This window comes from Ruditapes philippinarum, unplaced genomic scaffold (genome assembly GCF_026571515.1).
Source record: "Ruditapes philippinarum isolate M1 unplaced genomic scaffold, ASM2657151v2 ctg2009_1_1_1_1, whole genome shotgun sequence".
In the NCBI taxonomy this organism is placed as follows: domain Eukaryota; kingdom Metazoa; phylum Mollusca; class Bivalvia; order Venerida; family Veneridae; genus Ruditapes; species Ruditapes philippinarum.
The window spans coordinates 80764-181808 of NW_026855090.1; the positions used below are offsets into that span (position 1 = coordinate 80764).

The 101045-nt window shown below is 33.0% G+C and overlaps 1 protein-coding gene and 1 long non-coding RNA gene across 3 annotated transcripts in view; one reads left to right on the forward strand and one right to left on the reverse strand.

Moving 5' to 3' along the window:
- LOC132742061 (uncharacterized) overlaps positions 1-793 on the reverse strand; it is a 1023-nt gene extending 230 nt beyond the window's left edge. The window contains exons 1-2 of one of the 2 annotated variants that reach the window (XR_009627386.1): positions 637-793; positions 358-446 (exon numbers count right to left, since the gene is read on the reverse strand). This is a non-coding gene — a long non-coding RNA (uncharacterized LOC132742061). The remainder of the gene's footprint in view (positions 1-357; positions 447-636) is intronic. The other variant, XR_009627387.1, reaches the window with a different exon arrangement.
- Positions 794-6441: 5648 nt separating this feature from the next.
- Positions 6442-84234, forward strand: LOC132742062 (fibrillin-2-like). Its single transcript, XM_060730347.1, has 77 exons — positions 6442-6445; positions 9802-9933; positions 10333-10464; positions 10851-10982; positions 11368-11499; positions 11899-12030; positions 12418-12549; positions 12946-13077; positions 13479-13610; positions 14007-14138; positions 14535-14666; positions 15054-15185; positions 15572-15703; positions 16098-16229; positions 16636-16767; positions 17168-17299; positions 17699-17830; positions 18286-18417; positions 18816-18947; positions 19347-19478; positions 20704-20829; positions 21249-21380; positions 21792-21929; positions 23161-23292; positions 24259-24390; positions 26283-26414; positions 26819-26950; positions 32756-32887; positions 33222-33353; positions 34599-34706; positions 34944-35051; positions 36264-36406; positions 42277-42585; positions 44285-44468; positions 47365-47624; positions 48072-48282; positions 48516-48758; positions 49323-49460; positions 50250-50447; positions 51289-51540; positions 52072-52291; positions 52806-52978; positions 53548-53709; positions 54593-54712; positions 55505-55630; positions 57216-57344; positions 58118-58234; positions 58534-58620; positions 59409-59582; positions 60035-60163; positions 60677-60808; positions 61344-61469; positions 62365-62496; positions 62861-63118; positions 64045-64164; positions 64722-64844; positions 65360-65488; positions 65854-65976; positions 66692-66958; positions 67667-67930; positions 68323-68439; positions 68940-69194; positions 71008-71271; positions 71473-71586; positions 72133-72246; positions 73789-74040; positions 75285-75563; positions 76408-76443; positions 77234-77346; positions 78245-78312; positions 78730-78887; positions 79491-79599; positions 79919-79935; positions 80796-80922; positions 81474-81634; positions 82236-82300; positions 82946-84234. Exons 1-77 carry the CDS (start codon positions 6442-6444, stop codon positions 83000-83002), a joined length of 11271 nt encoding a protein of 3756 aa, XP_060586330.1. The 3' UTR covers positions 83003-84234.
- Positions 84235-101045: the final 16811 nt, after the last annotated feature.

Here is a 101045-nt window from a genome sequence, read left to right on the forward strand (position 1 = left end):
TAGTAAATAGTAACAATCCTTACCAAATGATTGGAGATTCTTACAAGTCATATAGAAGTGTTTTCTCTCGTTTATATCACTCATGATAAATATACATTTTACCTGGAGTAGGTTAAATACCCAAACTAACTCATGGTTCAAATCCACAGCTATTTATACATCTCCAATTATATCAATAACATAGTTCATAGGTAAGTTCATAGTTCTTAATTATAGTAGTCCATTACTCAATGATACAGTGGTCCCTGTGCTTACATTTAGTTTTAACAATGCAAAAGTTATTAGAATTCAATAATTCATCAAAGTACATAATATATATAAAACATTACTCTCAAAGACAATAAAATATCAACTTACAGATCTGTAGGATCTTTAGCCCATTTACACAAATAAGATATACGCCATCATCCACACAAATCCACACAAATGAATCTCACCGAGTGCTGCTGTGAAGAACAATGCATTAATTATTATATACATGCAAATTAGTTGAGATAAGTAAAAGAATAATTAGAATAAAAAGTTGAAAGTAGTAGCCATCTTGAATTTATCTTCGAAATGAAACCTGTACATTACTTAGCCAAAATAACAAAGAATAATTCTTTAATAAATTACTTCAGCCATTGCAATAGTTACCTTATACAAAGATGAACTGTTTCCAACCAAAAAGAAACATGTTACAGTGTAAGAAACATCATAACTTCTGATTAGAGAGACCTTCCTCTCTCAATGGCTACCAACCAACACACTGAACGGAATGAAAACGAGATTCACGAGACACGTACAAATTCCCGCCAGTCAAGGGGAAACCACTCTTATATACACAATATGGATAAAAACACAGGAAAGCTGGGGAACATCTCAAAACACAGATTACCCGAAAAATAGACCTTGTTACATTATCATTTGACTTGATTATAAGATGACATTTACTAAATTTGAGGTCACTGGGTCAACAGTCAGCGCCACAATGAAGCTAAGGGGACAGGGGACCTAAACATGGAAAAAAATTGTATTTCAGTGTGGCCAGAAACACAATTCCAAATATTTCAAAATCTGTTTCACAGGCAGATAACCAGTTGCACAGCATTATTCAATGATATATGGCATACAATGAAGAAAATAATAGTTTGCACGCGTTGCTCCTTACACAAATGTCTGACAGCAATTTATATTTACCCCCACCCTCAAATTTACACCTAAAATATACCATACAGGCAATCTTCATGAAGGTGCAGCATACTCCAGAATCCGCCGATTCCTTTAAAAATACCGCTTAATAATAATCATAATAATAATAATCATAATAACTTTATTTACCGCAGGTAACACATTAAGACATATACAGATTGCAACATCTTATTTACAATGCGGCCTTCTAATATAAAAAATAAAAACGCACACATATCAATCAAAGAAAATATAACATGTATAGGAAATGATTAAATGGGTATCACAATTTTAACATATATCTTAACACATATACTGAACATTCATACAATTCATTATATTTCTCATTAAACATAATACTTTCATCAGTGCATCATTTTAATCTGCAATTTAAAAAGTAAAATTAACTTACAAAATTAACATAATTAACACAGTCAAAAAACTTGAAACTTAGACAGACACCCATTATAAGACAACATAATAAGAGCGTATCTTGTATATATAATACGATAATAATAATAGCAATTAAGCTAATTATAATATACGGCAGCATTTACTTGTTGATGTCGTGTTAGAATCAAAATAATATATCCAAATCGGTAATTTTATCGCTTGATAACATCACTGTTTGTCGTTCGGATGCGCATCATTTTATCACTCGGACTACGCCTTCGTGATATAATTCGTCGCATCCGAACTCCAAACAGTGATGTTATTGAGCGATAAAATCACTGTTTGGGATATATTATTTCTTAATTTACGCCTTTTTATAGTTTACTTCTCGGTATACCTAACACATTTGCCGAACTATATAACTTTATATAAAACTAGTTTTTGACATTTATTTCCTTAATTCTGTCTGATGATTTGCACAATCCTGCGTTAATTTTAACAATTTTGTATAATGGGATATAAACGACGATTATATTAGTGCATATCGAATCAAAGTCAAATTATGCACCTTTCTGTCCGAAAATATTACTTTCAGTGAGATTATAGATTATTTTGAGTATAAGGTCGTTTTTTTTTTCACTCCAGCTTTTTCCATAATTTGGATTATCTACAAGTACCAGCCTGTTCTTCTCAACTATACGGCTCGCGCTAATGGCCCAAGGATCCTTTCAAGACCCCCGTGCTTACTTGCGATCTTATCAACCATGAAGCTAATTAATATACAACGGAAGAAAATTCCTCCGAACATGTATCATATTCTAAGGATATTGAAAATCTATAAAACCCAACCATAAAAAAGAAAAAAACAGACACAAAAACACGCACAAAAATACAAGACGGATTATCCACATGTACTACTAAAATTGATTCATTATATAAAAAACAAAGTATTCTGTTCTAAATATTAGAAAACATGTTTATAATATTTAAGTTCCCATATATCAATACATTTCAGCCTCAATATTTTTGTATATTTCTACTATATTATGCACCAATGACTGAATCTCGGTAAGTTCTATTTCCATTTTCTTTGACTCAACAATTACATTAACCTTACTTTATTACATTAACATAAAAATGTTCATATATTACATGAAACACTACAAAAAGAATACTTTGTAAAACCTAATGTTTGGATAAAAAAAGAGCATATAGGTAAGATAGTTACCGCTCTCGGAATAGACCTACATTATATGTACAAATATGTAAAAACCGAGTGGCCTTTAAAAACCTCGATCGCTCGGGTCTGTAAGTAGTATGCAGACCTATTTCTCGTACGATGACTTTTACATAACGACAAGAAGTTGAGTAATTATCAAGAGAGCATCGTGTTCTTTTTTTATCTACACAATACACGCAATCGAAAGACAGCTAGTTCAAAACATAAAATATGTTGTTACATAATCAAATTTAAAGGCGAATTATGCCCTTGATGTGTTTTTTTATTTCTCAAAAGCTTTTTTAATTTTCAAAGAAATTTAACATTTTCTAAAAAGTAAATCCTTGGCCAATCACCTGAACCATCTATTTCTGCTGTTGCTCTTTGTCATATTCATTTAGTAAATTGTATTGAAGCCAAAATACTACTTTGTTCACAGTTTGCTACTTTTATTACAAATGTTTTAACTTTCTTCAGATAACAATTATCTAAGATGCTTTAAAGTCTAGACTCTATTTAAACATTATATTATGTTTACCCTTTCTAAAGAAGTTAACATTGATTTGTTCATGTGGCATATGCCTTTAATGCGTTCTTCTTTCTACAAACATTAAATTAACTAGGAAAATATAATGGTTTGTCTTTGAAATCTGGTGGTCGTTGCCAAAATTAATGCCCTGGGATGATTAAACAGGCGTTGATGTCAGAACTGTGATAAAAAAGTCAAATAATTATACATTTTCAATTAAAGACGAAGTTTTCAATTTTATTGATGAGTGTGTATGCTATACAAATTGAATAAAATGATTATTCTAATTCTAAAGCTAACAAAACAACTTCTCATCATTGAGAACAAAAATCCATTTTACAAAACGTCAATTCTATTTATTATTTATATATTTTTCTTATTTTTTTTAAACTGGTATATATATGTATAATGTTATTTGCCAAATCAAAACTATACATAATTTAGATATGAGAAAAACGTAAGACAAATAAGTATACGCACAGTTACTGTTTTTGGTGTACAAATTTTAAGACGAATAGCTGCGTTTAAAAACGATAAGAAATGATATTATACATATTCTTTGCAATAACCCATATATAATTTGAACGGTAGAACTGTAAAATAAGTGTGATAATAGGTTTCAAATTATATATTATCTTCAAGTAAGCAATATTTATCATACTAACATATCTTATCAGCAAAATGTTTTCGTTCTCTAACTAATGGCAGATTCCATAATTAATCCGAAACATTGAATTATTCTCTCCGTAGCTTAATCCAAATTAATCTTTTGATTTCATTTATTATTGAATACATCTGTCAAAGCAGTAATGAAAAAATATTTTCTTGTGGCATTATGCTCAGGTTTAGCTGAAGTAGTTGTTATTTTAAGCTAGTTGACTCATTTAATATTCATTGACAAATAATTGATACTTACAACGATAAGGAAACAATTACTAGTATTTAAAATGATGATAGAATGTCCCTCTCGTTTTATCCATTGGACCAAGTACTTGTTTTAATCACAGATATTGTTCTAAGTTATATTTGTTATTAACAATTTCGTGTATTAAAATATAAAATTGAAAACAATTATGTCAAATTTTAAAGTTGTTTTGAATATATATCAAATATAATGTTCAGCACGGTAATTGCATTTCAGAATCACTAACACAATTTTGTAAAATATATTATCTACATAAAAATCAGGAACATCAAGTGGAAGAGATGACGCTAATATATGAATATTGTATGTGAAGGTTTCTTAAAGAAAGATGGATCTAACTATCTAACAATTATTTGATGTTCTCAGATATTGACGAATGCAATACAAATAATTCTTGCTTATCAGACAGTATTATCTACCGTTTACACCGGTGCAAGAAAACTTTCTTCTTACACCCCCCATGTAAAACAAGTCGCGTGCTTTAAATGACATCACTGCCGCATGCCTTTTATGAATGATTTGCGTTCTTAGGATGATGTCACTTTACCGTTATGAATGGAGTTGTAAGTTCATACGCTACTATAAGAAAAAAGTGCGTAATGAGAATATCAGTTCTCACAATTTTTGTTCTGAAAACAATTGATATGTAAAATGCAAGAAAAAGAATCAAACACCGGCAGTCGGTGCAGACGGGAATTTCTAGCTCCAGGGTAACTGTATAACGGAAACTCGGCAGAGCTTCGTTACCGCTGTAAACAGTCACCCTCCAGCTAGATATTCCGGTCTGTACCCGGGAAACCCCGGGAAGAATTTGGTAACTGTCAAATACAAAAGGTGTTTTCAAAACACGTAAGGATTTTTTTACTTTTTCGGGGTTAAAGCTTGTTCCCAACTTTAAAGCTGATGGTATTTTTGTACGGAAAAAAAGGGTCATATCTTTTTTAAAAAAAACCAAAAAAAAAAATGTTGCTTTTTTTCAATACCCATGTATTATTTTTAAACCCCGTCTGATAAAACATAAGGAAAAATATTTTTAAAAATATAATATCACAAAAAGAAAGATAATCAAGAAAATTTAAAAACATTATCAACAAAATAGTTTAAATTACGTTCAGGGGCTATATTTTCAAAAACAATCATTCATTAAAAACATTTTTAAAGGGAAAAAATTTCATTTTAAAAATTTAATTTTTACAGAGTTTTTATTTAGATTTTTCCAATTTCGGGGAAATTTTTTGCAAAATTTTCGTAACGCGAAAGGGAAAAAAACTTCATGTGAAATATTTCATTTTTCCGGGTTTTTTTCAGTAAAAAAAACACAATGATTAAAAAAATTATTCTTTCTGTCCATAAAAAAGGGTTATGAGCGTTGGGAAAAGGGATTTTTTCCCAAAATTTACGAAAAAGCGTAAAAAAAATGTTTTTTTTCCATTTTTATGGTAAATTTAAAAGAAAGATTTTTTTAAAAAAAATTCTTTTAAAAATCATTTTAAAACTTTTCGTCGAAAAAAACTTTTCCCCTAATATGAACCCTTTTCCCAAAACGATTTTTTTTATTGTTTACATGAAAAAAGGGGTTAAAACTAAATTTTAAAAATTACTAACCCCCTTGCAAAAGGTTTTCATAAAAATCTTAAACCCCTACCCACAATTTTAAGAGAAATCATTTTAAATTTTATTTTAATAACGTCTGTTTGAATTTCAAAATGGGAGGTTTCCCGTAAAAGAAAAACCCAACCCAAAAATTATGGAAAGCGATGGAATAAACCCCACAGGGTTTTTCATTTTTTCACATGGGGGCTTTTTTAAGTGGAAAAAAAACACTGATTTAAAAAAATTTTCATTGGAAATGTAAAGGGGAAGCAAATTGCATTTCAAAATTTTCTACAAAATGTTTTTATGTTTATTATAAAAATGACAATCTGAAAAAATTTTAAAGTACGCCCTGAAATTACTTCCCGTTTTTAAAATTTTCCCTATGGAAAGGGGTTTTTTAAGTGAAAATCAAACTTTTATTAAACCCTTTTTTTGCTGTCTTCAGATATAGATGAATTTCACTGCCCAAATTTTTGACAACTGTGATTTATACAAAAAGGCATATGCCCCGAATTTTCTGCAAAGGGTCCCTTTTTCTTGTTCGGTAACCCCCGGGGTTTTGGGGAAATTGATTTGATGGGTTTTTAATTTAAAAAGGTAAACACGAACATGGGTTGGTTTTCCCAAAATTGAGTTGAAACGAATTAATTTTGCCAGATTTTTTTTCAACATTTACTGATAACTTAAAGATTTTCGATTTTTCTTTTCATGGAAAATAATAGACAGATTTTTAAAAGGGGGTTCTTTATTAAAATCATCAAAATTTTTTCTTTTGTTTGGAAAAAACCTTTTAACTACTTTGGGGTTTTGGGAAAAAAGGGTTTTTTTATTTTTAAAAAATGAAAAAGGGGTTGGGAAAATTTAAATTTTTTAAAAAATTAAATTTCAATTTGCAATTTTTTCACAGGGAAGGGAAATTTTTAATACGACAATTTAAAGGAAAATTTATGAAAGGGAATGTTAAAAAACGGGTTTATGTTTTTTATACTTTTATATTAGTTTTTACGGGTTTAAAAATATCGGGCCCCAATTTACAATTATTTGCCCGTTTTTAGATATAGGGCGGGAAAGCACTGCAAATACTGACAACTTTTGGGGCGATTAACCCAAAATTTGGGATATGCAAAGGGAAAACTGGGAGGGCATTTTTCTTTTTTCGTGTTTTCCGGGTGGATTTTTGAAATTTTGCTTTATGGTTTTCATGTTTTCAGGTTTAAACCCCCGGGGCAAAGAGTTTTTTTTTTTTAAAAGTAGTTGGAATTTTTTTAAAAATGCCCCTTTAAAATTTTCTTACAATTTTTTAAAACGAAGAAAAAAAAAGTCACTTTCTAAATTAAAGATATAATTTAAAACAATAGGGGGAAAAATTTTAAACCCAAAAATTAAATGCATTTATCCACAAATTTTACTTTTTCCAAACTTTTCCAAAAACCTATTATTTTTTAAAAAAAATTAAATTTATTTTAAAAAGTTTAAAGGGAAGCAAAAATTGGGATTTCAAATTTAAAACACAGAGTTTTTATATGATATAAAAAAATCAGAAAAAAAAAAAGTACGCCATGAAATTTTTTATGTTTTACCCTAAATTTCATATGAAGGGGTTTTTTAATTGAAAATCAAACTTTATTAAAAAATCAAATTTGGGGTTTTCAAAATAAAAGGGGCCCAATGCCCCCTGGGAAATACTACAACTTTTTGACCCATTTCAAAAGGCAATTTTTGGGACGAATACTGCAGGATCATTTACTTGTTCCCTGTTAAAAGCTGGGGTAAAACTTGATGTGATTGGGTTTTCAATGTACAAATAATCCACGAGCCCTGGGGTCTTTTTTTATAAAAAATCATTTTGATTTTTACCAAGCATTTTATTTTAATTTCTTTAAACGTTTTAAAAAAAAAGTTCCAAATTTCTCAATTAAAAAATATAAAAATAAGGGAATAGGGAAAATTTTAAAAAAACATAAAAATTTCATCATCCACATAATACTTTTACTAACTTTTTCCAACCTTTTATTTTAAAAAAAAATTATTTTATTGTAACATTTTAAAGCAAGCAAATTTTGCATTTCAAAAAATTTTTCTACAAAATTTATATGATTGAAATTTTCAATATGGGCAAACCGAAAAAAATGTAAAGGGCCCTGAAATTACTCAAGTATAATATTTTTAAAGAAGGTTTTTCAATGGGAAAATTTAAAAAAAAATTAAAAAATTATTTTTTCTTTTTTTTCAGATATAACGAATTTCACTGCAAATACTGACAAACCCGTGAAAAATACAAAAAAGGCATATGCCGAAAACTGCAAAGGGTCATTTACTTGTTTTGGGGTAACGCTGGATATGAAAAATTGGGTGCTGATGGTTTTTCAAAGTACAAAGGGAATCCCCCGAGCAGAGGGATTTTTTTAAAATCAGTTTGATTTTTTTTAAAAATGCTTTTTTCATTTTTTTTAAAAACTTCTTTAAGGGGTTTAAAAAAAAAAAAGTCACTTTCTTTAAAAAAGAATAAATTTAAACAATTTGGAAAAAAATTTTAACCAAAAAATTTTAAAGCATCAAAACCACAAAATATACTTTTACCCCCCTTTCCCAAACCCATCATTTTTTAAAAAAAAATTAAATTTATTTTAAAATTTTAAAACAAAGCAATTTGCATTTCAAAATTATCTTTCCCAAAATTTTTATATGATTGATTATTCCCAAAATTTACAATCCCAAAAATTTAAAGTACGCCAATTTAAAATTTTTCAAAAATATCATAGTTTTCATATGAAGGGGTTTTTCCCAAGTGAAAAAATCAAACTCTGATTAACAATTTATTTGCAATGTTATTCAATATAGTACCGAATGGCACTGCGAATTACTGACCCAACTGTGATGATTACAAATCGCATTATGCACGATACTGCAGGAATCATTTACTTGTTCGTGTTAAAACGCGGATATGGGAACTTGATGGCTGATGTTTTTACAATTGTACAGGTTTTAAACCCACGAGGCATTGAGTATTTTTATAAAAAGTCTATTGTTGAAATCTCTTTACAATGCTTTTAAACATTTTCTACATCTTCTAAGCAAGGAAGAAAAAAAAGTCCACTTTCTGAAATTATAAAATATAATTTACAGCAATAGGAAAGATCTTTAACAAACTATTAAATGCATCATCCACATATATACTTTTTGACCAGCTGTTCAGACCTATCATTTTTAAAAAAAATATTATTCCATTTAACATGTTAAAAGCAAGCAATTTGCATTTTCAAAAATTGATCTAACAGAGTGTTTTATGGAGTATGCCCAATTCTGAAAAAAATTGTACGGCATGGAAATTAACTCATGGTATACATATTCTAGGGAAAGGGTTTTTTCAATGTGAAAATTTCCCAAACTATTTTTCCAAAACAAATTTGCTGTCTTTCAGATATAGAACGAATTGCACTTGCAAAATTACTTGCGACAAAACTGTGACGAACAAAGGGGCATATCGGACGAATACTGCAGGATCATTTTAACCCTTGGTTCGAGTAACGCTGGATATGAAGCTTTTATGCTGATGTTTTACATTACAGGTAAAACCACGAGCATGAGTCTTTTTATAAAAGTTCATGTTGATTCTTACAAATGCTATAGAATTTTCTACATTCATCTTCTAAGCGTAGAAAAAAGTTCACTTCTAAATTTAAAGATATAATATAAGCAATAGGAAATATTTTAACAAACTATTAAATGCATCATCCATATATATACTTTTACTAAGCTTTCAGACCTATTATTTTTCAAAAACAATTATCCATTTTTAACATGTAAAGCAAGCAAATTGCATTTCAAAAAATGTTATCTACAGAGTGTGATATAATATGACAATCTGAAAAATAATGTACGCCATGAAATTACTCATGTATACATATTTTCATATGAAAGTTTTTCAAGTGAAAATCAAACTGATTAACAATCATTTGCTGTCTTCAGATATAGACGAATGCACTGCAAATACTGACAACTGTGACGATACAAATGGCATATGCACGAATACTGCAGGATCATTTACTTGTTCGTGTAACGATGGATATGAACTTGATGCTGATGGTTTTACATGTACAGGTAATCCACGAGCATGGGTCTTTTTATAAAAGTCATGTTGATTCTTTACAATGCTATATATTTTCTACATCTTCTAAGCGTAAGAAAAAAGTTCACTTTCTCAATTAAAGATATAATATAAGGAATAGGAAAGATTTTAACAAACTATTAAATGCATCATCCACATATATACTTTTACTAACTTTCAGACCTATGATTTTAAAAACAATTATTCATTGTAACATGTAAAGCAAGCAAATTGCATTTCAAAATTATCTACAAAGTGGTGTTATATGATTGGTTATCAATATGACAATCTAAAAAATAATGTACGCCATGAAATTACTCATGTATACATATTTTGTATGAAGGTTTTTCAAGTGAAAATCAAACTGATTAACAATTATTTGCTGTCTTCAGATATAGATGAATGCACTGCAAATACTGACAACTGTGACGATACAAATGGCGTTTGCACGAACACTGCAGGATCATTTACTTGTTCGTGTAACACTGGATACGAACTTGATGCTGATGGTTTTACATGTACAGGTAATCCACGAGCATGAGTCTTTTTATAAAAGTCATGTTGATTCTTTACAATGCTATATATTTTCTACATCTTCTAAGCGTAAGAAAAAAGTTCACTTTCTAAATTAAAGATATAATATAAGCATTAGGAAAGATTTTAACAAACTATTAAATGCATCATCCACATATATACTTTTACCAGCTTTCAGACCTATTTTTTTTAAAAAAAATTATTCATTTTAACATGTAAAGCAAGCAAATTGCATTTCAAAATTATCTACAGAGTGTGATATAATATGACAATCTGAAAAATAATGTACGCCATGAAATTACTCATGTATACATATTTCATATGAAGGTTTTTCAAGTGAAAATCAAACTGATTAACAATTATTTGCTGTCTTCAGATATAGACGAATGCACTGCAAATACTGACAACTGTGACGATACAAATGGCATATGCACGAATACTGCAGGATCATTTACTTGTTCGTGTAACGCTGGATATGAACTTGATGCTGATGGTTTTACATGTACAGGTAATACACGAGCATGATTGGTTTCCTAAAATTGATGTTGAGCGATTAATATGCCAGATTTTCTCAACATTTACTGATAAGCTTAAAAAAGTTTCTGATATTCATCTTCATGGAAGTAATATGACAGATTTTTAAAGACCTTCTTGATACATCATCAAAATCTCTTCGTCGACAAACTTCAACTACTATGACTTTTGAAAATGATTATTTATTGTAACATGAATAGCTTATTTTTCAAAATTATCTACAAAGTGTTATATGATTGATTATCAATATGACAATCTGAAAAATAATGTACGCCATGAAATTACTCATGTATACATATTTCATATGAAGGTTTTTCAAGTGAAAATCAAACTGATTAACAATTATTTGCTGTCTTCAGATATAGACGAATGCACTGCAAATACTGACAACTGTGACGATACAAATGGCGTTTGTACGAACACTGCAGGATCATTTACTTGTTCGTGTAACACTGGATACGAACTTGATGCTGATGGTTTTACATGTACAGGTAATACACGAGCATGATTGGTTTCCTAAAATTGATGTTGAGCGATTAATATGCCAGATTTTCTCAACATTTACTGATAAGCTTAAAGAAGTTTCTGATATTCATCTTCATGGAAGTAATATGACAGATTTTTAAAGACCTTCTTGATACATCATCAAAATCTCTTCGTCGACAAACTTCAACTACTATGACTTTTGAAAATGATTATTTATTGTAACATGAAAAGCTTGAAAATTAATTTTCAGAATTACTACAATTGCAATGTTTCACAGTAAGAATTATTAATACGACAATCAAAGAAATCATGTAGGTAATGTAACAACGCTCATGTATTGATACTTCATATGTAGTTTTCACGATAGAATATCGACCTAATTGACAATTATTTGCTGTTTTCAGATATAGACGAATGCACTGCGAATACTGACAACTGTGATGATACAAATGGCATATGCACGAATACTGCAGGATCATTTACTTGTTCGTGTAACGCTGGATATGAACTTGATGCTGATGGTTTTACATGTACAGGTAATCCACGAGCATGAGTCTTTTTATAAAAGTCATGTTGATTCTTTACAATGCTTTAAATTTTCTACATCTTCTAAGCGTAAGAAAAAAGTTCACTTTCTAAATTAAAGATATAATATAAGCAATAGGAAAGATTTTAACAAACTATTAAATGCATCATCCACATATATACTTTTACTAGCTTTCAGACCTATTATTTTTTAAAAACAATTATCCATTTTAACATGTAAAGCAAGCAAATTGCATTTCAAAATTATCTACAGAGTGTTATATGATATGACAATCTGAAAAATAATGTACGCCATGAAATTACTCATGTATACATATTTCATATGAAGGTTTTTCAAGTGAAAATCAAACTGATTAACAATCATTTGCTGTCTTCAGATATAGACGAATGCACTGCAAATACTGACAACTGTGACGATACAAATGGCATATGCACGAATACTGCAGGATCATTTACTTGTTCGTGTAACGCTGGATATGAACTTGATGCTGATGGTTTTACATGTACAGGTAATCCACGAGCATGAGTCTTTTTATAAAAGTCATGTTGATTCTTTACAATGCTATATATTTTCTACATCTTCTAAGCGTAAGAAAAAAGTTCACTTTCTCAATTAAAGATATAATATAAGCAATAGGAAAGATTTTAACAAACTATTAAATGCATCATCCACATATATACTTTTACTAACTTTCAGACCTATGATTTTAAAAACAATTATTCATTGTAACATGTAAAGCAAGCAAATTGCATTTCAAAATTATCTACAGAGTGTTATATGATTGATTATCAATATGACAATCTGAAAAATAATGTACTCCATGAAATTACTCATGTATACATAATTTGTATGAAGGTTTTTCAAGTGAAAATCAAACTGATTAACAATTATTTGCTGTTTTCAGATATAGACGAATGTACTGCAAATACTGACAACTGTGACGATACAAATGGCATATGCACGAATACTGCAGGATCATTTACTTGTTCGTGTAACGCTGGATACGAACTTGATGCTGATGGTTTTACATGTACAGGTAATCCACGAGCATGAGTCTTTTCATAAAAGTCATGTTGATTCTTTACAATGCTATATATTTTCTACATCTTCCTAAGCGTAAGAAAAAAGTTCACTTTCTAAATTAAAGATTTAATATAAAAAATAGGAAAGATTTTAACAAAATATTAAATGCATCACCCACATAATTATATACTTCTACTAGCTTTCAGACATATTATCTTTAAAGACAATTATTCATTGTAACATGTAAAGTAAGCAAATTGCATTTCAGAATTATCTTCAGAGTGTTATATGATAATTTTCAATAATACAATCTGAAATATAATGTACGCGATGAAATTACTCATGTATACATATTTCATATGAAGGTTTTTCAAGTGAAAATCAAACTGATTAACAATTATTTGCTGTCTTCAGATATAGACGAATGCACTGCAAATACTGACAACTGTGACGATACAAATGGCATATGCACGAATACTGCAGGATCATTTACTTGTTCGTGTAACGCTGGATATGAACTTGATGCTGATGGTTTTACATGTACAGGTAATACACGAGCATGAGTCTTTTTTTTAAAGTCATGTTTATTCTTTACAATGCTATATATTTTCTACATCTTCTAAGCGTAAGAAAAAAGTTCACTTTCTCAATTAAAGATATAATATAAGCAATAGAAAAGATTTTAACAAACTATTAAATGCATCATCCACATATATACTTTTACTAACTTCCAGACCTATGATTTTAAAAACAATTATTCATTGTAACATGTAAAGCAAGCAAATTGCATTTCAAAATTATCTACAAAGTGTTATATGATTGATTATCAATATGACAATCTGAAAAATAATGTACGCCAAGAAATTACTCAAGTATACATATTTCATATGAAGGTTTTTCAAGTGAAAATCAAACTGATTAACAATTATTTGCTGCTTTCAGATATAGACGAATGCACTGCGAATACTGACAACTGTGACGATACAAATGGCATATGCACGAATACTGCAGGATCATTTACTTGTTCGTGTAACGCTGGATATGAACTTGATGCTGATGGTTTTACATGTACAGGTAATCCACGAGCATGAGTCTTTTTATAAAAGTCATGTTGATTCTTTACAATGCTATATATTTTCTACATCTTCTAAGCGTAAGAAAAAAGTTCACTTTCTCAATTAAAGATATAATATAAGCAATAGGAAAGATTTTAACAAACTATTAAATGCATCATCCACATATATACTTTTACTAACTTCCAGACCTATGATTTTAAAAACAATTATTCATTGTAACATGTAAAGCAAGCAAATTGCATTTCAAAATTATCTACAAAGTGTTATATGATTGATTATCAATATGACAATCTGAAAAATAATGTACGCCATGAAATTACTCATGTATACATATTTCATATGAAGGTTTTTCAAGTGAAAATCAAACTGATTAACAATTATTTGCTGTTTTCAGATATAGATGAATGCACTGCAAATACTGACAACTGTGACGATACAAATGGCGTTTGTACGAACACTGCAGGATCATTTACTTGTTCGTGTAACACTGGATACGAACTTGATGCTGATGGTTTTACATGTACAGGTAATACACGAGCATGATTGGTTTCCTAAAATTGATGTTGAGCGATTAATATGCCAGATTTTCTCAACATTTACTGATAAGCTTAAAGAAGTTTCTGATATTCATCTTCATGGAAGTAATATGACAGATTTTTAAAGACCTTCTTGATACATCATCAAAATCTCTTCGTCGACAAACTTCAACTACTATGACTTTTGAAAAAGATTATTTATTGTAACATGAAAAGCTTGAAAATTAATTTTCAGAATTACTACAATTGCAATGTTTCACAGTAAGAATTATCAAAGAAATCATGTAGGTAATGTAACAACGCTCATGTATTGATACTTCATATGTAGTTTTAACGATAGAATATCGACCTAATTGACAATTATTTGCTGTTTTCAGATATAGACGAATGCACTGCGAATACTGACAACTGTGATGATACAAATGGCATATGCACGAATACAGCAGGATCATTTACTTGTTCGTGTAACGCTGGATATGAACTTGATGCTGATGGTTTTACATGTACAGGTAATCCACGAGCATGAGTCTTTTTATAAAAGTCATGTTGATTCTTTACAATGCTTTAAATTTTCTACATCTTCTAAGCGTAAGAAAAATTTCACTTTCTAAATTAAAGATATAATATAAGCAAAAGGAAAGATTTTAACAAACTATTAAATGCATCATCCACATATAAACTTTTACTACCTTTGAGACCTATTATTTTTTAAAAACAATTATTCATTTTAACATATAAAGCAAGCAAATTGCATTTCAAAATTATCAACAGAGTGTTATATGATATCACAATCTGAAAAATAATGTACGCCATGAAATGACTCATGTATACATATTTCATATGAAGGTTTTTCAAGTGAAAATCAAACTGATTAACAATTATTTGCTGTCTTCAGATATAGACGAATGCACTGCAAATACTGACAACTGTGACGATACAAATGGCATATGCACGAATACTGCAGGATCATTTACTTGTTCGTGTAACGCTGGATTTGAACTTGATGCTGATGGTTTTACATGTACAGGTAATACAAGAGCTTGAATTGTTTTCTTAAAGTGCTGTTGAGCGATTAATATGCCAGATTTTCTCAACATTTACTGATAAGCTTGAAGAAGTTTCTGATATCCATTTTCATGGAAGTAAAATGAAAGATTTTTTTAAGAACTTCTTAAAACATCATTAAATCTTTTCGTCGACAAACTTCCACTACTATGACTTTTGAAAACAATTATTCATTGTGACATGAAAATCTTGGGAACTAAATTTCAGAATAACTATAATTGCAAATTGTTATAAAAATCATTATCATTACGGCAATCAGAGAAATCATGTAGATGTAATAACGAGCATGAATGATATTTCATATGTAGGTTTCACAACAGAATAGCAACCTAATAACAATTATTTGCTGTTTTTAGATATAGACGAATGCACTGCAAATACTGACAACTGTGACGATACAAATGGCGCTTGCACGAACACTGCAGGATCATTTACTTGTTCGTGTAACGTTGGATACGAACTTGATGCTGATGGTTTTACATGTACAGGTAATACACGAACATGAATCATTTCATATAAGTTATATTGAGCGATTTAAATGCCAGATTTTTACAACATGTACTGATAAGTGTAAAAAATTACGTTTGATGTCCATTTCAATATAAGTGTAATGAAACATTATTAAAGAACTTCTTAATACAACATCAAAACTCTTCGTCGACAAACTTCCAGTACTATAACTTTTGAAAACGATTACTTATTGTGACATGAAAAGCTTGGAAATTACTTTTCAGAATTACTACAACTGCAAAGTTTCATAGTAAGAATTATCAAGATGACAATCAGAGAAATCATGTAGTTGATGCTATCACACGCATGTATCGAAACTTCATATGTAGGTTTTACAACAGAATTATCATATCATCCTTATGGACAATTATTTTCTGTTTTCAGATATAGACGAATGCACTGCGAATACTGACAACTGTGACGATACGAATGGCATTTGCACGAACACTGTGGGATCATTTACTTGTTCGTGTAACGCTGGATATGAACTTGATGTTGATGGTTTTACATGTACAGGTAATACACCATCATGACACTTTTATCTTAAAATTATGAAGCATTTATAACATTGCTATGTATTATCTGCATTCTTTGAAAAACAAGCGTAAGAAAAAGTATTAAATATCTCATTTCAAGATACAATGTTAGCAATAGAACATATATTAATCTATTTTTTCTAAACACATGATCATCATATGTACTTCTGCGAACTTTCCGGACTATTATCTTTAAAATCAATTATTTATTGATACATGTTAAGGAAGAAAATTGAAGATAACACGTGTCAAATCATTGATTATCAATATGGCAATCTGAAAAATATGTACCTGATGAGTTATCGCTCATGTTTTCATCTTTAATATGAAAGTTTCTTAAATGAACATCAAACTGATTAACAATTATTTGCTGTCTTCAGATATAGACGAATGCAGTGCAAATACTGACAACTGTGACGATACAAATGGTGGATGCACAAATACTGCAGGATCATTTACTTGTTCGTGTAACGCTGGATATAAACTTGAAGCTGATGGTTTTACATGTACAGGTAATCCACGAGCATGAGTCTTTTTTTTTAAAAGTCATGTTGATTCTTTACAATGCTATATATTTTCTACATCTTCTAAGTGTAAGAAAAAAGTTCACTTTCTAAATTAAAGATATAATATAAGCAATAGGAAAGATTTTAACAAACTATTAAATGCATCATCCACATATATACTTTTACTTGCTTTCAGGCCTATTATTTTTAAAAACAATTATTTATTGTAACATGTTATGCAAGCAAATTGCATTTCAACATTATCTACAAATTGATATATGATTGATTATCAATATGACAATCTGAAAAATAATGTACGCCATGAAATTACTCATGTATACATATTTCATATGAAGGTTTTTCAAGTGAAAATCAAACTGATTAACAATTATTTGCTGTTTTCAGATATAGATGAATGCACTGCAAATACTGACAACTGTGACGATACAAATGGCGTTTGCACGAACACTGCAGGATCATTTACTTGTTCGTGTAACGCTGGATATGAACTTGATGTTGATGGTTTTACATGTACAGGTAATACACGAGCATGATTGGTTTCCTTAAAGTTATATTGAGCGATTAAAATGCCATGTTTTCTCAACATTTACTGATAAGCTTAAAGAAAAATGTTTGATATACATTTTCATGGAAATGAAATAAGAGAATCTAAAGAACATCTTAATACTTCATGAAAATCCGTTCGTGTTTGTCGACAAACTTCTAGTACTGTGAATTTTTAAAACAATTATTCATTGTGACATGAAAAGGCTGGAAACACAATTTCAAAATTACTACCTTTGCAAAGTGTCATACAAATAATTAAAGATGATGCAATAACGATCATGGATTGATATTTCATATGTAGGTTTCACAACAGAATACCAACCTTAAAATTATGTACGCCATGAAATGCCACTCATGTTTACACATTTCATATGCAGGTTTTTCAAAAACAAAACACATTGATTAACATTATTTGCTGTTTTCAGATATAGACGAATGCACTGCGAATACTGACAACTGTGACGATACAAATGGCGTTTGTACAAACACTGCAGGATCATTTACTTGTTCCTGTAACACTGGATACGAACTTGATGCTGATGGTTTTACATGTACAGGTAAAACACGAGCATGAATCGTTTCCTAAAAGTAATGATGAGCGAATAAAATGCCAGGTTTTCTCAACATTTACTGATGAGCGTAACAAAATGTTTGATATCAATTTTCATGGAAGTAAAAGGAAAGATTCTTAAGAACTCTTTAATACATCATCAAACTCGTTTCGTCGACAAACTTCCAGTACTTTGGCTTTTGAAAATGATTATTTATTGTGGCATGAAAATCTTGGTTACTTAATTTCAGAATTATTACAATTGCAAAGTGTCATAAAAAGCATTATTAATACGACAATCAGGTAAGACATGTAGGTGTTGCAATAACGCTCATCTATTGATATTTCGTATGTAGCTTTGACATTAGAATATCAACCTTACAAAGAATAATTTGTTGCTTTCAGATATAGACGAATGCACTGCAAATACTGACAACTGTGGCGATACAAATGGCGTTTGCACGAACACAGCAGGATCATTTACTTGTTCGTGTGACTCTGGGTACGAGCTTGATGCTGATGGTTTTACATGTACAGGTAATATAAGAGCATGAGTCTTTTATCTAAAGGTTATGTTGAACAATTTAAAAGCCAGGTTTTGTAAACATTATCTGATAAGTCTAACGAAAACTGTTTGATATCCATTTTAACGGCAGTAAAATGAAAGATTTTAACGAACTGCTCAATAAATCATTAAAATTTGTTCTTCGACAAACTTCCAGTACTATGACTTTTGAAAACGATTATTCATTGTGACATGTAAAGCTTGGAAACAAAATTTCAGAATTACTGCATTTGCAAAGTGGCGTTTAACATTAATCAAAACGAAAACAGGAGAAATTATGTAGATTAAGCAATAACGCTCATGTATTGATATTTCATATGTAGGTTTCACAACAGAATAGCAGCCTAATAACAATTATTTGCTGTTTTCAGATATAGACGAATGCACTGCGAATACTGACAACTGTGACGATACGAATGGCGTTTGCACGAATACTGCAGGATCATTTACTTGTTCGTGTAACGCAGGATACGAACTTGATGCTGATGATTTTACATGTACAGGTAATACATGAGCATGAATCGTTTCCTAAAATTGATGTTGAGCTATTAAAATGCCAGGTTTTCGAACATTTACTGATAAGCGGAAATAAAAATGTTTGATATCCATTTTCAGGGAAGCAAAATCAAAGATTTTTAAAGAAATTCTTAAGGTATTATCACCCTAATGTATTACCTCCGCTTTGAAGAGTATTCAAATAGGCTAGAACTACTGTTAACTACATTGAAAATGAGGGCCATGGGTTCAATCCCCAGAAGGGTCAACTTTTTTTTCGTTCTTTTCTTTCTTTTAACATTATTTATGTATCTCTCATGTCCCATTTGGAAAGAAAAAAGTGTTTAATTTTGATTTTTTTTAATTTATATAGGTATTTATTGGCTAAATTATGCTAAGTCTAGTAATAAATATGGTACCTGATATTTTCAAAGTGTAATATAATCAAAACTAGACGATAAAAGTAGTTCATATTTTACAAGATCAACCAAAATACTTTTTAAAAAAATTTGGGAAACTTTGAAAACCGGCCTCATTTGGGTAAATTTTAAGATTCTTTTTTTTAAATTAGACTCCCTAAGTAGAAAAATGGTCAGACACGTGGTAAAATATGGGTGGGGTAAAGGGTAACATTTTTTTACAGATTTCATAAATTTTAAGTAGAAACCATAATTTTGCTTATTGTGATTGTTAGCTGAATGGTACTATTTGTTTTCTTTACCAAAAAATTAATGGGAAAACATGTTTCATTTAGAATGTTATTGCAGATTTCTTAAAGGTTCCTCATTTCTAAAAAAAGGGCCCTCTAACATCCTAGCTGGAGTTAAGAAAAGTGGCCATAACTTGATTTCCGTACGGTAAACTTTGTTTAAATTTTGCATACAGGTGTACTTTAAGGTATTCATCTGACCTATGATGTCAATTTTTTAGTTCTTGATAGTGCCCATTAGAGTCCTAATACCTTAATACATCATAAAAATCAGTTCGTGGACAAACTTCCAGTACTATGACTTTTGAAAATAATTATTCATTGTGACATGAAAAGGTTGGGAACTAAATTTGGAATATTTACTTACAATTGCAAAGTGTTATTAAAAATCATCATTAATACGACAAATCAAAAAAAAATATGTAGATTAAGCAAAAAAACGCTCAAGTATTGAATATCTCAATATCTAGGTTTCACAATCAAGAAATAAGCAACCTAATAACAATTATTTGCTTGGTTTTCAGATATAGACGAATGCACTGCAAATACTGACAACTGTGACGATACAAATGGCATATGCACGAATACTGCAGGATCATTTACTTGTTCGTGTAACACTGGATACGAACTTGATGCTGATGGTTTTACATGTAAGCAGGTAAACACGAGCATGAGTCCTTTTTTGTAAAAAGTCATGTGATTCTTTACAATGCTATAAATTTTCTACATCTTCCCTTAAGCGTAAGAAAAAAGTTTCACTTTCTAATTAAAGATAATAATATAAAAAATAGGAAAAAAGATGTTAACAAAATATAAATTATCAAACCACATAATTATATACTTCAAGTAGCTTTCAGACATATTAACTTTAAAGACAATTATTCATTGTAACATGTAAAGCAAGCAAATTGCATTTCAGAATTATCTACAGAGTGTTATATGATTAATTTTCAATAAGACAATCTGAAATATAATGTACGCGATGAAATTACTCATGTAATACATATATTTCATATGAAAGTTTTTCAAGTGAAATTCAAAATGATTAACAATTATTTGCTATTTTCAGATATAGATGAATGTACTGCAGATACTGACAACTGTGACGATACAAATGGCGTTTGCACAAATACTGCAGGATCATTTACTTGTTCGTGTAACACTGGATACGAACTTGATGCTGATGGTTTTACATGTACAGGTAATACACGAGCATGATTAGTTTCCTAAAATTGATGTTGAGCGATTAAATTGCCAGGTTTTCTCAACATATACTAATAAGCGGAAAGCAAAATGTTTGATATCAATTTTTATGGAAGTAAAATGAGAGATTTTAAAGAACTTCTTAATACATCCTCAAAATCGGTTCGTCGACAAACTTCCACTACTATAACTTTTGAAAACAATTATTCATTGTGACATGAAAATCTTGGGAACTAAATTTTTCAGAAATAACTATATAATTGCAAATTGTTATAAAAATTCAATATCATTACGGCAATCAGAGAAAATCATGTAGATGTAATAACGAGCATGGAATGATATTTCATATGTAGCTTTCACACAACAAGAATAAGGCAACCTAATAACAAATTATTTGCTCGTTTTTTAGATATTAGACGAATGCACCTGCAAATTACTGACAATTGTGACGGATACAAATGGCGCTTGGCAACGAACACTGCAGGATCATTTACTTGTTCCTGTACACTGGATACGAAACTTGATGCTGATGGTTTTACATGTACAGGTAATACACGAGCATGGAATCGTTTTCTTAAAGTAATGATGAGCGAATAAAATGCCAGGTTTTTTCTCAAAACATTTTACTGAATGAGCGTAACAAAAATGGTTTGATATCAATTTTCATGGAAGTAAAAGGAAAGATTCTTAAGAACTCTTTAATACATCATCAAACTCGTTTCGTCGACAAACTTCCAGTACTTTGGCTTTTGTCAACATTTGATCATGCCTATTTTAATTTTCATAGCTTTTATATATAAAAATCATAGACTACGCTCCTCCTAATACGTCAAATTAATATCGCCTTGCGCTCAAAATGGAACCTTTTGCTCCATTTCTTGCCCGTTGGCTCAACTACTTTCGAAAAATATCGATTTACAAATTAAACAAATCCTTCGGGAGTAATTTATGTTGCACAAAGGACAAGTTCTTATTACGTGTTGATTTTTTTTACAAATAAAAATTTTTCAAAAAAATTCCAAAAGGGATGGCATTTTTTTATGGTTTGGGGAAATTCCCAAAATTCTACAAATCGTCCCTTCGCTTCGTCCGGGGGAAAGTTCTCCCGGGGTTAATATAATTTTTGTTTTTTTAACAGATTTGAATTAAATTTAAGCCCAAAAAACAATCGTACAAAGGAACTAAAATTTTTTTTGTTTTTTTCCCAAAAATACAATTAAAATTGAAAAAAAAGAAAAAAACATAAAAAAATACTTACAAATTTGCCCGTTTTAAAAAAGGGGGCCCTTTCCCCCCTTTTCTCGGAAATCCCTTCGCTCGGGTTTTTTCCCTACAAACCCCACAATTTTGAAGTGGAGCGACAGTTTGCAGGGCGTGGGTAATACACGAGCATGAATCGTTTCCTAAAAGTAATGTTGAGCGAATAAAATGCCAGGTTTTCTCAACATTTACTGATGAGCGTAAACAAAATGTTTGATATCAATTTTCATGGAAGTAAAAGGAAATATTCTTAAGAACTCTTTAATACATCATCAAACTCGTTTCGTCAACAAACTTCCACTACTTTTGGATTTTGAAAATGATTCTTCATTGTGGCATGAAAATCTTGGTTACTTAATTTCAGAATTATTACAATTGCAAAGTGTCATAAAAAACATTATTAATACGACTATCAGATAAGTCATGCAGGTGTTGCAATAACGCTCATCTATTGATTTTTCGTATGTAGCTTTGACATTAGATTATCAACCTCATAAAGAATTATTTGCTGTTTTCAGATAAAGACGAATGCACTGCAAATACTGACAACTGTGGCGATACAAATGGCGTTTGCACGAACACAGCAGGATCATTTACTTGTTCGTGTGACTCTGGGTACGAACTTGATGCTGATGGTTTTACATGCACAGGTAATATAAGAGCATGAGTCTTTTATCTAAATGTTATGTTGAACAATTTAAAAGCCAGGTTTTGTAAACATTATCTGATAAGTCTAACGAAAACTGTTTGATATCCATTTTAACGGCAGTAAAATGAAAGATTTTAACGAAAATGCCAAATAAATCATTTAAAAAAAGTTCTTCGACAAACTTCCAGTACTTTTGAAATTTTAAAACCATTAAATTTATTGGAAAATGTAAAGCTTGGGGAAAAAAAATTTTCAGAAAAATTTCTGGGAAATTTTCAAAGTGGCGTTTAAAATTAATCAAAACGAAAACCCGGAGAAATTAAAAGTGGTGATGCAATTTAAACCGCCCTGTAAATTTATATTTCATATGTAAAGGTTTTTACAACAGAATAGCAACCTAAATAACAAAAATTGGGTGTTTTCAAAATTAAAACGAAAGCACTAAAAGGGAAAACTGCAACTTTTGACGAAAAACGAAAGGCGTTTTTTACGAAAAACTGCAGGGTCATTTTCTTTTTCCCTTTTAACGCCTTTGGGTACGAAACCCTTGGGTGCCGATGGGTTTTAAAATGTACAGGTAAAAACACGACATGAAAACGTTTCCAAAATTGGGTGTTGAAAAAGTTAAAAAGCCAAATTTTTTTAAAAATTTACTGATAAGCGGAAATAAAAATGTTTGATATCCATTTTCAGGGAAGCAAAATCAAACATTTTTAAAGAACTTCTTAATACATAATAAAAATAGGTTTATGGACAAACTTCCAGTACTATGACATTTATTGTGACATGAAAAGGTTGGGAACTAAATTTTGGAATTACTACAATTGCAAAGTGTTATAAAAATCATCATTAATACGACAATCAAAAAAAAATATGTAGATTAAGCAAAAACGCTCATGTATTGATATCTCATATCTAGGTTTCACATCAGAATAGCAACCTAATAACAATTATTTGCTGTTTTCAGATATAGACGAATGCACTGCAAATACTGACAACTGTGATGATACAAATGGCGTTTGCACAAACACTGCAGGATCATTTACTTGTTCGTGTAAAACTGGATACGAACTTGATGCTGATGGTTTTACATGTACAGGTAATTCAAGGGCATGAGTCTTTTATCTAAAGATTATGTTAAGGTGACAACGGAGTCAATTATCACTGAAAATACCTAAAATGAGATTTTTTGCCTAGTAGATTTATTAACCTTTTCTGAACACATTCGTGATTTAATTTTGGAAGCAGTTAGTTCAAAAACAAAAAATGTGTTTTTAAACGTTTTAAATCGGTACCCATACCATTTTTATCTGCTATTCGCGTAACCTGTCAATTATCGATAACGCTCCGCCCCCTGTTGAAGCATCGATGAGGGAAATCAGTAGTTCCATATCTCTATGACTTACCGCTCGATACTACTCGTAAATTCGTAATACATGTATCGTACAAATACTGTACACCTTTTATAAATATCTCAACATTATATCGTGTACCTTTTATTTAGCATTTTTTTTATAAATTAAGAAATTGTCGTCCACTGTACGTAACATAATGTATGTAACATAAATAGTTAAGCATAGCGGCAAATTGCACGACCACCAGTAGAAACTGGATCTCTATGCCGTGCATAGATGATATTCATGATAATAGAAGGTCAGATCATAATGATCGAGTGATACTTTTTATTTCTATTAAAATATGTGAAGCATTTATATCAATTTGGTGGAAAAAATATATAATATCCCGTTCTTATTTGTACATCTACCACGGACTTTAAACGACTGTCAGAAGCTCAGTTTTTTGTTATTTTAATTTATATATTAACGGAATTTCATACACGAATACACAGGTAGAGGAGTGTATACTGGTATGATATAATAATGATGCTTCTGATAATAATAATAAACTTCTAAAGTGAAACAATTGAATACCCCGCTAGCGGTGCGCAAATGCGTTCCATTTCCCCCACTGAGTGCCTCAAATGTTACCGATAGTCACGTGACATGTGCGACAGATAAAATCACGTTAAGATTTAAAGAAATTCCTGCTATAAACTGATATTAATCAGCAGCTTTTTTAATTGGTTAGATATCACTGGGCCACAAAATGTTGTTAGAGCATGTAACCGCAACTTATGACCCTCTCTGGTGCGATATTTGTATGTTATGTAATTAATATGCGTGAAATGTAGGGGTCCGAGAGAGAACAGCCATTTTATGACACTTCATTTGATGCGGGTCGGACTTACTTTGAATCGGCATAACTTTTTTAATAATCAAGCAATTAACATGCGGTTTAAAGCACATGAAAGGGAGTTCAGTTACGGAGGGAACCGTGTCAGAGATTTTTGTTTGCTCAATCAGCGACTAAATTATCTTTAATTACGTAATATGTATGGTGAAAAAAGTCGCATAAAATGTTTGACGTTACATAATATTTTTTTGAGGAAAGATAGAAAAAATTTGAGACACGGTTCCCCAGATATTATAAGTATATTTATATTCCAAAAGTTTGATGACAAAAAAATAAAAAAAATGACTTTGATATGACGATTTAAAATTTTAGGATTTTTATTCAAAATCAATCATTTTCAAAGGCATTTTTTTCAAATATGTTATTTTTTTATGATAATCAACGACATTTAATGCACAAATATTAAATAAATAACAATTATTACTATAATAAGTTGGTTTTAATGAACTTTGGGTGAGTACCACGGAAAGTGTCTGTTGTCGCCTTAAGCCATGAAAATGCTAGGTTTTTTTCAACATTATCTGATGAGCTTAAAGCAAATTGTTTGACATCCACTATCATGGAAGTAATATAAAAGATTCTAACGAACGTCTTAATACATTGTCAAAATTTCTTTTTCGACAAACTTTCAATACCAGTTCTATGACTTATGAAGGCGATTAATTATTGTGATATGAAAAGCTTGAATAGTAGGTTTTTCAAGCGATGGTCGAACTAACAATTATTTTCTGTCTTCAGATAAAGATGAATGTACTGCAAACACTGACAACTGTGACGATACAAATGGCGTATGCACAAACACTGCAGGATCATTTACTTGTTCGTGTAACACTGGATACGAACTTGATGCTGATGGTTTTACATGTACAGGTAATACACGAAGATGAATTCTTTTTTAAAATAATTGTTGAGCAATAACAATGTCAGATTCTCCCAACATCATCTATGATAACTCTTAAGAAAAATGTTTGATATCTATTTTCTTGGTAGAAAAATGAAGGATTCTAACGAACCTCTTAATAAATCATCAAAATCTCTTCGTCCACAAACTTCCAATATTATGACTTTTAAAAACTACTATTCATTGTGACATGAACAGTTTAGATAAATAAATTTAAAAATAACTCTACAATAGCAAAGTATCATAGGAATAATTATCAAAACGACAATAAGAAAAGTCATGTAGGTGATGAAATTACGATGATGTATTGATATATTATATGTAGCTTTCACATCAGAATATCAGCCTAATTAACAATTATGTGCTAATTTAGATTTGGACGAATGCACTGCAAATACTGACAACTGTGACGATACAAATGGCGTATGCACGAACACTGCGGGATCATTTACTTGTTCGTGTAACGCTGGATACGAACTGGAAGCTGATGGTTTTACATGTACAGGTAATGCACAAGCGCTGGTCTTTTTAGCTCACTTGTCACAAAGGACAAGGTGAGCTTTTGTGACACCGTGTTGTCTGCCATCCGTCCATGCGTTAATTTTTCATTCAAATGACTTGTCTCTCAACACCGCTTGGCCAAATTTAATGAAACTTGGCAGGCATGTTTTTTATGCCCCCGGGCATATAGTAATTGAACCGTCCGTCCGTCCGTCCGTCTGTCTGTCTGTCCGTACGAGGTTAACCTAGAACGGCAAGTTGGATTTTTCTTAAGTTCTACCTGTACCAATGGCTTCTTAGTTTACACACTTACTAATCAATACATGATCTGGTCAAGTTACATAACTATGACTTACATATTTCCTAGTTATTGCCCTTTTCAGCACTTAGAAAATGAATAATGGTTAACCTAAAACGGCAAGTTGTAAATATCTTAAGTTCTATCTATACTAGTGGCTTCATAATTTCCACACTTACTTATCAATACAAAGTACATGATATTGCCAAGTTATATAACTGTGTCATCCGTATTTCCAGTTATTTCCCTTTTTTCACTTTGAAAAAAGGGCCTTGTCTGGTTAACCTATTCCGGCAAGTTGGATTTATCCTAAATTTCTCTTAATTGCTTAATTTATTTAATGATATCTTGCATATTTGGTAGGTTGAATACCTTTAATGGTCCTCTTATTTTTTGTGGTGTAAGTGGTCTCTAGGGTCAAGGTCAAGGTCACTGGTTTAGAAAATAAATGTAAACATTTTTGCTCATACAGCCTTTATTTTTTGGTTGATGTCTTTCATGTTTAATACAACATGCCAAGGGAGGTCCTCCTTGTGTGTAGTAAGGGGTCATTTGGGTCAAGGTCAATGTCACCAATGTCAAGGTCATCAATGTTAAAAATAGATTTTTACAGGTGTATTAACCATATTCTATAGACAGATGTCTTTTATAATTGATCATTACATTTGATGGAGTTAGTGGTCAGTTGGGTCATGGTAACTTGTGCTAAAAATTGATTTTTACACTTTTGCTCATACAGCCTTTATTCATTGACTGATATATTTCATATTTGGTAGGAAGATAACTTGCATGGTACCCATCCTTTTGATTGAGGTAGGGATCAGTGGGTCAAGGTCACTTGTGCTAGAAATAGATTTTTACACTTTTGCCCACACAGGCTTTATTTATTGACAGGTGTATTTCATAATTGATAGGAAGATAACTTGCATGGTATTCTTCCTTTTGATTGAGTTAGGGATCAGTGTGTCAAGGTCACCAGTAGGAAGATAACTTGCATGTTATTCTTACTTTGGATGGAATTAGGGGTCAGCTGGGTCACAAGTGCTAAAAATAGATTTTTACATTTTGCCCATACAGCCTTTATTTATTGAAAGATTTATTTCATATTTGTTGGAAGATAACTTGCATGGTATTCTTCCTTTGGATGGAGTTAGGGGTCAGTTTGATCAAGGTCATCAATGCTCAAAATAGATTTTAACATTTTTGCTCATACAGCCTTTATTTATTGACAGGTGTATTTCATATTTGGTAGGAAGATAAATTGCATGATATTCCTTAAGTGTCAGTGGGTCAAGGGTGCCAAGTATAGATTTCTTACATTTATATATATTTGATAAAGTTGAATATTTATCACTTCACAAGTCATAGCAATGACTTGGCAACTTACATATTTCACAATTACAAAATGCCATGACTCTGTCAAGCTATATAACTTGTGTTTACAATTTTTGGCAATGTTTCTGTCCATAACTGAGTGAATGGGTAAACATTTTTTGAAGTATTGCTACTGACAAGAATCGGAGCCGGGGGCATTTGTGTTTAACAAACACGTTCTTGTTTATATTTGGTATATAACATGATCTGCGGGTATTTTTCCAAGATTGTTAAAAGTATGCCTTAGGGATGAAAAGGGGCGGCCTGCCATGGGGCTTTTCGATTTTTTAAAAGTAATGTTGATCTTGAAAAATGTTCTTGCCAAAATCGACATGGCACAGAGCCTTAATATTTGGTATGTTATCTAGTGGTCCTCTAAAATGATTGTTCAAATTATACCTATATGGTTAAAAGGGGACCCAGCCAGGGGCCTTATCGGTTTTATATTTAGTTATATTTGAAAATCTTAAAAATCTGCTCGTCAAAATTTACAAGGACTATGATTTTTATTGGTGGTATGTAGCATCATGTAGTGGACCTTTACAACGATTGATCAAATTATGCCCCTAGGGTCAAAAGCGGCCCCTACAGGGAGTCATCAATTTTACTTTGAGAGCTTTGATATTTGGTATATAACATCATCTAGAGGTCCTTTGTGAAGATTGTTCAAATTATTTCCGTGAATTAAAAAGTTTTATTAGAAGTTTTATTTAGAGTTATCTACAAAAATCTTTAAAAATCTTCTTCTAACAAACCACAAGACCTAGTGCTTTGATATTAGTTCATGAAAGGTCATCTAAAAAATGGAGAAAAAAATACGTTAGCACAGGAATTTGACGTTTATTAGAATCTACATCGGCACCGCTACCGGCGTAAACAAAGATAAAACAAATGTTAGAAACTTTAGCAAATCAACGATCAAATCATCAAGTCATTTATATAGCAGCGAAAGAAATTAATGTGTCACTTTTACACAAAAGAAAAACGAACATTGCAGACCGGCAGTCCAAACACATTTTTAAACATTGACTTTGTGGTACTAGGTAACAATTAGATCTAAATCGGTGATGTGTCCACAGAACTTTATTATTAATTTAATGAATAAGACTATAATATTAAGAATAAACTTGTATTTTGGTTCCCAAACTATAAATGAGAAAAAATAAGGAGATTTGTCATCCTCCAGATCTCCATTTGTGCAAAGGTGGGGAGGAGTGTGGGACTCCAAAAATTTGTGAATTTGTAAACTGTAATTTATTCACCAAAAGAGAGCATCAGAAAATGTTTTTCATATCACTTAAATGAAATTTATCGACATAATATGTATTAATATGCTATATTATAACTAAGCAACATCGAATGCCAAATGCCTTCCTTTTCATATCACTGTCAAGTAAAAAACAAAATGCAGTCTTACCTGGACTTGAACCCGGGACTCTCTGAATGAAATTCCATTGCTCAACCGACTGGCCTTTCAGGCTGTAACACATCATCTTCCAGGGCTTGGAGCTTTATATCATCAAAGTCCCCTGTTGAATAGGTAATGGTGTCAATTTCACATTGTTAATTTACTATATCTTGGGAGTCAAATGTCAAAGGGTGAGACCTACCGGGACTTAAGCCAGGGACCCATAGAATACCTTTCCGCAGCTCACACTACCGACTCAGCTATCCTTCCGCTTTCACATCTTCCCTAAATATCTGTGACTGAAACTATAAAAAACTGATTTATTTTCATCATTCAGTTTATCAGTATCTTTTTGTCATTCTATACAACATGCCAATTATGTTCCCATGACCTCAACTCCAAATAAACAAAAGTAGTAAGAAGACCGAGACCTTGAGTGCAGGGACAGGGAACACTTTTTTACGGAAAAGGGATCTGAACATCACTATCTGCCCTGTCCAAAAATACAGTGCATCCTGTCTCGGTCTTTTGTCAGCCTCTTTCTTGGTACGACCAACCCTGTATCACGGTCAGCCCCTTTCTATGATATACCTTGTAAATAAAGTATCTGCACATATATAGACCATTATCAAATATTTAAGAATATTGACTTAAATCCAAAAATTTCATGTTTAAATTTTGAATTCTGCTTAAGCCGGTGCTAGGGGTGTGGACGACACTTGACAGTACCGGCTCAATCAATTGAGCCCGCAACATTGTCGTGTTGGGTTTTCTTTAGGGATTTTTATTTTCTCTATTTAATATATAATCATTTGATAATGAAGTCCAGCATATAATAACCTGGAAATATTTATTAAAACATGATGATAAAGATCAACAGGGAAAGGTGGCGTTCAATAAACTCAACCCCCACACGACCCAGCAACAAGAACTAGTGTCAAGGAGCTCAGGCGGACCCAAAACAAGAATAGGACAATGCAAAAGGCAGAGCACGTACAGGCTAATCACTAAAATGATAAATAATTTGTAACTGATCAGGAATTCAAAAGAAACAAATAAATGATTGAATAATAGGCCCACAAAGTCAAAGGGCACAGGGGAAGGGGACATCAGACCCGGGGAAGTGAGGGTCAAATTAAATAAAAAAAAAAAACTAGGGACAACGGGGAAGATTCTTACCGTAGACGGGAAAAACAAGGGACACAAACAAAAGTGTCACCAAAACAGTATGAAATAACATAGACATACAAATGAGGAACACAGAGGGGCTCCGCATTGGAACGGTCAGTAGCACTGAAGTACTGCTGGGGATTACACCAGTTAATTTTCTGAGGGTTACGGATTCAAGCCACGTTAAGGCTGCACAATTTTCTCTCCTTGAGAAATTCGGGGAAGAATGTCAATATAGCGAGAAAATATGTTATGGTTTAGAACTGTTCAGAATTTAGGGGAGATAATGTGTAAGCGGTCGGATAGCGATAGCTCAGTTCATAGAATTGCGGTACAGTTTTCTTAGGGTTACGGGTTCGAGTCACGGTCAAGCTGCACATTTTCTCACCCTGAGAAGTGAGGAAGAAAATCAATATAGCGGGGAAATACGTTATGGTCAAGAACTTTTGCTATTTAGGGTCGATAATGTGTAAGCGGCAGTATAGCTCATTTGGTAGAGCTGCATTACAGAATTCTGGGGGTTATAGAATCGCGTCAGGACCACGTTGCACATTTTTCTTACCCTGAGAGATTTGAGAACGAGGTTTTTGGGTTCTAATCCCTGTCAGGCTGTGACATATCAATATGTTAATTAGAATGGGAAGGAACTTTCGGCAAAAATAATGACTATATAATATATCTTGATATCGGATAGATTAATACGCATATATTCACATGTTTGCTTAATTGAATATCAAATATTTTGCAATTTAAGAGTAGTTAAATCATTAGCATAATATGTAAAATAGTATTAAATGTCTAATCTATGTCGTGAATATTTAGCGAGCCGAAATCCGGTATTCATCCTGAGGTGTAAATATAGAATGCTGAAATCACAGCATTATTCTTTTAATCTTCGTAAGAGACAGTAAACATATTTCATATCTTTAAGGAACCCGTGAAATATACAAAAAGATCTAGATCTATTTAAGATATTCGTTTAATCTTCTCAAATAGCAGGCAAAAAACGGATCTTAAACGTTTTGACGAATGCAAACGAACGTTAAATGTTTCTGAGGATAGCAAACGCAAGCTTCCGAACGCACCATTAACTAAAAAAACGATAAACGATATACGCTTCGAAACGATGCACACGTGGGAAACGCTTTTATCAAACGCACTTTGCACGATATACGCACGCATGCACGCACATTTTATGAAAAATGCACAGGCGTAAAACGCTATTTTAGACAACCGAAACGTTCCCCTACTGTATCTACCTTAAGGGTTTTATATCTCAACTCAAGACATAATGTATGCAATAGAAAAGATTTTAACTTACTTCTAAACACATAATCATCATTTGTGCTTCTGCAAACTTCCTGGATTATTATTCTTAAAAACAAATATTCATTGAAACATGCGAAGGAAATAAATTGCAGTTTAATTAAGTCATATGATTGATAATCAATATGGCAATCTAAAAAAATCGTGTATGCGATGATTAACACTCATGTATTCATCTTTTATATGAAGGTTTCTTATGTAAAAATCAAATTAAAATTAATTTGCTTTTTCAGATATAGACGAATGCACTGCAAATACTGACAACTGTGACGATACAAATGGCGGATGCACGAATACTGTAGGATCATTTACTTGTTCGTGTAACACTGGATACGAACTTGATGCTGATGGTTTTACATGTACAGGTAATTTAACGAAAATAATATTTCCTCCGCGAGATACATGAAGAAATTACCATGCAAAATATCCTTTATTTTTAAACCTTAGAAAAATTGCATAATTATATAATTCCAATAATAGCTTTGAGGTAAGTTATTAAAAAGATTATATGGACATTTTAAATGAATGTATGTTTCAAAAGGATATTTCATATCAAACACACCTTCTTTGGTACGAAGATAGGTTTGAATGTTATAATCACAAACCTTACGAAGCAAAGCAAGCCAAACAAGTTTAAGAAGTTTCCATTTGACGTTTCTGGGACGAAGATCAATTTTGTACAATTATTGCTGTTTTCAGATATAGATGAATGCACTGCAAATACTGACAACTGTGACGATACAAATGGCGTTTGCACGAACACTGCAGGATCATTTACTTGTTCGTGTAACGCTGGATACGAACTTGATGCTAATGGTTTTACATGTACAGGTAATATATACCATGTATACGACCATTTGTTTTGTGTAGTTTTCTGGAAACCAAGTTTGTTATTTTCATGTCACATTTTAGTTTTATGAACGTTAAACAAACAAGAGATGTGACAGGAGACAGCAAATCTCGACTAATTAAATACTTGACACAGTAAAGAAGACAAAACTATGAAAAAAAATCATAAAACACAGGATAATATTTTGATGAAAGTATACTCTTAGAACGACTGGCATTTTGCAAGCGTTTCAAAGAGGCTCCATAGCTCGATGAAAACGTGATTTAGTGGTGTGTGACATATAAGTTACGTCAACGCAGTGAATTATGGTAAAATAACGCAACATACTAAAAGACATTAAATGATCATGTATGCTGTTTAAGGTTAATACCACACGAAAATGAAATTGTATATATTATATATATAATTATGCTTCTAAAACAATTTACGAAGAATATGTAAAATATATACTGCAAATATGTGTCCACATTATATGTAATAATTAAAATATATTCATTTATTTCTTATGAAGAATTGTGACTAAGACATTATAGAAAATAAATTTCTAATTAACCCAATTACATGTATAAACATTAAATGTAAATTCTGTAATACAATTATGTATCTTTACAAATAATGCTTTTTGGAACTTTTAATACTGATATATCTGCATTTGAGCATAATATATATGATATAAAACCATAAAAAATGAGTTATAGGATCTATAAATGTGCCTGGTACATTGTATAACTCCTTACCTTGAATGTCTTTTTTTCTTTCTTTCTCTCAAGTGGCATCACTTGACACACACCTGCCTAGAAACATTTCTTCCCTATAGAACTCATCTGTTCGATTTTGTCGGATTCGTACGGACACACTTTTTTTAAAAAGACACGACACACAGATCTATGTCAAAAATAATTTTGACCTCAAATGCAGGCCATGCATATTATTTAATGTTGTGACTACATCGAAATTTGGAACATAAAGATGGAGATATAATGATAACGTTTTATTACAAGATAGTCATTGAAAGAGTATGCATAGTATATTTATGTTAGTGATACCAATGAAGCATACGTGTATAATAGTTTATAACATAAAAGTGTGAAACCGTTTAAATGCAATGCGCACGTGGTTATCAAGAATCACTTTACATTGATTACCGTAACAAGTTTAGAGCGTTTATATGTTGCAAATAAAATCATCGTAGAAAAGAATGATACATTTTTTTTAAATATTTCCAGCTACGTGTACCAATGGTCCATGTCAAAATGGTGCGGCTTGTACCGTCGACAATAATCAACATGTTTGTTCTTGCCTACCTGGATATGCCGGAGCCTTTTGCCAAACAGGTATCTTAATATAAATCGTAATAAAAGACAAGTTTTCTCTCTGTCTGTCTGTCTGTCTGTCTCCCTTTCTCCCTTGTAACTATCGTGCGGGTTTTATTCAATCCTTGTTAGACAGCTCCCTCAATTCATTATTAGTGCAATAATGATTCTGTCAGTTTACTTTTCTTTTGATTTTTGAAACTTTAATCCAACTGGAAATAACGACAGAAATGTATAGACAGTGTTTATATTTTTCAGCTGCCTGTTCGAATACACCTTGTCAGAATGATGGACAATGTACCGTAACAGACAACAAAATTATCTGTACATGTACCACAGGATTTCAGGGAGATTATTGCCAAACAAGTAAGACAATCTAAAATAAGTCCGTTATTAAACAATGTAACTGTTTTTGTAAGCTACCACGAAATCATCATGTTCGTGTTTTCATGTATACATCAGTGGTCGACATCAGCATTTTATGAATGCTTAACTGTTTCCTATAAATGTTTTATATAATTGTATTGATAACCTTCTTTAAAGCTACATTCATCCACAACGAGGATAGTTTACAATTAATTCCAATTAAGGTTTTTTCATATTCGTTTTGACCACATTATTGTGATGTAAAATGGATAGATATTTTTAAATATTATTATTTTTTATATTTTACTATTATTTCACACCGTATGAAATGCAACCAATAGACTTCCAGCGATTGCATAATGCGATCTTCCTACGGGAATGGTTATTCTAACCAACTAAATTTAGCCTTGCTTTAATTTTCCGAGTATAAATATTCCATATCAAATACATATTAATTGTACTCCATCTTGTCTCGTCTTCATTTTTCGAGTCAAAAACTTCCATATCAAATCCATATCACACTTGAAATTTCCAATCGTCCGTCAGAATGTTAAAATTGTAAATTAAGAGGGCATTATTAATATTGTATGTTACGGTTCAAAACTGTTTACTATTTAGGGGAAAAATGTGTAAGCGACCAAATAGCTTAGTTGGTAGAGCCGCGGACGGTATTCCAAGGGTCTCATGTTCAAGTCCCGGCCAGGCTGCACATTTTCTCATCCCGTGACATTTTGCGCCCATCATTGGACCGTAACTGCATATAGCTCAAAATTTAATTAACATTGCTCTGAAGCATTGTAAAATTCGAAAACGAATTTCAATATTGCGGGGAAGCATGACACGGCTCAAAACTGTTCACTATTAAGGGGACAAATAGCCCAGTCTGTAAAGACGCGAAACGGTATTCCAAGGGTCCCGGGTTCAAGTCCCGGTCAGGCTGCATATTTTTCTAACCCTGTGAGATGAATATAATTATGTAATATTGAATGCAGTCTGTTCTTATAACTAGTGGATGAGTACACAGCTGCATTGTTTTTATTAGACTCAGCTAGCAACTCATCCAATAAATGATTGTCAGCTGGGTACACTTCAAATCGAAATAAGTATCTCACTCAGCAATGTATAATAACATTTAAATTTAAATATACTCGTGTATACAATATAATTGTTAACTATTTAAAAATGAAAATCTGTATTGTATTCCCTGTACAGAAATAGCAACATTACCGCTAGCATATGGTGCCGGTACAGGCCAAACACAGATTACCTATCCGAACAAAAAAGATTGGTGTGAAATGATCAATGACTTCGAATGTCCAGTTAAAGTTGATGACGTATACAGAGACAAATTTTATGTAAGTACATGTACTAAATTATATCAAAATGCCAGTTTTCCATTTCATTCATTAGAAGTACTGTTATTTGTACGCTATAGGATAGCAGGATGTATTAGATCTTTTGAAAACTTATTAAAATAAACAGCGTTTACTGTCGGATCGCTAGGCACAGCGTGCTGGAACAGCATCTCTTTGGAATATATAAAGAAGATGAAATTAACGTCTTTGCAGATTTAATTTGTTTAGCTTTCATCGGTGCTTGGGAGTTTCCGAACCAAGGAGTTCGTTTTGATTCTGACTCATAAAGATGAACCCAAGTGTCATCCTTGGTAGTAATATGAGGTGGAAACACCCTAAAATGCCCTCAGTGCCATATATTCGTAAAGATCCCCGCTATGCCATTTCACAGTGTCGTGGTACCCATTTTGAGCACACTTTAGACATGTTAAGTTCCTTTGTTATTATTTCATGTACCAAGGTCCGTTTTAAATCAAGAGTGTCACTTATTACCCTTACATAGCGACATTTGTCTTCTGAAAGAACTGCTGTTACACGATCTACGTAATTCGGCTGTGCAACTTTCGGTCATCCGTACATTGACGGACGCGCCTGAAATGAAGCTATGCAATGACTACAAATAGAATGAATTTGAGAATAACCGCTAATGTAGTGGCTCAGACCAGAGAACACCTTAGCAATTTGTACAAGATTTAATCTTATAAAGCACACACATAATGTCGGGATATGTTGAAAGCATGTATGTTCCAATTTAATTACAAAGAACGTTAGTTATCTGAATGATAAAATAAACAAACGAGGATCATATATATCAGAAAACACCGTTATAATAACGCTTTTTTCCTCCGATCGAAGTACATTACACTATTTTGCTCCGTATTTGAAACCAAATGTCAAGGAATGGTATCATAACGTCACGTTAATAAAAATGCGTTCGCGTTAAAAATGCAATTTTTGTTAACTTTTTATCGGAATAGCTTTTGAAATTATATGAATGTCCTCTGCAAACCGTCGACCATGTTTCCATGGCGATGGGTATTTTAAAGATATCTAGTGTGTTCGTCTTTATTAATGAAGAAATATGCAGCACATATCAAAACATTAAATTGACATGACCGCTTATTATCATTCTATAGTCTCTATTCAGACAGCCATCGGACATAACAATTTATGTTTTTATTTATCAAACATACCAAGACCGCCTCCGTGGTCGAGTGGTTAGAGTCGATGACTTCTAATCCAGTTACCTCTCTGGTGTGGGTTCGATCCCCGGGAGATGCTTTGGTAGTTTAGCACAGAGGAAGGTAGTCTAGTACTGGTGTAACTCTCCAGGAACGATGGTTAGGAAACTACCCGCCTATATGACTGAAATAATGTTGGAAAAAGGCGTAAAATGAAACTAACAAACATCAAACCTACCAGCGGTTGCAACCTAATTTATACTACACATAACAAAACTCTTATGTACACTTTCGGTCGCATGATTCACTCAACACTACTACACATTACTACACATATTATACGACTTGTTAATGTTTTATTTGATATCTAGATTAAATTCACACGTCGGAGAACATGAATTCACTTAATATCAATTTCGGGAAAAGAATCCAAATCAGTTATTCCATTTCGGGAAAACGATGCCGTAAATAGGAATCTACCGAAGTTGATATTGGGTCGGCGTCTATTTCTATCTATTTTACATTTTATAAATACATTGGATAAAAAGATATTTTTATTCTATGATAACTTACTAACATCATTGTTAATAATAAAGCCTTTGTGATTCTCGTATGCACATTTGTACTCCGGTATCCGGACAATTCCCCTCACGTGCATTGATGGGTGGGGTTTTGTCACTGGTGGGTGGGGTATCGTCACTTTTACTTTGTTTACTTTGTTTACCCTTTGAATCTGTTCTTTGTTTCCTCATTTCACTTACATTTACAGTAATATAGGGATTTTACCAATTCACTCGATACTATAAGCTGTTTGCTAATCGTCTATATAGTCTTTTTTGGCGTTTTTATAATAGCATCATTTGTTTACGTTTTGTTGCCGCCATGATCACGAGACCACTCCCGGACGATTCCCCTCTCAGTAAATTTGAATGTTTTTTCACAACCCGGACATTTCCCCTCCCGTTAATTTTACAGGGCGGACAATTCCCCTCCCGTTATTTTAGCAGAGCGGACAATTCCCCTCCCGCTGTTGTCAGAGCGGACAATTTCCCTCCCGTGGCTGTTGAACATATATATGTTATAATATTTGTATTTGAAAGGTATTTTTAATCGACTTTAAATACATTTTGCTTGTCTATATTGACATTAATATAAACAAAACAAAACGCATTTTTTGTTAAAATAATCTTTATTTCATCAATACATTTCTGTAGCGGTAAAATAATTGTAAATAATTGGTTTTGCAAATAATGATTCTTAAAAGTTCCGATCTTTGACAGTTTGTTGTTAAGAGTAAAAACTGTCATCTTTAATAAGAATGGTTATAGATTTTTTTATACGGAGTGGCGGTTATAATTAGGGGCCGTATAATGTCACGTTCCGCTCTGTGAAAAAACTGGAGGGGAATTGTCCGCTCTGCTAAAATAACTATAGAGGCTATTCGTTGCCAAAAATCCAGCCTTTGAAACTTGACAATGCATACTTCGGTTCTACTAAACAGATTAGTAAAAATCTAATTGACGATCCGAGAGTTACATACTGCACTGGTATTAAGCATTTTGATTATCTCGATTTGATAAAATGAAAGCTGTTAACATGCAACTTAGATAAATTGCAAACTGTATTTATAAATGTATAATTTCAAATTTGCGACATGTAGAAATGTAAACGATAGAACGTACACAATACGTTTAATGCTGTGCATCATGACGTTGAGAATGTAACTGCATCAACTTGACACACTCAGGTTTACAACACCACACTTTCCTTTTACATTCTAACGCGATTAACATTTGTAAACGATTTTGCAACTTCCATATATGGAATTATCACAGAAATAGACGAAAATTAATAGGCGGAGCCAATTTCACGAAAGCAGAATATAAAGAGAGGTAACTCTTGCTGGTACAAAAATATTTCAAATTATATAGAAACTGTTACATCAATCTTGACTTTGAACATCCTCTGATTTTGTTAAAACGTATTTTAGTACAGGATATTCAAGTAATGCAAAATTGGTTAAGATATAATGTAAAAATGTAACAACGTATATACTGATAATGAGCATAATAATATGCAAAAACTAAAGTTGGTGAAATAACATAAGGAAATGTTTTCCATATATAATGACACACACCACTATTCATTGATATCAATGACAGGGTTTTGTGACCCACAGCAATACTCTTAAGCATATTTTTTTTTGACCTTCAGCAAATAGTACTAGAATGCGATACATGGAAGGCACTTTTGGCAACACGAATAAAGAGAACTGAACAATAAGCCTGTGCCTTCTTTCTTTAAAGGACTTTATCACACACCCGTGCCGATTTTGCGACTCCGTAAATATGGTATTGCACGGCCGTGCATATATTTTGACGTGACGTCATTAGCGTTATACAAACATAGTGTAAAGACGGGCTAAATGTTAGCGTTATACTATAGGCGCGTCAATGAAAAATGAATCTTATTACACTTTAAACGGTCTTTATTTTTGGTATGTGATAAATAGAATATTAAATTCCTGTAAGTTCATTACTCAATTTATTGCACTCGTTGAATAAAATAATATTATGCTCGCCAGAGGCTCGCATAATATAATTTTATTCAACTCGTGCAATAAATTTAGTATTGAACTTACACTCATTCAATATCCTCTATATGTTGGGTTGTAGAAAAACTCATATTTTTGACCAAGTGTATAACCACGAAACAATGCAAAGTTTACTATCGATAATTCCGTTGTATAACCAAAACTTGTGAATTTGTCCCATTTTAATGTTGAAATAAATATTCAGTGTATCATGGCAACTCTGTTTACCTCCATTGGGAGGTATTTTGAGTCATAGGATGTGATTTAGCCTTTTATTGTTAAATATATGTAAGCTGGCGTAGGTTAAGGTCTTTTTATGCATTGTGCTGAATCAATAGCACCTCTGAAATATGTGTGTACATGCTGTCATTAGCTGTTACCTAGATTTGCTGTCTATATGATCAAAAACAGACAACTACTTTAAAGTACATGAAATACTACACAGAATATTTATTAAGTTTTGTAAGTGATGGCTTTCTAAGAGATAAAATAAACAAGGTATACATAAATTGATAATCAACATACATACATTTGGACTCATTTAAATTTTACTGAAAAACAAAATGGGAAAAATGGGAAATATATGGTAAAAATAAAAAGTTATGTACGAAAGGGTACATACAACTTTGGTTATAATTTTACTATTGTTAAAAGTTTTTTTTCTTGTCAAGTCATACGCTAGAATTAAGGTTACTAATATAATAGTACTACTAGGAAAGACAACAGCCAGAATTTGGTCTGTATTAGTATAATTAGTCGTATCAAAATCTCTATCAGATGTTGACTTGGTAAGGTAGCAGCTTAACTGTAAATGTTACTCATTCCTATGCAACTTGGAATACCATCAGTAAAATTTATTTGTCGTTGAATATAGTCTTTTCAATAGTTTTCACTTCCTTGAAAAATATTTAACGTCAGACAGTATGTAACCTGGTGTTTTTTTGGGGTTTTTTAAGTTTCTTTTTCCGGGAAATGTGGTGTCTACAACGTTTTAAAACTTTTATGCCTATATTCCTTTAAAGTCCGCTGATGTTGATTGTAGGCAATCATGCAAGTGAGTTATGTTTAGTAACTAAACACCTAAAAGGTATGATAAACGGAAACTACGCCGCTTCTTGTCGCCGACGGTAAATACCGAAAATGAGCGGAAAATACGTTTATTTACGATGATTTAGTGGGCGGGAAAATGGGCGGAGCTTATTTTATCTCCTATTGAAAAACGTGTAAAGCTGGATTATGCTGATCTGAATCATGATGGTTCGACAATGTAAAGCTAAGAATGTAACTTCTGTTTTGAGTATTCGAACACTTGGTATTGCTACTATCAGTTAATGTTTTGTCGTTTAACAAAATGTATTTTGTTGAAATGCATGTTTACAATGTTAAATCGGCAAACTCAATCCAAGTATGCAACATTGGAGTTTACATACAAAGAAATACAATTGTATTTTTTCCATTAACAAACTGTTCAACTCAGATCAACAAGGCTGGATTTTTGGCAACGAATAGCCTCCATAAATAACGGGAGGGGAATTGTCCGTCCTATAAAATTAACGGGAGGGGAATAGTCCACCCTATTAAAATAACGAAGGGGAAATGTCCGGGTTGTGAAAATAATATGAAAGGGGAATCGTCCGGGAGGGGGATTGTCCGGGATTCTTGTACTCCACATAAATTTATAAAAAAAATCAACGTTTAAAGTCAATAATGACTTCATTCCTACATTGTTATCATAATCTTCCTTCACTTCTAGCATTATAGTAAGATCTACCAACTAGATCTAATGCAATATCAAAAACTTTAGGTTAGACAGAACAGATGTGTCTCACGTATATTATAATCTTATTTGTATTCTTGTCAATAAAATTCTAACGCAGGTAGAGATTTACATGTTTTATAAAAACGATGTAGTAAGTTATAAGTAAGCTAACCTTGATCAAATTACTGCTCTGACATTCGTAGAAACAAATGGCGTGAGATTACCAAGGGGCGTAACTCGAAATCCACACAAAACATCGGAAGCAAAATGTAATGAAATGGTTTGTCTGTCTCACTCTATACGTATTTAAAGCGGTTGTTTATTTTCTTATTTTCAGATATGTGAAAATGGTATCGTTACCTTTAATAACAAATACAAGAAAAATTCCGTTCCATCATCCGATCAAGAAAGAACCAAATTTAGAAGCAGAGATATAGTAGCTCCTTACTTTTCGAACATTGATGCCAGAACAGTTGGTGGCATTTGGTACCGTCTATATAATAAAGCCGAGTTAGCAAGTGACACTACAGTCAATACCGAGATATCTGCCATTCTTAATGACGCAGGGTATGGGTCGATGGATGTGTACTTTCTTCTCATGGTCACGTGGGCTGATGTAAAGGAATACAATGAGGCAGACGATGCGGTAAGAATATTTTTTCCAAACTAATATAATTACGCATTTCTTGGTATGAAATATTGACTAGTTTCGTTTAATTGTATTTTAATTGAATATAATGATGAAAAACTCCTATTTGGAGACAGCTTGTTCACTAGACAGTCTGTCCGCACTACGGAGACAGTTCGCCCCCTAGACAGTCTGTCCGCACTACGGAGACAGTTCGCCCCCTAGACAGTCTGTCTGCACACCGAAGACAGCTTGTTCACTAGACAGTCTGTCCGCACTACGGAGACAGTTCGCCCCCTAGACAGTCTGTCTGCACACCGGAGACAGCTTGTTCACTAGACAGTCTGTCCGCACTACGGAGACAGTTCGCCCCCTAGACAGTCTGTCTGCACACCGGAGACAGTTCGCCCCCTAGACAGTCTGTCTGCACACCGGAGACAGCTTGTTCACTAGACAGTCTGTCCGCACTGCGGAGACAGTTCGCCCCCTAGACAGTCTGTCTGCACACCGGAGACAGGCTTGTTCACTAGACAGTCTGTCCGCACTGCGGAGACAGTTCGCCCCCTAGACAGTCTGTCTGCACACCGGAGACAGGCTTGTTCACTAGACAGTCTGTCCGCACTGCGGAGACAGTTCGCCTCCTGGACAGTCTGTCTGCACACCGGAGACAGCTTGTTCACTAGACAGTCTGTCCGCACTGCGGAGACAGTTCGCCCCCTGGACAGTCTGTCTGCACACCGGAGACAGCTTGTTCACTAGACAGTCTGTCCGCACTACGGAGACAGTTCGCCCCCTGGACAGTCTGTCTGCACACCGGAAACAGCTTGTTCACTAGACAGTCTGTCCGCACTACGGAGACAGTTCGCTCCCTGGACAGTCTGTCTGCACAACGGAGACAGCTTGTTTACTAGACAGTCTGTCCGCACTACGGAGACAGTTCGCCCCCTGGACAGTCTGTCTGCACACCGGAGACAGCTTGTTCACTAGACAGTCTGTCCGCACTACGGAGACAGTTCGCCCCTAGACAGTCTGTCCGCACTACGGAGACAGTTCGCCCCCTAGACAGTCTGTCTGCACACCGGAGACAGCTTGTCCCCTAGACAGTCTGTCCGCACTACGGAGACAGTTCGCCCCCTAGACAGTCTGTCCGCACTACGGAGACAGTTCGCCCCCTAGACAGTCTGTCTGCACACCGGAGACAGCTTGTCCCGTAGACCCTCTAGACAGCTTGTCGTTCTTTGTTGAAAAATGTGATTTAAATTTTACTTTCATGAAACTTGAAACGTGGATGGAGGAAGACAGGGATAATGCACATTATTATATTTTCTTCTTCTATTGAGAAATGTGGTTGCTTTAGCGACACATTGTAAAAAGCGCTAAAATCCCTTATTCTTATATTCAAAAAGTTCCTAGAATAAATTCTTTACCTGCATACATTACATTACAGGTAATATTGACATCAATTTTCTTTGCAAATTGTTTGCAGTTTTAATGTAGAATTATCCCACGTCTGTATTTAGTATATTCATTGATTTGATACCATTGATTGAAATAGCCATCTAGATTCGTGTTGCGAATCGATACAGCTTCAGCTGTATTTATCCAAGATATTTATTTGTAGAAAATAAACAAAATTATTAAAGTAACTACAATTGTCACCTCTGTGCCACCGTAGAATTCTAATTACATTGGTATAGAAATGTGTATATATTTCCAGACGTCCAGCTTCCAACTTATAATACTCTCCGATGGAAAACAAAACACACTAGCTTTCTTCGCATACCTTGACGGAAAAATGAATTTTGCAACAGATGAAAACCAAATTGGATTTGCGTTTACTAACCAAGCCACATCGTTATCAATCCGAGTAGATGAACCAGTGGCGAGTTACACAAATCTAGGTCAGTAAAAAGTCGTTAAGATATTTTTTACTCATTACCTTATAACTATTTTCTTACCTTCTAGCCATTTATGAAGATGGAAAGTGTGTGCAATTTAATGCCTTCAGAATATAATATTGATTATCAATCTTTGTATGCTCCCCTCCCCCAAGGGCGGTATATTAAAATCGCGTCGCCCGTCCTTCTATCTGTCTGTCTGTCCGTGCGTTCCCGCTTTTACAACATTCGTGCCCCGACTGCAACTTTGACATGCATGTAGGGATTTTAAAATAACTTGAGACAAATGTCTTAATGTCTCCCACATCAAGACAATGTGTCGCGTCCAGGAACAATGTCCCTACCTCAAAGGTCAAGGTCACACTTACAGTTTGAAGGGTTCGAATTCTCACAACAAAAGTTTAAAGTACACACATTCGTGTCCTGACTTTAACTTTGTCATACATTGAGGGATTTTTAAATAATTTGACACAAGTGTCTACCACATCAAGACAATGTGTTGTGTCAAAATACCATGTCCTGACCTCAAAGGTTAAGGTCACACTTAGTTGGCATTCTCACAATTAGAATTTAAAGGTATCCTGACTGTAACTTTGTCATGCATTGAAGGATTTTAAAATAACTTGGTATAAATGCCAACCACACAAAGCCAAAGAGTCGCGTCCAAGATTCACGTCCCTTCCTCTTAGGTCAAGGTCACTCTTATAGTTTAAAGGTATTCATTCTCACAAGAAGAGTTTGAAGGGACACATTTGTGTCCAGATGGTAACTTGGTCATGCATTGAAAGGAATTAAAATAACTTTGCACAAATATTTACCACACATGGTGAGGTGTCGGGCCTAAGACCCATGTTTCTACGTCAAAGGTCAAGATCACATGTACAGTGTGAAAGTTCACATTCTCACAATGAGAGTTTAAGGGTACACACATTTGTGTACCGCCTGAAATTTTGTTATGCATAGAAGGATTTTTATATAACCTAGCGTATATATCTAACACATCCTTGCAATGTGTCGAGTCCAATATACATGTCCCTACCTCTTAGGTCACGGTCACTCTTATAGTTTGAAGGTACTCATTTTCACAAGGAGAGTTTAAAAAGTTACACATTTGTGTCTGGACTTTAACTTGGCCAAGCACTTAAGGATTTTAAAATAACTTGGCACAAATGTCTACCACATTCAAACAATATGTCGCATTAAAGAGACATGTCACTACCTAAAAGGTCAAGGTAAGCTGAGAGGTTCAAGGTACACATTTTTGTCAGGACTGTTTCTTTGTCATGCATGAAAGGTTCTTCAATAACTTAGCGCAAATTTAAACACATCATGATGATGTGTCACGTCTAAGACCCGTGTCCCTATGTCAAAAGACCAAGGTGACATTTACAGTGTTAAGGTTAAACACTCTCACAAGCAGAGTTTAAAGGTACACATATCCTTGCCTGGACTGTAACTTTGTCATGCAAGGAAGGTGTATTAAGTCACGTAACATATATGTATGCCACATCAAGATGGCATCTCGAGTCTAAAACCCATGTCCCTACCTCCAAGGTCAAGGTCACTCTAATAGTTTAAAGGTACTTGCTCTCATAAGAGTTTGAGGGTAAACATTCGTACCCGGACTACAACTTTGTCATGGATTGAAAGATTTCGCATATATATTACATACTACACCATGATGATATGTCGTCTCCAAAACCCTTGTCCCTATCTCCAAGGTCAATGTGGTAAGTTCATTTCACAAAGAATATTAAGCAATTAGTTATTTTTATTCTATTTTTATATTCAAATTTAATTTCTGCAATACTTAAGAAACTTTTTAGGGGGCAGTCGCCACAATTGCATGACAACTCTAATTGATTGGCTATCAATGATGCAACAAGTTAATACAATAAAGTTGTTTTACAGACTAGAATATTTTAGCACGTTTTCTTGTCGACAACTTATCAGATGCTGAATTTCTAATTTATAGATTAGAACACAAGGAAATGGGCTTAAATGCTTATTGCTTGGAACTAGTGTGATTTAACATCGTCTCAATCTACGTCATGTTATCTTTTTCTTAGATAAAAACGAACATTGAAGTTTGGTGGATTTAGTCTTTAACACCCTTTTCGGCATTTATTAAAGTTAGTTTACAAATCGTATGGTCGGGGGTATTTGCTTGAATCTTTCGTCTGCAAATTGCTGTGCCACCTCCGCTATTACCATTCAAATTAATTAACATTGTCTTCCGGCGACAAAATTGGCTATAGAATAGAATATAATACGTTAAAGTCAGCATTCTGTTTATTATAACGTAGAGATTGCTATGAGAACAACAATGTCTGGCTATTCAATGACCGTCTTTCTCGAGTTTTTTCGTAAAACATCATATGTTGCGCGTGTTACAGTACGCTTGAACACATTTACTTGTGTCTTTTTAGTCAATCATAAAATGCTAAGGTGGTGATAAAGTGTTATATAATAGAAGATAAAGAAAATAACCTACTTTGTCAAGCTAATTAATCCTTTCCTTAAAGATATACTATGTTCATCTTTAGGTAAAATATTTTCATCTTTGAAATGTATTGAAATCCATGAAATTCTTACTGAATATGTTTAATTTGAATAGAATAATGAATAGACAATGTATGGGAAGCTGCATTCTCTATTACAAGTCAAATGAAGTTAGTCTTTTCTTTAAAAAACTGCCAGTTTTTTTAATGACACTATATATTCATATTGTGACCACCTATAGTGTGTCGAGTGCAAAACATAACATATCTACTTTAAATAAAGTCGAAACATGTTTATTTTATACATACAAAGAGACTGTGTAGCAATTATTAATGTTTTTAAAAATCAAATTTGAGCATAGTATATATTGATTTGTATTTTTTTTTATTTTTCAAAGGACGCAGTGGCTTCGTGATGTTTTCGTTAAACACTGGTTCGGATACGACGATTTCGGATTGCTTTACATGTAAGCAATGGATAGAAGAAGAAACAGAGTCAGTAGGAAATTTAGTCACAAATTGGAACAATGTTCCTGCTTGTCCCTGTGATAAAAATACAATACCAGCTGCCGGGTTTTTTGAGGAAATATCGGATTCATCAGCTACTATTGACATATACAGCATCAAGTCAAATGAGGACTACAACTTTCAAGGATCGGTAAAGTCTTGATATAAGTGTTTAAACATATTATCTTTTCTAAATTTTATAAACTGTTTTTTTATACGCCCGAAAGAATTTCGACTTATACTGTTATACTGTACAAAAAAAGTCCAGAACTTAGATATCTGCCATGTCGTATCAATTTGTAATTTAAGTTATATTAACCATGACTCCTGAGGTCCAAATTTTCCCTGCCTTGTGGGTCAAATGCCTTATGAAGACAAATGTATAAACAAATTTTGAACATCCCTTTGTGGAAAATTGTAATGCTGTTTCGTGAACGTGTCTCTTTCCTAATCGAAAGAATATTTTTGATCCCTCAAACAAGTTTTCATTCGAGCGTATATCGCCATGCCTAAGCAGTGCTCTTGTTTTCGTCATTAGTGTCATTAATGACCTTAATACTATAAGAATATGCTATTCTAAATTTTAACTATTTTTCAGACATGTACCTACGAGTCAAGTGCATTCATATCTTCCGGTGACAACGTTGGCTTTAGAACAGAATACAATTCGTTAACGTCGGACAATACTGATTATTATAATGCAGAGGTTGCTATGCGGACAAAATGTTGCAATGTCGGGCTATGCAACGACTTCCACGTCGTGCGCCCGAGAAACACTAACTGCTCGACAACAGCTGGTGTCCTAGTCGGTATGATTCCATGAAAATTTTACTTTCATTTAATATACAGGAGACATAGTCAATAAATTTCTAATAAATAATTATTGAAAACGACTCAGTCAATAGATATATCAAGTAACACGATACATAGTCGTTAGTTTCAATGAACTTTTTCAATGATATAAAAAAGATAGCTAGAATTCTTCAATTGTCCTGGTCTGTCATAAAAGTTAGCTATATTATATTATTTTTTATTTGGCAAGGTGGTGGAACCGGTGATCCACATATAACCACCCCTGATGGAAAATCCTTCACATTCAATGGCGAAGCTGAATATACAATGTTGTCTGTACAAAAGGAAGGAGTAGACTTTGTTTTACAAGCAAGAACATCTCCATTCCTTAGTGATGATGGAAAATCTGTTGGTGCCACTGTTTTCACGGCGTTCGCTGCTAAAGACAAATTCGGCAAATCTCGATGCAATATTGAACTCAACAAGAACACAGGTATGATATAAAGACATTTGGTCACTTTAATTTGTTTTACATTGTCTACTCGAATATATCTTTGAAAAAGATATTTATCGTCTTTCATAAGTTAGGATTCCATTTTCATGTCATGCACTTATTCCCTCCATTACTTGATGATCAACTTTAAGGTATTAGTAATTTATCGTTTCTTTCTATTCATACTTTAACATGATTTGCGATTTGTAAATGTTGACTAGTTGTCGTCTATCAATTTATTCGGATTATGATTATTCGAGCCCATCGATCATTCGACGTAAATATTCGAATTTGGAATGTATAGTAAGCGTAGGTTGAAACCCCATCAGGGGCAAGCCGTTGTGCCCGTGAGCAAGAAACTTTACTCTCATTGCCAAGTACTGGTTTGTTCTTAGAAAGGATCCGAGGGTGTTTCTTCTTGGTTTATAGTTTCCAATACAATCGAACTAAAATGAATTAGATAAACTAGTAATAATGACAACATTGCTGAATGACTAAGATGGGTATTTTAATTGGTCATATGTTTTTGGTCGTGTATTAACTTGCATTTATGTAAATTACTAGATGCGGGAATGGATATCAGAGTGAATGGTAAATCCTTCACCTCTAAATTTGCAACAGAGTCGACATTTTCGGCGTCGGAAGGAGCTGTTTCGTTGGATAAACGAAATGGTGCTTTAACGATTAGCTTTCCGAAGTTAGGTAAGCAGTTGAATATTTTTGTATTCAATTCCTTGGATTTAAAGTTATCTCTTAACAAAGATGTTCCTCTTTTCTATAAGAAACAATATATTTAGAAACAATATATTTAGAAACAATATATTAATTCCACCTAGTGAATAACACATTTATTTGTAAACTTATAAATTTAAAACTGTTTGTTAGAAAATAAGAAAAAAGTTAGAATAATAAGTCAGAAACAATTATATGATAAACAGTTTTAGAGTATTGTCTACAATTTTTCTTTCCGTGGAAGCATTTTGTTTAACTCCTTAATTAAACAATGGTAGTGTCATCATAGCCACCATCCGGGTGTATAAACTTTACATGACATATTAAAGGCCCATTTAGCCATAAAAATACTAATGCAAACATTTTTTTAGTGTTACAGTTTCAACAAAGGATTGCTCATTAGGACACATTTATAAGATATCTTCTATTTCTTTTGTGTTTTAGTGATTCGTAAAGTTATATTGAATTAGTACTGTGTCTGAAAGTCTTAGTACCACTTTGTTGACATTTTGCTTCTTCAATTAGAATTTATTTCATAATTGACAGCATTTTCTTCAGGTGCTAATTATCTCGCATATTGTAAATCTATTATTACAGTATGTTACACACAGTTTGTTCTTTCTATAGATGTACATTTCTGAAGCATAAAGTGCTTTAATTAATATGACGCTATAACAATGATAATGACTTCACAATTACCAAAACTAGTAGCAAGTTATGTATCGTCACTATTACTAGTTATATAAATATCTGTTCCAGGAATTAGCTTCACTGTGGAAGTGAAGCTTAAGAAATTGCTCACAATTTCCGTGGCAGTTCCAGAAATTTATAAAGGTCTACCGAAGGGACTTATGGGAAATGCGAACAGTGACCCTGCCGATGACTTTACTTATCCAAACGGAACTGTTCTACCTACCAGTGCTACAGAAAGAGAAATATTTAGCTACGGACAAACTTGTAAGTTCGTTGAACTATTTTTCAAATACCAAAATTGTAAACAGTTAATATTAAATCTATTTTGTTGATTTTATAGATTGTTGATGGAACATATATGGAAATATTCCAAACCACGAGACATAAGCAAAATGTGATAATGGTTGCAGAAGGCTGTATTTACCCTATTTCATGTCGTCAACAGCCCATATAATAATTTTTCTTTATGAAATAACCGAAGAAAAATGAGAAGTTGCATTAATTCGTTTTTGAACTGTCGCGTCAGAATAGCAATACATATAGTAAATGATGAAATATATTGTCATATAAAGGGTATTAGTTGCTTCTAAGAAGAATAGTAATATTATCTCTTCAGAATGAACTAAGATATATGAGCCGCGTCACGACAAAACCAACGTAATGCGTTCACGACCAGTCTGATCAGGATCCATGCTGTTTGCTTACCAACTATATTACAAGTTGAGACACTGATAGCGAACAGCATGGATCCTGATCAGACTGCGCGGATGCGCAGGCTGGTCTGGATCCATGCTGGTCGCAAACCCATTATGTTGGTTTTGTCGTGACGCGGCTCATATTTATTATTTATCAAAAGTCCCAATCGGAGGCATTTATTTGAACTGAAATACATGTAGTTAAAACTGAATAGAAGAATACCGTGCGCATAAAACTATTGCATTTAGATATATATTTCCACGTCACACTGAAAAAAACATATATCCACTATGCCAACGCATACTATTACATTAAAACAATAAAATAAAATGAAATTACACTTGATTGAATTTAACAATATCTCAAACAAGCAAGTTACTAAAGCACGATTTTCACGTGGATATTTCAGGGATGATAACCAGCAGTGACGAGTCAGTGTTTGAATATCCGCCCGGTGGAAGTTTTCTAGATTTTCAGAACTTAAATCCCACGGTTAATTTCCTTGACGAAGCTGACCAAGCATTAGTTACTGAGGCTACGACCTTCTGTGGAGAAGCCAACATTCCTTGTATATTTGATAAAGTTTTCACCGGAAGTGACGCGGTAGCAGAAGACACGAAAGTTGTAAGTAAGGAGCAAGAAGATACTCAGAAGCTTCTTGGTAAGTTTAATTTTGCGTCTTTGATTAAGATCTACTTACCAATTAAATAAGATAGGGAAATAAGTAAGCTGATCTGACCACCGGAACTTTTAAACTAACATAATTATATTTCATTTATTATAAAGATATAAATGTAATCTTCGTCAATGAATTGAACAATATTGTGAACATGATAAGGGAACTATTTTTGTTTGTGTTTTTAAATTCTATTGGTATCGTTTCCATCCAATGTAAAAAAGGGAAAATGATGATACTAGTAAATAGATAAAGTGTTCATTAATAGAGAGAGCGTGAACCTTTTTCATGCATTAACATCTACAAAAGCACTATGACGGATTTAAAGCCAGTAGATTTAAAAAGTTTAATGGGTTTGCAGGTGATTATGCATAAAAAGGTGCTACTTTAGCATAAAAGTGAACGTCAAAATCGAAAATTCAACGTTTCTTTATCTGCATTCTTTGACAAAAAATTTCTCCCCGTAAAACTAGCCTAGGGAAAAATTAATGGTTATATGTACTCCGTGAATTTTAGAAAATGTGGCCCCTTCACTAAACCTTGAAGTAACAACTACCGGAAGATTACAAGTAGAAAAGGACAAAGAGGTAAATGTTGGTGTAATTGGAGCAGACGACGGTGATATTACCTTCAAATTTATCAGCGGTGACAACGTAGCTACGTTATCAGATGGTAGTACAGATAAGTCGAAGATTGTAAAAGTACTTTTCACAGACGTAACACCGAGCACAATAAGGTAAAATATGGAAATGCATGTTTATTTTCTATCATGTCAAATTGATTTGATAAGATATTTTCTTCTATCAGTCACAAAAAAACGGTACCAAATTTTACACGTAGTGCAAAATGATAAGAATAATAATAAAGGTTAAACTTGGCACTACTCGTATAGTAATTATAGTAATTGCGATTTATTACCACACAACACTACGGAAGCACTTAATAACCCTTAACCCTTAACGTGCTTGAACCGGAAGTATCTTGCCATTACCACCAATGAAGAGCCAGGATGTGCATATTGACAAAGCACTATACTGTCGGTACCACTATCTTTGTATGTTTAGATAAAAACTCTTTGATACAACATCGAATAGTATGTTTCAATTCAAAACAGGACAAATTCATTACAAAAATTGAGCAGGTTTTTTACTAATTATATGCATACCAATATATCCATAATGCATTTAAGTACGTATGTATAATCAATTTTGAATGTATTTGATTTGTGCGTATGTTTCATATAATAACAGCTTGGTAGCCACCGATAGTTTTGGAGTCCAGTCACCATTGCTCGTACTCGATGTGATACTGTGCACGGGCTGTAGCGGTAATGGACAATGTGATTACAGTAAAACAAGGACCTTAATCTCAGCAACAGGAGGTTTCAACCTAGCTCAATGCACGTGCGATGACTATCACGAGGGTAAGTAAACAATATGTAAAGAATCCAAATGTCACGATTGTTTTTATCATATTTTTCACGTGAATGTGTTTTTAGGAGCCCCAATTGAGGTCCAAAAGCCAAAAAAAGCCCATAAAATTTGAAAATCTTACATGGATCGATTGGTGTACTAAAAATTATAAAAAATACATAAATATTCAACGAATTTAATTGAAAATCGATATTTAGTGCGATTGTTAGCCCGATTTAAGCTTAAAGTGTAAAAATCTTTTCATTTTAAAGTCTTTTTTTGTGCTATAGAAATGATCATTCTGGAAAAACAAATGAATGAATGATATGGAATTTTGTTCACAAGTAAATAGTATTGATTTACATCGAATGGTATAAAATCTCGGAACAATATTTCCAGGCATGTCATGTCAAAAAACTTTAATAGACGCCCTTTAATTGGTGTAAAGAACAAAAATTATAATTAATTAATTAATTAATTGTGCTTGTTAAATTAATTAAATCATTTATTTATTTATTTATTTATTTATTTATTTATTTATTTATTTATTTAATTTATTTATTTATTGATGTTTTTACAGGAGATGACTGCGAAAGAGACCTTAATGGTTGCGAAGGCGACCCTTGTTCACTCGACCGTGAATGTACAGATGTTATCGCTGCTACACACGAGTCGACCGGAAATGCTTTCACGTGCGGTGCATGTCCGACTGGTTACACTACAAGTGACCAAGATTGCATAGGTATTTCACGACTTTTGTATATTTGAAAAAAAAACCCGTTTACGATTTAGTTTATTGCTGTGTGGCTTATATTGTTATTTTTCCAAGCGCATTTTTCTACCTCGGTATCTTTATGGTTATTTATTTTTCATCCGTGCCGTCAGTTTAGGTGCTTTACTTTCGGCTGCTAGAATAGTGAAAATGAAATAATATAAAATTCCGTAAACTTACAATTGGACCGTTAAAAACTCTAAAAAAAATCCTGCTTCAATTTGCTAGCGTAACTGTTTGCTGCAATTGCGCATACATTTTTTATAAAACGTTGTGTTTATCACAGGAACTTGAAATTCTATCAATATTAACGATAATATGCAAAATATACTCCACTATTATATAAAAAAAACATAGTATATAGGGGGTATATTTGGATATTATCATTAATATTGGTTATTTGATAGAATTTCAAGTTCCTGTAGTAGCATGGCCTTAAATACGCGACGGCAGTTGGCTGAGCTTTGGAAAAAAAACGGCGAAAACTGAATAAAGTAAAATTTCTTCATGATTAAATGCATTTTTTAACTAAGTCAAGCATTTTTTCCTCGACTGAAAATAAAGGTAATGTCTTGAATGTAATATACATGTATATTTTATTTCATCTCACGGCAATCAACGGAATTACTAGTACACACTCACATTTATCAAAACATTCATTAAAGTAGATAAATTCTTGAAATATTATATTATTATTAATTATTATAGTTATTATATTTATTAAATATAACATACGTGTATTAAACATATTAAACATTTGAAATGTTTATGATTGAATTACATCAGCATTAATGTATGTATACATGTATATATTTATATGCCTATTTACAAACATTTCATTTTTTGTATTCAGATATTAATGAATGTACTGGTGGTTCAAACCCGTGCAGTGATATTTGTGAGAATACCATAGGAAGTTATGTCTGTAAATGTAATGAGGGCAGACGTGCAAAGGATGCTACAACATGTATAGGTATTGAAATAAGTTGTTGTTTTTTTTTTGTTGTTGTTTTGTTTTGTTTCTTTTAACATTAGTTTAGCATATAACAGCCCTTTTATTAGTCAGTGACTAATACATGTATACGCATGCATTGACTATGATGTGAACTCAAAATTTAATTTAACATTTCATAATGTTCACTTTGAAAGAACGTGTCGTGTTATTTTGAGGTGACGCAAAGATCAAAACTGAATAAATGATCAAATAGAAAGTTCCTCATGGTAGTTTATTCTGGTAGAAAATCAGTGACAAGGGAGACAGCATCAAAAACTTGGGTTCAAACGATTATTTTGCTTCTGTTTCACTGATATTGGTTTGTTTAATATAACTTGAGCCGCGTCACGACAAAACCAGAATAATGGGTTTGCGACCAGCATGGATCCAGACCAGCCTGCGCGGATGCGCAGACTGGTCTGGATCCATGCTGGTCGCAAACCCATTATGTTGGTTTTGTCGTGACACGGCTCATTTCCTTTTATTTAAAAAAAAAAACAATACATGAACGTTATGTTAGGTTGTTGTCGTATTGTTATCATTTTGCAGTTTGTTAATCCTACGAGTTAAGTTTTAATTTCAATAAATTTAGTTTTAAGTTTCTGTTCATTTACACGTCTGTTGTACATGAAATGAAAAAAATGATACACTACTTTTATCATTGTTGTTTTTGTTGATGTTGTTGTTGTTGTTATTTTAAATGAATGTTGTATGAAAGACCTATTATGAATATAAAATCTATTACTATAATAACTTTATGTCTTTATCAAGATATCAACGAATGTGAAGAAGCGACGAGTAATTGTGAGCAAATTTGTACAAACACAGACCCAGGTTTCACGTGCAGCTGTAATGATGGTTATAACTACGATGCTTCTGCAAACACGTGCACTTTATGTTAGTAAAATTATCAGATATATATTTGATCATAAGCTTCATATAATATTTCTTTTGAAAATATCAAATTTAAGTGGTGTTTTATTATTGTTGTTGAGGCTTATAGGTATTTAAAAATCGCTCGTGAAATTTCAATTTATTTGTTATTACTGTACGTATGAAGTTACTTATTTTCTTGAAAATGTAACTATTTAATTTTTGAGACTAGCAACTAGTCTAGATATCGTATACCACTATACTAAATGGATGATGTATTGTATTTTGTAAAATAAAGTGGTTTAAAGTATTGTATTTCACATACTAAATAGTCTTATGTGTTCTATTCCACATTACAGAATGGTGTTACGTATTGTATTCGACAGTACCGAATGCTCTTATGTATTGTATTCGACAGTACCTAATGGTGTTACGTATTGTATTCGACAGTACCGAATGGTCTTACGTATTGTTCGACAGTGCCAAATGGTCTTACGTATTGTATTCGACAGTGCCGAATGGTCTTACGTATTGTATTCGACAGTACCTAATGGTCTTACGTATTGTATTCGACAGTACCTAATGGTCTTACGTATTGTATTTGACAGTGCCTAATGGTCTTACGTATTGTATTCGACAGTGCCGAATGGTCTTGCGTATTGTATTCGACAGTACCTAATGGTCTTACGTATTGCATTCGACAATACCGAATGGTCTTACGTATTGTATTCGACAGTACCGAATGGTCTTACGTATTGTATTCGACAGTGCCGAATGGTCTTACGTATTGTATTCGACAGTACCTAATGGTCTTGCGTACTGTATTCGACAGTACTTAATGGTCTTACGTATTGTATTCGACAGTACCTAATGGTCTTACGTATTATTTCGACAATACCGAATGGTCTTACGTATTGTATTCGACAGTACCTAATGGTCTTACGTATTGTATTTGACAGTGCCTAATGGTCTTACGTATTGTATTCGACAGTGCCGAATGGTCTTGCGTATTGTATTCGATAGTACCTAATGGTCTTACGTATTGTATTCGACAATACCGAATGGTCTTACGTATTGTATTCGACAGTACCGAATGGTCTTACGTATTGTATTCGACAGTGCCGAATGGTCTTACGTATTGTATTCGACAGTACCTAATGGTCTTGCGTACTGTATTCGACAGTACCTAATGGTCTTATGTATTGTATTCGACAGTACCTAATGGTCTTACGTATTATTTCGACAGTACCGAATGGTCTTACGTATTGTATTCGACAGTACCTAATGGTCTTACGTATTGTATTCGACAGTACCTAATGGTCTTACGTATTATTTCGACAGTACCGAATGGTCTTACGTATTGTATTCGACAGTACCTAATGGTCTTGCGTATTGTAATCTACAGTACCGAATGGTTTTACGTATTGAAACAGTTTTCCATGATATATTATGGTTTTCGTGATACTAAATGGTTCTAGGTATTTTAATTCACAATACTAAATAAAGTTTAACATATAGCAATGTATCTTCTATCTTCTAAACGTTTGTCTGTAAAAATATATCTTCATCCTATGACGGGAATTTATGAACCGTTTTCTATATATTACAGCTGACGCTGCGTTATGTGCCACTTCAGGATGTTCCACTGGAAATGGTGGATGTCTTGTGGAAAATGGCGACACTAAATGTTTCTGTAACAAAGGGTACAAGCTTGGAGAAGACGGGAAAGCTTGTGAAGGTATTTATACTTTACGTTTAGTCTTTGATACAATTAAATTCCATTAGAGGATATAAGTCCATCATGTACACATGCATATCGGCATATTACGTCACTATACGAGATTTGTTAAATATGAAAAACAGCAAAAATGTACGTCACGTTACGTGATGTGGACACTGTTCTTTTTTGATTTAAAGCTCACGACGTTACGATTAAGCAAAAAAGCAAGTGTTTAGATTGACTAAAGTTTATAGGGAAAAAATCAATGTGTCATAAGATTCAGTGTAAATTACGATATATTTTTAAAGTCTGTCCAAATGCAACTTCTTCTTGAAAGAGTCAGTCAGAAACATTTTTACAAATCATAAGAATATGTCTGCATCAGATGATTTTGTGACTAGATTTCATTGCGGATTGTTTCAAAACGTCTAGAGTATAAGACCATAAACAATTAAAGAAGAAAATGTCAAGATAGTTTGTAAAGAAACATGTGTTTATATATAACAGTGTGTAACTGTAGTAACTTTAGCACAGTGATATAAACTACAGTAAAAACCCTCAATTAAGACCACTATCGGGACTGGACCAAAGTGGTCTTAATTGCGGGGTGGTCTTTATTGTGAATATTCTTATCATTTTTTACACACTTTATGATCATGGTTTATTTTAGTTTTGTGTGAACAAACAATATGTATCTTAAACTGCAAAAACAATATAAAAGTATGTTAAAATGTTACTACATTATAAAATTATCATACTTGTAACTTATTATTGTTATATTCTTATTTGAGATATCAATGAATGCGATCAGAATGTTTGTTCCGGCACGTGCGAAAATACGGAAGGGTCCTACACGTGTGGATGTTACACAGGTTTTATACTGAATGCTGATAAAACCACGTGTTCAGGTAAGATTATCATTACTAATTGAATACAGTTATCATACAAGTATGTGTTTCTGATCCTTGTCAATTAAAGTCCGTAGTATATGTAGCAAACTTTGTTCGCATAATTATGTCACAATGCTAATTTACATCTCTATAACTGTGCAATTATATCATGAATGTTATGTACATCCTGCAAAACTAAGTTTGTTTATAAATGAGGCAAGAATAATATGAAATTGGCTATTATTGATAAAATATATTATTTTCTAATATGAAAGTTAGATGAGATTGTTATTTTAAGCACCGTAATTATTTTTCAGCATGTTCATCCGGATTTTGGGGAGAGAACTGTGGTCAGTCATGTACATGCAGCAGTCTAGGCTCATCAAAATGTGACAATGTTAAAGGTATATCATCAAAGCATTAGGTTTTCCAACTCTCTATATTGTATTCACATATCCCCCGGAAGTGAAGGTTCGCAATTTCAGCCAATAAACAATCGAGGCTTTGTTTTAAATCTAGAAATGTACTGGTTCCACTTCCACTTGTAAAGCTAGGCCTTTAAACGCTGTTGTGATCATTTGTCTCTCATCACTTTGAGCTCGAGCCCCGACATTAACATTTACTTCTGCCTTACAAGAAAATTTCCCAGCAGTGTTTCTACTTAGGAACGTGTTGTGTATCCTCTACCGGTACATGTAGAGCTCGAACTTCACAATATGGCCTAACCAATGAACGCTAAACAATAAATGTTTTAAAATTTACATTTTACTCTTGACCAGTATGTTATCTTAAATCGGCAGTCTAACTAGTTTTGATATCTCAATATAAATATGCATGCAGGCATTTCATTTTCATCTTAAATTTATATTATTCTTAATAAAGTCAGGAAAGTTTATTTCCATTTATTATTTTTGTAAATTATAAGTCTGTACTTTTTTATACTTCTTTAAATAAGGTGAAATAACTGACAATGATTAAGGGACATGGATAAAAATAAATATTTATGATCATAGTATTCAGTAAATCTTATTATCTCCCCTCTAAAAAAGTCAAAATTTATATATTATTATATACGTAGAGATAAAATTGATGTTTACTTGTAATTATCTATAAATAAAAACAAATTTAACTTTTTCATACATGCTCTCTGTTATATTTTATGTATTTGTATTTTTGATGTATTTGTATTAAGGATGTATTTGTAAGACTGGATGGGAAGGAACGGACTGCACTGTTAATGTTAACGAATGTCTCGTGGCTAACATATGTAATGATGATTATAAAACTTGTGTGGATACACCAGGCTCCTATAGATGTGATTGTATACAACATTATCAGTTGAATACGACAACTAACAAATGTGATGGTATGTTATATGCTTATTATTCAGCACTTCATGTGCCATATAGATGACGGGCGGGACGGGATGGGTCAAATATATAGCAAATATGTATAAATGTTCTTATATTTTCGGATATTTGTAATAGTTTCACTCAAGCTTAAACTGACTGTCCAGCAGCGTATTTCAAATATAAGTCTATTTAAAAGACCCTTTGAATTGTAAAGAGGTAACATGTTTATATACTTTCCGGGGTTTATTTTAAAATTTCCTAGCAATTTTTGTGACTTATTTTCACCAGATGTGAAATACTTTAAATGGAAAATATTTACACTATCACCTGAAGAAGTGTAAACAATTGATAAAGTCAAAAGTGATTTGAATTAAATAATAAATGTAATTTACAGGCTCAAAAAGAAATATCTTTAGCCAATAGATGAAAGATTGTCAAGTTAAAAAAATATTTATTTTCATTCTAGATGTAAACGAATGTCTAAATGCTGACTTAAACACATGTCAACAAAAATGTACGAACACAGATGGCGGATTCTTCTGTGAATGTAACGAAGGATACAAGAAAGATTCAACTGACGCCACCAAATGTGTTGGTGAGTATGATTATGTTATATGACATGTAGTGGGGAGTATGAATATGTTATATGACATGTGTTGGTGAGAGTGAATGTGTTATATATGACTTGTGTTGGTGAGAATTAATGTGTTATATGACGTGTGTCGGTGAGTATGAAAGTGTTCTTTGACACTTGTCGATGAATATGAATATGTAATATGACATTTGTCGGTGAGTGTGAATATATAATATTCCAAATTATTGTGTAAAACGTCTACACTATTCTTATACATATTTACAGAGTATGCCGTCAACGGAACCTAGGGGATGTAGTATATAACTTCAAATACCTTTAATTTCAGGTTGTTCTTAGTTTGAAACTATTACACGCATGTACAATTATGTACATGCACATGAAGCTGCATAAATATTTCAATAATGTTGATCCAATACAAAATGATCAAGATTTAAATATTTATGATGAAGTTTTAAAAAAAACGTAATTTTGATTATCAGAATGCATGCAGGTCTTTTATTTCACTTTTTCTAGACGTGAATGAGTGTGAGATAGGAAACACAGGGTGCGAGCAAACATGTGAAAATTCCGTCGGATCTTACAGTTGTCTCTGTTATTTTGGATATTCTCTGAACACAGACCAAAAAAAGTGCACACAACTTTCGGGTTTGTATATTTCTATTTTTTGATTTTTTATTAAAAAATTATTCTTAGTAGTGAATTATGGTGGCATATTTCTGCCACCAGATAACCATATAACTAACTAGTTAATTAAGAGGTAAACTAGTTGCGTAACTAGTTAACCTCTTAATTAACTAGTTAGGTTTTAGGTTAACTAGTTACCTTACTAGTTAACCTCTTAATTAACTAGTTAGGTATCAGGTTATCTGGTGGCAGAAATATGCCACCATAGTGAATAGATTATTGTGTGAATATTATGGGTTATTTAGTGAAAGTGGGAACGTCAGTTCTATAGAAAGATATAACTATCAACCGTTCTGTGGATAAACATGTCAAAAGTCAGACATTTATGTCATTTAGTTCTTTACTTAAATAAATCGCTGAAAGGTGTTTGTAATTCTTTTTTTTTCTCCTAAAATATTTACAATAGATAAATGCAGAAATATTACAATTATTTAGAAAATAAAAAAGAAATCAAATTAATCATAGTATAATGTTGATATTTTTGTACTTTCCACAGCTGACACAGTGTGCTCGAACCAGGGTCTGAATTGTAGCGGTTACTGTCAGGTTGGTACGGCAACTGCCCAGTGCGCATGTCCAGCAGGCTCAGTGCTTGCCGCAGACGACAAGCAGTCATGCTTGGGTAAATAATTTTGAAAAGAAGATTTTTATTTACATACCTTTTTTAATTTGAGAATTTTACTGGACATTTCATTATAAAGTCAGAAACGCTTTAAGATCGGCAAAAAACAACAAGCGGTATCATGTCAACTTCGAATATACAAACATACCCCATTCACACCCACCTTACCCCAAACACACTTGAACCGCCTAAAATAAAGTGATAACACAATACACAATATGCGTTATTTGGATTGCTGGGTAAACTGTCACGGTTGAATAGCAGTTTAACTGCGTTACGTTTGTATGATGTTATGTTTTTCATTAAACAACCACTTCCGTCTTCTAATTTACTTTTCATTGGGCAGATATTTCTAATGAACGGTATTTGTAAGCATTGCAGAGAAATATATGAATCAGATATATTCAAATATAATAACAAAAATGAATAAGTAGCATGCAAAGGAAATCACATAAACGTAAATTTGACTACTCACGAAGAGAATTCATTAAATGAAATTTTAATTTAACTTGTGGAGTATATATTATATATGTTAAACATTCTTGGGATATTCTTTCCTAAATAGTGAATTTTTTTTGCTGGTTTGTTGTTGTTGTTTTTAAGACTTCTACATGTCATTTGTTTTAACACATGAGCAATTACATCATATTTTGAATGTGTTTAGGTTTGTATACATTAAAGCAATCATGAACATATTTTTGAAAAAAAAAATATTTTCAATTTTTATTCACTTAATAGTTTCCAGCTGAAATTTTATTTAAAGTGTAAAACATATACAACTTTGTAACAATGTTTAACTTTTAGATGCATCGTCAGAAACGAAAATCCTTAAGAATTTCTGCTCTATGGTTTGTATATCGTTTCCTTATTTCAAACATTTTATTCTGTTTATTAGATATAAATGAATGCGAAGATAGTAACCTGAACAAGTGTGAATATCCAGACACGTGTAAAAATGTAAATGGCGGTTACACGTGTACGTGTCCAACTGGTCAATTTCTGGAAAGCGACGGAATCACGTGTACAGGTAAAAAACATCCTATGTTTGAATGAACATACTTATATTTCACATATTTGCCTTATTGGGATAGCTTCATTTTTCAGATAGTACTTAACGGAATATCCTCTTTACAAAACGATATTTCGATGTTGAGTTATTAACAATAATTTTTTTTTCCGGTTGTTCTTTATCTTTTTATTATTTACTTTTTTTACAAATTTGGATTATCAGAAAGTCATTATTTAAATATTATAAAGAACTCTTGTATGGAACGTGTATGAACAACGAAGTTGATACAAAATAGCCGTTGATTTCTTATATATGTACAAAGTACTTTGGTAAACACTTTTTTTTACCTTTCGGTCGTAACGTAAGATATTTTCCCTTACAGTTTGTGACGCGTTTCATTACGGAGAAAACTGCTTACAAGAGTGTAAATGTGGGGTCGGGGCAGCTAGGTGTGATCCTATAACAGGTTGTGTATGTAAAGATGGTTGGACCGGTGAAAAGTGTGATTTAGACAGGAATGAATGTGACGCAGCAACTAGCCCGTGCACACGTGCCAATACTGTGTGTACTAACACGCCCGGCAGTTTTACCTGCCCCTGTAAGGATGGATATTTCAATAATACGAACGGCCAATGTGAAGGTAAGAGTATTTATCAAAACGATTTATTCGAAAACTTCATAAAACAGTGTCACAATCAAAGAAGATTGAAGAGACAGCGCGTAAGATCCTGGCATTTTACTTCATTATGACTTTAACAGAGGTAGTTGGAATTTTTTAGGTATTTAAAGAAAACAAACAATATAGCCGGTGTACCAAAAGCCACTTTTTACAAGTTTATCTTTACCATAAAAATGGCGGTAATCTTTATGCAGTAAGATCTATCAATGTGCAAGCTGAAACAAAATAAATTAACAAATTTTCTGTTTAAAACTAGTATACTGTGCTCCTGTTAGTTCACGGTACTTAACGTTATTGAATATGATAGAAAACAACAAATGAAACTTATGGTACACAAATTGTCATAACCTGTAACATATAGGTATTTTCTGCTGTATGGCACAAGAGAAACAACAATATTACCAGTCAAAACCAGTTTAAATAGGCCAGACGTAGACCATATGTCGGCCATTTTGAAACAGTATGTCATCATTTACATCGCGGTTATGGTGTTACATTTCAGTTTTATCATGTTTCAGTTAAAATTTCTACATGCTATTTTGCTTAATTTATCAACACTGTTTTTACTTTGTAACTCAAAATTTATATTTTCAACAAATTGGAACATTTAAAAATGATGATTTTTTCAGACATATGCATACATTTAATGGACTATTGTTGCTTTTTGCAGAAATTTGTAAAATGTTGTTCTGTTTTATGTAAAAATCCAGAGATTTAAAATATTTTGCACAAAATCTTTGTCGTTTAGGTGTATGAATAAAATATGTCAATGCTGACCAAATTGAACACTGGTCACATGAAAATGTGCCATTACCGTGAAATAAGTGTTATATATATATTTGTAGTAGAGATGTTATACGAATAAATGTTGTTGCTTCTATTTGTAGACACAGACGAGTGCAACAATCCTCAGCTGAACACGTGCGCTCAAATATGTGACAACCACCCTGGAAGTTTCACGTGCAGTTGTAGAGATGGTTATACCAAAAATGGCAACGCCTGTGACGGTAAGACAATTGAAGAAATGATCTTATTTTATTTCTCAAAGCTTTTTATTTTCCTATTTTTGGAATTTTATTAGTTTCTTAAAGATTACTCATTGGCAATATAGGTTCTTTTGCTCATTGGCAATAGATATAATTATAGTGAGTTTATAAGTAAATATATAAGATTAATCGTAAGAATGCGGATTGATAAATTTCTAATCCGTCTGCATGGCCTAGGGTGTCATTTGAGTTCTAGGCTTGCTGATATGCACTATTAGCCTGAGAGAAGTGTGGTATTTTTATATTATTATACCTCATGTATAGTCTAATGTGACGTCAAAGATGGTATTGTTATCGCCCTTGCAATATTTTCCAGGAGCGAGTAATCTAAATAGACTTAAGAAAACGTAATGTTCAGGTTCTCTCCCCTAGTTAAAATGCATAGCTCCTCGGGTGTTTTTTTCTCAGTTCTCGGGACATGTGTTATTTCTACATGTATAATGCCGGATATGATAACATAATCTAACGTAAAAGAATGAATTCTTTAAAAATATTTGTTTGAAAATGTTCTGTTGTAGATATTGACGAATGTACCGGAATCAATGACTGTAGTCAAATATGTAACAACTTTGAGGGCAGTTACAAATGTTCTTGTAACCCTGGATATATACTGAGTGAAGAGGACCAGAAAACATGCACAGGTTCGAATCTCTTTTCCGTTATCTAGGTACCAGTAGTATACCTGTGTTCCTGTATGCGTTCAGAAATAGAAAGACATAGGTGCTTTTGAAGATGTTACAATGTCAGCAATGGAATGTATTTTCTTATAAGCTATATACATGTACATACACTATGTGAAACTATGATAGAAGGTGGGGTCAGATAGGCTAGCGTGCTGATTTTTACTTAATGCGTTAATGTGTAGCTATATTGCATTGTTGTTATTCAGTTATAACTGAATTTATATAAAGTACATTTTGTAAACCAGACTTAGAAACCACCTTAACAAGATACCTGCTGAATGAAGCTTGTTGTAATGTTAAAAATCGTCTCTGTGTACGTTATTTTTATGTGAGATTGATTCTTTTTAATCGTTTATCAAACGGTTAACCAATTAGTCATACACTTTCAAAATTTTCAATTATGTGTGTGCTTGTAAGCAAATGGTGGAATTATCATTAAGGGAGCTAATTTAGTTATTTCCATATCGCTACAGTGCAATCTGAGTGTGATGCGGCAAACAGTTGCGGCGCTAACACCGACTGCTTACTCGAACAAAGTCAAGAGTCATGTCCCTGCAAAAAGGGATTTGAAAAGGCAAACGAGGCTGATAAAACTTGTACAGGTAAGATATTATTGGTTGTTGTTGTTGCTGTTATTGTAGTGCTGTTGCTGCTGAATATGATGATAGTGACGATAATAATAACGATGATGCCGATGGATAAATGTGATTATGACTACAACGGCTTCGACCCTGTTTGTAATGATGATGATGATAATGATGATGATGATGATGATGATGATAACAAATTTGATGATGTCGTTGATGTTGATGGGGTCGACGACAATGATTGATGCTGATTGATGGGTCACCTTGGTGGCGGAGGTAGAAGACATTATTAAGTAATGGTAGTGAAAGGGTTGTTACCTTGTGATAATGGTATTTATTTAAGAATCAAGAAGTTTAGTTTTTGCTGTTTCTATATTTAGATATTGATGAATGTAGCCCAACAAATCCATGTGTTAACGGAAATTGTAACAACAACGACGGCGGGTTTACATGTACTTGTTCCAGAGGTTTCAAACTGGCCAATGATCTTATCACGTGCACACGTAAGTATATGATCGTACCTGATAAATCTTTTCGCTCATCTAATTTGTTTTAAATAAGCATTGTATAGTGGAACCAAACAATTTAGCCTTTTCTTAATCAAAGGTGAGCATTTGAGGCCAACTGTTTAATGTCCCTGATTATCTCCCCTTCCCTATGTTAAGTTTTATTCGAAATGGTCTTCTACCTTTTATCCTATACTGTATGTGAAATAAATCCTGTACCCTAGTTTTGCATCACCAGAACTGTCACTTGTGTACGGAAGTGTCCTGTTGCCAATTTATAATGTTCTATAAAAAGGATATCTCCTACGTAGGAGATAAAAGCATAATTACATAGGATATTCTACATAGGACTTTATAACTCATACGTAGGACTTAATAACGTCTATTTAACTGCTATTAAAGACTTTATAACTCCAACGTATGAGATAAAAAGGCCTTATTAGAAGTAATAAAGGCCTACGTAGGAGTCATAAAGTCCTTCATAGGAGTTTAGAGTCCTACGTTATAACTCCTAATTAGGATTTTTATAGAACATTTTAAATTGGCACCAGAACGCTTCCGTACTTGTGTGAAAATCAGTATACATGAACATATTTAAACGCATAAAAACTTAATCACAAAAGACTCGTGTCGTAGTAGATACAGTTTTAAATAAAGAAACACTTATTTTGGGGTTGAATATATTTAAGATGTCATGCATTTATTTTTACAGCATGTGAGTTAGGATCGTTTGGTGTTAACTGTGGCGAGACTTGTGCATGCAAAGAAAGCAACACGGACACGTGTAATGCTGATACAGGTGCATGCACGTGTAAAACTGGATGGACAGGAAGTGACTGTGGCACTGATATTGATGAATGCACAGATAATACAAATCCTCATAATTGTCCTGAAAACTCTGACTGTATAGACACTGAAGGCTCGTTTGTTTGTGACTGTGTTGATGGGTTCTTCAAAAATATTGAGAACAAATGTGAAGGTAATATATATTAGAAACATTGCAACTTGAACATTATTATGTATCTTTGGTTATAACATATATTATTGCGAGTAATATATGCTTCATAAGATGTCATAAAATGGGATATGTCTGTAATTAGATTCCACGATTCTGACATATGTGCGCATTTTATAATACATGTATTAATTATTTTTTATAATATTGTTTTTCATTAAATAAGCGTGATGTTTGTATAAACCACTTAGTATATATAGTATATGTATAGTATATATACACGGATGCTTTCAATTTATGCAGGTTTTTTTTCCTCTCTCGAATATAGGAATATAGGATTACAATCGAATAAAGATGTAGTTTCATTTTGAGAAAAAATTTTAAAAAATATTTGCTTCAGATTTCTTGCATTTGTTCCATCATTTTAAAATATTTTTTTTCCTTACAAAATATTCAGTATACAAAACGATTGCTTTACTTCAACTGTTAGAAAAGAGAATGAGATTTTTTAAAAACAAAAGTGCCCATTGATCGGCAAATGGCACTGATAATTTTTGACTGGTTTATAGATCTATATATGTATTTTAGTGGTTTAAATATACATGTGTAGTCAATAGTCAGGCAAGCAAAAATCTTAGTCAGATGCCTGGCAGATCCGGTCATTGACTTTCCCTTACAAAACTATGAGCGTGATATGCTTGAAATAAAGTAGTTTTTCTTTTATGTTCAAAGTGTGCGACTCCAAGCATTTTGGAAAGAATTGTGTCCAAGTATGTACCTGTAATTTTGCCAATACCGAGACTTGTGACTCACAAACTGGATCGTGCGCCTGCATGACGGGCTGGAAGGGCGACACGTGTTCTGATGACGTGAACGAATGCTCAACGACAAACCCGTGCACGGAAACACATAAAACTCAATGTAGTAATAGTGTCGGTTCTTTCACGTGTCAATGTGATTCCGGATTTGAGTTAGATGAGAACGACAACTGTGTTGGTAAGTGATAATGACAATATGATAAAACTTGTTTAATTGAGTCTATGTTGTCAGTTCATATTAGTGTAAGGCATCGGCTACATACATTAATAAAGATGTTGATATAATTAAACAATTCCTACTATTTTCTGAAAGTACCATTTTTGTGGCCTATTAGTATAAAATACTAAAAATACTAAAAGTAACTTGTTTGTAGAATTTTAATGTGTCCATTCTTATTTGATATTTTCAATCCAGTTAACAATCGGCGTCGACATCTATCTATAACTTACTTTCAAATTCAAATCAATAGCAAAATAGCAAAAAAAAAATAGACAAAATGCGGTTTAGTATAATTCATTTTCATGATTGTATAATTTGAACATGACAAAAACGTTATAATGTATTTTTAGACACCAATGAATGTCAAAGAGGTACAAGTAACTGCAATCAAAAATGTACAAATACAGAAGGAAGCTTTACTTGTTCATGTGATATTGGATACAGTGGAACCGGAAATGAGTGTACAAGTAAGTTGTTTTTATTGTATGTAAGTAGACAGAAATTAGAACGATCCTGTGGTTCCTTATCTCAATGGTTTTCATGCAAATTTAAAATTTAAAACAATTTGCCGATTACCATATACCCTACGAGTTTCGCGAAAGTACTTTTAGTGCGTTTTTGGTCGTTTCACAAATAGTACAGTAAAATATGTAAATTAAGGCTGAATCGAGTATACTAAGTATACTGAACAATTTTTGATAAATTACAGTCAAATAAATTATTTTTAACGCAACTTAATCATAAAATATTGAATAAATGGAAATAGATGCCGAGTCAATATCAACTACTGGTAGGTTCCCGTTTCACGATATCCTTTTCCCGAAATAGTATTTTAAATTTGGATCATTTCTCCGAAATTTGATTCTGTTCTACATTTTAAAGACTTGTGTTAATTACCTAATGAGAAGAAAATTTACATTTGCTATTATTGTCAATGTGTGTAATGGTGTTTGATTTGACGTTATAGAATGTTCGGTTGATAAGTGGGGTGAACAATGTGCCACAGATTGCAATTGTAACGCCGATAATTCTGAACGATGTGATCATGTGACTGGATGTATTTGTGCTCCCGGTTGGCAAGGAGTCACGTGTACCGATGATATTAACGAATGCGAAACAGGAACAAATAACTGCCCAGCAAACTCTATTTGTACAAATACAATTGGAAGTCATACATGTGCATGTAAACCTGGATACGAAGTCACTCTTGGAGGATGTGAAGGTAACTTGTCTAAATATTATGCTGTGCGCTTTCAAGATATAAAACTGTATCACTATATAGGCGGGGTTTCGTTGTACTGCTGCATCACAATAAGGGTGTTGTCAAGTTGTAAAGTTGTAATACTGTTTCACTACAAGGACGTTGCACATTTGTGATACTGTAGCACGACAAAGGCGTGGTCTAGATGAAATACTGCAGGGATGCCATCCAGTTTTTATATTGTGCCACTTGAAGGGCGTAGTCAAGTTTAAATACTGTACCACCTGAAGCGCGCGGTGTCAAGTTGTAGTACTGGTCCACTACAAGAGCGTGATCAAGTTGTAATATTGTTCCACTATATGGGCGTGGTTAAGTTTTTAATATTGTGATACTTCAAGGGCGTAATCATGTAATTCTTTATCAGTATTAAGGCGTGGTTAAGTTGTAATACTGTACCAACATAAGGGCGGGGCCATGAGTTTCCTCCAATGACACTCCATCTAAATATAGTCATATTCTTGCAGTTTAAACTTTTGATTGAAGTTAAATTTTGGCATTTTTCTTTCTTAAGAAACTTTAGGTAACATTTTGAATTGGATTTGTCTGTGCTTTACATTTATCTATCTCAAACGCGATTTATATTAAAATGTTTTATTTTTATTTCTAAAAAGCTTTTAAATGTTGATGTACTGTTTGAGATTCCAAAAAGTTACTAAAATAGTTTTATTGTCTACTTTGGTAATACATTTGTAAATGTAGATTTGTAAATAATTTTTTGTATGAAAGTCAAATAACCACCTAGCTACTGCATAATAAATAATTTCACATTCAGCGCTATTATTTTCAACGTGCTCTAAAACATCATATAATACATATATATATATATATATATATATATATATATATATATATATATATATATATATATATATATATATATATATATATATATATATATATATATATATATATACAGTCACATTCCTCCATTTACGGGGCATCGGTCTATTTGAGACCATACTTGTGGGGTTTATATTTAATGTGGGGCATACATAAGGCCTCGCAACTCTGGCATGTTTTAAAACGATGTATGGGGGCGTAGGCTACCCTTCTAACATAGTGCCCGTAGGCCGGTTTTAGTAGTAAATGATATATGTCCCACAAATGTATATATTTTTAATGGGGTTTTATGTTATTGGTCAATATGTTTTCACCTATATTAAAATTAAATATATAGTTGATATATATAACTTAGTACCCCTTAGTTCTGTTGTTTGGAAATGTCATTATATGCCTACATAGTGGCATATATAAAAACTGACTGCATGAAATAATGCCACTCAACTCGGTCTTATAAATAGGTCCCGTAAGTGAAGATATGTGTGAATATATATATATATATATATATATATATATATATATATATATATATATATATATATACACACACATGTATCAATGTTATATAATTCATAATTACTCTTTGGAAAGAAGAAAATAATTATCCGGTCCTAAGGCATAATGTTCCTTTAATGTAGAACAGTCTATTTCATCATTAATTGAAATAACATGATGTTGGTCGTCATCATTTTTCTACCTTTTTCCATCGGAATAATGATATGTTTATATAGCGTCGTATACAATTATTGTTGCAAAACACAAAGTATAAATTAAATCCATAAGTGATTAATGAACAATCCTAATTAAAAGGGTAATGTTTATAATTATGTGAAAATGAATTAATATAAAACGACAAAATCAAGTTTACAGGTTACAAAAAATATCTTCAGTAAATCAGCAGTTAGCAATGAAAATGAAATTATTGTTTTTTCAGCCTGTGATTCTACCCACTATGGATCAGACTGCACTCAGGAATGCACGTGCAAAGTAGAGAATACTGAATCATGTAACTCTATTGATGGCGTGTGCACGTGTAAAACGGGATGGAAAGGTGAAAACTGTTCAGTTGACATCGACGAGTGCACGGAGGGTACGAACCCGTGTACGGATGCGCACAAGACGCGGTGTGAGAACGCAGACGGGTCCTACATGTGCTTGTGTGACGCAGGCTACGAGCTTATCAACGACGTTTGTACAGGTAAATTTACATGCATTTATCAAATATGTTAATATGTCGGGATCCACTTTGTTAAAATTGATTGAGAAACTTTGAGAAAGTTTTGACTACACTTTTTTCCTTTTTCATTTTGATTAACAGTGATGTATTATTGATCCGAGTCGTAGGTAGTTTTAGTTAAGAATGAGCAAATTTATTTCAATTCATTTCTTTGGTATCCAGAAATTAAGGAATGTGAAGGAAACCCTTGCGAGAATGGCGCCACGTGCGTTGATCTGATACCTGGCTATAACTGTACATGTGTGGATGGTTATACAGGGACAAACTGTGAAACAGGTAACTTCAACCTCTCTACAATATGTTTTAAAATAATAACAAAATTATTTGAAAAATTGAACTTTATTTGTGAGTGATCATAAATTAGCATCTTGGCTGTATAAACATTCTGAGGAATTGCTATCAAAGACAAGAAATGTGTCGCAGATATCCATTCATCGTGATTACTGTTAAAACCTGCTTAAAATGCAATTTATCTTTATTTAATATTAAGTTCAACTCCTCATGGAAATCAAAATATATAAAAATGTTCGAACATATTTCAATGTAAACGTTATTGTGAATTATCCTCGCTCGCTGGTTAAAAGCAGAAGAAAATTAACAGAGTGTCATCGTCCGGATTTGGATAGAACCAGCAATCTGAGTTCATTTTAAACACAACAGTACATGACCTTTTTGAATTTAACAGAACGGGTAAATGCTGGTGCAAGTAATCACGATAAGGATTGCCTTTGTTTTAACTTAAGAAACTTGAGTTAGTTGTATAAAGCCTTGACCCACTTTTAACCACTGTAACTGACCTATTTCTAACCCCTTGTATAACAGATATTGACGAATGTGAGCCGGGACCGTGCAAGAACGGAGCAACGTGCAAGAATGAAATCAATAAATACAGCTGCACATGCGCGGACGGATATACTGGAACTGACTGTGAAAATGGTACACGAATCATCTTTTTAATTCTTATTTCATTTCTAGTGATATTTTATGTGTTTTTTCAGGTTTGATTTTCTTCAAAATAAAACTAAAAAGGAGAAAAGAGCATAGTAAATACGCCATTACCAATAAATTACAGCGCTTGGTTTGTGGGTTTTGGTCTAGTGTTCATTTGTCCATACTCTAAAGTTTAGCATCTTGTAGTACCATGTATATATACAACTAAAACATTCCAAACTTATGGTAGAAATCCAATACTTTAATTATTTATTTCTTAATTTACTGTACTGTGTGCTATATTTTAAGATAAAATATGTATACCTTGTTCCGTTTTGAGAATGCGTTTTCTCCCTTTAATTCTGATACATCAATGTGTTAAAATATTGTCTGATGGATTCAGAAAGAAGTTCACAAGGGCAAATTTAAAGCAAACATCCAAAAGGCACACTGCTTATTTTAGGGGACTAACACCTGAACGTAAAAACAACTGTTTTCGGATTGGCAGCTTTGAATTGACGTAACCTCGTTTTTGTGTCGCCTCTACGTAGTAGTGGCGACATATAGGGATCACTTCTCCGTCGTCTGTCTGTCCGTCTGTCTGTTTGTCTGTCTGTCTGTCCGTCCGTCCGTCACAAAACTTGTCCGGACTACTCCTCATAAACTACTGGTGCAATTTCATCCAAACTTTACAGGAATGATCAGTACCAAGTCTAGTTGTGCATATTGTCAGGATTTTCCGGTTCAATGATTTTTGTCAGAGTTATGGCCCTTTAATAATTTTTAATTTTAAAGTTTGTCCGGACTACTTCTCTTATACCACTTATGCCATTTCAATGAAACTTTACAGGATTGATCTGTAGCTCAAGTCCTTGCGCATATTGCACGGGTTTTCCGGTTGAATGATTTTTGGCCGAGTTATGGCCCTTTGATAAAAAGGTTTCTTTTTCTGTGTGTTGCCAGATACACAAAAGCTTGTCAAGACTACTCCTCATAAACTACTGGTGCAATTTCATCCAAACTTTACACGAATGATCAGTACCAAGTCTAGTTGTGCATATTGTCAGCATTTTCCGGTTCAATGATTTTTGTTAGAGTTATGGCCCTTTAAAAAATTTTATTTTTAAAGTTTGTCCAGACTACTTCTCTTATACCACTTATGCAATTTCAATGAAACTTTACAGGATTGATCTGTAGCTCAAGTCCTTGCGCATATTGCACGGGTTTTCCGGTTGAATGATTTTTGGCCGAGTTATGGCCCTTTGATAAAAAGGTGTTTTTTTCTGTGTGTTGCCAGATACGCAAAAGCTTGTCCGGACTACTCCTCATAAACTACTGGTGCAATTTTATCCAAACTTTACAGGAATGATCAGTACAAAGTGGTTAGTCTAGTTGTGCACTGTCCGTCTGTCTGTCCGTCTGTCACAAAATTTGTCCCAACATGAAATTGGCCATCATGAGGCGACACATGTGATTACTGATCGCTCTTGTTTTATCATAGACAGTACAGTTTTTTAACCTTTAAATGTTTTATTTATATCCTTTTAGAATGTGAAACGGGAAAATGGGGACCTGCCTGTGCCAACACATGTAATTGTAACGACACTTCGTCAACCGGATGTAGTATCGTGACGGGTTGTCTATGTAAGGACGGTTTTGAGGGCGCCACATGTGCAGATATTAACGAGTGCTCAACTGGAACACACAGTTGTCCTGAACACGCCACGTGTACAAATACAGCTGGGGGACATGTATGTGCCTGTAATACCGGATATAAAACAGCATTAAGTCGGTGTGAAGGTACTCTCAGTTATATTACAATATGGCGTCCAATCATTTGAGTGAAAGAAACATTATTACATGTACCGACAGTCATCAACTTTATTGTTCAAACGGATCCACTTCTACGTTTGGACTTACAATATATGTTTTAATGCCATTTTTACAAAAAAAATGTAATAGTGTTTTTACGACACGGCCCGTTTTAAGAATGAAGTATTTTTTGCGCATGCGCAATCTGTAAGTTTCGAAGTAAGTTTCAGTCATTTATAATGTCTAAAATTTTGCCGACTTATTTGAAAAATTTATACTGCCATGAATTAAGTAAATGTTTAAACTTTTCGTTGGCGGCACTTTGGTTATTTTGCTTTTACGTACATTGGACTTTTGTTCGCCTTTTGAAAGGCTTAAATTGCCTATGCTGCGATGTGCTTTAAGGGACTTTAGTTAACTTTACCATATAGTCAACTTGGGGGCTTTTGGATGTGAGGTTTTGCTGTACACAAAATCTAGTCATCGATATACATTCAAAGAATATTATAATATAATAAAACTGTTTCATTTCGGAAAAATCAGAAGGATTACAATTTTTTTACAGCTAGTGATATTTATTATAACAATTTTTAAAATATGTGTATTATGTCGTTATTATGTCTAAATGCACAACAACATCAATATATCGTATACGAGTATATGGGAATGTTAATTTGCGTAAAGAGTTAACACGGTTTAGTGGATAAAAGATTTATATTCATTATTTAACAACTTATGAAAGTCTTTGCTGGTATTTTCATTATCAATCAAATTTGATCATCTTCATATATTTGATAGTGTGTATATATGTTGTTGACATACACTATTCGTTAGTTTACCTGTTTATGTCCTTATGGGCTTTAAAATATTAGAATAAAATAGAATTACCACTGTCTACTTCTTCTGATAAAAAAGTTCTTTAGAATGGTTCAAACGCTGTCAAGATAAAGAAATAATACGGTGGAAGAGTATGGCACTGTTATAAGATAGTGCCGACATCTTAAAATGCTCTTAAATTTTTTTGATAATTTTATACTTTACACGGATACGGTTTGAATTGCTTGTAAGTTATTACCTATGATGCATACTTTCTTTTTGTATCAAGTTTATTTTAGTTGTTCTCAGGAACGGTAAAATAAACATAACAAACATTCTATATTGCCAGAGATGCACTTTAAATTCTTAAAATAACTATCTGGCATCATTTTGATCGACTATTTTATACTACACAGAATGCACGGGTAACACATTTGGAAATGAATGTAGCTCATCTTGTGACTGTGCACAGGGCCATACTGTCAGTACCACACAGCAATGCGACCGTGTAAATGGCACGTGCTATTGTTTAGCCACGTGGGAAGGAACGCGGTGCGAGACTGATATTGACGAATGCACATTAGGAACGCATAATTGTAACAAGAGTAACGAAGGGTGCAGCAACATCGATGGTGGTTTCACATGTTCCTGTAAAGTAGGTTTTGCAAGAAACAGCAGCGGAATTTGTGTTACAGGTAATCCAACTATCATATATCTAAACTATGCAAAACATTTGTTCATAGTTAGCTTGTAATAAGAAAAAAACAGTTCGGCAGTATATGCTTAAAGGAAATGTAAGTAACGAATTGATAACATGAACTTTTTTCAATCATTTGCCTTTTGTCGATTTCGTCTTCAATTAACTACATGAGTGACGGCTGTTTAAATGAAGATATTGTTAATAAATTACAACATGTAGTTCATTTGTTCTTTTCAAGTGTATAAAGCTATATATCTGATGCAAAAATTATTGCTTGGATTTTTGAAAAAAATACTTCCAAAATGCTTGTATGAAATAAAAATGGCAATAAATTGCCTTAAAGCGAGTGGCGCATGCACAATGTCATAGCTATATGGATAAAACACTACTTAGAATAGCAAATAATATTTTGTTCCGGAACATTTTATTCTATAAATGCACATTATTCATGTGTGTTAAATATCAGAGACATTCTATGTTTCAACTTTTTTTTTCGTTAATCAACCATATAATAATAGAACCAATATAATTTTAATGTTGATATTTTTTTTAAAAATATCTCATAAGATATAGATTTATACTCTTTCAATACCGAATCTTCAGAAACTAAAGTTTAATTGTTTTGACTTATGTTACATGTTATGATATTCACTATTGAACAAGCTTTAAAATTTTGAGAGTTACAATGTAACAGGTAAGAATATTAATGGGTTTATTGATAACTTTCTCATAAGAAAAAACTAAAACAGTTTGTTAACACCAAACCATGTATTCTGTTCCTAAACTTTAATGTTAACTAGTGCATTTTATGATTTATCTTTATTTCTATTTTTTCACAGATAATACACCGACCCCAACAACAATAGCTACACCAGGTGAAAAATGTTATTTTATTTATCTTACCGTAAAAAGTTTGCTTATTTTTAATTCTTTCATTCGTCTGTTGTGTTAACATTACATTGCATGTAACAAATTTCGTCTGCTCGATTTCCGTTAATGCCATGCAGCCAATGTTGCCTGACCGATATATGTTACTCTCATGCAATATGTTCTGCTCAGTTTCCGTTACTATTCATGCAAAAAATGTCGTCTGCTCGATTATCGTTACTGTAATGTAATGTCGTTCTCTGGATTCCGGTTCTTTAATATAGTATCGTCTGCTCGCTTTCCGTTACCTTCATGCAATAAATGCAGTCTGCTCGATTCCGTTATTTTCATGCCATGTCGCCTGCTCGATTTTTGTTACAGTCATGCAACTTTTTCGTTTTTTTATGCAACTTTTTCGTCTCGTCGATTTCCTTTACTGTAATGCAATGTCGTCTGTTCAATTTCCGTTATTATCATGAAATGATGTCTCTTCAATTTCGGTTATTTTCGTGCAGAGTCGTGTGCTCAATTTCCGTTCCTGTCATGCAACAAATTTCATCTGCTCGACTGTCGTTACTTTTCATGCAACCTAGTTCGTACGTTCGATTACTGTTTACTTTAATGTAAAAAAAATCGTCTGTTAAATTGCCAACAAAAATATAATAGATTCAACTTTTTAAAGATGAAAGAGTTCATTAATTAAGATATTTTTCATTCCGGACTTACATTTTGTCATATTAGTGATCTTGGACTTACAACTTTAGTTCTAATGTTATTTGGTTTAATTATTTACATTAGCTGGACGTCAGAAGATAAATACAGTATTGACACTGCCCATCACTGTGGATACAGGTGTTGATTTTGAACTGACACATACAAAGCAAAGATATTATGATGAAATCCATGACAGGGTAATTTTATATATGAGCCGCGTCATGACAAAACCAACATATTGCGTTTGCGACCAGCAAGGATCCAGGCCAGCCTGCGCATCCGCACAGTCTTATTAGGATCCATGCTGTTCGCTATCAGTTTCTCTACTTGTTATTGGGTTTCTAAGCTAACAGCATGGATCCTGATCAGACTGCACGGATGCGCAGACCGGTCTTGATCCATGCTAGTCGCAAACCCATTATGTTGGTTTTGTCGTGACGCGGCTCATATGAACAATGTTTCCAACGTTGAATTTTGTTAATCTGTCAGTAATATAGAGAGCGTGCTACGTTTGGTACACTAGTTAAAGGGACTACACTGAGGTTTAAAAGTCTAAAAACACAACATTTGAATTTCTTACATAAATGAGCTTGGGTATTTTGACAGAAATATATGCAAAGATAGTTAAGAAATATACTTTGAAACAAATTGAAAATCGTATGTTATGCTTTTCTTAATCCAATTTGAGTGAAAAGCGTTTAAACGTTTTTCATTTTGGGCCATTTATTTGCTATTTGAGTAATTATTTTGTAAAGAAAGGAGTGCGCAAATGATCTGAAATTTTGAAAAAAAATTAGTTGTCTAAACCTTCATCAAATGGTAGATTTGTCTGAAAAAAATATTTTCGGTCCCATCATGTCAAAAAACCTCAGTGGAGTCCCTTTAACATTAAAGTGAAAGATAATTCACGCCATATTGTTTTCAACAAATAAAAAAAATCGCACCATTTTATTGATATCTCTGTTTGTGAAATTATTTCAGATCTCCAGTAACTCTCTAAAGAAGCTTTTGGTAGTGTTTAGTTTCATGTAAATGTGAATATTTTGTATGAGTCCTCGTCTGGATTGTTATGTGTATCTTATTGATCTTTTTCAGCTGCTAGTCATTTACAGAAACAGTGTTCAAACAGGAACCGTTATCATAATAGTCATCAATAGTATAACGTAAGTTTTACTTTGTCGTAGATTTAAATTTGACGTAAGTTAAACTTTGACATTAAATGATGACATTATCTTTGAGATTATTATAACAGGAAGATAGTCTATCTTTATATGATATTTTACCTTTTAACTGTTAGAAACTATTCCACAACAATATTTTCAAGCTTTCAAGCTATTTTTGTTGCTTTTCTATAGCAAATTCTTTCTTTTTTTGGGCAAAAGACATTATAAGCCTCAAGCTTAAAATATTAAATAATCCAATATTATTTGTTAGTCCGCCCATTTACTTACATAGATATATCTCTGTTATCAAAAGAACACTTTTTGACATTCGAAATATATTAAGTTTATTGATTTCACCTTTTAAAAGATGTTTTAGCATGGTAAAATTGGTAGAAATAGAGTATATTTTTTATTTAGAAATGGCAGTCTTATTGTGGATTATGACGTCACTGTTCCAACGGACGCTGTGGCAGGTGTCGCTGCAGCTAATGCTAAATTAGCCAGCGGTCAGGAAACGGTGCAGGTCTTTGATTATAATGCTACTGCTAGTGGTTTAACGGTTAACAATGTTTCCTGTAAGATAATTTTATCAATCATCATCATCATCATAGTCATCAGCATCATCAAAGTCATCATCATTATTTTTATCATTGTTAATATTATTATTATTATTATTATTATTATTATTATTATTATTATTATTATTAATGTATTATTACCATTATTATTATTATTAATGTATTATTAACATTATTATTATTGTTATCATCATCATCATCATCATCATCATCATCATTCTCATCTTCATCATCATCATCATTATTATTAGTATTTTTATTATTATTCAATTAATTAATTTATTATATCGGTATTTTTTGCTGCTACATGTATTATCAACGTTATTGTTGATGTTTATATGTTTCAAATTATTAACTACTGAAACAGACATACTGTATATTACACGCATATTTATACATAGAGGATATTGAATGAGTGTAAGTTCAATACTGAATTTATTGCACAAGTTGAATAAAATTATATTATGCAAGCCTCTATACCGAATAATTTTGGTAATGTTAATTTATGTCGATATTTATATACACGTAGAAAAGAATATAAATGTTGTAATACTTTTATACAACATAGTATACTATTTACATTTTTCATTTTATTTTTAGTGCCAACAGGGGGACAATTTTCGGACACTTTAACTTGTCAGGCTTATGAAGCAGCGGTAGGAAAATGTTCGTATAAATGTGTTGTAACGAACGGCAACCCATCTTGCGAGTAAGTTACCAAAAAATCACTTCAAACTTCTCAGATACACCTACACGTAATTTTATCGCTATTATGTCGTAATATGTTGTATTTGATTTTATCAATCCTTTCATGTAACTCGCACTTAAGCGAAACTTATATACTCTTTTATGTAAATTGATATACAGCATTTCATAAGGCTGTACTATTTAAGGGTTAGCTTAAATGAAGATCAACTCATGGATATCAAACACTGACTAAAATCATGGTCACCAATTATTGCCAAATGTTTATCATATGTAATGTTGAGATACTTGATATTTATCATGATTTTCATTATACATTTCAGATCCAAAGACGACACAGGTAATATTTCATTTTTATTTCCTGAGTATTACAGCTGTGTGGATAATATGACCCGCGTCATGACAAAACCAACATAATGGGTTTGCGACCAGCATGGATCCAGACCAGCCTGCGCATCCACGCAGTCTGATCAGGATCCATGCTGTTCGCTTACAAACCCTATTACAAGTAGAGAAACTGATAGCGAACAGCATGGATCCTGATCAGACTGCGCGGATTCGCAGGCTGGTCTGGATCAATGCTGGTCGCAAACCAATTATTTTGGTTTTGTCATAGCGGCTCAAATTATATGTATCCACTAAAGGAATGCATCGAAAATGTTGAGCATATTGATCCAAGTATTTTTTCTTGTGAAAAGTTGTGTACCATATTCTGACAAATAAATGTATATAGAAATACACCCACCAATTTCTTTTACATCTAAGTTTGACTATTCGAAGAATATGGAGAGCTTTGAATGCTATTGTACTCACCCGGCGTCGGTGGCGACATCGGCGTCGCCGTAACACTTTGATTAAGTTATTTTGTGCAAATTAGTATCTCCATAACCACTAAAGGGAATGGTTTGAAAATGCATATACTTGTTTCCTTTGACAAGCTAACATAATCGACATAGGTCCCATGACTCTAAGTTATATTTGTACAAAGTTATGCCCGCTTTACTTACTGTCAAACGCTTGGATTAATCAAGCACGATGTCTTTCGGACAGTTCTTGTTCAGCCAGTTGTTTGTAAGTATACTTGGCCAGCAAAGAAATTGATATTGTGATAAACATAGTATTAGTTTGTTATATATGTATTGTTGCTGATATTTGTGAAAAGTCTAAATTTTTACAAAATGATTGTTGTTATTGTTGTAGATCATTTACCACTGATCCTAGGTCTAGGTATTGGTATACCAATGTTCTTCATTATTGTGGCGATAATTGTGTTATGTATAGTCTACCTTCATTTACGAAAACAACGACGCTCTTCTGAAGATGACAGGTAATATTGGCACTTTTACCCTAACACCACTTAATGTCTTGAATGGACGTGTCCATTGTTCAATCCAGACAAAACCATTCGTCATTTAAGGGGCATTTTCAAATTTTCAAAGTTCTTAATAGTGCGAACAGTCGTATCATGATCAGACAGCACTGTTGTGCCAAGTGGTCTAGGTCTTCACTTGTCGCATGGATAAAACTAGGTTAAGGGTTAAAGCTTCAACTGCTTCTCTAAATGATTCAAAGAAGCTACCAGTTTGAAGTGGACGCAGGTGTTACTCAAACTGTAATCACACGTAAGTATTTGAGACTTGGCAAATCGAGGTCCCTTCAATTATTCTTTAAACCATGACCAAGTTATTCTATTCTGTTTACATACAATATTCATATTCATAACTAAGACATTTTCAGAATTGACCGTTGTACAAATGTATTATGGAAACAGCACAATTTTACGAAAATATGTTTATAAGATAAAGCATTTTACCCTTTTAACATTTTGTAGGAATGACATTAAAATAAGATACAACATTTTTTTTGTCATTATTACAGAAGCTACGACGAGAAATCCAGTGTATTTGATCAGATACCTGTTCGTATAAACACGGGTGTAAGATCAGGACCGCTAAGTGGTAGCCAGGAACGCCCGGCGTATGTGCAATATGCAGATTATTCTATCGACAACGGGCAACGTTATTACGAATATGACAATGGTAATTTTTGCATCTTGATGTTTTTTCTTCTAGTTTTTTGGTTGTTTGTAAATATTCTGTTGCATCTGCAGTTACTTCTATTGTTGTTTGAGAAGCAATAACACTTGTCTACATTGCAAAGACTTTTAATATAAATTTCCATATGAGAAGCATTGTTAGGGCAATGATTTTTCCCCTTATTTTGAATGGTACAACGTTTACCTGTAACCTATATTCTATCAAACAATTGCAGTCCCTCCTTGTTTGATAAATTATATATCTGTTTAACTACTACATGATAGTATTGTGATGACTGCTGAGAAAAAAACATTTACACATACAGATTCAACATTTATAGTAGTAGTTTTATATAGAAAAATAGTTGTTGGATTTAAACATTACAGGGAACTTTTTCATTGTTGTTTTAAAATTATAAAATAAAACGTGATGGAACGTGATTCTGCCCATGTTATCTATCGTTGGTGCATATTAAATTATGTCAATATCTTGTTGCTTCTTGTCAAGCTGATGTAAAGTACTATCTTAGAAAGTGATGGTATCTTGAAATGTTTTAAAAGTATCTAATATTAATGAAGTAATTTTATGTTTGTCTTTGTTTTAGGTCCGGGTAGAGACACAAACTTTTCATGGGATTATCTTTTCCGTCAACTGAGCCCGGGAGCACCCGTAAGTATTATTATCACAATAAGTATAATGTTACTATCATGCATTTTATCTATTTCAACTCGACAAGATTACCGTTTCAATAGACCCTTTCACAACTGTATCATTTTAAGCCAGCTATTTTCTCGTTAGTGAAACACTTTACCCATATTATGGTAATAAGAATTTCACATTCTTTGTTAAAGATTAAAGCATAAATCTAACAGGGAAAACAGTGTGTGTCATACAATCTCATTAAAACAAGGCTATTTGAACCGCGTCACGACAAAACCAACATTGTGCGTTTGCGACCAGCATGGATCCAGACCAGCCTGCGCATCCGCGCAGTCTGATCAGGATCCATGCTGTTCACTTACAAACCCTATTACAAGTAGAGAAACTAATAGCGAACGGCATGGATCCTAATCAGACTGCGCGGGTGCGCAGGCTGGTCTGGATCCATGCTGGTCGCAAACCCATTATGTTGGTTTTGTCATGACGCGGCTCATTTTATGTTTTATGCATGCACATGTGCAATATTATGTACGATGTTAAAAAAAATCGGTACCTTTGTGTGATTAGAATATTAAACCAATAAAAAAGTGTTTAATGAAGATATATGCACGCCCAAGATTAAAGATATTTAAAGTCGTATTATTCTTATTTCAGTATAAAATAAAGCGGCCAACTTTGGAACCAGGATCACGTCGCTATGAGGAGGATTAAAGATCATTATATAACAATATAAACGTTTCGTGATTTGTGTAGAATTAAGCATCGTGTGTCAGACTTATTTTTCCCGCCAAGACTTGACCAAATTTAACGACGTTGGGCATTTAAAACAAGTTTAATTTTAAAAAATAAATTTGATGATAGATGAACAATCGCGATGACCATGACACCTAAATGATAAAATTAGAACGCAGTTAACTGTTTTATCAACAAATAAACGTTATCAATTAGAGCTAAATATCTCTTTAATCTCCTAATTTCTAATAGGGAAGTAAAATTTTTCCTGGATTTTTTTTAAGAAACCATATCAAATATATATCAATTGCTCAAATTTGTTTTCATTTTTTATAGTTTAGTAACAGTTATTGATAAATTTAAGTACATTTAAGAGTTTTTCTTTTATGAAAAAAAAATTGTTGCAATATAAAAGTGTTCGGTTACCGCCATTTAAACAATATTTTTATATTTAGAGTACTGTACATAGATGTATATATACATATATTGTTATATGTCATAAAAACATTACGCTTAGTTTTAACATTTTGAAACCCAAATTAGATTTAAAAAACATATATCTGTATAGAGTAATTACACTTAATTTTTAGCAGTATTAAATACAACAAATTATTACACTTCGTATTAGCAACTATAATTCAATACAAATACGAGTCACTGCACTTAGTTTTATAGAATTATTACATGTAGTTTTAGCATTAAGAAATTCAGTAAGTGTCCCCGCACTAAAGTTTTATGGAATCATTATATTTAGTTTTGGCAATAGCAAATACGATACATTAATTCTTTTCAGTTTAATAGAATCATAACATTTGCTTTTTAGCATCCAGAAATTCAGTAACGGTCACAGCAGAGTAAAAATATTTAGGTTAATGAATATTAAATACAAAAAAATTATTACACTTCGTATTAGTCGTATGACTAAGTTTTATAGAGCCAACATCGAGAAATTATATGGCAGTCATTACACTAGCGTCACCTTGATGGCCTTAGTTCTCATTTTATTTTAGTTTAATTACACTTAGTAATAGCATCAAGAAATCCATCAAGAGCTACGCATTTAGTTTTAGCATCATAAAGTTCAGTTAGTTTCATATTATTGACAATCATATAATTCCAAATCAGCATCATCTTTTTTTCAAATCTATTTACAAGTTATATTTTATATTGTACTATTATACTATTTTAATAAAGTTTATATATACATTTAATGCTGTTTTAACTTTTGATTTTAAGGGAAATGTTTACATGATATACCGAAAGCAAAGACATTATAATACATTTCATTTATGTAACATTTCTTTCATTAAGTACGAAAAAAAATTCATATAGAACTCATTAAAAACAAATTTGAGTATTATAAGTAAACATAATATAAAAGTGTCGTAACAAAATACACCATTTGCTGTGGGTTTAGCAATGGTTTTTGTGAACAAACCTGCGAATTTTGCTTAATGAGAGCCGGTGCTAGGGGGCGTGGATGGTAGTACAGTCCAAGTACAGGCTCATTAAATCTGAGCCTGTAATATTTCTAATTTTGCCGTTTCGGACGTTTTTTTAGGGATTCCTTTTTTATTTGAGTACATATGATGTTCGCTTGCGAAACATAACAAACATTATTTTGTGTGGTTATCAAAATGAATAATAGAAAAATGGATATATTCTTGAAAATGTGTCAGTGAAATTGATTTAATGGTTAGTTGTAAAGTTATCAAAATGAATAATAGAAAAATGGATATGTTCCTGAAAACGTGTCAGTGAAATTGATTTTATGGTTAGTTGTAAAGTTATCAAAAGGAATAATAGAAAAATGGATATATTCCTGAAAACGTGTCAGTGAAATTGATTTAATGGTTAGTTGTAAAGTTGTTAAAAGTTGAATGGATATACTCAATGAGATTAACCATTGGGTTGTATTGTAAACAGAAAGTGGAATTATAATCATATTCAGTGACATGCACCGTGGTTATCGAACAGTTTATTGTGCTATAGTGGAATATTGGTAATATGTTATAAAATCTGTAATTCAAATCAACAGAATATCGTTTTGGAAAGAAATGTGTAATAAAATGAATAATTATTGATGTAATCGAACATTATAATTGGAATAATTATTGTGTTGTAATGAAAAGGTATTAAGGAATACAAGAATGATAGATATAAATCTATACACTATGAATTGTATCAAAAAAAATGTTTGGTGTATTTTTGTAATCAAAAGTTACGTGAATAATGGAATAAGAGTGATGTATCAAGTGAAATTTCTAAGGATTATCAAATTGTGTGTTTTGTTGCCATTCAAAATATTGACGAATAATGGATATAAACAATGAAGTCGATTGTGCAATTCACTAGTGTATTGTGTTATTTTCTAACGGTGTAATACAATAATGGAATATGTTCAGTTTTATATACGCGCAATAAAACACTAAATCGTGTTGATATCTAACGGTATAATACAATAATGGAATATGTCCAGTTTAATAATCACGCGTTATAACACAGTGAGTTGTGTTATAATCAAAAGGTGTAATACAATAATGGAAAATTGTTTAGTTTGATATATACGCGTAACAAAACAGTGAATCATGTGTTACCTAACAGTGTGATACAATAATGGAATATGTTCAGTTTAGCATGTACGTGTTATAAAACATTGAATCGTGTTATCATCTATCGGTGTAATCCAATAATGGAATGTGTTAAAGTCATCTTGACGTTACGCTTATCAGACGCAAAATTGTAGTAACATCACAGCTTCATGGCAATTCTATCAAAATGTACCTGTACTAAATTGTTCTGTACTAGATTATTTTTTTATGAACTAAGTATAGTCAAAGAACTCGTACATTTTACTCACTGACCAAAAAAACCTAAAAGGTGCTATGGTGGATCATTGTCTCTTCGAGATGTATTGTTAATGATTATGTTATGTGTTATGTGTTGTTGGTATTGTTGTTGCCGTCGTCGACGCCGCCACCGCTGCTGCTGCTGTTGCCCAATACATTGTTTTGTTTATTCCGTGAAACGCCAGAGAACGCCGCGTGTAAACCCCGAATGAATAATATACAAAATCATCAGTCATTTATCTAAGTGAACTACAAGTTATATAAAGTCATGATTGTCTGCTCTAACAAAATGACTGCAGTTAATAAAACTATGTGAATATATCTAGATATCTATGTACATTGCATTTTGTTAATAATAGCGAGCTCGACGAGCTGGTCCGAAGCTTTACGGTAACGCGAGTACCTGCTAAGTGATGGTTTTGAAAACTTTCGTCCGGAGTACCGAATTGGACACATCGCAACTTTTCGAATAACAAGATAACGATAAAAGCCGATGTACTCTGATTGAAAACGGAAGCGTAGACTGGTGTCCTGCGCACTTATGTAGGAACCATAATAGAAGGGGGAACCAGAATAAACGGAAGAAGTGTATAAAATACCGAATGACAATTTTAAAACGGAAAATGTAAAAAAATGAACGATTATTTTAAACTATCTTACGGTAAAAGAAAACCGAGCTTGCTTTGAGGCTTTGCCTTTTTCATATTATGCTTTAATCACATTTATTACTTAAGTAATTCAATAGCAGTACATGTCTTTTGCGCGGATACCCGATAAGAAGTTCAAATTCACACGAGTTATAATATTATTTTACATGTCGTATCTAGTTACCGTATGACACGTTTTATTTATATTAAAAGGCGTGTGATACATCTATTCAAAGTTTACGTTGTTCAGAGTTTAATAACTGAATAGTAATAGAAATATGAGGAAAATTGTTTCATAGAATTTATTTTAACCAATGAGGATGTTAAATTATAAAAACAGAAACATTTTAAGCGAAAACAATATGGAGGTTACCGATCGTGTTCAGTTATCTGTCATTAGTTGCAAAGTCATGACAGATAACTCTAATGAAAGATAACTCTCATGACAGATAACTCTATTGACAGATAAGTCTAATAGCAGATAACTTTAATTGCAGATAACTTCAAGGACAGATAACTCTCATGGAAGATAACTCTAATAGCAGATATCTCTAATTGCAGATAACTCTAAGGACAGATAACTCCTATGGCAGATAACTCTTAACGAGATAGCTGGCCCATACTTAACATGTTTTGCTTAAAATGTATCTTTAACATACTCTATAACTGCCAGCTTTCAATAAATACTATGACATAATTTTCAATCTCCTTTTATATATATATAATATAGCTATGAAAACTGCAGTATACGTCTTGAAGTGACATCTGGAGGTATTTCCCTGATGATATTGAGAAGTTCAAATCGATATGATAAATTAAAAATAATCATAACCTGGTGGAAACTTATTTTTATTCCTTTCTAAATTGTATGATAATAATGTTAAAAGTATAAACAGTTAATAAAACGGGTTGTTTTTGAAAAGTTTAATAACAAAAGAGATAATGATAAATGATAATTTTTTCATGACAGCCTTAATAAATTACTAACTTTTCGGTATGTGAGAAGTTAGCAGTTAACAGTGAGCTAAGCAAAAAGGCATTACGATTTATATAGGGAAATCAATGATCTGCTGTTATGCTCAGCTGGGTAAACAATCTAGCAGAGCATTCCAAAATAAAGTGTAGAAATGCTTTGCTGGTATGCTCAGCTGGGTAAGCAATCTAGCAGGCCATTACTAAATATAGTGTAAAAATGCTCTGCTGGTATGCTCAGCTGGCTAGGCAATCTAGCAGGGCATTCCTAAATATAGTGTAAAAAATACCCTGCTGTTATACTCAGCTGGCTAAGCAATCTAGCGGGGCATTCCAAAATATAGTGTAAAAAGCTCTGCTGTTATGCTCAGCTGGCTAAGCAATCTAGCGGGGCATTCCCAAATATAGTGTAAAAATGCTCTGCTGGTATGCTCTGCTGGTATACTCAGCTGGCTAGGCAATCTAGCAGGGCATTCCTAAATATAGTGTAAAAAATACTCTGCTGTTATACTCAGCTGGCTAAGAAATCTAGCGGGGCATTCCAAAATATAGTGTAAAATGCTCTGCTGTTATGCTCAGCTGGCTAAGCAATCTAGTGGGGCATTCCAAAATATAGTGTAAAAATGCTTTGCTGTTATGCTCAGCTGGCTAAGCAATCTAGCGGGGCATTCCCAAATATAGTGTAAAAATGCTCTGCTGGTATGCTCAGCTGGCTAGGCAATCTAGCAGGGCATTCCTAAATATAGTGTAAAAAAATACTCTGCTGTTATACTCAGCTGGCTAAGCAATCTAGCGGGGCATTCCAAAATAAAGTGTAAAAAGCTCTGCTGTTATGCTCAGCTGGCTAAGCAATCTAGTGGGGCATTCCAAAATATAGTGTAAAAATGCTCTGCTGTTATGCTCAGCTGGCTAAGCAATCTAGCGGGACATTCCAATATTTAGTGTAAAAAATGCTCTGTTGTTATGCTCAGCTTGGTAAGCAATCTAGCGGGGCATTCCAAAATATAGTGTAAACATGATCTGCTGGTATGCACAGCTGGCTAGGCAATCTAGCAGGGCATTCCTAAATATAGTGTAAAAATGCTTAGCTGTTATGCTCAGCTGGCTAAGCAATCTAGCGGGACATTCCAAAATGTAGTGGTAAAATGCTCTGCTGAATTGCTCAGCTGGCTAGGCAATCTAGAAGGGCATTCCTAAATATAGTGTTAGAAATGCTCAGCTGGCTAGGCAATCCAGCAGAGCATTCCTAAATATAGTGTAAAAATGCTCTGCTCGCAAGCTCAGCTGGCTAAGCAATCTAGCAGAGCGTTCCAAAATATAGTGCGAAAAATGCTCTGCTGGTATGCTCAGCTAGCTAAACAATCTAGCAGGGCATTCCTAAATATAGTGTTAAAAATGCTCAGCTGGCTAGGCAATCCAGCAAAGCATTCTGAAAATTAGTGTAAAAATGTTCTGCCGGAATGCTGAGCTGTCTAGGCAATCTAGCAGGGCATTCTTAAATAAAGTATAAATTTCGTTGGTCTGCAACTGATTATTTGGCACTCGTAGACTTTCTAAAATATTTAGTGCCAATGCAGATAATGACATTTTTTACTTCTACGGGACCCTTAAGTGTCTATTTCTTTGGTCTCCGACTGATTCTGGGACGATCGCAGACTTTCAGGAATTTTTGGTGTTAATGCAGATAATGACATTTGTGAATTTTTAGGACCATCCAGAGTCCATTTCGTTGGTCTGCGAATGTTTCTGGAACACTCGCAGACTTTCAGAAATGTTCGGTGCCACTGGAGATAATGACATTTTTACTTCAAAAGGACCCTCCTGAGTCTATTTCGTTGGTCTGCGACTGATTCTGAGTCACTCGCAGACTTTCAGGAATTTTGGTGTCAATGCAGAAAATGATATTTCTGACTTATTGGGACCTTTCTGAATCCATTTTTTGGGTCTGCGACTGATTCTGAGGCACTCACAGACTTTCAGGAATTTTTGATGTCAAGGCAGATAATGACATTTTTTACTTCTAGGGACCATCCAGGGTCCATTTTTTTGGTCTGCGACTTAATCTTTGACAGTCACAGACTTTCAGGAATTGTTGGTGCCAATAGAGATAATTACAATTTATGACATTTTTGACTATCCAGAGTCTATTTCGTTGGTCTGCGACTGATTATTGGGCACTTGCAGACTTTCAGGAATTTTTGGTGCTAATGCAGATAATGACATTTTAGGATAAAAAAGCTCTGCTTATGACTAAGGGGTCCTTAAAAGTAAAAAAGTCATGATCTGCAATGGCACTAAACATCCTGAAAGTGTGCGAGTCGCAAGGAATCAGTCGCAGACCCAAGAAATGTACTCTGGCGGTTCCCTAAAAGTCAAAAATGTCATTATCTCCATTGGCATCAAAATTCCTGAAAGTCTGCAAGTGTCCCAAAATCAGTCGCAGACCAGCGAAATGAACTCTGGTGGGTCGCTAGAAGTCAAAAATGTCATTATCTCCATTGGCACCAGAGATTCCTGAAAGTCTGCGAATGTCCCAGAATCAGTCGCAGACCATAAAAATGGACTCTGGCGGGTCACTAGAAGTAAAAATTGCTATCATCTCTATTGGCACCAAACTTTCCTGAAAGTCTGAGAGTGTCCAACAATACGCTGCAGGCCAATGAAATGGACTCTTAAATGTCCCTAGAAGTCAAAAATATGATTATCTCCATTGGCACCACAGATTCCTGAAAGTCTGTGAGTGTTACAGAATCAGACGCAAACCAGCAAAATGGACTTTGACGGGTCCCTAGAAGAAAAAATATCATTATTTCCATTGGCACCAAACATTCCTGAAAGTCTGCGAGTGTCCTTCAAAAAGTCGCAGGACAATAAAATAGTCTCTTAAAGGTCCTTAGAAGTCAAAAATATCATTATTTCTATTGGCACCGAAAATACCTGAAAGTCTGCGAGTGCCTCAGGATTGCCTAGAAGCCGAAAATGTCAATAAAACTTTGGCAACAATAAATCCTGGAACTCAGAATTAGTCTGCCAACTGAGCATTCCACCAGAGCATTTTTAACTATATTTCGGAATGCCCTGCTAGATTGCCTAGCCAGTTTAGCATTTCAGCAGAGCATTTTTACACTATATTTAGTAATGCCCTGCTGGATTGCCTAGCTAGCTGAGCATTCCACCAGAGCATTTTTTCACTATATTAAGGAATGCTCTGCTATAGTGCCTAGCCAGCTGAGCATTCCTGCAGAGCATTTTAACACTTTATTTAGTAATGCCCTGCTAGATTGCCTAGCCAGCTTAGCATTCCAGCAGAGCATTTTTACACTATATTTCGTAATGCTCTGCTAGATTGCCTAGCAGCTTAGCATTCAAGCAGAGCATTTTTACACTATATTAAGTAATGCCCTGCTAGATTGCCTAGCCAGCTTAGCATTCCAGAAGAGCATTTGTTCACTATATTTAGGAATGCTCTGCTAGATTGCCTAGCCAGCTTAGCATTCCAGCAGAGCATTTTTACACTGTATTAAGTAATGCTCTGCTAGATTGCCTAGCCAGCTGAGCATTCCACCAGAGCATTTTTTCACTATATTAAGGAATGCTCTGCTATAGTGCCTAGCCAGCTGAGCATTCCAGCAGAGCAGAGCATTTTTTCACTATATTAAGGAATGCTCTGCTATAGTGCCTAGCCAGCTGAGCATTCCTGCAGAGCATTTTAACACTTTATTTAGTAATGCCCTGCTAGATTGCCTAGCCAGCTTAGCATTCCAGCAGAGCATTTTTACACTATATTTCGTAATGCCCTGCTAGATTGCCTAGCCAGCTTAGCATTCCAGCAGAGCATTTTTACACTGTATTTAGTAATGTCCTGCTAGATGGCCTAGCCAGCTTAGCATTCCAGCAGAGCATTTTTACACTGTATTAAGTAATGCTCTGCTATAGTGCCTAGCCAGCTGAGCATTCCTGCAGAGCATTTTAACACTTTATTTAGTAATGTCCTGCTAGATTGCCTAGCAGCTTAGCATTCCAGCAGAGCATTTTTACACTATATTTAGCAATGCTCTGCTAGATTGCCTAGCCAGCTTAGCATTACAGAAAAGCATTTTTACACTATATTTAGCAATGCTCTGCTAGATTGCCTAGCCAGCTTAGCATTACAGAAAAGCATTTTTACACTATATTTAGCAATGCTCTGCTAGATTGCCTAGCCAGCTTAGCATTCCAGCAGAGCATTTTTACACTGTATTAAGTAATGCTCTGCTAGATTGCCTAGCCAGCTAAGCATTCCAGCAGAGCATTTTTACACTGTATTTAGTAATGTCCTGCTAGATGGCCTAGCCAGCTTAGCATTCCAGCAGAGCATTTTTACACTGTATTAAGTAATGCTCTGCTAGATTGCCTAGCCAGCTAAGCATTCCAGCAGAGCATTTTTACACTGTATTAAGTAATGCTCTGCTAGATTGCCTAGCCAGCTTAGCATTCCAGCAGAGCATTTTTACACTGTATTTAGTAATGTCCTGCTAGATGGCCTAGCCAGCTTAGCATTCCAGCAGAGCATTTTTACACTGTATTAAGTAATGCTCTGCTAGATTGCCTAGCCAGCTTAGCATTCCAGCAGAGCATTTTTACACTATATTTAGCAATGCCCTGCTAGATTGCCTAGCCAGCTTAGCATTACAGAAAAGCATTTTTACACTGTATTAAGTAATGCTCTGCTAGATTTCCTAGCCAGCTTAGCATTCCAGCAGAGTATTTTTTACACTATATTTAGGAATGCTCTGCTATAGTGCCTAGCCAGCTGAGCATTCCTGCAGAGCATTTTAACACTTTATTTAGTAATGCCCTGCTAGATTGCCTAGCCAGCTTAGCATTCCAGCAGAGCATTTTTACACTATATTTAGTAATGCTCTGCTAGATTGCCTAGCCAGCTTAGCATTCCAGCAGAGCATTTTTTTTTACTATATTTAGGAATGCTCTGCTATAGTGCCTAGCCAGCTGAGCATTCCTGCATAGTATTTTAACACTTTATTTAGTAATGCCCTGCTAGATTGCCTAGCCAGCTTAGCATTCCAGAAAAGCATTTTACACTATATTTAGCAATGCTCTGCTAGATTGCCTAGCCAGCTTAGCATTCAAGAAAAGCATTTTTACACTATATTTAGCAATGCTCTGCTAGATTGCCTAGCCAGCTTAGCATTCCAGCAGAGCATTTTTACACTGTATTTAGTAATGTCCTGCTAGATGGCTTAGCCAGCTTAGCATTCCAGCAGAGCATTTTTACACTGTATTAAGTAATGCTCTGCTAGATTGCCTAGCCAGCTTAGCATTCCAGCAGAGTATTTTTTACACTATATTTAGGAATGCTCTGCTATAGTGCCTAGCCAGCTGAGCATTCCTGCATAGTATTTTAACACTTTATTTAGTAATGCCCTGCTAGATTGCCTAGCCAGCTTAGCATTCCAGCAGGGCATTTTTACACTATATTTCGTAATGCTCTGCTAGATTGCCTAGCAGCTTAGCATTCCACCAGAGCATTTTTACACTATATTTAGGAATGCCCTGCCCTGCTAGATTGCCTAGCTAGCTTAGCATTCCAGCAGAGCATTTTTACACTATATTTAGCAATGCCCTGCTAGATTGCCTAGCCAGCTTAGCATTCAAGCAGAGCATTTTTACACTATATTTAGTAATGCCCTGCTAGATTGCCTAGCCAGCTTAGCATTCCAGAAAAGCATTTGTTCACTATATTTAGTAATGCTCTGCTAGATTGCCTAGCTAGCTTAGCATTCCAGCAGAGCATTTTAACACTATATTTAGTAATGCACTGTTAGATTGCCTAGCCAGCTGAGCGTTCCAGCAGAGCATTTTTTCACTAAAGCTAGGAATGCTCTGCTAGATTTCCAAGACAGCTGAGTATTGCAGCAGAGCATTTTTACACTATATTTAGGAATGCCCTGCTAGATGCCCAATACAGCTGAGCATTACAGCAGATCATTACCTTCCCTATATAAATTGAAATGCCTTTTTGCTTAGCTCACTGTTCACTGCTAACTTCTCACATACAACTTTTCGTCCTTATTTTATCTAATCATGCCGAGCTTGCAACAATATTGGCTGACAATTGTTGTTATTGTTGTTGTTTTAATACTTTTTGATCCCTTGGAATTTAATTTGATACCTTTTAATACAAACTATTGTTTTTCAAACGGACAAATGTTTTCCATTACACAATGGTTTGTACGGTTTTCAACAAGACTAATAATACATGTACAAAAGAAAAAAGAGCCTTAAGATGGTTGATAAAATGACGTTGTCCAGTCTATAAAACAACAACCATGATATGTTTATTTTGACTCTATTTACTTTTAAACACTTATAAAATACTGATATGCAATACATACTTCTATATCTAAGTGACCGTGCAAAACATATTTTATTGCTCTTTTTTTACACATTTATAACATAAAATTATCATAATATAAATACAAAAGTAGCAAAAGGGTTGAACCACGAGTTCTTACAAAATCAGCAAACGGTTCTTCCCTGATATATGGGATTATCTGATAATAATAAGACAGTTACAAACCAAAATGTATGATAGTACAGCAATAAGTGAAAAATGCACAAGTTTTATAACTATACAAATATCTTATATAAATACTTTGACATTCAAATAGTTAGCGGTTAGTTTCTTATTTATTCTTCTTTCATGCATAAACAGACTGTCAACAGATAAATAAAACAATATTTTCTTTACGCTGTTCTGTTTATAAATAGGCACGATCCTAATCTTTCTTTAACACGATTGTATCACCGCATTGACCGTCACGCCCTTAAGGGCTATTTTACAAATAAATGGAGACCTGGGTAGATGATTAACTCTGTGTAATGTGATCCTGGGACAATTAAACTGATAATTAACATTTTTTTCCTCTGTTTTATATAATTACTACATGTTTAAGCTTAATCTAAATTCACGGCAGATATTTTGACGCATCTATGTGCAATTTCAAAATGTATATAAACAGATGTCATAATTCTCATATATTAAGTCTTACTTTCTTGCTTTCTGTCTGTTTTCTTTCTTTCTTTCATTCTGTATATCTTTCTTTCTTTTTTGTTCTTCCTTTCTTTCTTTTCTTTCTTTCTTTCTTTCTTACTTTCTCTCCCATTCTGTGTTTTTTTTCTTTTTTTTGTTCTGTATTTCTTTAATTTTTCTTTCTTTATTCATTTCTTTTGAATATATTACCTTTAAAATCACTTGTTTTTCTTTCTAGTCATTTTTTTTCCTTCAAGCATGTCCTTATTGATTGAAATTGATACTGAGTTACAATTTGTAATTTTACTGCGGCCAGTTTAGGTCAGCTATGAGCCACATCTGTTTATCATTAAACGTTAAATAGAAAATTACCTGTTTCTCCCAAAATTCTAACTTACTGACTGTAAACAGAAAATAATACATGTGAGAAAGTCGTGCATCTGTCACGATCTGCAGAAATCATGCAGTGTTACCAAGTTTTCATCTTTAACAACGCTTTAATTTTAACTGTATTTATATTCTAATTATTCATCTAGTTTAAAAATAGAGCAGATGCAGTGGAATAAATCGTTCTTGTTTAAACTTTAATCTATTGGTAAAATGAATAAATAAGTTTGAATATTGGAAATTCCACCGGTCCAGTTTAAACCGAGAGCGTGTGTTACTATTTATACCTTGCTATATAAGTCCCAAGCCGCTTTCCAAATGGCTTCTTCTTTCATTGACTGTCAACATTGAGAACTGTTTTATTTGCTATAGTTTAAAACACGGTTTAAATCCAATGAATTAACCATTGTATGCAAATACTATTTTATTTACTATAGGGGAAGGTTTTATAACTCCCTTTACCCGATACCGTACAGTTTCGGTCATAACAATTTCGAACTAAATAGGGTACGGTTCTGAAACAATGATAGGGAATTAATGAATTTAATAGCAGAATAAATTGGATACACATTTTCACATTGGTGAGTCTGATTTTTAAACGTTTTGTGTGTATGTTACTTTCACGTGCTAACGATTTTCGTTTGATTTTAATACAATATAGTTTATATAGTTTGAACATGTGTTATTAGTGGACATTATAAGCCCCTTCCCCCAACCCCAGTCTTTTTGTCATTATTTTGACATATAAATGTTGCTTTCTTGTTGCCCTTTTGAATATTAATGACATTACTATTCAAACGTGTACTCATAAATATGCTCTGCATAAATGATAAAAATTCATCTCAAAAGTGTTCATAATTAAGAAGAAATATATCAAAATTATTACAAACAAGAATATTCAGTAATAATTTATTACTAGTTTTTGTTGTTTTTTAGTTGTTTGTTGTTTTTGTTGTTGTTTTTTTTGTGTTTTTCACGTAAAATATTTTAAATCTCGACAGACATGTATTTTGTGATTTGACTCGAATGATCTGCACACAGTTTCTTCTTTTTCGTGAGCTACGAATTTATTATAGTTGTTGAATTTAAAGAAAATTGTGGAAACAAATATCACTGACTGTTTGATAGCCTGTTTAATTACTTATATTATATCTGATTTAATTAAATCACAAATTAATATGCCGTCCAAGGTGATTTATAAATATTTAAAAATAATGATATTTTGTATTTCTAGTTTTTCATCCCAAAACAAGTTTTATTATTTGTCAGAAGACAAAAGCCACCATTTTTACGCACGAAGCAATAGCATAAGTGCATTAAAACATTATTGAAATAAATAACATTTCAATGATCATTTAATTTCCTTATTTTTTGTGTGTGTAGTTTTTTGTGTTGTTTATTATCTTATTGATACAATGAATACTAAAGAGGATTTAAAGTAGCTTAAACCTGTTTTATATATGTAATGTGGATAGCGGCTTAACAGTTGACAAATGCCGGTTCATTCATTGTTACATATTCCTGTTTTCCCCTGCGTCGTCAATGTTTGCCTCCCTATTGTCCGTAAGTCACCCGAGGGGTTTTTATGTCGTTAAATCTGTAAATTCTGTGCGATTTGTTTTATGTCTGTATTCTTCATTTGAAGAAAGTGTATACGCTTCAATTGTGATCTTTAATTTAATGTTTTAAATTAATACTTATAACAGAGATAAAAGTTTCAATGTTATGCACACTTCTACTTTATTTACTTGACTATTATATAAAATCTATTAAATATTTCCACAACACACTAAACACACTATAAAATCAGGCCTTTTAACTGGTTATATAAGATTTTAATATTTTAGAATTTCGAATAGAGCATTAACCAAGAAAATTATATTCGTAAAACCTTTTGCTTGCACTTGTTAGTTTAATTTTTGTTTAAGCGAAAATACCCTTACATGTTGACAGACGCAAGCAATATTTAAACATATTTTATAGATGAAGAAATGTATCAAACCCTATTCTGATAGAATATAGAGTGATTAACCTTTGCAACGAGGAGCATGCACGTTCTAGCCGGTTTGCCGTCCATCTTCAAATAATCATCTTGGTATTCCGAAATTGATAAAAGACATGTTCATTTAAGAAATTGAGCCGATTAAAAGGGTTCATAAATCATAATGTTAGTTCGACTTTTTTATCATAGTTTTTAATCTGACACGAATCTGTTTTAAGGATTTTATCAAACGGTGTTAAATATTTTTTTACAAGTGACATAATTGTTTTGTTATAATATTCTATAAGCGATTTGTGCATAAACAATGATAAACTGACATGTTAAAAGGCATTACGAAATATTAGACATATGATTAATGATTAAAAGTAATCTGTAGTATATAAATAGAGCGCTTTTAATAGAGATAATGGAAGTTTCTACTTTGTGTTACTTTAAAATACAACTGGTTCTCCCAACCCCCTTCATTTTTTGCTTGCCTTAAACAATCTTGTATATATGCGTAACATCAACATTCTTAAGAAATGCATTTTAGTAAACCTACAGACACAAAAGAAGGAACGTTTTTGATAGTATGCAATTAAGATAGGAAAGTAAAGCAGCGGCATTTTCAACCGTGCAATTATACTTTAAAAAAGACGGTGTTAATGACAAATACTGGATTTAGTTTCAAAAATACAATAGGAGTTAGTCATTAAATAGGCGCGATTAACTTGTTACATTACAAAAAAAATGAATATGTTTAACAGTCGGCTGAATGATTAATTTTGCCTGAAGTTTCAAATGCATTTGTCTGTACAGATAAAATCTTCAAATGTGGACATTGTCAATAAATGTAGCTATTATTTTCGGTACACGGTTATTTAAATTCTGTATTGGTGAAGTCAACATCGTTTTTTGTGCCTTAAGCTGCATGTTTGTCGTCGGGACAAGGCTTTTGCAGATAAAGTAATTTATTAAATGGATACAAAATATGTGCATGGTCAATACAAAAAGATATTGTCATCATGAAATGTTTAGCCGGTTACTTCTATCTAAGTTGAAGTCGAAGCATGATCAGGATGCATTTACTATGTTTTATATGTGCTTTGTTAAATATTTGAAAATTCCGTAAATATTCTCAATTAAAAAAATGGAAAGAAGAAATAGAATATATTTCTAACGTTTTCCTAATAAGGTTATTAAATAATCGTTCTCCACCAATTGTGGGATCCTTTTTCGACTTTCACATTTCACTATGGTACGAATGCTGGTTACGACAACCAGGGAGCACCCATCTTGCGTGACTATGTCCTCTATGTATAGGTTTCCATAAAGATGTTTTGCAATAAAATTGAAAACAAAATAAATGTTTCACAAATATATCTTTAGCGGCATTTTAAGTTCATATTTACTACAAAAGTCAGCGTAATAATAATCACATTTTTTTCTCAAAACTACTCTTCTAGGCCACTACTTATATATTTTTAATTGTGATTTAAGATAATTTACAAGTACGAAAATAACATATACAATGAATCCGAGAAAATTACAACAAATGGAATCCCTAAATAACGCTGAAACGACAAACTTATATTGTTATTCGGTTTGATTAAGATTGCTCATGGACGGAAGTGGGAAACGAAGCAACCGTCCACACCCCAAGAACCGGCTTACAAAATAATTATTGCCTGAGTTTCAATTGTGGCTGTGCATGGTCACAGAACAGTGGCCAAAACCAATACGAGTAGGTTTATTCTCTGTGGTTACTTAACTGTATCATTGCACCATATTAATTAATCTCTATTATGAAAAACAAATCATTCATTTGTAAGAATGATGTAGTATCAGATACTTTGTACACAAAATATATGACACAATATGTTTCAGTCTTGTAGTGATTTAATCGTTATCATCTCAATACTGGAATATTATCACACATTCAGTTAACAGTCAGATGAAATTATTAATACACGGTGGGCCACTTGGGGTCTTCCTCACCCAGTAAAGCTGGACTTTTAATATTGGTTCGACTTAAAACCTTACAAATAAAAAAATGAAATTATAAAACAAACATTAGATCTAATCATTAGACAGTCGTACTTGGCAATGATACAAAGATTAACCAATCATTATCTTTCTTATTGCTTTAACCAAAATTGTGTATTTTTTGAGGCAGGTGCAAGAAGTATAAAGGTTTATTCAAATTTAAATACCGTATTATATTACAATTTATTTCTTAGAATAGCTGATGTTTTATGCAATGTTGTCTTTGTAAATGTACCTGGTTAATATTGTATTTTATGAAGTTGTTACCGAATAGAATAACAGAAAATGTTTCGTCATGTGACATCAGTGAAAATGGATGTTTTATGTAAGAAAATACGTGTACTGAATACTGACAATGGCAGGCCATGGCTACATTGCTCCAAACGAAACTAAGCCGATTACAACATATATATTCAAATGTATTTGTACATCTGTTCTATACATGTATAATAAGCTCTTCGCCGTGCCTTGCTAGTAGGAAGTGACAACAGTTTGAATCTCAGGCTAGATATTATAAAAACATTGTTTGTTGTTGCCTGCCAAACTTAATTGAAACATCTGCGCAAAGGAAAGCTTACAGACATCTTTCTACTTTTTTATAGATGTTCAAATATGGTCATTTTTGTCTTAATTAAATTCAATAAGCATAACTTAACGCACGGCTATAAAACGGTGTATAAAAAGCAAGAGAAACTATCACAAAATTCACGACACACTATAAACTGACGAGAACCACATACCGTGTGCGTCCTTGTAGTTTAATGAGCGTTCAATGATACAGAAACTTAGATTTGTTATGAGCGTTTAATGACATAGAAGAAACATTGGTTTGTTGCGGCAAATGTTAGGTAACCTATGAAAAGTGTCTACTGACTGTCCTTTCATTAAAGAAAATGTCCTTAACTTCTATACGACCATGGTCATAAACATTAAATTAAAGGTAGCAAAAGTATTCATTAATGATTCAACTGATGAGGGGAGTGTCTCTTTGATGTCACCGCCAGGTATATACGATCGGAGGATATTGAAACATATTTTTTTTTAAATCTATGCAAAACTTGTCCATATATTCTTTAGCTCTTTAATATTTAAGACCTTAATTTGATTTCATTTTAAATGGATTGATGTATCTTTTTTTGATTAACGATTATATTTAACCTATTCTACTTAACCAATGTCGGTTATTCTTATATTTTTCATACAGACTTAAAAAGCAGGGTTTATTCTTTTGTCTTTTGACACTCATCTTTATTGCATTTTTGTTGTTGGTCTTTTCTTTCTTATTATTTTCGTTTACCCACATTTTGATGATATTTTTTGTGTGTATTTTTTACTTGTATTCAACACGTGATGAAATAATGAGTTTGTCATGTGTTATTAAGAAGTAATCTCCCGTGTTATTCACATTGCAATATAATGTATAAATTCGGCAAGACAATCCCTTCTTAAAAAGGCATTTTCATGTCATGAACCTTTTCTATTTAATTAAGATATAATATTACTTGGCGGAGAATAAGTAACTTCAACGATATTTCATGGTGATATATGTAGTATTCTCCTCAATATTATGTTCAAATATCCAATAAAACATAAAAAAGTAATCAAAAGAAAATAAAAAAGATAGTGTGATAATTATTATTATTCAAAGTTGAACAATTGAGCACCCTCTCAAAACATATTTTTTAAAGCAAACGTATATAATAATGAACTTATAATCATGCCGCCAAAGATACCAATCAACAATGTTCAGATATAACACTATCTCTCATTGAAAATAACTGTAAGATGTTATATTCTATTGATCTTATAATAACATCGAATACATTTGTATATCAATACATGTTTCTCTTGTTCTGGGATTTTTGACATTTTGGTCACCGTCTTCTTTTTTTTCACTGTCTATAACATGTGCAATGACAGTCAATATGATACGTGTTGCGTTAAGTAGATTAAGGAAATCAGGTCGCAATACATAGAATGTCGTCTTTGGTGAATATCTTTTGTGTTATTTTAGGTCAGACTTCTTATGTTTCTAACACTGTATTGTATTACAATACAACGCCCAAAACCACGATATAAAGATACAGACTTGTAGGTATACTATGTA

What these genes read in the sequence shown, in the direction of transcription:
- LOC132742062 (XM_060730347.1), top strand. An exon ending in TGATGGTTTTACATGTACAG is followed by an intron (nt 18,948 to 19,346) that starts GTAATATAAGAG and finishes TGCTGTTTTCAG; the next exon opens with ATATAGACGAATGCACTGCG. An exon ending in AACAGCTGGTGTCCTAGTCG is followed by an intron (nt 48,283 to 48,515) that starts GTATGATTCCAT and finishes TTATTTGGCAAG; the next exon opens with GTGGTGGAACCGGTGATCCA.